The sequence below is a fragment of the Nelumbo lutea genome, chromosome 2 (genome assembly GCF_056320005.1).
Source record: "Nelumbo lutea isolate HS-2025 chromosome 2, American lotus-T2T, whole genome shotgun sequence".
Taxonomy (NCBI): Eukaryota; Viridiplantae; Streptophyta; class Magnoliopsida; order Proteales; family Nelumbonaceae; genus Nelumbo; species Nelumbo lutea.
The window spans coordinates 54,402,404-54,546,582 of NC_142685.1; the positions used below are offsets into that span (position 1 = coordinate 54,402,404).

Sequence of the window (144,179 nt, forward strand, 5' to 3'; positions counted from 1 at the left end):
TATTAAAAGGCACTACTGTTCAACAATGGCAATACCCTAAACCGTAGTTTCCTTCACCGAATCCAAATTTTACCACATAGTTGATGGTACCGTTTAGCGTATGAATTCAAAGTTTTGTTGTTCCCCCTTTTTTCTCTTAAAATTTGTTCGACTATAATAAAACTCAGGCTAAAAATGTGTGCAATAAAAAACAAAGCAAGCAGTAGAAAAAATCTAAATAAAAAATCGGAGCTAACTAGAAACGAATTGAAGGAGTTCAGATCTGAACAGCACTAATGAAAGAAAAAACACATAAATAAGGGACAACAGGAAGCCGAGCTTTGGCGACATAAGATGAGATTAGAAAATCGTGCCTGCGTAACTATTGGTGACATCAACAGTGCCTTTGAAGGAACTCCCAAGTAGAACTCCAATAACACGTTTCCTGGTATCCCTCGCGACTCTGTTGTAATTGTCGACGATGCTAAGAAGAACCAGAGGATGGACTATAACTTTCTCAATCGGCCTCGACGAGATCTGTTGTGTCTTGATAACATCCATCACTTCTTCACCTTCGAGTCGATCTTCAGAAAACCCTCCACAGAAAATGAATTCGTAGTTGGGATTTTTAATACAGGAAGCTTTGAACTTCGACTTGTAAGAGTTTAAAATTAAGGAAGAAGGTCAGAAACACACCTGTACAAGCAAGGAACAACCACCAGTAACCACGCACGCTTTTGTCTACCTTACCAAGTTGCCTTGCTCTCTACCCTTTCCGATTTGTCCTTTTCCACTGGTTATAAAATTGTTAGGACAAAGGGGGTTGGGTAAATTACAAGAGGTGGGATCTACTCTTCTGGCGCCTCACAACGACCTCACATACACATCCACCGAATATTGAAAACATCTCATGTAAATAATAACACATAAGTACGAAATATGTTACTAATGTAACAGTGGGATGAGCATGAAAAGTCAGCGTAAGACGCCATTTGTGAGAAGCAAAACCGGTCTCAAATTACAAATAGCCTCTTATGAAAATTACCCCTGAACTTCATCTATATCTATAATCTATCCAAGAATATTTCTAGAATTTTTTAAGGATAATATTTACCCTTTTATATTTAAATTTAATAATAAAAAAATGAGAGCAAATAGTATAATTGGTTTTTGATATTAAATGAGTTGAAAAGAGGTAATTTAAAGATATTCAATGCATTCAATCCACTCTCATTAAATCCAACATTTAAGTTATCAACTTGCACTCATGTTCATTGAATCATATATTTAAGTCATTTTTATTTTTTCTTATCATTAAGTTCTATTAATCAAATCCATACTTAATAAATTAATAATTTCAATAACATAAAAGCTTATACCTTTAAAATTTACCTAGCAAAAATAGTGTTTTCATCTAAGTGGTGGTAAGAAATTAAATCATTTTGGTCCAAATGGGTTAATCCATGCTGCCATGATTAAATAATAAAATAAAAAATAGATAAAATAAAAAAAATAAAAGAATTGTGAACATTTTTAACATACATATTAAATAATAATAATAAGTATGTTAAATAAGAAATATTTTTATTAGTGATGAAAATATATTTTTCTCATCATTAAATTCTTGTAATTAAATCTACAATATTAATTTTAATAGTATAAAAATAAATATTTTGAAAAGTAATTTGAAAACAAAACCATTTTCTTCCCTCCTGGTGGTAGGCGCAAGCAATTTGACCATTTAGGGTCAAATGGTTAATAAATAATACCATAATTAAATAATAAAAAATTAAAATAAATAACTATGAAATGTAACAAGTATTTTTATTAATGATGAAAATGGAAAGCAAATTTCAAAATCTACCTAGAAATTAAATGATGTCATAGTCAAATAATAAAATTTTTAATAATAGAAAATACAAAGAATCGCAAAAATTAAAAAAAAAAAAAGATAAGAGAAAATTTTGGGTACATATCTAATGTTATATATTTATAAAAAATAAAATATTGGGTATATCTCTAATGTTGTACATTCATTATATTGAACAAAAAGAATTTTTATACATAAGAAATAATTTTGTCAATGATGGAAATGTAATACAAAATTTAATGTCAACCTAAAAATCAAACAATTTTTATTTTTAGATGGTGGTTAGTGGTTTGAGTAAAATGATACTATAGACAAACAAAATTTAAGTGTGATAAGTAAAAAAATTATTTTATATAATGTAAATGAAATATATAATTTAAAGGGAAAATTATAGTCAAAGTCAGTTGTACATTTAAAATTAGGTTGTAGGTTGGTCCCAAAACCAACCAAACTCTGAAAACAGGCTCTACATTTTAAATTATAAAAACCCCCGCCATGTCATCAGAGGCTTATGTGGCTGTTACCAACATGGGACTCTTATTCCATGTTGGACACAGCAGAAAACCCATATCGAAAATAGGTTTTTAGTTTCTCTTCCACTTCCTCTATCTCTCAATCTCCCTCCCTTCTCTCTCACTCTCACAATCATCTCTCGATCTCTCGCTCCCTTTGTCTCTCCCACTCTCTCTGCTTTGGTCTGTATCCAAATCAAAACCTCTCTCTCTATTGTTCTCCCTCAATTTTCTCATTCTTCTCCCTCACTCTCCCTCTCGGTCAAAATCTCCTTCTCCCTCAATCTCTATCATTCTCCAATTGGTGTAAATTTCATAGCCAAGAGTTTCTTGTGAATTTTAACAAACTGGTGTAATAATTTTTGAACCATACCAAGTTGGTCTCATATTCTTTTATATGATCTAATTAATACCATATGAGTGTGTAAGAAAATAAGAAAATAAGAAAATAAAAAAAACAAGAGAGTGAGAGGGAGAGAATCTAAGGGAGAACGATAGAAATTAAAGGAGAATGAGAGATCAACCAAGAAAGAGAATGAGAGATTGAGGGAGAATGATAGGTAGAGAGAGAGAGAGAGAGAGAGAGAGAGAGAGAGAGAGAGAGAGAATGAGAGAAATTGATAAAGAGAACATAAATACAGAAACCAAAAACCATTTTTATTTATTTTCAAATCACATAGTTGTTGAGTAGATAAAGATGATTATGAGTGAAAGAGTGTGAGGGAGAGAGAAAGAGAGAGAGAGAGAGAGAAACTATAAACCTTTTTTTTATTTTCCAATCACCCAATATTAAAGGGATTTTTATTATGTCCAAAATTGATTAAGAGTCCCATGTTGGCAATAGCCACATAACCCTCGATGATATGGCGAGGGCTTTTATAACTTGAAATGTAGAGCCGTTTGTTAGAGTTTTGTTGGTTTATGGACCAACTTGTAACCAAATTTTAAATGTACAGCCGGCTCCTACTATAATTTCCCTTAATTTAAAACTAATCCAAAAGTAATGCTATTTCTAATCTAGATGGTGGGTCAATGATCCAACTTTTCAAAAAAATGCATGATGCCATAATTGAATAATAAATATTTAAGTTTATTTTTAATCATATTATTACTTTTTTTTTTTATTTTCAATTTCTATCTTAACTATGATATATCTAAAATTCAAGTAATTAATATGAAGAAAATTTTTTCATGTGCAACACATGTGCTTAATTACTAGTACTTATAAAAGTGCCAATAGGGGCTCTTGGCTTTTAGAATTTTGGTTGGACAAAGCTTACCCTTTTATTTGACATTTTTTAAAGTGTAAATAAGGATAAAATAGGTATTTTATAACCTATTTAAACACTAGAAATAAATAATTGCAATTATTCAACATGTATTAAATGGCAATTGAATTAATTGGATAGAAATTATGTTAAAACATTTTGAAAGTGCGAATATGGACAAAGACGTGTATTCTATAGATAAAACCTTTTTAATGATTTAAATTAATGATTGTAATTGCCCCAATATGTATTGAATGGTAAGTTGGTAACTGAAATTCTCGTAAGTTACTTAATAGTACTTCACACTTCCTCTTTGGTTGTTGGTCAAATGTTACACGCATCTTCCTATTTTTTTGAATTATAATCAAACCCAAGCGTTGTTGTTTAGATCAATGTTTTAAAAAATGATCCAGAATCGAAACCGTTTTAGCCACCGGTTTTTGGGTCAACAGTTCAACCGTTCAGTTCGAATAGATAGTCCATTATGACAAAATAAATTAAAAAAATAAAAAATAATTAAAATTTAAAAATGGCCAAAAACTATTAAACGGGTCGAATGAGTCAACAGTTCAACTGCTCGGGTCAATGGTTCATTGCCCAATTCAATAGTCTTTGGCTAGGGATCGGATTTGGGGTAAAATGGAACTGGTTGCCTGGACGGTTCCTGGGCCAAACAGTTCGATCGTCCGAGTTAACAACAGTTCAAAAACCATGGTTTAGATGTTTACATTGAACGAATAATAAGTTATCTTATTGAATGGTTAATGCTAAGTATTTGACCGGTGTCCATTAATGTCAATGGCAACATTTTAATTAGGGCTTAGTTAGTTTTCCACATTCCCAAAGGACTAAAAGATGAAAGTAAGCAGGCCAAGTTGGAAAATGATGTGAATGGTTATAGCATTTTTAATTAATGTTTCCAAATAACCCATTTTATTATTATTATTATTTTTTTTTTTGCTTCTAGAAACTGGTAACATTCACTCCAATGTTGGGGATGTGTTTAGCTTTACAAATTTGGGACTAGAGATATTAACAGGTCAAGGTTGATGCAAGTTTGGCCCAATCTAAAGCTGACTCAAACCCAATTAAGGTTGTCCAGATAGGATTGGGCTAGTTCAAGTTTACCTCTTAATTAACCCACTAACATCTCTAAACCTCCTAGACCTCCTCTCACTTACCACATTCATATAGATACACAAAATTTTAGAGAGGGTTATAAGCATAACAACGATCCATCCTCTCTCTTCCCCCATGTCCTTATGGTATCCCTGTACAAGTTTAAACCATGATATTCAACAATGATTTACACTATTTTGGCCACATAACTTGCATATGCTGTAATTGAAAAATTGATTAGTACTTTTCATAGAGGTGAGAGGAGCACCTAGAGATTTTGAGGATGCTAAAGAAGTGTGCAGCTAGCTTGGCTTTCATAGTGTTTAACTAAAGAAATTAGGACCATTGAGAATGTAAAAACAACAATTTCTCTAACATTTCATTTGTTGACAACATTTAAGATAAGTTAATTCATTGAAATATGCTTAATTGATCTCATTGACTCTCTTATTATTGTCATTAATGACATAAAGATGCCATGGGGAAAAAGTCCACAGTTGAACAAACCTTCAATTGATGGTTTTTTACTTTCAAAATTTTAATAGGAAACCATAAACTGCTAAATGTGTGAAGGGAAGACATGTGGGATGTTCTTAGCATTGAAAAATATGTTCAAGAATTTAGTATAAAAAAAATATGTTTGAGAATGTTTTTTTAGTAAAAACTATGCAAATATAAATTAAAATTATTGACTCCAAAACTTCACATTTAATATTAAAGTCCAATTACATATACACATTTCATTCTAAAAAAGGTCATTGGTTCAATAACTTGGATTGACCCAAGTTTGAGAACACATAGATATGTAGGAAAAACACTAATAGTAAGAATAATAACAATGGAGCTAGGGAAGGAGTATAGTAGATTACAAATAACTGATGTTATAAAAATCAATTGGAATGGCATTTCCTTATAGATCTAATAAGTCAACTTATTATGGTGTTATTAAATAACAAATACAAATAGATTTTTTTTAATTTATAAAAAATTCAAGCATGCCTTTAACAATACATATTCGTCATATCTAACAAATGCATGTATGAAAATGAGAATTATTATTACTAATGATGGAAATGGCTAAAAATACAAAAGAAAAAGAAAAAGAGAATTAACATCTTGCCCATGCCCTATTGACCTTATTAAACCAATAACGTCATATCTAAGCCAATGGGTTGGGTTAAATCATATTTATAAATTTGTATGGTGATAGGTCGATTAATTGGATTGTCCAATTAAACCACAAGTTGAAAACACTAATATAAACTACAACTAAGAAGACAAGAAGTCATGTAATGGCTCGTATAGCTAAGACAACAAATCCACTAATACATCATGCTTTTTTATTATTATTATTATTATTATTATTATTATTATTTGAAATTACCACATGCAATGCATGAATACATTTACTAATTTGAATAAAGATCCCTTTGCCATGGGGTCAATGATAATTACACTTCTAAACTTACATTTGTGATAATGAACTTTTAACTTTGTGATAAATATCTTCATCCCTTTCAAAAAATATTTTCATTCATTTGTTTAAAATTTTCAAATCCCTAAATTAACTTTTCTTATTTATTTGAACAATTTATGATTCCATTTGTTTTCTGAATATAATATTGAAGTTCTGTCAATTGTTCTAACATATCCTTGTATACTTTTTACTGGATTCAATATTTTAATGAGATGGTAGATGTTTCTTTTTCATAGATATAAATTTAAGGTTTTGTTTGTTTTTTTCTTAATTTATTGGAGAAAATTGTGGATAATTTTTATATTTTAAGATGAATAGATACATTGATATCAATGAAATGAAACAAGAATATAAAGAAACTTGTTTTCTATGTCAATGAAATGATTATTGTTATTTTAGCTTGATTCATTTGGAGAAATTGGAATTATGTTGGGGTCAATTAGGTTGTGTTTGGTTTAAAGGAAAGGGTATGGAATCATATACAATCCTTGAATATGTTTCCATACCTTTCCCTTCTTTTCCTTACCTTTTTCTTTCAAACCAAACACACCTTAGGGTTAAAGAGAAGAAAGATAAAGAAAATAAAATAAGAAAGGTTCAAGTGGGTATTTTGGTAATTTAAAACATTCCATCATGGTATTTGTTGCAAAGTGAAAAGTTCAAGTCACAAATGAAAATTAATGGGGTAATTGCCACTAGCCTCATAGTACATGGGAGTCGTTGTAATTTAGCCCTTCTTTTATAGGAGGATAAAAGGGTTTTGATGGAGGGTGATTTGGCCCGACCTCGTAGCTCAGGTACACGTAGGCATGACCTAGCTCAAACAGTGACTCAGCATGACAGCACAACGAACAAGAGCACAACTCGGTGGGGAAGTCCCGCCGAGTTTGGCACGGCAACTCGACAGGTAAACTACTCGCCGAAAGCCGCCTCGCCCGCACCTCCTCCCCGGGGTCAAGGGACTTCGGGGGGTCCTGAGTTCAGGGCACCCTGACCCATTTTGAGACCTGAGCTCCTCCCAATGGACCTCGGGCCACTCCCAAGCAAGAACACACCGATTCTTCTTTAGACGCCCCAAGGCACAAAGACCTCGGGTCGGCTAGCTTGGCATAACCGGCCGTAGGCAGCCCGTCACTTAAGGGATGGCCCAGCTCAGGGCAATTCACAGGAGAACAGCTCGGTATACCATAGGAGGGCTCCCTGCTTGACCGCCGTACCTGACAAACTTGCGAATTGCAGGCATGTCCCCTCGCCGCGCTTGTCACCTTTAGGAAAGTGTTCCACACTTGACAGACACGTACCCTGCACGATGGCCCCGCACGTGCCACCTCAGCCCTGCTTGTAGTGGTTGCGGCAGACTGACAGTGGTGGTTATACCTGCCTTGTTAGAAGTCAAAGGGCCACAAGCAATGAAATTCAACTATAAGGAACTTGCCCTCAAGGAACAAGGTATCTGGAAATCACTAGCGCAACCAACACTCTTAGCCTTCGTTCTCTCTTTGCTTCCTGTACGCAATACTAACTTAAGCATCGCAGCATTCCTGCCGGGAAACCCCCCGGGAGTTCTTCCTCCTTCCTCTCGTTTCAGGTACATCTCAGGAGCCACGCGAGCACCAGCTAGGAGCGACCGGATTGTGCTTCATCATTTGGCACCGTCTGTGGGAAATCCTTCAAAAAGCCTTTCTCTCTAAACTTTTCCAGTTCCTTCTTCTTCCTTGAAACAATCCAACGCTCATGGCTTCCTCTAGCAATGTCGGACGAAGCACGGAGATAGATAACTCCATGGAACAACCCCAGTTTCCTACTGTTTGTATCGTACAGTTCACCGTCCCCCTCTTAGCGGACGGAATCCCCAGCTTGAACGTGCCTCTCACAATGGCACCTGTCATCGCCCCACTTCCTGTTACAGTTGGAAAAACATTCATTGAACCTTCGGTCGTGCCCCCGGCGGCCAGCCCGAACCAACTGGAGGACCTACTGCTGTGCATGAGGGCTATGCAGGCTCAAATGCAATAGTTCCAACAGCTCCAGCTCTATCAATAGCACGTGCTGCACCAGGTCTCCCAGTACCAGTATCAGCAGCAGTTCCCTCAGCTACCCCAACCTCAGCTCCAACAACCTCATCATCGGGTCTCGCAGCAAGCCAAGTCTCGCCGCCAGAGCGAGCACTCCGGCTGAGGAGAGCCCCCCCAAAATCTCCTAAAAAACCAAGCCTCCCCCCATGGCAGACGGGAGAGACCGGCTACCCCGATCTCGTCGCGGGCCGACAGGTCAGGAGGACCCTGGCCCGGCCGATCAACGTCTCCCCAACAGTCAAAGTTTGGAGCCCCAATCCTTGAAAACCGGTTTGAGATCCTGGCAACAGATTCCAAGCAGGATCCTTCTGTCCGTAGCCATCACCAGTAGACCGGGCTACTCCCGACACAAACCATTCTGGATAGCGCTGAGGTGATCAGCACGAACGCCGAGCCCATCAAGAAGTAGAGACGTCACCGCCGAGCACGCCGATCTGTCACCCGCGATTTGCCCGAGCTTATGGGCAAAGAAGAGGCTCAGCCGAAGCCAAAGCTCCCCTCCTCTCAGTTCCGTCCCCCTGTCTTCCGAACTCCTGGCAGTCCTGATGCCCAAGGATTTCAAGCTCCCCCCTCTTGATAAGTATGACGGGTCTTTTGACCCGAATGATCATGTAGACGCCTTTCAGTCACAGATGCACCTAGCGTGAGCCAGTGAGTCGTGCATGTGCGTGGCCTTCTCCACTACTTTTAGGGGAGCAGCCCGCACGTGGTGCCGAAACTTGGCACCCAGGTCAATAAGAAGTTGGGCACAGTTCGCACAAGCTTTCACATCCCACTTCGTCACCAGCAAACGCTGCCCGTGAACTAAAGAAAGCATCTTCAACGTAGTACAAAGAGAGGGTGAGTCCATCTGGAGCTATATCAAGCGGTTCAACGATGCTTGTATGCAGATATCGCGCCTGGACCCTGCCGTATGCCTTGTTGCAGCCAAGAAAGGCGTGATGCACAAAGAGTTCAAGTGGCACATGGTCGTCAACCAACCCGCGACCATAACCGTGTTTCTAAAGCTTGCAGATAAGTTCATAGCCACTGAAGAGGAGATCAACCAGAAGGGCAAAGGCACACTCGAAAAAAGAAAGAGAGAAGGAGAGCCTTCCAGTCAAGGGGATACCTGAAGAAAAAAGGAAACAGTTCAGGGAGCAAAGCCGGGTCAATTGTTCTGAGCTCCTGCACCGAACCGAGCTGATTACACCCCACTGAACTCGAAGCGGGCCAAAATCCTGATGGCGATCAAGGATGCCCTATATGTGAAGTGGCCACCTCGTCTGAGGGGGAATCCCAATAAAAGAAATAAGAGTTTGTATTGCAGTTTTCACAAAGACCACGGTCACAGTACTGAGAGTTGTAAAAACCTCCGCGACGAGATAGAGGAGCTCACCCCTCGCGGATATTTGAGAAACTTTGTACAAAATAATAATAATAACAACAACAATAGAACAGGTCGGCAAGGAGAGCACGGCAAAGATGCTCCCGAGTCCAGCAGCAGGCCGGCTGAACAACCGCAAAGGCAGCCTTCGGAGGAGAGGCCTGTTCGGGGGACCATCCACATGATAGTGGGAGGTTCGATCGTTGCGGGTTGCACCTCGACAGTAGCTTGGACGTCGGTTTGTGAGGCCATGCGGGAAGAGCAGAACCCCCCAAAGCGACTGAAGATGGGAGATCCAATTTTCTTCACAGAAGATGATGCGCGATGGGTCCACTACCTCCATGATGGCCACTCGTAATAAAGCTAAGAATCAATGACTTCGAGGTCAGGCGCGTACTCGTGGACTCAGGCAGCTCAGTCGACATCCTCTTCAAAGCTGCGTTTGACCAGCTTCAGTTGCAGAGAAGCGATCTGAGGCCTACAGACACCCCTTTAGTGGGCTTTAGCAGAGAGGAAGTCCGCCCCCTTGGGAAAATAACAGTACATGTAGAGATCGGCACATGGCCTTGTGTGGTCAGATTCGAACACAACTTCCTGGTGGTAGCGACCCCCTCTCCCTACAATGCCATAATAGGTCGACCGATCACCCATGTCCTATGGGCGGTGGTCTCCACTTACCACTTGGCTATGAAGTTCCCAACAGATTTCGGTGTGGGAGTAGCGCGGGGCAACCAGATTGAGTCCCGCAAGTGCTACGTTGCCGCCCTAAAGGTGAAAACCAAGGTGGCCGATGACCTCAAACTGGAATGACCCATGGAGCAAGACGAAGAGCGAGCCACGCCCACAGAAGAAACAGTTGCGGTCCCGACCTCAACAGCAGACCCAACTCGGACGCTTCAAATCGGTACTTCCGTCCAGGAGCCCCTACGATCCGAACTGGTAACTTTTTTACTTCAAAATTTAGATATTTTTGCATGGTCCGCGGAAAAAATGCCTGGTATAGACCCGAAAATCATAATTCACAAGCTAAACACTGATCTTTTAGTTAGGCCCGTTAGACAGAAGAAACACAATCTAGCCCCGGAACGGTGGAAAGCGGTCGACGAGGAAGTCGAGAAGCTCCTCGCAGCGGACTTCATAAGAGAAGTCAACTACCCGAGCTGGGTAGCCAACCCCGTCGTGGTAAAGAAGGCCAACAGCAAGTGGCGCATGTGCGTCGACTACACCGACCTGAACCAGACTTGCCCAAAAGACTGCTTCCTGCTCCCCAGAATCGACTGTTTGGTGGACGCGACCTCAGGGCATGAGTTGCTAAGTTTCTTGGACGCCTATTCGGGCTATAACTAGATAAAGATGGACCCGACGGACGAAGAAAAGACTGCCTTCATCACGGAGTTCGGCCTATACTGTTACAAGGTTATGCCCTTCGGGTTAAAAAACGCAGGGGCAACCTTTCAAAGGCTTGCAAATAAATTGTTTGCACCGTTAATCGGTAGAAAAGTAGAATGCTATGTAGACGACATGGTCGTCAAAACTCAATTCTCACATGAATTAATAAAAGACTTGCATTTTGTTTTTGAAATTTTGCGTAAGTTTAACATGAGATTAAATCCGAATAAGTGTATGTTCGGTGTGACCTTAGGTAAATTCCTGGGTACATCGTTAACCTGCGCGGCATTGAAGCCAACCCAGATAAGGTTAAGGCCATCTTAGACATGAGATCACCCCGTAAGTTGAAAGAGGTTCAGAGGTTGAATGGACGCATAGCTGCCCTGAGCCGCTTCATGTCCAAATCGGCGGACCGCTGTCTGCCATTTTTTAAGGCAATCAAGAGCAAAGGGTTCGAGTGGACCCAAGACTGTCAGCTCGCGTTTGATGAGCCAAGAATTACCTCGCTAGTATGCCGATCTTAACCCAGCCTGAGGAGGGCGACGTTTTGGAACTGTACCTCTCGGCGAGTGACAAAGTGGTCAGTTCGGTACTAATAAAGGAAGTAGATCGGGTCCAACGACCCATCTATTATGTTAGTAAAGTATTGCAGGGAGCAGAAACGAGATACCCGGTGATGGAGAAGCTAGCATCGGAAGCTCCGTCCATACTTCCAAGCTCATACTGTTATCGTCCTTACCGACAAACCTCAGAGGCAAGTCTTGCTTAAGCCCGAGGTCTCTGGTCGGTTGACGAAGTCGGCCATTGAGCTCAGCGAGTACGACCTCCAGTACAAGCCGGGAACTGTCATTAAGGCCCAAGCCTTAGTAGATTTCATAGCCGAATGCACATTCAGCTCCGAAGTTCCCAGTCCGGTTGAGCGCGAGGCTCCCACCTCGGGTGAGCCCGAAGCTCCCGGATCGATCGAGTCCGAACCCCGTGAAGTATTAGCCAGTGTGGCACCTCTCCTAGCTCGGCCAACCGCGAGCTAGGATGAGGAGCCTTGGATCCTTCACGTAGATGGCTCCTTGAACCAACAGGGCAGCGGTGCCGGAATAGTTCTACACGGCCCAAGCAGCATAAAACTGGAGTACGCGCTACGCTTCTAGTTCGAGGCATCCAACAATGAAGCAGAATACGAGGCGTTGATAGCTGGACTAGCTTTAGCCAGAGAAGTAAAAGCCAAGCACATCGTTATCTGTAGTGACTCCTAGCTTGTGGTCAACTAGGTCACCCGCGAGTACGAAGCTCGCGAGCCAACCATGATCACCTACTTAGGCAAAGTCAGAAAGGCCCTGCTCAACTTCCAGTCACACTTTATCAGACAAATCCCCAGGTCAGAGAATGCTAAGGCCGATGCCCTGTCCAAGTTAGCCAGCACCAGCGACATCACCATGAGAACCGTATACATAGAGGACCTGTCTCGGCCTAGCATTCTCAGGGGGGCAGAGGAGGTCGCTCCCGTCTTTCAAGCAGAGCCGAGCTGGATTGATCCGCTCGCGAGCTTCTTACTACACGGGACCCTCCCTGCAGACCACAATGCAGCTAGAAGGGTGCAGCGCCAGACAGCCAAATATGTCATGATTGACGAACAACTATATCGGAGATCTTACATGCTCCCCTACTTGCACTGGGGGGCAGGGCCCTCGCCCAAAAGGTACTTTGACAAGGGTACTGTTGGCCAACAATGAAGGCAGACGCTATTGAGCTCGTCAGAAAATGTGACAAATGCCAAAGACATGCCAATATTCACCATCAACCCATTGCCGACCTCAAGTATCTCACCAACCCATGGCCTTTTGCGCAGTGGGGCATCGATCTACTCAGGCCATTCCCACCAGCAACAGGTGGAAGAAAGTTCTTAGTAGTGGCGGTGGACTATTTTACCAAGTGGGTAGAAGCCGAGCCCCTCGTGACGATCACAACCCGAAATGTCCAAAACTTCTTTTGGAAGAACATCGTATGCCGCTTCGGACTACCTCGGGTATTGATTTCCGACAATGGCAAACAGTTCGAGGACATTAAATTTCAATATTGGTGCCGAGACATGGGGATCTAATAGAACTTTACTTTAGTTGTGCACTCTCAAGCAAACGGTCAGGCAAAAGTAACGAACAGAGCCATCCTCCGCGGATTAAAGGCATGGCTGGATCGAGCTAAAGGATTGTGGGCAGATGAACTACCCAGTGTCCTGTGGGCTTACCGAACCACGGAGAAGACCGCCACGGGAGAAACACCCTTCAATCTCACCTACGACACCGAAGCAGTGATCCTTGTAGAGATCGAAGTACCTACGTTACGACTAGAAGAATACAATGATCAGACAAACGAAGATGAGCTACGTACCAACCTCGATCTACTCGACGAAGTAAGGGACCTCGCGTACATTAGGACCGCAGCCTACCAGCAGAGAGTAGCTCGGTACTATAACGCCAGGGTCAAGAAGCGGAACCTCCGCATTGGCGACCTGGTCCTTCGTAAAGCTATGGTACCTGAGTCCGGCGCTAGCAAGCTTGGGTCCAACTGGGAAGGTCCTTACCGAGTGAAACGAGTGCTCGGGGAAGGAACATACGAACTTGAGACCCTCGAAGGGAAACAAATACATCGACCATGGAATATTGTCAACCTAAGACAATATTATTTGTAAGAATCGAGTAGGCCATGAGCCACTCCCCAAGCCTAAGGGCCAGAATACCGAGTTAACGTGACCTCGGCACATAAGACCCAACCGCCACTTCGACCTAGGTGAAATCTAGGAGCGGACTACGAGTCGCTCCCTAAGCCTAAGGGCCACAAGAAGACCCCAATTGCTCAGGTACACATAGGCGTGACCTAGCTCAAACAGTGACTCAGCATGACAGTATAACGGACAAGAGCACAACTCGGTGGGGAAGTCCCACCGAGTTCAGCACGACAACTTGACAAGTAAACTACTCGCCGAAAGCCACCTCGCCCGCACCTCCACCCTGGGGTCAAGGGACTTCGGGGGGTCTCGAGTTCGGGGCACCCTGACCCCTTTTGATACCCGAGCTCCTCCCAATGGACCTCGGGCCACTCCCAAGCAAGAACACACCGATTCTTCTTTGGATACCCCGGGGCACAAAGATCTCCGGTCGACTAGCTCGGCATAACCGGCCACAGGCAGCCCGTCACTTAAGGGACGACCCAGCTCAGGGCAATTCGCAGGAGAACAGTTCGGTATACCATAGGAGGGCTCCTTGCCCGACCGCCGTACCTGACAAACCTGCGAATTGCACGCATGTCCCCTCGCCGCGCCTGCCACCTTTTGGAAAGCGTCCCACACCTGACAGACACGTACCCTACACGACGGCCCCGCGCGTGCCACTTCAACCCTGCCTGTAGTGGCTACGGCAGACTGACAGTGGCGGTTATACCTGCCCTGCCAGAAGTCAGAGGGCCACGAGCAACGGAATTCAGCTATAAGGAACTTGCCCTCAAGGAACATGATCTCTAAAAATCACTGGCGCAACCAACACTCTTAGCCTTCGTTCTCTCTTTGCTTCCTGTACGCAATACTAACTTAAACATCGGAGCGTTCCCACCGGGAAACCCCCCGGGAGTTCTTCCTCCTTCCTCTCGTTTCAGGTACATCTCAGGAGCCACGCGAGCGCCAACTAGGAGTGATCGAATTGTGCTACATCAGGTTTTATTGGTGACTCAAATCTCTATCTTCTTCTAAAGTATTTGATTTCCAATAATGCCCTTGTGGTTGTAGATTCGTTGCTTAGATCCCATTTGTGTATCAGTACTTGGGTAACTTTGAGTATCAATGTTTGGTCGCGTTTCCACTCACTTTGCTAAAGATTGAGATGGGAGAGGATTATCGTTTTTGGTGGGTGGGTAAGTTGGTTAATTACCAAGTTGACCAACTTAACCCCCGCCTTAGAGTCTTGAATTATTGGGTGGATTCCCTTTTCTCGTCGAATGGGAATCTTTGGGGCATGAGACTTTGAACATAGGTAAACTACAAAGACAAACACAAAGTACCTAAACGTCTTTAATATCACTAACCATAAAGATTACAAAAGTAATGCTTGGCTTAGACTTGGACTAGCTTCATTCAATTGAAAATATCATAGGTTAATTTTGTTTAATAAATGCCATACACGACATGGTCCCGACTAATCTATATTATATAAAAGTGTGAATGCAGTCTGAAATTGTTTTTGGACTAAAACTATCCTTTATTTCTTTGTTTGAGAAAGTGTATAAAAGTCATTTTATTATAGTTTTAGTGCCAAATTTAATGGCTACTATAACGGTCATATTTGTGTCTTTTAATCCATCTCTAATTGTAAGGGTTGAAAATGTAATTTCAATTATTACTTTATACCTCATTTAATCCCCTATCATTAAGTCTTATACTTAAGGTATTAAATCTCATTTTTTCTTATTGTATCCTATATTTTTAAGTTATTTCTCATTAATAAATGCTACTAATTAGACCTATGTTAATATTTTTAACAATATAAACCCATACATTTAAAACTAACTGAAAAACAAAACCATTATTTATCCAATTGGCGGTTAAGCAATTCAACCATCTGAATCAATTTGATCAACCTATGAAATCACAATTACGTAATAAGAATTTTAAAATACAAATAAATATATGAATTTACAAAAAAATGTAGAAAACAATACACACATTTATGATATTTTTATTAATCAAATTAATAAATAAGTGTAATAAACAAGAATTATTTGTATTAATAATGAAAATGAAATACGTAATTTAGAACTGACAAAAAATGTAATATAAAAATTAATAATAAATAGTTCAACTTTTGGGTTAAATGTGTTAACCTTTAATGTCATAAATAAATAATAAAAATTAATAAACTATAAAAATATATAAATTTTGCAAAAACAACATGCAAGCACATATATAATATCATCTATTTATCATATTAAACAAAAAGTAAGTATGACATATCAGAATTATTTTTACACACAAAAATACAAAAAAAAATTATAGAAAAATTTGAACACATTTATAATTCTATATTTACACTACTACTAAAAATATGAATAAGATTGTGGAACTTTATTTTGACTAAAATCAAGGTTTTAAAAACCAACCTAGAAATGGATCTGCTTTGGCTTTCGGTTTCTAGGTTAGTAGTTCAACCATCTTGTTTGAGTGGGTCAAACTAATAAGATGTAAAATATAATGTAACTTCTTATTTTGACTACTGGATTAGGATTAGGTTGAAGTCCACCGCATATATACATTATTATGAGAGGGGAGTGTGAAACTTTAACAAGGAGGCAACTGGTTAAAGTTAAGAAGCATGAAAAAAGAAAGAAAAGAAAAAGAAGAAGAGAAGGAAGCATTGCGAGAGGTGGTTGTCACCATGTTCACTGGTTGTTGTTGCAAAACTGTTTTGCCCTAAAGAGAAAAAGAAGAAGGAACTGTCGGTGACGGTTATCTCCTTGTTCATGATCATCACCACCACTACAACACCATTTGCCCTCTTCTTACATCTCTCTCATCTCTTTAAATTTCCCTCAAATCCCAAATCACTTGCTTCATTGGTGCAACTTAACTTTTAATATAAGATTGATGTTTAATCTCTCATCTCTTGCATTGACTTTTCAATTTCTTCATTAGAGTTGCAATTTTTTTATTGTTACTACTTACAAAGAATCATATAAATAAGAAAACTCAAAATCAAAATGGAAAAACTATAAACCTTAACTAGTTTTGGCCATTAGGAATAATTGAACAAGATTGTAAATTGTTGTATTCAATTACTGTTTGTTTTCTAACCATCACTCTTTGCCCACTCAAGAGTTTGGAGAGCATCGTTAGTGGTTCTAGGTGCAAAATGTGCTGAACAGTTTGAAGATATCATTTAGCAATTCCCTGCAAATTGATCACAATTTGGTGAATGCTTTGCGCCATGGAGGGTATGTAAGTTCGTCCAACAAGGTCTCAAGGATAGCCTATGCATCTCTGAAAGATATTGTTGGAAAGTTGAGGTACGGATAGCAACCGTAAGCTTTTTGTTTTGAAAAACAATCCAGAATGGGAATCGATCTGGCCACCGCTTTTTGGGTCAAATGTTTGATTGTCTGGTTTAAACGGGCAATTTGTTATGACAAAAAATAAATAAATAAAATAAAAAGTAAAAAATCATTGAACTGTTCGACTGCCTAGGTCAACGAGTTGTTGACTGATTCAACAATTTTTGGCCAAGGACCAGGTTTGGGGTAAAACAAAACCGATTGCCTAGATAGTTCCCAAGTCAAACGATCTAACTATTCAGGTCAACGACGAATTGAAAACCATGAATAAAACAAATGCTTTTTTTTTTAATCCAATCTCTAATATATATGCCTGATTTATTATTATAATGCAATTTCAATTGCTTTAGAATTTTCGTTCATACAATTCTGATTTATTTTTATTGTAAATTCCATTTGTTTTGTTTCTTTGCAAATCAAACCTAAAACAAAGTAAAATAAAATTAGAAGCAAAACTACACCAGAATATAATTTGCACTGCTATGCATTTTCAGTCGTACAAACAAAATTACATTGAAAACAAATGGAGCTTGAGGACAATTGGATATTTGCGCTCTACGCATAATTTTTGCGAGGGTTTGACTATGATACCAAAAAGACATGATGTCTAAAATATTTAATAACCAATCAAGTGGTATTGATCCATGATTATTATTTGTCAAAGTTCTTCCCATACTAACCCTTTCCGGTATCATAAAATTTCACTATTTGCAAAATAAAAAAAATGCCTACGTACAAAACCTAACTATTGGATTTTAAATTTGTTTTAGTGTTACATAAATATTAGATTAATATTTTCGCATAGTGGTCGGGGCGTATGCCAAAACAAAGTATCGGAATTATAATTTTGCCCATAAAAAATATCGAATTATTTGGCGGAAATCTTACCAAAAAACTAATTATTTGGCAGAGAATGTCAGTCACAGCTGCATGACTTTGGCCAACTACGACAAGAATCAAGAGATTTTGGGCAGTTTGAGCTTTAAAGATATCTCGTAAAACTATAATCACATTCGAAATGAAATTCAGAATTCAAAGATACAGAGGAAGAAAGAAATTATAAAGTTTAAGGACATAAATGTTCGGGATCGAAGCATAAAATCAAAATAAACTGATCAGAGGAGAGGAGAACTGGAGAAGGTCTGTAGTTGCCGCCGATTGAGGCGCCGGGATCTGACCTACATACCGTCATTTCTTGGCGAACAGGCCACCAAACCCACCGGATTTCTTGGGTGGAACTGCCACGGATCTCCTCCCGCTCGTGGTGCCACTGTTTTTCTCCTCGACCTTCTTGAGAATGGGATCGGTCTCAAGCAACTGATCTTCCTTCTGCAAACCTCCGAGGATCCAGTCCAGAAGCCCTTTCTCCTCACTGCTTCCCCCGGAACTCTTCGCCGCCGTCGCCGCATATACTCTCCCTGCCGGCAGAGCAAAACTTATGGGCAATGAAGCCATCTCAACTGTATGTTCTTTGTGCTTCTCTTCTCTTGTTAGCAGTGTTTCGATGGAAATGGAACGAATGGAAGAGTGATATCTGCTGGCGATAATAATATATCCTTCTCGTTCTGATGAGCGCAGACGAACCGTTGGATGGAAGACAAGATCATGATCATGTCAAATGGGAACATTTGTAGCACGAGCCCGCCACAAGTGTCTTATCTTTCTTCGTTGCTATTTTCTTTTCGCTTAAAAATACGAGAGAATTTTTAGAGGAGATGAAGCCTCATCCTTAATTGGTTATAATCTTGACACGTGGTCTTACCTTATCCATTTATTTTCCACTAAGCCCACAAGGGTTTTTCTGCGTGTGCAGGGATGATTATGGGCCGGGCCGGGCCGGGCTTAGCACCTATGATAAGGGCTAAAGCCTGGGCCTGGCCCGGCCCAGACCCTGGCCTATATATCCAGAATTTTCTGGGTCAGACTGAAATTAGGGATATCAATTGGGCTAGGATTTTCCCCAATTACAGCCTTGACCGTCTTTGTCCGGACTACAAGCAAAACATCAAGGCCCGTAATTTGGTAGGTGCCTCTTAATAAAGAGCTTACACAAGTGAAACTATTTGAAATATTTAATCAAAACAATTATTTGAAATATAAACGTTTTGAATTTTATCCAAACTTTAGATTATTTTTATTATTATTATTATTAAATCAACATTTAAAATAACAATACTACAATATTAAATGATTAAACCAAACTCAGGGTAGGGATGTAATTTGGATGGGATTCATTCGAGCTTTTGTTAAATTTTGAATGGGTAGGAGATCCGGAGGTATTGCGCCCCATGAGCATTTTATATAAGGTGCAACATTTTATAGAGTGTGTGCAGCATTCGTAGTAGGCAATGCTTCTGTGGAACTGATTAGGGGTGCTCAATTCAAAGACCAATTTCGTATTAAATGGGCCTAAAAAGTCAGTCTTGGGCCCCATTTATTGTAAGGTGCCATAAGTCCCATAAAATGTCTAAGGCCCACGACAGGGCTTGCTACCTCTCTCTCTCTATGGTAAATAGATAAAATCCCATACCCACCATAGTGAGCCAAAAACTAGTTAGAAAAATGATCCCATTTCTGCACACTTCCTAGGAAGCTCGAAACACAAAGCATAAATCAAAAGTTAAAATCAGTATTCTTAAACCTTGGTTGGCCGGTTTAGGCTAATGGGTCACGGGTGAAATAGTATGTAATTTTCCAAAACCAACTCAGAAAAAAATGTGAAGAAAATAAACGGCTTAAAAATAAAGGATTGTTTGGCAAGTCTTAACAGTTCAGTAGACAAGAATCACAAGAAAGACGCAATGACGGGTTCACATTATGATTTACGGGGCTGTTACAAACAGTTGGAAATGCTATTTTCAGCCCAGAAAGACCAAAGGCTTTAATTTGAAGCTTCCTGATTTTGACTGTTTCAATCTTTCCACACGCTCGTCTTTGCGTGTTATGGTCTATGTGATACCAAACAGAAAAGATCATTTTTAAGTCTTTTAAGCTTCTCACAAACCGAAAGATGCATCAAACACCACCTAAAATTAAGGCTAAATTTGAGAGTGCAATAAGCCCTTAATTGAGCACTTATTTTGAGCTGGAACCATATCAATAAGCGCTTATTTGTGTTTGGAAAATAAACCTGAATAAGTGTTTATTCCTAAGAATAAGTGCTTATTTGAAAAGCCTAAAATTTGGGTTTATTTTTAAATACTTATTCAATAAGTGCTTATTTCCTTTATGCCCTGTCCTGCCCCATTATGCCATTTTGAAAATACCTATACTACTCCTGTTTCAATGAAAATGAAATAAATGCTTTTCTAGTAAACACACATAAGTAGTTATGAATAATAAACAATTATTTTTAAGCAATTATTCAATAATCTCTCATTTTTTCAAATAATTACTCCCAAACCCGGCAACGCTCATAGCTCATCTTATCAATACGTTAATCTTCAGGCACCAACTGGAAAATGACGGAATTGACCTTAAGGTTCTTAACATTCTGAAATTATCTGCCAGTCAACGGAGTCCGTAAGAGAAAGGACAAATTTGGCAGCCCAAATTCAAATCTGCAACATGATCCAAGTACGACTCATTGCTAACCCGTTATTTTATATATTTCGTTGAAACTACAAACGAGTAGGTTGTCGCGAAACGGTGCAGATTTCAAGCATAAAATCCAACAGAGTAAACACAGAGATAAAAAAACAACGTCGGAGGAGAATGTCGAAGCATTTAAAGCTCCCTCCTGATCACTAAAATCTGGAACGACGTGCTGAACAGAACCCATGAAAAAAGTTAACTTTCAAAGAAATATAATTGTATTAGGGTTTTGCCGTTCTTCGCTACAAAGTCTACTCTAAAACTGAAACTGATCCTTAATCCAGATAACAAACATTTATGGACCTTTTTTTGTCTTTTCCTTTTCTTTACTATTACTAAAAGATTCAGATTGATCTGAAGCTGGTCACAGAAAGCTTAAACGAAGATCCAATGGTGGATGATCATTCTCTTTCCCGATCCCATACGAGAATGTCGTTTCCTTGTATTCGTTCCTAAATAGTCTCAGCTTCAGGGACTCCGATTCCTGGTACGAGTTCAGCGGAAAGAGCTGCAGCGTTTCTATGGTTCTTTCAGGCTCCGAAACGAGATCAACTTCCACGAAATCTGCAAAACTAAAGGATTTCAATATCAATAAAGCAACGAATTGGAGATATTTAACACAACAATATAAACACCAGATATTTCAACGAGGTTCCTACAGAAACTATAAAACAAGGAAATAGAAACTTTTCCTTTGAAACGTATTCATGTATATATAATACAGATGTTTATTATGGTTTTCTGTGTTCACTTTCGTTAGTTTTGTCACTTACGTTTTGTTGCTGGTAAAACTTTGTCCGCTGCTCTGTCGATGAAATCTTGGTCGTCGACAGATACTCTCTTGCGTTTCTGCCTTTCTCTGGCTTTATGGTTCTGAAACCAGTAGAAGACGTTCTTGCTCTCTATCTTTCCGTAAAAGCTGAGCTGAGTTGAGATCTTCTGGATCTGATCAGTGCTCGGAGTTCGGAGCCCGGATTTGAAAAGATCAGTGAGAACTTTAACTTGTTCTGCTGTCGGATTCCAACGCCCGCACTTGGTTCCTCCACCACCTCCTCCAGTTGCATGACAACCACCACCACCATATCCATATCCTCCAGCTCTAATACAGAAACCCAACATTCGTTCATCCATATATACGACCTTTTCTTCTCCGAGTCTCTGATGAAGTTACTGAGCTTCCTTTTCTATGCTTCTGAACTCAGAAGTTCCAACAGGGGTGTTTATATATACTACACCACGTTAATCAAAGGGTTTGTTCTGTTTTGTTTTATTGAATGATAGATGAATAAAAAAAAAAAACAGCAGAACGGGCTTTTTTTTTTGTTTATTTCCGACTGCTTTGAGTTTAGTACAAACAATGAGATGGAACTGTGAGTGTTCTGATTTGAGTTTGGCCTGGTTTTTTGTGCACTGGAGAGAGAGAGGAAAGGAGACATGCGCAAAAGCTGCCACTGAACAGACTTTTTTTATTCCAAAACTTCCTTAGTTTGGAGATTAAATAATAATAATGATGATAAAGAATCATCTATAGGCTTGGTGGTATCCATTCGGAGATCAGAGGAAGACAGAGATTAGAGAGACACACAGATATGTAGGGTTTCTGAATTTCTTTCAGAATTATCTTTATCAAAAAAAGAAAAAAAAATTATTTTGAGAATTTGTCTAAAACTAACCACTACTTATCACCAATTCTTTTAAACTTAAAAATTATTTTGAGAATTCTCAAAAATTATTTTGAGAATTTGACTTTTCAAAACATTCAAAACTCATCATGTCACACTTGACTAACGCATGTTGCTAATTTACTATTTTACCATTACAATAACGGATGTTCGACCCATTTTACAATAACCCAAAATTATCTTATCATTTTTCAACCCAAAACCCTAATAGTTGAATGGAAGAGAAAACCATCGCCGCTGCTTCTTCCAACGTTTGAGAAAGGGAAAACCATTGCCATTTGCCATTACTTCTTCTCCTGTTTGAAAAAAAGAAAACGATTGCCACTGATTCTTCCATCGTCTTAGAATGTGAAAACGATTGCCGTTGCTTTTTCTACCATTTGAGAAAGGGAAAATCATTGTTGCTGAGACCTCCGGCGGCGGTTGTCTGATCAGTGTTTGGGTATGAATGAAACTTGATGAAGGGTGATTTGGCTCAACCTAGTAAAAAAGGGACACATGGACATGACTTGACCAAGATATGACAACTCAGCTTAACGTAACCAGTTCGCAGCAGATCGAGCTCGGGTACCCAACTACCCTGAGCTAAAATGACCTCGGGATAAGCTCACCTCAAGACGAGATCGACTTGGTACCAGATCGCAATAAGAACACCTCGATGCCAAGGCACCTCAGCATTCAACCCAGTTCGGGGATACTGACACGCCACTAGACCTGTTCATGGGTCGGGTAGCCCGATGGCCTGGCCCGACTCAGGACCTCAACATTCAACTCACTCACTCACTCACTCACTCACTCACTCATCTCTCTCTCTCTCTCTCTCTCTCTCTCTCTCTCTCTCTCTCTCTCTCTATTCAGCAGCTAACAGTATGGGCTAAATTTCAGGCTCAGGCCCGGGCTTCAAACTTTTTATGAGGGCTGGGCTCGGGCTCGAGCCTTAAGAAAATTTTGTTAATACAGAGTGAAAGCCCGACACGAGCCCGGCCCGGCTCGACCCATGAATAGGTCAACACACCACTACATGGTGATCCCGAAAACCCCTCCAACGGATCCCAGGTCTCATGAGATCACGCCGTGTAACAGCTAGCATTATCTCCCCGCCCGATTAGGGCGGAATTGATAACCTTATCAGTTGGCATCATTATCTTCCAACTTATACGGAAATGGATCCTATCGTGATGATGATCCCATAACTGATCCGTAAAACCCACGGGGACTCCATTATATAAAGGCTCCACCCCTGGTGGTTCAAGGTACGTGTGATTTATATGCTCTCTAGCTCTTTGCATTCTTAAGCTATTTTTAGCTCGCAACCACTATAATAACTTAAGCATCAAAGCGACTCGCCGGGCTAGCAACCTCGGGTTCTCTGATCCTCTTGCAGATCAATTGTTCGCCGTTCGCCTGGAAGCCAGATCACCTCCAGCAGGGAGCAGCTAGATCACACATCATCATTTGGCGCCGTCTGTGGGAATTCACTACAAAAAGCTTCTTTCCACCAACAAATACAGAATCAAATCCATGGCTTCCTCTAGCAGCGTCGGACAAAACAATGACATGAACGTCTCTGGGGGGTAGCCTCAGTTCCCTTCTGTTTGCATCGGTTAGTTCACCATTCTGTTTACCGTGGCTAGGGTTCCAACCCTGATCGTGCCCCAAGCGACCAGGCAAGTTAACGCGCCACTCCCTCCTGTAGTCGGTGCGACGTTCGCTGAACTGTCTGTGGATCCCCTTGAAGCTGGATAGTCCCAACTCGACGACCTGGTACAATGTGTTCGAGCCATTCAGGTCCAAATGCAGTAGGTCCAGCAGTATCAACTATACCAGCAGCAAGTACTTCATCAGTTCTATCAGTAACAGTACCAGTTGTAGTTCCCTCTGGTACAGCAGAATCAGCAGCCAGTTCCACCTCGGCACCCGGTAGCGCAACAGAATCAGTCCCATTGTCAGAACACTCGCCCTCTTTGCCGGGGAGAGACTTCCCAGGTTCCACATCCTCTTGGGAACCAAGTCTCATCTCGCGGTAGGAGGGACAAATAAGTCACTTCTCCCGCTTTGCAGAATGTGAATAGATCGGGAGACACTCAGCCTGCCAGAGCCATTTCACCCCGGCCTTCGCATCATGAAGGTTCGCTTGCAAGGAATCGGTTCGGGGTTCTGGCCGCAGACTCCATGTGAGGACCTTCCGTCCACAACAGCCAACATCAGTAGTCCGAGCCAATCCATGCCAGGATGATACCCGACCACACAGAGGTCAATCACACCAATGCGGAGCCGGTTAGGAAGCAGCAGCAAAAGCGTCGCAAGGTGCGACGAACTACAGTTCGCAGCCAGCTCTCCGTTCCCAGCCAGCCGGAACAAGTGAAAGGTAAAGAGGAGGCGAGCTCAACGACTACAAAGACTGCTCCTCTCTTGTCAGGGTCGTCTCCTTTGTCCTTTGAGCTCTTGGCGGCCTCTATGCCATAAGACTTTAAAATGCCTCCGCTGGACAAGTACGACGGATCGTTCGATCCAAATGACCACGTGGACTCATTCCAATACTAGATGCATCTAGCTGGGGCTGACGAGTCCTACATGTGCATAGCCTTCTCTACAACATTCAAAGGGGTAGCTCGCACATGGTACAGGAACCTCGCACCAGGGACGATCAAAAGCTAGGCGCAATTCGTGCAGATGTTCACCTCACACTTCATCACAAGCAAGAAGTGCCCGAGGTCTCAAGAAAGCCTCCTCAGTAGAGTCCAAAGAGAAGGGGAGTCGATCCGAAGCTACATAAAACACTTCAATGACACTTGTTTGCAGATCCCCAACCTGGATCCTGCTGTAAGACTCACGGTAGCAAGGAGAGAAATTACACACAGGGAATTCAAGTGGCATGTGGTAGCCAAGAAGCCCAAGGACATCATTGAATTCCTTAAGCTCGCTGACCAGTTCATCAGAACAGAAGAGGAGATGAACCAAAAGAGCAAAAATCCAGCGGAGAAGAGGAAAAGAGAAGGTGACAACTCAAATAACGGTGGCACCAAACGAAGAAAAAGCAAGTCCCCGATCAGGGGAGGAAACAAGTCTGGAAGCCGGTCTCCTAAGTCAGGTTAGCTTTCCCGAACATCACCGATCGAAAGAACTAGCTACACACCCCTCAACGCGAAGCGGGGAGAGATCCTTATGGCGATCAAAGACGCATCCTATGTGAAGTGGCCACATCGGTTGAGGGGAGATCCCGCCACTAGAAAAAAATGTATACTATCATTTTCATAAAGATCATGGTCATAGTACCGAAAACTGTAGAAATCTCCACGACAAGATCGAAGAGCTCATCTGTCACGGATATTTGAAAAATTTTGTACAAAAAGAAAATAAAAACCAAACAAATTGGCAAGGGGAGGAAAGGAGAAATGCTCCTGAGTCCAGCAGCAGGCAAAGTGAGCAGCTGTAGAGACAGTTACTAGAAGAAAGACCGATCCACAGAGTAATCAACATGATTACTGGCGGGTCCATCGTTGCGGGTTGCACCTCAGCAGCAGGGAAAGCCTCAGTTCACGAACTGGAACATGAAGAGCAGAATCCACCGAAGCGACCTAGGCTCGAAGACCCCATATATTTTACAAAAGATGATGCGTGCGGGTTTCAGTACCCCCACGACGACGCGCTGGTCATAAAGTTGAGAATAAATGACTTTGAAGTAAAGCGTGTCTTGGTAGATTCGGGCAGTTCAGATGACATCTTGTTCAAGGACGCCTTCGACAAGCTCCAGCTCCAGGAAGGCGATCTCAAGCCCACAAATACTCCTCTGGTAGGCTTCAGTGGAGAAGAAGTCTGACCTCTAGGGCGAGTCACAATACTTGTAGAGGTCGACACATGGCCTAACATTGCGAGGTTCGAACACACTTTCTTGGTGGTCGCGACTCCCTCCCCGTACAACGCCATAGTAGGTCGGCACATTACCCACGCACTTCGCGCAGTGGTGTCCACCTACTACTTGGCCATGAAGTTCCCTACGGACTATGGAGTAGGGGAAATTATAAAGTGCGAGGCGACCAGCTCGAGTCTCGCAAATGCTATGTCGCGCTCTCAAGGGGAAAGCCAAGCTAGCGGCTGATATCAAGCTCAAGCGACCTGTGGAGTATCCCGAGGAGCGAGCCACGCCAACAGAAGAGACGGTCCACATTCTGGTCTCAACAGAAGATCCAACCAGAACTCTCCAGATCGGCACATCGATCGAGGAACCACTCCGTTCTTAGCTGGTAAGCTTTTTAATTAAAAATTTAGATGTATTTGCATGGTCCGTGGAAGAGATGCCCGGCATAGATTCAAAGATTATAACTCACAATTTAAACACTGATCCTTTAGTCAGGGCCGTTAGACAGAAAAAACGCAACCTCGGGTCGGAGTGCTGGAGGATAGTCGACGAGGAGGTCGGGAAACTCTTAGCAACCGATTTTATCAGGGAGGTCCTTTACCCGAGCTAGGTAGCTAACCCAGTTCTAGTAAAAAAGGCCAATGGTAAATGGTGCATGTGCATCGATTATACCGACCTGAATCGAGCTTGCCCAAAGGATTGTTTCCCACTCCCTAAGATCGACCGTCTAGTGGATGCGACCTTAGGGCACGAGTTGCTGAGCTTTCTGGACGCGTACTTAGAATACAGTCAGATTAAGATGAACCCTACCGATGAAGAGAAAACAACATTCATTACTGAGCTCGATTTGTTTTGTTATAAGGTCATGCCCTTTGGACTAAAAAATGCCGGGGCGACCTTCCAAAGACTTGTAAATAGAATTTTTGAGCCGTTAATCGGCAACAAGGTCGAATGTTATGTAGATGATATGGTTATAAAAACCCAGTTTTCAAAATCTTTATTGAACTACTTGCAAAGTGTTTTCGAAATCTTGTGTAAATATAACATGAAACTAAACCCCAACAAATGCGTCTTCGGTGTCACCTCGGGTAAATTCCTAGGATACATAGTTAACCGACGTGGCATCGAAGCCAATCTTAAAAAAATAAGGGACATCTTAGACATGAAACCATCTCGTAAGCTAAAAGAGGTTCAGAGACTAAACGGCATGATAGCCGATCTGAGCCATTTCATGTCCAAGTTGACAGATCGCTGCCTACCTTTCTTCAAGGCAATAAAGAAAAGCAAGGATTTTGAATGGACCGAAGAATGTCAGCTCGCCTTCTACAAGCTGAAAAAATACCTAATTAGCATCCTGATTCTGATCCGACCCGAGGAGGAAGATGTTTTAAAGATGATTTCAATAGAAGTGATTGATTAAAGAGATTTAAAGGAACACACCAATCTTAGTTCTTTTGTTTAATAGTGTTAGAAACGATGATAAAAGAATTATCTAGGAACTTTAAGTTTCTTTTCTAGAAACCTGTTCTTGCTTCATCCGCGTGGAATGATGATGTGGCCAAACCAATATAGACCAAAAAAGACCTAATTATCATTCCAAGTTGCTGTCTGGGTGATCCCCTGAACTCTGTGTTTATTCGGTGTTCAAGAACCCAAACCACAATGCCAGTAAAGATGAAGGCTACAAATCGTCAGCTATAGATCTCAAGTCAAAGGCTTGAAAAAAATCCAAGCATTCTTTCTATGATCATCTTTGATTGGCATCACCATAGCTTCTCTTGATTCAGTGTAAGGCAATGTAAAATCTACATAAATGATAGATTTGCTATGATTGTTACATCTCCCACCACAACATCAAATTCCTGTTCATTCCAAAAGGAATCCACTCACTCCTCAGTCCTGAAACATGAAATTTCTCCACCACATTTTTTCTTCAAAAGTAAGAAATAACAGAAATATTCTAATGGAGATCCAATCAATTTATCTGTTCGTTTTGGAATTTAGTGGATGATGGGTGCTCTAGAAATTTTGTTTTTTCTATGTGTTCGTCAGCCGCTTCTGGCTAGGGAACCTGTAACATGTGGCTTTGAAACAAAAAACCACCATCACACTCAATGAAAAAGCGAGTGCCCTAATTAAGCAAAAGTGGAAAAAAAAAAAAATGAAGGTGAAGTAACCGGTTAGAGGTTCGTTGAACGTCGAGAGTAAGAAGACTCTTTCTTGAACGTTGAGAGCAAAGACTCATCCTTAATTGGATGTTGAGAGCAAGAAAGACTCTCATCTCAACAAGCAGAAATCTTATATATGAGAGAAATTTGGGCGCTTAAGGGCACTTCAGTTAAAAAATTGTTTAACTAACTAACTAACTCACTATTTAGAGGCAGTTTGGTCATGAAACTTGCATTTCGGTTGATTTGGACAACTTGGGTCATGGTGAGTTTTGAAAAATAAAAATAAACCGGTGGTGGGTTTTAGAAAATAAAATCTAGTTACGGTGAATTTTGGGCAATTTCCATGCCATTTCTTTTAGACGTATGACTGTATGAGTTGCGCGCTCTGCCAGAATACGCCATGCGTACAATTCAGTCTTCAGTTTCCATTGACTGAAATGGAGATTCTGTTCTCTTTCTCCCACTGGCCAAGCTTTTCATAGTTTATAATTTTCCTCGTATTTCTCTATCGTTATTAGTTATTAAAAGTCAAGTTTTTCACCATTAATGGCAACATATATATACTTTGATCCTTACCCAGACCAGACAGTCAGAAGAGTACAAAATTGGACAATAAACTAGTACATTTTTGCTTGGAATGTTCTCGAAAATTGTCTGCAGCCTTCTGGGAAGAGATACATATCCAAACCCAACAAGAAGATGGGTCCAACCCAAGTCAATGTGATATTGTCTGAGCTCCATTGGACGATTGTGATGGCAAATACTGAGTTTGGTTGACCCCACAGTAAAATTCATGGAGGAAACGTCAGATGAGAACGTCTTTTAAGGGCAAGAGCTACACTAGAAGAGTATAGGGTTTAAACAAGACAAAGAGGAGACACCCAAAAGGGAAGCGATTTGCCTTTTCTAATGTCGTGTCTCAGGCGGAGTGATTCATTCAGTTTGGGTCTTTCCACTTGTTTTTAGTTTAATCTTGCTAAAGAAATTCTGATTTGTTTACTGAACAGAGAATCCGATCTGCGTGCGTAACTCCAATTCCCAAGGCATATTCTCTTCAAGATCAGCCAGGGGATTTGTCTTCTACCTCTACCACTTTTATCCGTTCCATGCCTGCATTAACATCGAAGATTTATATATAGGTACAAATTAAATACTAATAAGAGAGCTGCGCGCGGATTTAATTTTGTGTGCATTCTGATCATCTTACCTCCAATAGAGATGAAATTGATGATAAAAGGGTTTGGTTATTGAATGCTTGGATGGAACATGACCCATTGAGATTGAAGGATGGGATCGAGGGCTATAATATATACTTCTCAGAACTCGAAAAATCAATAAAATAAACGAGAAGGTAAATACTTTAGGGGGATGAAGGTTGAATTTGACGGGAGATGGGAGTTGGGTAGAGAGCTATCTGTCGGGTATTGCTGTCCTTTGCATTTGTCTATGTAGATCCTCGTATATAAATCACGTATTCACGTTCCCACGAACTTCGAAGAGGAGAGAGAGAGAGATCTGATTCCGGGGATCCCAACTCCAATAACGTTACACAGACAGACACACAAAGCAAAAGCGGTAAAATGTTTTTCAGTGATAATCGCGAAGAAGACTAGGGTAGAATGGAGATGGCTAAGACGACACAGAAAGGCTTATATTAATGAGCACGCGTACGTGAATTCAAGGCTACGTATCCGATCGGTTTCTGTCCATCTCCGGCCTTTTGTCTTTCTTTACTTCTGTGTGAAGTGGATCGCTCAAGAAAGAAATAAACTTTTATTTATTTCATCCTTTTGGTCTTTCTATTCTGGTATAGTCAAATGAGTCGGAAAATATACAGTGCATAGGTGAACATACAGCCTAATATGCCCATCATCAAGCGGCATATTTTAGTGAATAATATTAGTATAATATACACATCCAACCCAAGTGAACCACAAAAGTTAGTTCAAATATGAATAATAAACAATTAAAATAATAAACCTAGAAGAATAGCTGAAATAAATTTGTAGGATTTAAAGAATTGCTAAAATAAATAAATAAACTTACTTTCATCACCTAAAATAAATTTGTAGCACTAGACTGACTAACCGACTGATTCGCCAAACTGAAACACAACCACACAAAGGCAACGATAGCCCTCATCCCTCCCTCTATGCCCTAATTGGATTTTGTGTAATCCTATAACCATTGTATATGGATTGAAATAAGTTTTTCAATGAAAAAAAATTGAATACAAATTCGTGTTCAAGTTGATTAATTTGAACACGATTCAACTTACTTTCAGCTATTCTTTTGCGTTGTTTTTCCTACTTTGATTTAAATACAAATTTATTTAAGAAGAGTGGGAATTCTGAATTCTAAGAGAAGCCTTTTATGTGTAAATCAAATTACTTTCAGCAATTCTTTTATTGCTTTTTGAAAATTTAAAAGAAAATGAAGGGTAAAAAGTCACAAGCTATGTTTAAGTCAATTTCTAAAAATTCAAGGTATGTTTAAGTCTTCTACCCTATTATATACAAACAAAATATTAAATAAGTTTTTAATAATATCCAAAATAACATCAAGCTTATCTTGACAAGTCCATAAACATTGTTGAACTTTTTCCATAGTAGGCATTGATGGCAATTTTGGAATCGGAGACTATAGTTAAGTTATTCCAACATTGATTCACTATAATAGTGAACAATCAACTATCTTAGAATTGCCCCCAACTCAGCTTCATTCGTACAGTCCATTTATTTTTTGGATTTTGAAAGGGGAAAGTTGGTCAATGGTAGGGCCGCTGCCCAACCCGACCAAATCGATCAACCTAGACCGATCCAATCTGAGTCGTCCGGATTTTCATCAGCACTGGTCGGTTTCGGGTTGTATAAATTCATAAACCAATGGTTTGGGTCGATTTCGGTTTTCTTATGTGAAAACTCAAATCGACCTAACCCGACCCGACTTAGTTCCTATTAACTAAAAACTGAAATATCTGAAAATATATATTCCAATATCTATATCTAAAAAATATATATTATGAAATATGTCAGATATATATTTCCAGAAAATATATATTCTAATGTATTTGTATATATATTTTTGTTTTTATATATATGTCTAAAATACATATTTCAGTTTTAAATATATTTCCAGAAAACTAGGTGGCCATGGGGGGCATGGATGAACTTATTCGACTGACAATCTTTTTTTTCATCCCTGTGCAAAATATATAGAGATTGATTTCCACTTTGTGAGAGAATAACTCTCTAAACGTACTCTATTATTTCAATTCATCTTCTCACGGGGACCAAATTGCCGATGTTTTCACGAATCCTCTCTAAGTTCACCTTGGTTCATTGCTCTTCGGCGCAAGCTGACTGTAACTCCTTTTCCCGTCAACTTGAGGGGGGATGATAATCATGACTCTCATAACTTGTGCACATCTACATCATCTGAGTCAAACAACATATCAGAGAAGGACTCTAGTTCAACTCCATTTCAATAGAGATAGGCTTTCAATGGATTTATTAGGCTCAGTTTGGAAGGAGAGAATAAATAAATATGTAGAGTGTAAACCTTACATTTTGTATGTATTTATAATCGTTGATGACACCGCATATGCGTTGTAGCATCAATAATATAGGATAGACGTGAAGATGGTTGACTTGTGCTAATATAATCATGAAAACAAGAAATTGACATCACACAATGGATCACGAAAGAAATCAATATTAATTCCAGCCCGTACCAGTAGTTAATAGACTCCTCTCCATATATGAGAAATGCAAGAATTTTCCTGTACCAACCAGAAATGTTTACCTTGCAGATATTTTGCTTCCAAAACCTGAGCCCATAACGAATGTCTTATTGTAATATAAATCGCCAGCCCAATTTAGTAAGTAGAATTTGGTTATGCATATATCAGCTGCTAGCAAACCGAGACCACCATCAGTTTTCGGTCTACGGTCTATTCATTCATTTACAGATGTATATGTTTGAACTGAATTTGCATATGATAGATAGGGACTGCTTCCAAAGTGGATTTGATCAATACTTGCCTACTCGTTTGTGAATTTTCCAATTTGTTAACTGATAAAGGATGATTTAATCTGATTTATGAAATGGCGACACATGGACATTGATCCGACGTAAGTGACAACTTAACATTGTGGTCCGGTATAGCTAAGTAACGGGCCCATAAAGCAGTTCGTCACGACGCAAGCTCCGGGTTTTCCGAGCTACCCCCAAAGGGATATTCCGTGGCAATTTCAGTTCACAAGTTAAGAAAACTAGCTTGCCCAAACTCCCAAACAGACAAGCCATCCCGAGGACTAATTCTACTAAGGGTACTCCTGAAGTATTCCGAGCTCGCTGCAAAGTAGCTCGCGAGTGGGTCGCACGAGCATTCCACAGGAAGCTTCTATCTGACAGGCCGTACCAATCAGACTGCGCCATATCCCTTACTGACGACGCAGTCCCTGTCCTTTTGACAGTCTGCGCCCACGTCTCTCAGTAGGCGGAGGTGTGCATGTCACTTTGGAGATGTGTCACTCACCCGGGTAAGGATTACGTCACAACGGCCACCTGCGCAGCCCTGGCAGGTAACGGTTGTGGCAGGGGGCCCAGTGGCGGTTATGTCCAATCTCCCGAGGAGCGCCCCTATAAAAGCCTTTGGGGCAGAGGAGAAAGCTCTTATTGAAAAACCTCCAATCTCTCGAGTACAGGAAAACTGTGCAACCTCCACTCTTAGCCTTCGTTTTTTCCTTTACTTCTCATACACAGTACTAACTTAAGCATCAGAGTATTCCCACCGGATAAATCCCCAGGAATCCTTCCTTTCATCATCTCAGATGCCATTCGTTGCCAGCAAGGAGCCAGTTAACAGTCAGCTAGGAGTGCCCAGATCGCGCTACATCACTGTTTTGATAGTGTCCAATCACTACACGTTCAATTAATATATATAGTGTCCAATCGCTACACCTACCACTGTTTTGAAGAAGAGCTACACCCATATACATTTCATTTTTTGCATGTGCCTCATCCCCAAGAAATGAGAAATTGAATTCCGAATTCTTCGATGGTTATTAATTACTACTATAGTGAATGGCAGAATTCATAAAATCAACACACTGACTGACCCGACCATTTACAAAATAAATCCAGCTGCTCCTTTAGTTTAGTTTAGACAATTAATTTCAGACATACAACATTTGCAAAAATAGATGATTAAGATATACCTGTCCTTCCAAATTTTATTCCTCGCAAACCATCCTCCAACAGTTTATATGTAAGGACATCCTGTCTTGGTTGAAAAAATTCCCCTGGATGTCCATTAACAAGAACAGATAATTATATACAATGTTGCAAAAGTTATCAATAAATAAATCCTAAAGATGATTGGACCTTCAAAATGAATTACCATTCAATTTTATTATAGGCTTACGATAGATCTAGCTTTTGCTAGCTTCCTCATAATGTGTACCACCTCCTTGACTATGACAATATTGTCTGAAATATGTATACCGGAGAGAATTCACTTTGAAAAGGTCCAATGCATTTTTATAGCAGAGGCTTCAATTTGTTTACAAGAATCATAACAACAATTTTGTAAGAGACACTGATTGCTAAGACCAATAGTTGTTTACAGTTCTCTAATGCGCGCTTTGGATATTCCACAGGTACTTTCAGTGCAAAATGATTTTCCAACTACATTGTGCAAGCCAGAAACTGATGTATTGAAAATTAATATTGATGCTGCTTTCAAAGTTGGGGCTGGAGGCTGGAGCGGTGGGTATTGTGATGCGAAACCCCACAATGGTGCTTTTGTTTTGGCTAGGGAAGGCAGGCCCCATTCAGTGTGATAACTCAAAAAACGGCTGCAGCTGAGTCAATTTTTGTAGTAATATTTTTGGTAAATCAGCTACATCGATCTATCAACAATGATTATTGAAAGTGATGCGGAAAAAATCGTTTAGAGGGTGTTTTGTAGTGTGAGTGAAAAATTAGTGGGTGTGGATCGGCTCACATCACACCCTGTGGCAGGGACTAATTCATACTATACCATATTTCATAGGTGTTCTGAAATATGGATAAATTGTGTGGACTGGATCAGTCCATACTCACAGTGGCATTCTATGGGCGTGGTCCACATCACACTTTTTGATTTCATGTATCTCATATACATTTATGAATGATTTACACCAACATTTTAAAAAGAGACCAAGAAATAGAACTGTTCTGGCTATCGATTTTTGGGTCAATGGTCCAACCATTTGGTTCGAACGGACGACCCGTTTTAACAAACAAATTAAAAAAAATTAAAAATAAAAAATGATAAAAAACCATTGAACGGGTTGATCGCTCGGGTCAACAAGTTGTTGACTTTTTTAACAGTTTTCAACCAAAAATCGAGTTTGGGGTAAAACAGAACCGTTTGCCTGGATCTACACAATTAATCATAATTATCTAATTTTTGCATTGCATATGATAAATATATTGAAACATGCATCCATGAATTAATATTAACCAATAAACATTATTTTTTTATAAAAACAATAGTAAAATAATTAAAATTTTAAAAAATATTTTTTTAAATATTATTTTATTGATAAAACATTAAAATTTTAAAAAAATTAAGTAAAATAATTAATATTTTATTAACAAAAATATTAAAATGTGAAACGAACAATAGGGTTTCAGCCTTCGAGGAAAAGTGTGAAGTAAGGAATCAAAAGTCAAGTGTGGACGGTCTCTAACCACAAGATTTTGTCGTGGATGAGAAATTTGGGTGTGGACGGGACTAGCCTACAGAACGGGTGTTCATCCCGTGCCCATTCACGAGATGAACATGGTGCCAAACACCACCTTAACCTCTTGTTGGTGGACCATCTTTCTCCACCGTGGCGATTGACTCATATCATAACCGCTTGCAGGAGTGCATTAGCGCAAACGATGCAAAAGGGTAAATTTGCACTCTAGTTCACTTTTGCTTGTGTTTGGCAATATTACATTTATGCATTGACAAATGATAGATCAATGCATATTTACATTGATAATAAGATATAAAAGTACATCAATAAAAAAGGAGTAAATTTGCATTCAAGTAGGCTTTTGATAAAAAAAAAAGCATATGCTTTATTGAAATTCATGTTTGCATCCAATAATCAATTACAGTTATAAATATGTTTGGTAAGAAGATAAAATTTTCAGTGCAAAACTAGCCTAATTTTATAATTTATATAAACCATTTTATGCTATATATTTACATTCACATTTATTTGCATCATTTCCAAAAGCAGCCTTTTTCCCTCATGCTCCGTGAAATTTGTTCACCACTCTGCAAATAAAGCGGCCCACACATCTTGTTGCACAAAAATGCCTTATCTTTGTCTTCACCATATACATATATATGGTTAGCGGAACCAGATTTTCTGCGTTCTACTCTTGTAAATGACATCTCATCGAGTTTGAATCAATGAAAAGTTCCCCTGGGCTTTACAAAAAAATATGTTAATTATTAATTAAAACGGTTAATAATGAGCTATTTGAATTTAAATGAGGAGACTAAAACAATGGAAAGGAATGAGAGAATGTTTGGATAACTTATATTATATTATTTATATGTGGTTGATGTGATGGGTACCCACAATTGGGCCCAAACGACCCATTCTAAGGGTGAACGGGATTTGCTCCTTACACTGGGGCGCATAACATGTACATCCACTGTGAATTGCTAACATCTCCCATGAATAATAACTTATATATAAAGGAGATGTTCCCAATACATTGGTAGGATGTGCATGTGAGGCACGAATGAAGTGCCCTGTGTGAGAAGCATATTCGGTCTCTTCTAAGGATGTTTGATTCGTGATTGTATTCATGTTTCATCTGCTTCATAAATATAACCAGCATTTTCTATATTAGTTTCAAAACAATGCTTTTTTTAGGGGGTACTAAAGAGTGAGGGGTGGGTGCAAGTTATTATAATCGCTAGGCAGAAAAGATCTAATATCCAAGTATGCCTCGGATTAGTAGTTAGAAACATAGGAGCAGAATTAGAAACTCTCACCCTATGCTCCGGTAGACTCCATCTGGTGGATAACACAATGTTGTATGCAAAATGACATTTTTTTTGAACATATAACTTTTTATAGTTTTTTTTAGTTAGGAAACATGATTTGTTGATCTAAGCAAGGAATGACAATTATATATTGTGTTTCATAAACAAATATAACTCCTGATGAATCAACTTTTGTTGATGTATCGATTTTTTAGTTAAGTATCTCGTCATTTGGTCTGTTTCCAAGTGGCCGATGACTCAGAGGTCGAAGCGGAGCTGTTTAGGTGCCGAACTGTCCAGCTGGCGAGCTGGATTGATGAGCTTCGTTGCTCTTTATAGACCTGCAAGGAACCAAATGTCAGAGGCCCCAGGGTGGCTAATTCGACGAGGTCGCTCCGATGCTTAAATCAGTACTCTCATAGTAGACTATGAGCTAAAAATCACATAGTATGAGAGTTAGAATTTTCTTACTTGTTTACTTTTTTATTCGCCCCCTTGCCGTTGGGGTTGGTGCCTTTATATAGGCATCGTTTGGCATGGGCTTCACGCACCATATTCGAGATTTCTACGAGGTCGTCTAAGTGGTCGAGATTCCTGGAGGTAACCGCCATGCACGTTGACCACCTCTGAATCGTTTAGCACATGGGCCAACTTCCAAGGATCGTGGGAGTGTTTGGATATGCATGCCAAATTCGTCGGCGAGCACGTCTTACAAGTTGCCAGGTTGGCGCATGTGCCAGGTCACTAGGCCATGCTTGGGCCAGGCTGCTAAGTCGTGCCTGTGCTGGGCTGCCAACTCACATTAGGGCTAGGCCACCAGGTCGCGTTAGAGCCAGGCCGCCAGGTGGGACACCATCAACTTGGCTAAGACAAGTTATTACCAAAATGATTCCGGATGTCACCTAATTGTTCTGAGATACCATACGTCACAATATCATTGAAGGGCCAAATCCGCCCTCATCAACTTCCATCATAATATCTTCATTTCATGATTCAAATCACCATTCCATAAAAAATGATAGTGAATGTATATATACACATTTTTTCTTTCTTTAAAAAAGGTATATATACAAATAAATCATACAACCAAAGCTTGCATACCATGGTTCAAAAAATGAGAACCATGCATATAACATTATATATATATATTATCATGTGGGAGATCAGCTTCAGACTGTGTTTACACCGATTGTACAGCTTTTTATAGTCGTGCATTAAGAATATCTCTATACTCATATTTTTTTGATGGAGAGATATTCTCATCATAAAAACGGTAAACAATATGAGTACGGATTTGTACGGACCAAATCCGATATCGTTGTGTGGTTCTATAAAAATCGATATGAATTTTATATTATACCACCCTCTTTTAGAATTTATAGATATGAAATTTATATTATACCACCCAATCCTTTTTTAGAACCACGAACTGTAACACATTGGGCGATTCAGTCTATTTCCAATCCTCCAAATAAATGGACAGATTGGGACAGATTTTAAATGGGTGGATTAAAGAACAACACGGCTTGGATCTGGTATTACCACCCATAAATTAGTGTTGGGTCGGGCCTATGCCCTATAGTTGAGGCTCGGGTACACGCGCAATTAAGGGTGTCAATGAATCGGTTTTGGACTAGATCAATTTAGATGGATTGGATGGATTGGCAATACATATTGGATTGGATTAATCTGGTCCAAAATATTTATTAGATTGGATTGGGCATGTTTCGTCCATAATAAATTTATATTAGATTGGGTTGGATTAAACTAATATATAAAATAAGAATATAGATATGAATAATCTGAGTTTGAGCCGAAACCAATCTAAATCAAAATGAATTTGTACAGATTAAACGATTAAGACATTGATTTGGATTGATCCAAAATGGTTCAAAATATTCATTAGATTGGATTGAACATGATCCATTTATAATGGATTAACATTGGAATGGATTGGACCAAATCCATTCCAATTGACACCCCTAGGCACAACTAGGCCTAGGCCTAGATTAATCCCTTATATTAGGTGCTAAGCTGGGTCCGGCCCAGCCTGACCATGATCACCGTATCCTCCCACAAGATCCCCACAAAATTCTTAAAATTATTATTGATTTCCGTTGGTGTTAGATCTGGCAATTGGGTTGGGTGGGTCGGGTTCAGGTTGGGTCAAGACACTTCTAACAATGCATAAATAATCTTAATTGGACTTGACAATCGGGTCAACAGGTTGATCCATGACTCAACCCAATCCAATCTAGTTTTTTCTAGGTCGGGTCAGGTCATTCTTACATTCAAGTTACTAAATATGGGACCCTAGCCCTATTTTTTTAGGTTGAGTTAGGTCAGGTTTGCGGGTTGGGTCAATTTTTTTTTGGGTCTAGTCGGTGTTATTGTACTTAGGGCTGTTCACGGGTCCGGTTGGGTTGGTTTACTGATGTTTTTCCAACCGACCCAATCTGGTCGGGTTACCTGAAATTGAAACCGAAACCGACCATATGTTAAGCAAAACCGACTTGATCGGTTTGAGTTGGTTTGGGTCGGTTTGGGCTCTACTTAGTGGTGTCTTCATTGCTATTTAAGTGTTCATTTATGGTTCTACATTCCTAAAGGAAACCGGCATTTCCTTAATGTTTTATGGCCCATCAATGGATCCAGTTGTGGAGGGAGCAGAGTTTGAGGGGCTAAGGGGGGCGGACCAAGTTAGAAGTTATCAAGAAAATAGAAAGTCAAATTGTATTAGAGAAAGAAGATTGAAATTTGTATATTTGAAGAAGCCTTAGAAAATGACATCTAATTCTAATTGTAATTGGTTACCTATTTGGTGTAAAAGACTTTAGAAACTAGGATCATTTGATTCTTTTCTTTAAACTTTTCTAAAAAATGCAAGAAACTATCATTTAAAGGAGGAAAGGTGTAGGGAGTAGGACTAGAGATTCATTATCTTACAATACTTGCCGTTAATGTCATTCCTAAGTAGAATACTAGAAATTAAGTTAGGTTGTAACTAGGATAGAAACAACTTAGTTAAGTAGGAACTAAGTAGGTTATAACTACTAACTAGGAATTAACTACTAAGTCGATTCGGGTCGGGTCGGTTTTAGTTTTTACACATGAAAATCGAAACTGAATCGAATCATCGGTTTATGATTTTTTATAACCCGAAATCGACCGATGCTGAAGAAAACCCGGCCGACTTAAGTTGGACCGGTCCGGATTGGTCGATTTGGTCGGGTTGGGTCTTCTTATGAACAACCCTAATTGCAGTTGTATAAACTATGGAATCCCTCTAGATTCAGAAATAAGCTGAAATATTCAGTGGAGAAAATGCTGAATCGCTGACTAGAGCGATGACAGACTGAATAGCTAATTAGTGATGAGGGCGGGATCCACCTAATGCTGGGTCCCGTTCCCAGCTTCTCATCATTCAACCGCTTCCCGCGGATTGTGGGACACGCAATCAAGCACCGTGGCGAGCGGTAACTTCCCTGAGTAAATCGGAAACAGGCAAAATATTTGGCGCGAACAACGACGGATGTGTGTCGTGTGGGGGCACGTGGACGTTAGTTAACTGCTAGGAGAGGCGGTGTATGGAATGTGACCGTTTCAAACACATTCCCTTGACCGTTTCCGTTACCAAACGTGGTTCATGACTTCATTCTATTATGCACCAATTCCTCGCTAATTACAAATTACTGTGTAAATTTATTAAGATGCCCTCGATTCAGGATCTAAATTACAAGCCTAGCCCCGTGCGTTTATACCCGAATTTTAGGGCCTGTTTGGGAGGGACTGAAGCATTGCGTTGCTTGAACTGCTTTGGAGAAATCATTGAAAGAAGCTTAAGCGGAAAAAACCATGTTTTTTTTACTTTTTAGCATTTGGACAGTCATTTTCGCCTATCCGGGGTTTTTCATCAAACATGGCTTAGGTGCATCTCACACCTCTCAAAGTCAGAAACCGCCGTGTGAAAGCCCTCCCAAACGGGCATTTGCAATTGATTTCTCATTACATATGGTTATAAGTTATACTGAACAGATCTTGGGGGAACCAAGTGATGGTGATGATGATGGGCATTATCCAAGTATCCAACTACAACTCTGGTATTAAATTGATGATGTGGGCCAGCATGATCAAACGATTGCTACTCATGGCCTATTTGTGGTAGGGTTTGTTAATTGTGTTCTTGTCAAATGCTTGAGGCTTGTCAAATTTTCTTTTTGAGATGGGACAACAGTGGGCCTAAGCCCTGAGGGAAGTAGGAGTGCGAAAGCAGCGCCAAAGGCCAAAGCCCAAACAAAAGGTATCAATGGACCTAATGTCTTGAGCATTAACCCAAAAATTAAAGATGACCTCGCCTCATCCAATTCTAATCATCCATCCTAATTCCTATTTACTCGGAAGTAGTTAGCCGTTCCAAGCCTCATCCACACCTGAATTATCTACTACCCCACCTCCCCCACCTCTCCTATCTGCATGTGTCGTGTGTCGTCTTCACGGGTCAATAGCAGTATCAAGCTTCAGTTTAAGTAGTTTGGTTTTGATGAGATCTAGTCTATTCTGATTCGTTACCAAAAAAAACAAAATAGTCTATTCTGATTCGACAAACACACGACAGCAGTACAATCTACAGCATTCCTTGGACAGCGTTTTCTCAGTACTTAGCAGTAAACTCTAGAGCCCTCTCTCTCTCTTTCTCTCTCTCTCTCTCTCTTACATGTATTATTACATGCAAATATACCACTAACCCATCTCTTACGTTTATCCTCTGTTTTTATCAAACCATAAATTATCTCTGACATTTATGTTCTTTTCTGTTTGCTATTACATTCAACTCTGCTTTACTTCTTCAGATTCTCCAAGCAACGCAATTATTAATATCGTTCTAATGATTTTTGCAAGTAGAAATGTTTTCTTCTTGTTGAAGGTTGTTTTTACTTGTTTCAAACAACACATTCCATGAACTACAACGAGAATGAGACAGTAAAATAGAACAAAAATCTCTCTGCTTTCTTGATGATTTCAGTTCTCGATTAATCTAGTCTGTACTGCCTCTTCTGCAGAGATCAATTTGAATGGCCTTGAGTTTTTGCTCTAGTTGGGGGCCACTCCAGAATTTTTATCCAGAGATGTATGGTTTTCAACAAGAACAGCCAGAGCTAGAAAGCGAGACGCTCGGCTTCTGTGATAGTATCATCTCTACAAGCACGTTCTGTGACCCATTGCCTGAGCTCGATGACTTTTTATGCACCCCGAACCATGACAATCTCCTCCCACCATACTACTCATCTTGCTTTTCTGATCCTCTAGTTTCCATCTCTCCAGAAATCATTCTACCCAATAGCTGTGATTTGTCCTGCCAATATCAGTGTCATCACTCGAAACGTCAGAAGACCAATGGTGATTTCTATTACTCAGATGGGATGCCCAATTGCTTCGATGGGTTTGTTCCTAGTTCTCGCTCTGTGCTCGAGTTCTTGCCCGACCATTTGTTGCTTCCATCCGCAGAGATTCAGGTTCCACTAGCTTATTCGGGTAGGGAAGTTCACAGCGCGAAGAAAGTAAATGAGAGGAGTCTATCAGCACAGAGTATAGCTGCTCGGCAGAGGAGAAGAAAGATCATTGAGAAAACTCAAGAGCTTGAGAAGCTTATTCCAGGTGTTAATAAGATGAACACAGCTGACATGTTTGCAACTGCATTCAAGTATGTGAAGTTTTTACAAGCCCAAGTAGGAATACTTGAAGTAATGGGTTCGATGCAGGTAACATAACTTACACCAACGCTAGCCATCTACTTTCTATTTGTTTTCCTTTAGTTGATGATCATATTGGTGACTAACATAGGCCATGGTCGTCTGGTGCCTGTCTGTAGGAAACCAGTAAGGATCAACGTGATGTAAAAGAACTCCAGATTATTGGTTCTCGAGCAATCCAAGAGAAGCTGTATTTGGAGGAGAAGTGCTTGGTTCCACAAGGATTTGTTAAAATTCTTGCAGAGAAGAATGAAATACAATCAAATCCTTCAATTTCTGAAGAGCTTAATCAGTTTATGCAAATAGAGCAATGATAGGGGGATGGTAGGCAATCCAAAAATAGAAGTGGGAGAGTTCTACTGTATTTTTCCATGTCTGTCTATTTTCTCTTTTCTTCATTTTCTTCTGTTTTGATTTTGAATTTTTTGTTTCCCTAGGAGACAGATCATTCTTTGTGGGGCACTGTAGTAAAAAAGTTGTGGGCAATGTTCAGAATATTGTTACCATCTGTTGTTCAGTGATTTCAGTCTAAACATTTTTCTGTAAATATCTACTTTTTCCTAGAAATGGTCGGATTAAAGCCGTGTTTCTGGCAGAGATCATACTGATGTGTTTCAATTTGATACATATATTACAAGGTTGGATTTTTATGTTCACTCAATTCTACAAATTCAAATCCCAATCATATGGAATGTTTCAATTTGGGGGTGGAATGATTTAGGCGTAAAATAACGAGAGAGAGAGAGAGAGGTATTTTTCATCCATTTCCCGTATGAATCATATGGATTCCCTAAACAATCCCAACTCCCAATCTTATCCAATTCAAATCTGAATTTCGTATTAGAGGTGTGCCAATTAGCTCAGTTGATAAAGATCTCTGGCTGGATGTGGTGTGGAGAATTGGGATCAAATCCCGCTGTCACCAGCAATGAAGGACAGGTTAGTGATCCTCGTCCTCCTAGTAAATAATCCCCATGAAGCAAAAAAATAAAAAAATGTCTGTTAGGATAGAGGTTGGGGATGGGGCATATATCATCCAAAACTTGGGTAACTCTGTTTTACAAAATTTCATTGTGGAAAACGTGGTGGGTTATTCGCATGGTTTTGAAAACCGGACAGGACCAGATGGTCAGACCGGTTGATTCAGGAACTGGCTTTCATCTGGTTCCGTTTCTGCCTAAAACTGCTCCTGGCCAAAAACCATTGTTTTGATCAGCGACCTGCTGATTCGGGTGGTTGAACCGTCCACTCGAACAATGATTTTGGCTGTTTTTTATTTTAATTATTATTTTTTTTTAATTTTTAAACCAAAACAGGTTAACCGGTCTAACTTTTTAAACCTTGATTATTATTTGCTTGAAAATTGGGGCCGGGGTAGGGATAATATACGGGAGTATGGTGCCTTATTTATTTGCCCAAGCGCTCCTGATTTTCCACCTAGCCAATTGCTTTTAGGCAAATTGAACCAGTGATGACTCACCAGGGGATAGTGGTATTTGGGGAAGCTTTCGCTGCCCACTCTGGCATGCGTAGAGTATACAGTCTGATGCCACGATATAACCCTTAGTTGAATAATTTTATTTTTTTACTAACAGGGACCCGTACAGGATTTATTAAGAAAAAGGTAAATAATAGAAAGGGATACATACTAAAATACTTCATTAATTTATTAAAATCTATCATATAGTTAGCATTTTATTAAAACATTACTTATAATTTGTAATAGATTTAATCAATCTTCCATTAGATGACATTGGAAAATGATAGTGTTGACCCTAAAGTTTATTTAAATAAATTTAATAAAAAATAAAATTAAAAATAAAAATACTAATTTTGCCCTTAATAAGACACAGGCAACCACTCTGTTGGCTATATTTGGTTACTTTTGTTTTTTATATAAAAAAGTGTTAGGGGTGTTTTTGGAATAAAAAACCATGGGCCTAATGGCAAAACAAACACTCCTTAATGAAATGTTGATTAAGTAAATAAGTTGTAAAATATATGGGATATTTTAGTAAAATGAAAACTATAAGATAGATTTAAGTAAATATGTAAAACTATAAGGTGTGTAGGAATGGCAACACGGCGGGGATCATATTCCCCGTCCCCAACTCCGATTTTAAAATTAACCCCCATCTTCGATGCCCGACGGGGATGGATTCCCCATGGGGACCCGAATTCCTAAAATGTTTTTAGATAGTAGTATTTTTTTAAAATAAATCAAAAATTTAAATTATAAATAATGTTTTAAATATGTTTTGATATATATATATATATATATATATATATATATACATATAATATAAATAATGTAATAGTATATTTAATATAAATAACATTTAATATATATATATATATAATCGGGGTCGGGGTGGGGCAAGGACCTCAATCCCCATCCTCGACCTCGATTGGGGATTCCTATTAATCCCCGTCCCTGCCCCCACCCTGCCAAAACAATCCCCATCCCTAGCCCCATCAGGTCAAGGAAGTTAAGTCCCCGTCGAGATGGGGAAAATTGCCATCCCTAAAAGTGTGTTCTAATAAATGACCCTAATAGAAACTGATGTAGCACAATCCGGTCACTCCTAATTGGCGCTCGCGTGGCTCCTGAGATGTACCTGAAACGAGAGGAAAGAGGAAGTACTCCTGGGGGGTTTCCCGGTGGGAACGCTCCGATGCTTAAGTTAGTATTGCATACAGGAAGCAAAGAGAGAACGAAGGCTAAGAGTGTAGGTTGCGCTACTGATTTCAAATACCTTGTTCCTTGAGGGTAAGTTCCTTATAGCTGAATTCCGTTGCTCCCAGCCCTCTAACTTCTGACAGGGCAGGTATAACCGCCACTGTCAGTCTACCACAGCCACTACAGGCAGGGCTGAGGTGGCACGTGCGGGGCCATCGTGCAGGATGCGTGTCTGTCACGTGTGGGACGCCTTCCTAAAGGTGGCAGGCGCGACGAGGGGACATGCCTGCAATTCGTAGGTTTGTCAGGTACGACGATCGGGAAGGAAGCCATCCTATGGTATACCGAGCTGTTCTCCTGCGAATTGCCCTGAGTTGGGCCGTCCCTTAAGTGACGGGCTGTCTGCAGTCGGTTATGCCGAGCTAGCCAACCCGAGGTCTTAGTGCCTCGGGGCGTCCAAGAAGAATCGGTGCGTTCTTGCTTGAGAGTGGCCCGAGGTCCATTAGGAGGAGCTCGGGTCTCAAAAGGGGTTAGGGTGCCCCGAAGTCAGGACCCCCCGAAGTCCCTTGACCCCAGGGAGGAGGTGCGGGCGAGGCGGCTTTCGGCGAGTAGTTTACCTACTGAGTTGCCGTGCTAAACTCGGTGGGACTTTCCCACCGAGCTGTGCTCTTGTTCGTTGTGTTGTCACGCTGAGTCACTGTTGGAGCCAGGTCATGCCTACGTGTACCTGAGCTACGAGGTCAGTCCAAATCACCCTCCATCAATTGCCCCTGCGCTGGCGGCGGTGACCTAGCGCGGGGAGGTCATGACACACTGGGTGGATTTGGCATTGGTGTCTGTGTTGCGTCGTCGCGCGTTCCGTCCAGTTGTACCGGCCTAGCCCCTGGCTCGACCAAAAATAAATTCAGGTCACGTCTGGGTTACATGCGGACTTCACGCGACTTGGACTTCGCGGACGTCAAAAACGCGCTAAATCATTTTCGCCTCGAAGAACCCACAGTTGCGGCTATAAATAGGGGGTCTCTTGGCCATTTTCTTCACCACAAAGCCTTCATCGTTAGCGTTTGAACTCATGCCAGGGGTTTCTTAGCTCGGGTCCTCCAGTTCGTTCTGTTATTCCAGTTCGGTTGCGTTTCTTTAGTGATTCCTCCCAAGCTTCCTTTTCCCTTTTAGTTTGCTTCTTTCTATTAGTCCGGTATGTTGTCTAGTGTAGACAAGTTCATCGACGAGCTCGAGGTATGTACCTCAGCTCGGGATGTCCCCTCTGCTACCCAGCCATCCGATGTACGGGTGGCTTCGGGTCATCTGGCATCTACCTCCCACCAAGGTTGAGAACCAGATCAGTTCAGGCCTTCCATAATGACCTCGGAGAGGCTTCAGGACCTCATACAGAGGTTCCGCCTCCCTAGCGAGTACTCATATAGTCTTCCCACCGGCAACTTCCCATGGGAACACGGTCCCAACGAGATCGTGATCTTCAGGGAGCAACTGATTGCCGGGCTCAGACTTCCACTTCACCCTTTAATTGTTGAGTGTTGGTACACTTTAACATTACCCTGGACCAACTCCACCCAAACTCCATACGGAATGTGGTGGGGTCCATTTCTCTTTGTTTTGACCGTTGCCTTTCCATAGATTTGGATGTTCTTAGTACGATCTTGGCTATAAAGAAGAGCGCTTTGGGCGCTCTCCTCGGGCATAGGCGGTCTTACTACCTGTCCCCCCGCCCGAGTTTTAAACTCATGCACAAGCCCCCGAGCAAAGTCCCGGTTTGGAAGCGGGACTACTTCGTAGTCTGGAGCAGCACAGGGTGGCCCTTCCCCACCGATTGGAGGATAGTCTTTCAAGACCTTGGTGTCATCTTGGACGGGAAGACCAAGAAGGAGCTCCAGTCATTGGCTAAGCTCGGGTTGCATTATAAAGACTTCACTTCTGAGGAGAAGCTCGTCCGAGCGGGCTTAAATCCGGGTAGATTTTCACCGCAGGTCACATGGAGGCGGAAAAGATAGACAAGTAGAAACTCTTCCACCAGATGAAGAGGAAGAAACGCGTGGTAAAGAAGGTGCGCGTTGGGTCCCCGCCAGCTCCAATTGAGCCTTGACTTCCGTAGACCTCTGCCTTGGGGCCCGAGGTGGCAGCCATGCCCGTCATAGACTTGGAAGAGGGGGTTGTGCCCAAGGGGCCCGAGGTGATGGCGGAACCTGCCGTTAAGCCTGCTGAGCCCGTTGCTAAGCCTACCCGACTTTCCAGGGAAAGCGTCACCGAGGCTAACACTGCTACTACCGGGGCTCATCCTTCTGAAGCTGCCACTAAGACCTCCAAGAGTTCCACTCACGATGTGGAGATGACGGCTTCCAGCTCGGAGGGTCAGGGGAGCCAATCCGTCCTGAACTCCAAGTGCAGCCTGAAGAAGAGTACGCTTACTGCATACCCGGGGGAGGTCAGCGAGTGGGCAGAACTCACTCCTGGTCAGCTCGGCGCCCGAGCTGCCACTCATACTATGGTGGTGAGTTTCTCTTCTTTTTCTCTTTTCCCCCTTTTTTTTTGTTGACTGGTTTCCCTTTCGCAGGTGAACACCGCCATTCGCGCCTTGAACCTCCAATCAGACCAGCACTTGAGGTGGGCTCTGGAGGCTGAGAAGTCATCTCGCATAGCCCATACTGAGTTGAGGGCAGCTCGTTGTCAAGTTCACCGCCTGGAGAGTGACACCTTGGCTCAAAAGAGCTTCATCGAGATGTTAATGGCAGAGAAGGGGGAGCTGGCCTGAGACAAGGACAAGTTGAGGGCCGAGGTGAATGGCCTTAAGGTCGGTTAGGAGGCCTTAGGGCTCGAGGTGAGCAGCCTCAAGGCTGAGCGGGATGCCTTGAAGCTCGAGGTGCAAGGCCTCAAGGAGGCAAAGGGGAAGCTGGAGCATGAAGTGCGGTACCTCCAGGAGGACATAAGGGAGAAGACTACAATCTTCGAAAGTGCTCTTGAGGAGGCCAAGACCCAAGCCGTCATTGACTACGTCAAATCTTCGAGGTTCGACGATGTGATGACAGAAGCCTACGTAAGGGCTTCAAGCTCAGTCGGTAGCTGATTAGGCACCTGTACCCCGAGCTAGACACGAGCGCCATCACTACTTCGCGGATTACTGACGACATCGTGCGTCAATCAAAAGACGACCTCGATTCTGAGGATAAAGGTTCCGAAGATGGAGTAGAGGATGTCGGTCCAGACACTGTCCCCGAGCCTAGTAGCGACGAGTCCCCGAAGTAGTTTGCTCTTTATATTTGTAACTTAATCTTTTACCTTTCTGAATTGTGAATGTACCATCCTGAGCCTTCGAGCTCAGGTAAAAACTCTTGTACCTGAACTCTCTTTTTAATGAAATATAGTTTCTTTCAAGTATCTCTGAGTGCAAAAATACTTCTAAGTGTGAGTGGATTCCAAGCTGGTCCATTTAATGTATAGGTTACCCAAGCTGTCAAGCCACCGAGTTGGTGGTAAGGGTGACTGAGTAAAGTTGTGTTACTTCGGGTTGCATGGGTACCCCTAACTATCTGGTTACTGAGCTGAGTAAGAACGACAAGGGTATAGACACCGTATGGTTCATACCCGAGCTGTCTTTCCCTTAAGGGTTAGAGATAACTAGGTTTTTGTCTGTTTGCTATGTTGAAGTGGTAGCTGGGGTTTTCTTGTGGCCCTTAGGCTTAAGAAGGGACCCATAGTCTGTTCTTAGGTTTCACCCATGCCAAAGTGGCGGCTGCGGTCTTCTTGTGGCCCTTAGGCTTAGGGAGGGACCCGTAGTCCGCTCCTGGATCTCACCCAGGTCAAAGTGGCAGCTGGGTCTTATGTGTCGAGGTCATGTTAGCTTGGTATTCTGGCCCTTAGGCTTGGGGAGTGACTTGTGGCCTACTCGATTCTTACAAATAATATTGTCTTAGGTTGACAATATTCCATGCTCGAGGTTTTTGTTTCCCTTCGAGGGTCTCGAGCTCGTATGTTCCTTCCTCGAGCACTCATTTCACCCGGTAAGGACCTTCCTAGTTGGACCCGAGCTTGCCAGCGTTGGGCTCAGGTACCATAACTTTACAAAGGACCAGGTCGCCAATGCGGAGGTTCCGCTTCTTGACCCTAGCGTTATAGTACCGAGCTACCCTCTGTTGATAGGCTACGGTCTTAATGTATGCGAGATCCCTCACTTCGTCGAGTAGGTCGAGGTTGGTACGTTGCTCATCTTCGTTTGTTTGATTGTTGTATGCTTCCAGGCGCAACGTAGGTCTGCGGGGATCACTACTTCGGTGCCGTAGGTGAGATTGAAGGGTGTTTCTCCCATGGCGGTCTTCTCCATGGTTCGATAGGCCCATAAGACACTGGGTAGTTCATCTGCCCACAATCCTTTAGCTCGATCCAGCCGTGCCTTTAGTCCGCGGAGGATGGCTCTGTTCGTGACTTTTGCCTGACCGTTTGCTTGAGGGTACGCGACTGAAGTAAAGTTCTATTGGATCCCCATGTCTCGGCACCAATCTTGAAATTTGATGTCCTCAAACTGTTTGCCATTGTCGGAAATCAATACCCAAGGTAGTCCGAAGCAGTATACGATGCTCTTCCAAAAGAAGTTTTGGACATTTCGGGCCGTGATCGTTACGAGGGGCTCGACTTCTACCCACTTGGTAAAATAGTCCACCACCACTACTAAGAACTTTCTTCCACCCGTTGCTGGTGGGAATGGCCTGAGTAGATCGATGCCCCACTGCGCAAAGGGCCACGGGCCGGTGAGGTACTTGAGGTCGGTAGCGGGTTGGTGGTGAATATTGGCATGTCTCTGACATTTGTCACATTTTCTGACGAGTTCAATGACATCTGCCTTCATTGTTGGCCAGTAATACCCTTGCCGAAGCACTTTCTAGGCAAGGGCCCTACCCCCCAAGTGTCTTCCGCACAGACCCTCATGAATGTCACGGAGTACGAGCTCGGCTTCGGTAGGTCACAAGCAACGCAGGTAGGGGAGCGTATAGGATCTCCTCTATAGCCGCTCATCTATCATAACGTACTTAGCTGCCTAGCATTGCATCCTTCTGGCTGCACTGCGATCTGCAGGGAGGGTCCCGTGTAACAAGAAGCTCATGAGTGGGTCAATCCAGCTTGGCTCTGCTCGAGCGACAGGAGCGACCTCCTCTGCCCCCCGAGAATGCTAGGCCGAGACAGGTCCTCTGTGTACACGGTTCTCATGGTGATGTTGCTGGTGCTGGCTAACCTGGACAAGGCGTCGGCCTTGGCGTTCTTTGACTTAGGGATTTGTCTAATAAAGTGTGATTGAAAGTTGGGCAGGGTCTCTCTGACTTTGGCTAAGTAGGCGATCATGGTTGGCTCGCGAGCTTCATACTCGTCGGTGACCTAGTTAACCACAAGCTGGGAGTCGCTGCAGATAAAAATGTGCTTGGCTTTTACTTCTTTGGCTAGAGCTAGTCCAGCTATCAACGCCTCATACTCTGCTTCATTGTTGGATGCCTCGAACTCGAAGTGTAGCGTGTACTCTAGTTTTATGCCGTTTGGGCCGTGTAGAACTATTCTGGCACCGCTGCTCTGTTGGTTCGAGGAGCCATCTATGTGAAGGATCCAGGGCTCCTCATCCCAGCTCGCGGTTGGCCGAGCTAGGAGAGATGCCACACTGGATACTACTTCACGGGGTTCAAACTCGACCGACCTGGGAGCTTCGCGCTCACCTGAGGTGGGAGCCTTGCGCTCAACCGGACTGGGAACTTCGGAGCAAAATGTGCATTCGGCTATGAAATCTACTAAGGCTTGGACCTTAATGGCAGTTCGTGGCTTGTACTGGAGGTCATACTCGCTGAGCTCAATGGCCCACTTCGTCAGCCGACTAGAGACCTCAGGCTTAAGCAAGACTTGCCTTAGCGGTTTGTCAGTAAGGACGATAACAACATGAGCTTGGAAGTATAGGCGGAGCTTCTGAGCTGCAATTATCAATGCGTATGCTAGCTTCTCCATCTCCGGGTATCTCGTTTCTGATCCCTACAATACTTTACTAACATAATAGATGGGTCGTTGGACCCAATCTACTTCCTTTATTAGTACAGAACTGACCACTTCGTCGCTCGCCGAGAGGTACAGTTCTAAAACGTCACCCTCCTCGGGTTGGGTTAAAATCGGCACGCTAGCGAGGTAATTCTTGAGCTCGTCAAACACGAGCTAACAGTCTCGGGTCCACTTGAAACCTTTGCCCTTGATTGCCTTAAAGAACGGCAGACAACGGTCCTTCGATTTGTACATGAAGCGTCTTAGGGCGGCTATGCGTTCATTCAACCTCTGAACCTCCTTCAACTTACCGGGTGATCTCATGTCTAAGATGGCCTTAACCTTATCCGGGTTGGCTTCAATGCCGTGCCGGTTAACGATGTATCCCAGGAATTTACCTGAGGTCACACCGAACACACACTTGTTCAGATTTAATCTCATGTTAAACTTACAAAAAATTTCAAAAACAGAATGCAAGTCTTGTATTAATTCATGTAAAAATGAATTTTGACGACCATGTCGTCTACATAGCATTCTACTTTTCTACCGATTAATGGTGCAAACAATTTATTTACAAGCCTTTGAAAGGTTGCCCCTGTGTTTTTCAACCCGAAGGGCATAACCTTGTAACAGTATAGGCCGAACTCCGTGATGAAGGTAGTCTTTTCTTCGTCCGCCGGGTCCATCTTGATCTGGTTATAGCCTGAATAGGCGTCCAAGAAACTTAGCAACTCATGCCCTGAGGTCGCGTCCACCAAACAGTCGATTGGGGGGAGCGGAAGCAGTCTTTCGGGATAGCCCGGTTCAGGTTGGTGTAGTCGACGCACATGCGCCACTTTCCGTTGGCCTTCTTTACCAGGACAGGGTTGGCTACCCAGCTCGGGTATTGGACTTCTCTTATGAAGTCCGCTGTGAGGAGCTTCTCGACTTCCTCGTCGACCACTTTCCACCATTCTGGGGCTAGGTTGCGTTTCTTCTGCCTTACAGGCTTAACTACAAGATCAATGTTCAACTTGTGAGTTATGAGTCCGGGGACTATACCATGCATTTCTGCTGCGGACCATGCAAAAATATCTAAATTTTGAATTAAGAAACTTACCAGTTCGGATAGTAGGGGCTCTTGGACTGAAGCGCCAATCTGAAGCGTCCGAGCTGGGTCTGCTGTTGAGGTCGAGACTGTGACTGTTTCTTCCGTGGGCGTGACTCGCTCTTCACCTTGCTCCATGGGTCGTTCTAGTTCGAGGTCATCGGCCACCTTGGTTTTCCCCTTTAGAGCGACAACGTAGCACTTGTAGGACTCGAGGTGGTCGCCCCACGCTACTTCCACACTGAAATCTATTGGGAACTTCATAGCCATGTGGTAAGTTGAGACCACCGCCCATAGGACATGGGTGATCGATCGACCTATTATGGCATTGTAGGGAGAGGGGGTTGCTACCACCAGGAAGTTGTGTTCGAATCTGACCACACAAGGCCATGTGCCGATCTCTACAGGTACTGTTATTTTCCCAAGGGGGCGGACTTCCTCTCCACTGAAGCCCACTAAAGGGGTGTCCGTAGGCCTCAGATCACTTCTCTACAACTGAAGCTGGTCAAACGCGGCTTTGAAGAGGATGTCGGCTGAGCTGCCTGAGTCCACGAGTACGCGCCTGTCCTCGAAGTCATTGATTCTTAGCTTCATTACGAGTGTGTCATCATGGGGGTAGTAGACCCCTTGTGCATCGTCAAGGGGTTCTGCTCTTCCTGGGTGGCCTCACGAACTAACGTCCGAGCTGCTGCTGAGGGGCAACCCGCAACGATCGAACCTCCCACTATCATGTGGATGGTCCCCCGAACTAGCCTCTCCTTCGGAGGCTGCCTCTACAGTTGTTCGACCGGCCTACTACTGGACTCGGGAGCATCTTTACCATGCTCTCCTTGCCTACCTGTTCTATTGCTATTGTTATTATTATTATTTTGTACAAAGTTCCTCAAATATCCATGATGGATGAGCTCCTCTATCTCGTCACGGAGATTTTTACAACTCTCGGTACTGTGACCGTGGTCTTTGTGAAAACTGCAATACAAATTCTTATTTCTTTCATTGAGATTCCCCCTCAGACGAGGTGGCCACTTCACGTATGGGGCGTCCTTGATCGCCATCAGGGTTTCGGCCCGCTTCGCGTTCAGTGGGGTTTAATAAGCTCGGTCCGGTGTAGGAGCTCGGAACAATTGACCAGGCTTTGCACCCCCTTCTCTCTTTCTTTTTTCGGGTGTGCCCTCGCCCTTCTGGTTGATCTCCTCTTTAGTGGCTATAAACTTATTTACAAGCTTTAGAAACTCGGTTATGGCCGCGGGTTGGTTGACGATCATGTGCCACTTGAACTCTTTGTGCATCACGCCCTTCTTGGCTGCAGCAAAGTGTACGACAGGGTCCGAGCACGATATCTACATACAAGCGTCGTTGAACCGCTTGATATAGCTCCGGATGGACTCTCCCTCTCTTTGTGCTACATTGAAGATGCTTTTTTCAGTTCGTGGGCACCGTTTGTTGGTGACGAAGTGGGATGTGAAAGCTTGTGCGAACTGCACCCAACTTCTTATTGACCCGGGTGGCAAATTTTAGTACCACGTGCGGGCTGCTCCCCTAAAAGTGGTGGAGAAGGCCACGCACATGCATGACTCGCTGGCTCGTGCCAGGTGCATCTGTGACTGAAAGGCATCTATATGATCATTCGGGTCGAACGACCCATCATACTTGTCAAGAGGGGGGAGCTTGAAATCCTTGGGCATCGGGACTGCTAGGAGTTCGGAAGATAGGGGGGACGAAACTTAGAGAAGGGGAGATTTGGCTTCGGCCGAGCCTACCTCTTCTTTGCCCATGAGCTCGGGAAAATCGCGGGTGACAGATCGGCAAGCTCGGCGTTGGCGCCTCTGCTTCCTGACAGGCTCGACGCTCGTGCTGCTCACTTCCGTGCTATCCAGAATGGTTTGCGCCGGGGGTAGCCCGGTCCGCTAGTGATGGCTACGAACAGAGGGGGCCTGCTAGGAGTCTACTGCTAGGATTTTGAACCGATTCTCAAGGATCAGGGTTCCAAAATTTGACTATCTAGGCGACGTTGACCGGCCGGGCTGGGGTCCTCCCGACCAGTCTGCCCGCAGTGAGATCGGGGCAGCTGGTCTCTCCCGTCTGCCATGGGGGGAGGATTGGTTTTTTAGGAGTCTTTGGGGGCCTCCCATCGGCCAGAGTGTTCGATCTGGTGGCAAGACTTGGCTTGCTGCGAGACCCGATGCTGAGGCTGGAGCTGAGGCTGTTGGAGCTGAAGCTGTTGAAGCAGAGGGAACTACTGCTGATACTGGTACTAGGAGACCTGGTGCAGCACGTGCTGTTGATAGAGCTGGAGCTGTTGGAACTGTTGCATTTAGGCATGCATGGCCCTCATGCACTGCATTAGGTCCTCCAGTTGGTTCGGGCTGGCCGCCGGGGGAACGACTGAAGGTTCGGTGAATGTTGTTCCGACTGTAGCAAGAAGTGGGGCGATGACAGGTGCCATTGTGAGAGGCACGTTCAAGTTGGGGATTCTGTCCGCTGAGAGGGGGACGGTGAACTGTCCGATACAAACAGTAGGAAGCTGTGGTTGTTCCTTGGAGTTATCCATCTCCGTGCTTCGTCCGACGTTGCTAGTGGAAGCCATGAGCGTTGGGTTGTTTCAAGGAAGAAGAAGGAACTGAAAAAGTTTAGAAAGAAAGGCTTTTTAAAGCGATTCCCACAGACGGCGCCAAATGATGTAGCACAATCCGGTCACTCCTAGCTGGCGCTCGCATGGCTCCTGAGATGTACCTGAAACGAGAGGAAGGAGGAAGTACTCCCGGGGGGTTTCCCGGCGGGAATGTTCCAATGCTTAAATTAGTATTGCGTACAGGAAGCAAAGAGAGAACGAAGGATAAGAGTGTAGGTTGCGCTAGTGATTTCAGATACCTTGTTCCTTGAGGGTAAGTACCTTATAGCTGAATTCCGTTGCTCCCAGTCCTCTGACTTCTGACAGGGTAGGTATAATCACCACTATCAATTTGCCACAACCACTACAAGCAGGACTGAGGTGGCACTTGCGGGGCCGTCGTGCAGGGTGCGTGTCTATCAGGTGTGGGATGCCTTCCTAAAGATGGCAGGCGCAACGAGGGGACATGCTTGCAATTTGCAGGTTTGTCAGGTACGACGGTCGGGCAGGAAGCCATCCTATGGTATACCGACCAAAATCAAACGGTCTAATCATGGATATATATATATTAATATTTTATATTTTAAATATAATTTTTAATATAGAAAAGTGGAAATTTTCCCATATTTTTTAGTCTAAAATGTTTTATATCATAAATCTAATTACTAAATTTATTATTTAATAATTGCACTATAGTTTTTAAAACTAAATTAAAATTTTAAGTTTAAATCTTTTGAACAGATTAACCAAACCAAAAATTGACCCAAACCGATACAACTTGAGTGGGTCGGTTTTCAAAAAAGGTTAGTCGGTTTCAATTGACCAACTCCCTAACCTGGCCAGGTCAATTTGGTTAGCCAAATAGCCTACGACCGAACCGAACCAACTCATGAACACTCATAATTTCAGCTAAACTAATAATCTTATTAAACAATAAGTTATTACAAAAATATTTATTAAATTTTGGTAATTTAATAAATAAGTTATAACAAAAGTGTTCTTATTAGTACGATTAGTAAATTACCAAAATTTATTCATATTAAATTAACAATAATTATTTTCCATAAATCAACATTAAATAAAAATACAATTATTAAAATTTTAGATATTAACAATAACTTTGAATAATTTTGGTTAATTAACAAAAAAATTTGATTATTAATTTAATATTAAATAAATTTATTAAATCTTTCAAACTTTTCCGTGCATCGTCTCCACTTGTTAGAGATAATTTTGGAGAAAATGGAGGAGGTAGTTTAGGAAAAATTTTAGGAGAAGAGATTATTGTTTAATCTAATCAAGATAAGCAATGATTATTATTTTATATTTTTAGAACAAAAAAAATAGAAATAATAAAAAAAAACGGAAAAAATATATAAATAGCTTCTCTCAAAAGAGAGATATGCTGACATGGTTGAACCAGTTTTAATATATATTTTATATAAATTTTCAAAATTTTTGAGGGTTGATGAATACCCATAAAACTCTATTCACACTGACCCACAATAGTCAATACACTACCTCTCCATATATCTCCCCAACAGGTAAGAGCGTGAAATATTCCCCATGTGTGATTACAATCTCCTGTAGGTAGGTGTGGGCACTGGGCAGGAGATATGGACTCTGATGGAAACCGGAAAACCGCACCTTTTTCTTTTTCCCTTTCTTTCTTATCCTCTCCCCTCAATCTCACCTAACGGAAGGATGGAACTTTGAATTAAAATAAGGTACACTAAAAAACTGCTGGGTGGTTCAGCTACTTGGCTTCACTGTTCCTTGTTTGCTTCTCAGGCTCGCTACGGACGGTATGGTAAGGTAGCTTATTTTGGATGTTGATATTTCCACTTAACAAGTTCTGTATGCCGAGATTTCCATAGTGTCGAAGAATTTCACTGAATTAAAACCTTGCAGTATGTGAATACATGAAAGCTTGTTATTAAGCAAGGTTACATTCGAAGCAAAAGTAGAACCGTACTGTGGAAATGGTTTCCAGAATCTGGTTTATATTTTACAAGGGTGATTTCAAATGCAATCCTATTTGAGAATAAAATCTATTTAAGGACCTCATTTAACAGCTTAAGCTTTTAGGTTGAATGATTCTTTGAGATGGTATCAGAGTCACTTTGGCTAAACGGTCTATTATTTGATTCTCATCACCCCATTATAATTAATTAAGTTTCAACACAAGATATGAGTGGGCCTTTGCTGTCCATGCTTCAAACCCAATGGGCTTTCATGTGAGTGATTATATTAGAAAATGAAACATATTCAATGACCTCACTTAACAGCCTAAGCTTTTAGGCTGAATAGTTCTTTAAAAAATCCAAATTGAAATTTAGAATTCTGAAATTCTTTTTGAACGCCAGAGTCCCCTTAAATATGGACGTACTCCATTAAGTTGGAAATCCGGACTCCATTGATATACATGGAAGTAAACTAGGTGCTCTTCATCTGCCATGACCCTCAAACTATAGGGCCAAGGCCTTGGATATTTCTTCTTGCAAATTTTACAGTGCAATTGCATAAATAGTGTGTTTGGAACTTATAAATAGAATTGTGAGTGGATTCAAAGTTACGGTTTATCCACCCATAATTACCTATGAAAGGCCGAATTGACAATTAAGAAAAGAGAGAGAGAGAGAATAATCATAGATCCCAAATGGTTACCTTTGTTCAGAAGAAAAAAAAAGGAGGGACTTAGGCCATCCCATGTCTGATAAGGGTGGTAAAATCATAGTTACTCAAAGAAAGTGTAGGATCAAATCCGCGTAGCTGCAATCTCTCCATGAGTTTACTTTAGGCTCGGTTTGAAAGAAGTACAAATACAAATATATACAATATAAATACATACAAAACAATAAAAATACAAAGTTTTGCACTCTATATATTTGTATTTATGTTCCTTCCAAACTGAGTCTTAATTTTCAGTTGTTAATTGTGTTCAAATCAGTTTGAACTTATAAACCACTTGTTCTGATATTACCTCTTCTTTCACCAATGTGTATTGATCAATGCAAAGCATTTCAAGTAGAAACAGGCATGGTACCGGGTGGTGTTTGGTATTGTGATGTTGCGGATTTGTTTTGCCAGCACACAAGTGCTATATAGGTGTTTTGATTTTACCAATCCATAATCCTATTTAATTGTGTTGATTCTCGTAAAATCATTTGTACCATTATTTACTTGGATTATGTAAAAGTCATTTTTGGAGGAAATACAATTTAGGTGGTGTTTGGGGAGTCCGTATTCTGTGCACCGGTGGGTTCAGTGGACGCGTGAACCCACCAACCAGAGACATCTACGATGGCAGGTTCAAAATTCAATAACTTTAACGGACACAAAAAGGCACAAAAAGAATCCGGTTGCACTGGACACAAAAAGACAAAAAACTTAAAACACACTGTGACCCGCGATCTCACTGAATGCAGAAGCCACTGGTGGCGGCACGAAATCAAGTTGATGTGTTCTCTTCCTCCTCCTCCTTCTCTTCTTCTTCTTCTTTCATGTGTTTTGATATTGACGATGGACCTGGGGATGAGTTTAGAGATGGTTGGTAACAGTCCATGCGATACCGAGCTTTTTGATTTTAACCTCAAAATCCTTGACACCCGAATGTGGGTTTGGTGATGATAAAGAAAACAATAAATCCATCCCTCTTTTAATTGGGCGTTGTCTGTTGTGGTCTTAGTTTCTAATCTGTGTTCACAGAGGAAATGGGCGAAGAGACAAAATGGTAATGTGGTTCCTTGTTTAATTTGTCTGGGATGTGTACATAACGTTGGTCTTTACTTGATTAATGTTTTTGCAGTCTTGGGGCAAATTGATTCTGATTTTCTCTTGCCCTTGACATTGGGAAAGAAGAAGGCAAAGCAGAGGAGAAGAAAGAAGAAGAAAAGTGAGAATGCCGAAAAAAAGAAAGAGGAGACTAACATTATCATCTATAATTTTATTTGTAGACTTGCATTTTGTAGGATGTTCTTTTTGCGTTTTCCCGCCCAGATTGTCCAATATTAATTATATAAATTCTGTCTCTTGTTAATACATTTTGATTGAGTGTTGGGCATTGGACAGGAGTTGAAGAATTATGGATAGTTGTGTGCACCAGAATACCAAAAAGGACGAAGAGAAGAGCCAAGGTCCTGTCCCTGTTACCTAAAGCTGAGGAAGAGCCTGTATCAGAAGTTGTTACTTTGCAATCCCAGGTATCTTTGTTTTTCTTTACTTAGAAGTGTTGAAGATGAAAAACAAAAACAACATTTCTCTTTTGCCGCTTGGCAATCCCATCCCCCAGGTATCTTAATTTGCTTGTTTCATCATTCATCAGGTTAGTGGATTGACGACGGTAGAACTGAATGTGAGAATGCATTGCAAGGCCTGTGCCGAGCAATTGAAGAGAAAGATACTCAAAATGAGAGGTGCATGGATTTATGCTCATATCACATTGCAATTAATAGATAAAAGAATTTTTTTTTTCAGTTTTTTTTTATTTTTTTATTTTTTTATTTTTTTTTTATTTTGCTGGGTTGGTTCTACTTCTTCTTAACTTCTACTTCTACAATCTCATTTTGATCATATTATATATTATGTGGCTTAATTAGGGGCGCAAACAGCGGAGACAGAGTTGAGCACAAGAAAGGTGACAGACTGACACTAACCGGAACCATGAATGCTGATCACCTCGTCGACTATATATACAGAAGGACCAAAAAGCAGGCTCGAATCGTATCACAACCGGAAGCACATTTCAGCGAAAAGAAAGAAGAGGGGGAAAATCCGGCAGAAGAAGCGGCGGCGAAGGCCGATGAGAAAAGGCAGAGAGTGGCAACGGGGAGAAAAAGGAGAATAATGGGAACAAGGAAGGAAAAGAAGAGAGTGAGGGTGGGGGTGGCGGTGAAAACAGAGTCCGCGTTTTGTGCACTGGACGCGTGAACCCACCAATCGTTTTCGACCACGTTGTCCATCCAAACGTTAATGGTTAAATGCACGTTAACGTGGGGTTGACGGTTCAATCGAGCATGAACCAGCCACAACATGACCTATGGGTGCATCAAAAGTCCTCCAAACCTCATATTGCGAGATTTTTCCCCTAGAAGTTTTCCTCCTTCCACGGAACCCTCACTCCATCGGCCATGACAAGGATAGCTCCGTCGGCAAAGAAGTTTTCATCTTGATGGAAAATTTTCATCATTATTCACTATCTGAAAATCCACAATGAAAATCTCTCCCTCTCTCTAAATTTTCATCATGATTCCTTTCGGTGAAAGAAATTTTCAAAAGAAAAAAGAGATAAAGCACTTTTCTGCAAAAGAAGTTATTCTACGATACTCTCGATACATCTTTCAACTTTCAAACCAATGTCCTGAGGCTGAGGTTTTGAGCAAAGAATACCTTGAAAACCTTACGAATGGGCTAATCGAAAGACAATGAGAAAAAACAAGGAGCACTTGGAAATCCACAAGAAATAGCTACGAGAACTGAGAATACCTGAAAGGAAAGCAACAGAAAAAAGAGGAATGGAATGTGGTTGCAACACTGACACGACCAAACCAACTAAGAGAGAATAGTTTATGAGAGAGAGTTAGAATATAAATAACTACAATCAATCATATATTCAAACCAAAATTGAGGAAATCTGGAGATGCCCATCTCAGAATTCCTCTTTTCTATAATGTATATCAGATTTCAGTATGGAGGACATGAGGTGGGAGGCCACGACAAGACTTCAAGGGTGATCTAGCAATTCAAAGGGCTCGGAGCTGCAACACTGTAAATAGACATGGACAAGAATTGCTTCCACCCACCATGTTACCAGATTTAACATTCTTGCTTTCTTCGTCTTCACCAGAAAGGAAGACGGTGGAAAGTAGGATTAATAAAAGATGGTACAACTAGAACTACATTACTCCAAGTGATGAGCGACCCTGCAACAATCCCTCCAAACACCTACATGTGACCTCTTGCAAGAGAGAGTAAACGGAGATGATTTCACAGAGTAAGATGAATCAGTGACCTTCTACAACAGTCCCTCTAAACATGGTGTAGTCGCTGCCTCTGGTAATAACGATTGGTGGCTTGGGTTTGTTCTTCAACCCAGGTGGTTGGCCTTTCGATTTCCGAATAACTTCCACCATCGACCCAGCATCTCCCCTGGTTGAACCGCGGAACCCATGTTAATGTGAACTTGACCGTTAACGTTTGGATGGATGATGTGGTTGAAGACGACTGGCGGGTTCACGTGTCCAGTGCAGGTGCACAGAATGCGAACTCGGCAAAACAAGAGGGAAAGAGGAAGGGGGAGAGGAGAATAGTAATACCGAGGGTACTGTTCAATCATGTTTTAAGGTGTGTTTTCAGTTTTTTGTTCTTTTGTGTCCAATTCAACAATTCAACCAGATTCTTTCAACTAACGGATAAAGGGTCATTAACGTTAGTAAATTTTAAATAGGCCGACATGACATTTTTTATCGGCAGGTTCACGCGTCCAATGCACCCACGGGTGCACATAACGTTGACTCGTGTTTGGGAGTTTGGTTCTGCTCCTCACACAGACCTCATAGGATGTTTCAGCCACGTATCGAGAGCATTTCTATTCATATGTCATTATTCATGAGAGATGTTTCTAATACACGGTGGAATGCGATTGTGAGGTCCAAATGAGGAGTGCTTTGCAAGGAACAGATCCAATTCGGTGTTTGGTACTGGATTCGTTTTTGCGATGTATTTCTGCCAAGTAGGCATATCACTCTCTCCCTCACTTTTTTTTGTTTTTTATTTGATTGAGCATTTTCAAGTTATGTGCAATAAAAACAACATGAATGCCTTCAATTTTATAAAAGCAAGTTTTAGAGGAAATGTCATTTTGATATTTTGTGCAATAAAAACAAATTTTTCATCTTGTTGCTATGTGCCCTAGCTGATACCAAATAACAACAAAAAATATGAATAAAACTTGAATGATAACATATCACCTTAGATGTTTCAAAGGGGGCGTTTTGTCCCATGCAACACATGAATGTTGCTAGTGGCACTTATATCTATTAAATATTAATAAATATACTAGCAGAGGGGCCCCTACGTTGTAAGGGCTCATCATAAACTATCAGGCTCAAGCTCAATTCGAATTAGAGATTTGAGCTCAAGTTCGAGCTTGGCTCGAGTCAAAAGCTCGAAAGTTCGAGCTCATCTACATTTGATTGTAGGTCTCTCAAGCAGTCAAGGTGCCGAGCTAAGGTTTTCCTCAATTGTCGAGGTTCCAAATCAAGGTCTTCCTCAGCTGCTAAAGTGTCAAGATGAGGTTTCCCTAGTAGGCGAGGTGTCGAGCTAATGTCTCCCTTAGTTGGCAAGGTACTGAGTTGAGGTGTCCCTCAGTTGTTGAGGTGCTAAGCCGAGATCTCCCTCAGTGACCAAGATGTCAAGACGTCTAGCTCGAGCTTGACTCGAATTAGAAACTTGAGCTTGACCTCAGAAGTTCGAGCTTGGCTCGGCTCGAACTTGACTCCCTTTGATTGTAGGTCCCCTAATAGCCGAGATGTCAAGTTGATGTCTCCCTCGATGGAGAGAGAGTGACATTCTTGTAATTTATAAGGAGAGAGAGAGAGGGAGAGGGGAGAGTTGGTAGAGAGTGGCATTCTTGTATTTTCTATGAAAAAAAGCAAAAAATAATATTAGATTCATTTCCCTCATCCTCAGGCCTTCTCACCTACACCTTTCAGCTTAATATATTTATATAGATTGTAACATTGTAATTTGTCCAAACAGTTTCCCCCCAATTTCTAATGCCAAAAATAAGTACAAACCCAATGCATCCTCCATAGTATCAAATACCCTCTAAGGGGGTGTTGATCTACAACCGTTTTTTTTTCATTTACTTTTGAAATCATCACATTAGAAAAAAAAAACAAAAATAATACAAAACAAATAAAAGTTGTTTTATTTAAAAAAATATTGTTTTTGAATCCATCAAAGTGATAGCTTTTAAAACAAAAACAATGTTGGATATTGTATTATTCGTGAAACATGATGATACATATTGTATGATTTAAAACAAAATGATGTTACCAATTGAGGGGTAGTCCAGTTGGTGCACTGGATGAATTGTCCCAGTGGTGGTGCAGTTTCGAAACCCACTATTATCATCTTTGTAAGAAAAAAAAAGAGTCTGGATCTGTTTCTCATAGAACATGCCTTACACCAATCTCACAACACGTCCTAACTGCACATCAGGAACATCTTCCGTACTTGTATTTATTATTTATATGCAGATGTTCCCAATATAGGGTGGAATATGGATGTGAAGACGGTGTGAGACATGCCTTGTGAGGAACAGATCCTAATTCGAAAAAGAATTATGTAATTAGTTGATGTTGTTGATGTAATGTTATACTGTTTACTTAAAAAAATAACAACCCCTATGAAAATATCGAATATTGATTAATGCATAAAAGAACAAGCAAAATGATGATTTTCAAACCATAAATTTGAGAACATGTTTTTATTTCAGTTTTAGGGGAAAAACTCAATTACAGTCAAGAACATATTTTCCATTCTCTTGTGCATGCAGTGTTAAAAAACAGTTTCATATGATTTTAATTTGTTTTTGGAACCGACAATTAAAAAAAAAAACAATTAACTTTGAAGAACATATTTCTAAGGTAGTCAAATCAATTGGAGGGTGAGATTATGGAAACCCCACCACAAGATTTTCGAAAGCGATTCCTTGTATGCAAATTTGAAAAATCATGGTTGTGTCTTTGAAAACTAAGTATGCGTGGGTTCTTTTATTCCTGGGTTGGCAAGCTATCATCTTTTTTTAGTTGGATAGTCACTTGACTATTATGGCCTTGACGGCAACCAACCTATTTCTATTCCCTACTCTCGCAACATCAACTAATATATGTATATATTATGAATGTGGTCGGTTCACAACATTTTTACTGTATATTTTAATACAATACATCTTCTTTACATTTTTTTTATTTTTTATTTTTAAATTTTTAAAATTTAAATAATAAATTTTAATGTTAATTATAGCACAAGCCCAGTGGTGCTTTTTCTCCACTCTTTTTTATTTATCTAAATATTATTTTTAATGTTTTTATTAATAAAATAATAAATATTATTTTTAATTATTTTACTATCTTTTTTATTAAAATTAATATTTATTGTTTTAATAATCGGTGCCTTTTTTAATTTATTTATCATATAAAATACAAAAATTAAACATTTATGATCGACTGTATAGATCACTTAAAAAACTGTATATGAGATACATGGAATTAAAAGTTCTATAAAACACCATATAGGTGTGCACCGGTCAAGTCTACACAATTTGTTCACAATTCAAAACAGTTGTGGGTTATGAGCATATTTAACAGGTGAACAAATACATATTTACCACATGTACTAATTAATATTTTAAATGTTAATGACAATGTGTTTCAATATCAATCAGGATCAAGTAAGCACAACCTTGTACGCATATTCCAATTTAGTACTTGGACTTTGGGGGTAATGTCAAATTAGCACCTGAACTTTTAAACGTGCCAAAATAGTATCCAAATTTTGAAAAAGTGTTAAGGTAGTCCAAAACTGGTAACAAACGTTAAGTGTCATGTAAAAAGGACAAAAATGCCCTTAACATATCATCTAATTTTCTTATGATTGGTATTAATTCAGTTAGTGACAGGAAGGTTGGATTCTAATATCGAGACAGAGAGATGGTAAGAGATGACGAATACGTTGCTAGGCGATGAGAAACAATCTGAAAAATGAACACTGCGGGCACTGCCACTGCAAATGTCTTCTGCCACTGCCAAACTCGGTTTTGAGTGAGGATGTCTTTAAAGCACCAGCAGCAGATTGTCAAAAAGGTCTATATATAACGACGTCAAGTATCTGAAGGAGTTTGGGGCCAGAACTTGCTGCCGTCGCTTGTTCGCTATGTCAAGAGCTCGAAGAAGGTGAATAATAGATTTCGTGATGGTGGAGAGAAAGAGACAATGAGAGAGGGAGAGAGAGATGAGAGAACAATAGATTGAGAAGAGGTTGGGGAAGGAGGAAGATAATGAATAATGTCTTCTTTTTAAGGATAGCTTTGATATTTAAAAAATTTCAGTTATACATATCATGATCAAATAACTGAGGATTGTTAATCCTAGGCACTACACTTTTTGATAACTTAGATATTACAGTGAATCGGTGATATAAAAAGTTTAGGTACTAAGTTAATACTATCCCAAATTTCAAGGTACTAAAATGGAATTAACCATTTTTAACATTATTTAGGGTTTTTTACTGTTCAGTCTACTTGTCCCGAATATTATTATTTTTCAAGTGCTAACTGAACGTACGTAGTTAGTATCCCGTCTCTTTCAGTAGAAACAATGGATTCTCTTTCATCGGTTTCAGACTTTCAGGCAGTGGGGAATTAACGGTTTTCTGATCTCGTACAAAGTTCACTTGTATTGCAGCCTGGGTGGAGCGAGACAGCATCTGCTGCCACTATAAATATTTTTACGTAGGTGCCACTTGTCCTAACTTCAACGGAAGCAGCCAAACCAAAGTGAGCTATCTCTGATTTAGCACTTTTTCTTAAAAGATCCGGATCCCTGGTGTCATCGATATCTTCACAGAATCACAGGCGCAACAAGAACTTGTATTCTTTAAAAAGTTCTTCACCCTGGAGTTAGATTATCAAAACTTGCAGCTTTGCCCTACTCTATCACTGTGTCTGTCAGTCACCCTTTTTGCTTTCTATTTCTTTTCAACATGCCAATACTTCTGCAGGTTTTCATGATATTCTCTTTAACAGTTCTTAGTTTCTTAATATGGGTAAACAATTTCTAACCACTCTCTCTCTCTTTCTCTACCACACACACTTTCTCTCTCTCTTAGAGAGTCAGCGAATTAGTCAAGCAAGAAAGGAAAAGGGTCACAAAAGCAAATAGCTTTCGTGTATGTGTAATTATGAATGCAACAACGTCAACCCACAGTCACTACTGAGACCTTGTTTCACTAATTTTTCTCAACAACTTTACCTAAATTTCTCTCATCAAATCTTGCATTTAATTTAAATATATATTAGATGTGTCTATCTATCTTATGTATATATATATATATAAATTTCATCCACTCTTCTTCAGTCACTCTCCGTATCATTCCTGTCTGTTCTACAACTAACCCATCCCTTAGAATGGAAACCTTGCTTGCCTTCTTCCTCGCGGCAGCCATCACATCAGCTTACTTCCTCTGGTTTAACGTCTTAGCCCGTAAGCTGACCGGTCCCAAAGTCTGGCCGATCGTCGGGAGTCTGCCTTATCTGATCGCCAACCGATCACGAGTTCACGACTGGATAGCCCAGAACCTCCGACAAACCGGTGGCACTGCAACATACCAGACTTGCACCCTTGCTCTGCCTTTCGTTGCTCGTAAGCAGGGCTTCTTCACTGTAACCTGTCACCCCAAGAACATCGAATACGTACTCAAAACCCGATTCGATAACTACCCCAAAGGCCCAACCTGGCAAGAAGCCTTCCACGATCTGTTAGGCCAGGGCATCTTCAACAGTGATGGTGATACATGGCTCATTCAGCGGAAAACAGCTGCTCTCGAGTTCACGACAAGAACCCTTCGGCAAGCAATGGCTCGCTGGGTCAACCGGACTATTAGGTTGCGTCTCTGGAGTATCTTAGCCAAAGCTGAAGCCCAGAGATCCTCCGTGGATTTGCAGGACTTACTTCTCCGTTTGACATTCGATAACATATGTGGACTCACGTTTGGTAAAGACCCAGAGACACTTTCGCTCGAATTAGCTGAGAACCCATTCGCCATCGCGTTCGACTCGGCCACTGAAGCGACTCTTCAGCGGCTACTCTACCCGAGCTTCTTATGGAGAATAAAGAAGGCTTTGGGACTCGGAGCGGAGAGTACTTTGAAGAAGAGCCTAACAATTGTCGAGAAGTACATAACAGATGCTATTGAAGCGCGCAAGGAATCGCCTTCTGATGACCTGTTGTCGCGCTTCATTAAGAAGAGAGACCTGGAAGGGCACCTCTTTCCGAGCTCTGTTCTCCGTCGAATCGCTCTAAATTTCGTCCTCGCCGGTCGAGACACGTCGTCAGTTGCACTGAGTTGGTTTTTTTGGCTCGTTATGAATCACCCACGAGTGGAGAAGAAAATCATCGACGAGATATCATCGGTTCTTAAGAAGACACGAGGTGAAGATCAACGTAAATGGGTGGAAGAACCGTTAGGGTTCGACGAAGTCGATCGGCTAGTCTATCTGAAAGCAGCTCTGGCTGAGACACTCCGTTTGTTCCCGTCTGTGCCGGAGGACTTCAAGTACGTTGTGTCGGACGATGTGTTACCGGATGGCACAGTCGTGCCGGCTGGTTCAACAATTACGTACTCGATTTATTCGGTGGGAAGGATGAAAACGATATGGGGGGAGGATTGCATGGAATTCCGTCCCGAAAGGTGGCTGTCGGCAGAGGGAGACCGGTTCGAATCGCCAAAGGAAGGATACAAGTTCATCGCCTTCAACGCTGGTCCAAGAACATGCCTAGGAAAGGATCTGGCTTACCTGCAGATGAAGTCGGTGGCTGCGGCCGTGCTGCTTCGACACCGGCTGTCGCTGGTTCCTGGTCACCGAGTAGAGCAGAAGATGTCGCTGACGCTTTTCATGAAGAATGGGCTACGCGTGTACGTGCATCCACGGAATCTGGGTCAGTGACTGAGGGAGGCATGAGCGTGTACGTACTCTACTGCCTAGATGCTACAATTTCTTTCGGTCGCAGTGGAGATTTGGTCATGTTTTCTGCAAATATGTAGTTATGATTTGTTTGTGTTTTAGTTTGTTTGTTAATCTTCCTTTTCCACGGTCCAAGCTATATTACGGACTATATATTTTGGTCATTCCATTTGCACATGAGACTGTTGTGGGTCTACGTCGTCTTACATTTATATTATAAAATAAACCTTCTTGTGTTTTGGCTTGCATTTGGATCTTTTATGTTTTTTCTAAGAACTACACAAGACCGGAGTAGCTCGGCCCCCAGGAATCATCTCAACGGATCGGATAATCAACAAATTCCAACTGAGACGAAGAAATATAAAAAGGAAAAATGATGAGAAAAGAGTTTCATGCGCTGCTGCTAATCAGTGTGAAACTACATTTCCTTCTCTCAAGGGGTGGACCGTGGACATACAAGATGATACTACGGTCCAAATTATCATCCACCGTCGAACATGAAATTTCAATACACTTAGAACGAGTCAATCTCAAAATATATGGAATTTTTTTTTTTTTTTTTTTTTTTGAGTCATATTATGGGCTTCCCAAACCGCCCAAGCTTCAACAACATGAACCGTTGTGAAACCAAACCAATAAAGGAAGCCCCGTTCTCTCTTCTAAGACTTTATCATTTCTATTTTTTCAAAGATACCAAAGGATGAAGCTGTATTTCTCATAAATCATTTTATCTCCATTGCCTTGCGAAGATTTGACAACCAATCATAAATTGAAGCCTCCAAAGCTCTAGTCCACTACAAGAGAGTCAATGGTAATCTAGACTTCTTGTTTTGCTAAAGAGCATTTAAAAAATATATGCTCACTATTCAATTCTCTTCTTCACCACCAGAGAAGCAACAAGAGCCATCAACGGGGATCCCCATAGTCGTACGTGGTATGGCAACAGACTAGTTGAGGGTCATGCTGATGGATTGGCAGATGGTTTCAAAGCTTTGGGAAGAGATGGATTAGAGGAAGAATTACAGAGGACTGATCGTACTAAGTGGGAGACATGCATGCTGGGCAAAATCTTTGGTAAATTAATGTTCTATCCATCCAACAAGAGCATTTAAAAAAGTATTTAATTCCCAAAGTTTGTGATATTAATTTTACGGTTGTATTCTTGCCTATTTCTTTGAACATGATATTGATGTGAGATAGTCTTGGTCTTAGAGAGACGACCTTGGACAGTGGAGGGTTTTATTTGGATTAAAGATCGATGCATGGTGGGAATCAAGGTTTGGCTCTTTTGAAGCTTCAGTTCAAGGCAATTCAATTACATGGTCTCCGTCTCTCTTGCTTGGAGTAAACTATATATTGGATGATGTGGGTAATCGGATTTCGGGGAAGGTTGATAGGGTTGTGCCTAAAATGATAAGCAACTGATTGTATATTGTATTCTTAAGCTTGAATATGGATATATATTCTATTACACTTTTTTTTGAAGTATATTCTAATACACCTTGGGTACATAAAAATTCCTATAAATCTCATAAACATATTTATAGCATTAGATTAAGGTTTGGAAATGCATATTATATAACTTTTTATAAAGGGAAATCTATGATGTCAGAAATATATGATACTGGAAGAACTTTGACCAATCAAAATTCACCATGAATTTGGATAAATATCACCTGATTGGTTACATGTTTATGATATCAATTGGTCGGTCACAAGTTTTTCAAATGTCATGTCTTTCTAGTATCATAGTCGAACCCTTATATAAAATAGTGAAAGTAATGATCATTTTAAACATTTAAATATAGCAGGACTTTTTTCACATTTCTCTTAAATTCATCATGACTTTTCAAAGCCTCTAGAAAGCCCCATGCAAGTGAGTTTTATTGTCCAAAACTAACATTCTAATAAAATTTCCGTTGGATCACTGTTGACAACCATTAATAGAAATTGTCCACATAAGCACTTAAGTATTTTGCATGACCAAATTACTCCTAAATGGTCAATCAAGCTTGTTAAATTTTTATTTATTTATTTTTTAATGACAGAATGATCTCTGACCTGGGCTTGGACCCACACTAGGCCTGCAAATTTTAGAGTCATGCTTGGGCCTGATATTTCAAGCTAGCCTAGGCCTGACCCAATCCGCATATATTTAAAATAAGGTTGACTAACCATTTTAAGGGTAGTTTGGTCATGTAAAATGCTTAAATGCTTATGTGGATAGCTTCTATTAATGGTCACTAATGGTGACTTAACAGAAATCCAATGGAAGCTGAGTTTTGGATAATCAAACTTATTGATTAGGGGCTCACTGGAGGTTTTGAAAAGTCATGGTGAGTTTAAGAGAAATGTAAAAAAGTCAAGGTGAGTTTTAGAAAATATCCAAAAATTAAATGTATGCTATTTTAATTATTTATCTGAAAATCCACAATTAATGGCCTTAATGATGGAAATTACTAGGCTTAATTTGAACTTTGAATCAAAAAGACAACAATTAACACAATTAATATCATAACTAAGAGCTCGGATCTCCTACCCACACCTAGCACAGGATACAGGATATTACAGTTGTACGTTGAGAACATCTTCCGTATTTTCATGTTACCATTCATGAGGAAATGCTCCCATTGTACAGCTATAGTATCCTGTGGGTAGGAGATCCAGATTGATATGGACTGATACATACTAGGCCTGTTCGTGGGCCAGGTCGGACTGGGCTGGCTTGTTGTTTCTCAAGCGTGGACATTATTTTTAGGCCTGTGGCTTGGGCTTAGGGCCCAAAACACTAGGCCCAACCTTTTTTGGGTCAGGCTTGGGCTTTCTCAAACCCAAGTCCAGTCCAATAATATTTTATATAATCAAATATATATTTTACATTTTTTTCTTTGTTCCTCTTTTCTTTTCTTGAAATCTTTCAGTTTTTTTTTTGAATTCTCAGGTAGTTTAATATAAATAAGTCAATCTTGTTTTTAAGTAACAAATAAAATTTTCTTCATGACCAATTTTCAGGTTGAGATTCAGGATTAAAGTGAGGGCTGGTCTTGGGCTCAGACCTGAACGTATTCTTTTAATAAGAGGCAAAACCCGGCCTGGCCCAGCCTGTGTTCTTGTATACTACCTATCTATGTATGGGTTAAATACCAACTAATAAGGACCAACACAATCCAATATGGAACTAATATGGAAATAATGGTGCAAATTGAACCATTCCACAATTCTATCTATATATTATATTGTTCCCTTTAGATACTAATACAACATAACTAGTATCATAAGTATTATATTGATATTTTAAACTTATTTAGGAATTACGATACAATCTCCTTAGCAAATTCAAATTTACCATTAGCAGCAAGTTTTATCTTTGGGATCTTCCTGGTGAAAACTTGTTTTAACTACCCCCTCGGATCTAATTCAGATTTACCATTAAAAGCAAGATTTAATGTCGGCTATAAAGACTCGGATCTTGTTTTAACTACCGCCTCCACATCGAGACCCTATTGAATTTTGATAACTGCTGAAAAGCAAGATGCAAAATATTAATATAGTTGAGGGAAATTTTGATTGAACCTACCCCATAAATTTTTACTCCGACATTTATAATAATTCAATACCTTCAATACCCTCACCAAACACTACATCCCCCTTGAATTGGTATATATGCGTGTGATGTCATTTAATATAAAATATTATAGATATGTAATGTTTTATATATGAAAGATATTAGCCCGGAATCAGGCCCGGCCCAGCTTGGTCCGGGTCCGTATAGACCTGAACTAGGACTTATGTTGTAAGCCCAGAACCCCGGGCCGGGTTGGGCCCAAGCCTAAGCTATAGCCTTTATCATAAGTGCAAAGCCCAGCTTGAGGCCATCCCCTGAACCTATAACACCCCCAACCCCATAAAATATAGTTCCATTAATTACGGTAATTATAAATGTAGTATCCAATACTTATGGAAAGATTAAAATTTTCCAATAATTAATGTGAAAATTTGGAAGTTTTATAATTTAAGTTTCACTAAATTAACAAAATCACTAATTATTGTTCAAAAATTATAGTAAATATCAAAATTACTGAAAATATAAAAAAAATAAATTTATATTTATTGAAATTAATTTTCCACTAAAAAATTTTAATTATTGTTTGATAATATCATTAAATATTAATAAATTGACCAAAATTACTGAAAATATCAATAGCTACTTATTGCTAAAAACTACTATTAATTTTTAATTATTAAATTTGTATGTATTAATATTTTAATAAATTATTAATTTTTAGTAATTACTGATTTCAATAATTAATTTTCAAAAAAATTGAAATTAAATTACCAAATCAATAATTTTTACCAAGTAATTCGTAATAATTAAAATTTTCAATTTACCAAAATTACGAAAAATTATAATTTAGGTGTTGATATTTACTAAATAATATTAGTAATTATTGAAAATAAAAAAAAATATTTCATAAATTAATTTTATCCAAACTAATTTAATTAATTAATTTACCCACGTTTTTTATTTTAGATGGTTTATAATATAGATTAAGAGGTGTTTTAGGCGGCATTTTAGATGGGAGAGATTGTTTAGGAGAAATTTTAGGAGGGGGTTGAGTCAATTAGTAACGAGAGAGAGAGAGAGAGAGATGGAGTGGAACTTCGTGAATAAGGAGAGCTGCCACATGGCAATATAGATTAAGAGGTGTTTTAGGAAGAATTTTAGGTGGGAGATAGAGTTTAGGAGAAATTTTAGGAGGGGGTTGTCTTAGTGATTGAGGACATGAGAGAGAGATTTGGAGTGGGACTCTAATGCAGAAGAGAGAGCTGCCACATTGACTACCCCCGTGACAACATGGCTACATGGAAGGGCTAAGAAGGGGTAAGGGAGAAAGGAGAGAGGTTTAAGGAGAGAAGAGAGGAGAGGACTGCTGACGTGGGACCTAATCGCTTTATAATATAGTATAGATAGATACACACTTACACATCAATACTTCTTACCTTGTGCTTAAACATAACAAAATTTTAAGGGAAGCACATTGTGATGCATAAAAATTAAAATAAATATATTACATAATTACAAAATTGACTAGAGTTAGTATCCAATATACATTCCCGCCAAATTGTTGAGGCTGTCACACATGCATCCTTGCTCCATTGAAAATCTGGAAGAATAAAGATGATATGCTATCACCTCCCCAGCAACCGAACTAAATTGTAAAGATATGGGAGCTCCCTTCATTACAAATAAAACATGGTGTCTGACGTGTTTGATTATGGCCTTTTTAATGTGTAATGTAGTCCTTGAGCCTCCATTTTGTGATTCCAGGCATACCACTAGCCTTTCAAGAAACTCCCCTCTCTGCCACATTTAAGTTTCTCCTTGCTTAATTGCTTCAGTTTGATCCTTTTCTTCTTTCTTTTCTTAGTTTTTCAAGTCAAATGTAAGGACATAAGCTGCTATGTAACATGATCAATTGGCCTGATGTTTAGTCCAGGATTTTCTCGCCCGTTGAGAAGAGACTCCAGACAACAGTTCCAACAAGATAGAGTCCTACTGAAACCTTGAAGACATCATCCCAGGAACCTGAAAAATGACAAGCAAGAGAAAAATGATACTAATAAGAAAGTGAAATAGTGAAAGATAAACCAAAGATGTCAAAACCCCATAAATTAGAAAGGGTATGAACAATTGACAGGGTTAAGCCCAATCATTCAACCAGTGCCACCTAAGAGATCCTGAGCCAAATACCAACTAGATTTAAGAGATTATAATTCAATTCATGCATTTTATTCTACAGACAACAAAATGAGAGTTCAAAGAAATCTCGTATGAAAATCAGGTTGATTTTCTTTATAGCAGAATGAGTGAATAATTGTACTATTCACAGTATATCTGGCACACCCTTAGCAAGAGTGACAGAGAGGTCATGTTGACTCAAATCATCAGGTCTGCAAGAGGTGCTGGCCATGGCACCCAGAATGTAACCTGACATAGACCCTAGACTTCCTCAACAAATTGACCCAAGCGAAAAATGTTAACATGACAAACTATTTCCATCATTAGAGAGAGAGAGAGAGAGAGAGAGAGAGAGAGAGAGAACTGAGGGATATGAACAAACCATGTTGCAAGATGTAACCAGTTGCAGCAGTACCCAGTACACCAGCCAGCACTCCAGCAGTGTTGGATAAACCAAGCAGTACTCCCTGTGTAAATAAAAGCACATTAGTTCTCATTCCATAAATAGAACGATGAAATAGAGGCATTGGTGCCATTATACTTGGTGCAGGCTCATGCATCCTTGAAAGCATATCCATAGTTAGCATGATGATATCAAGTTTAGGCCCACAATTTTCTGGATATGTGAATCAACATATAACCCACATAACAAGAGAATATTATAAGAAAATGAGTTCATATTCAGAAAAAATAATACTCACAGAGTATCTAGGGCCAATGTCTTGATGGTTGGAATATAGACCTGACTGTGAGAATGCATCGGTTCCCTGTTTGAAAATTTTAAAAATATTAAGTTAAATGTAGTTTGCAGATCTGAAACAATGTATATAAGTGGGTTCTAAATGACAACCATCTCCAGAAAGATATGCTACAGGACTAGATGGATTTTAGGTTTTCAAGAAAAAAAAAAAGCATTTGGGTTATGAAGAGGTTCTTTAAACTTGAGAAGAACCAAGAGAGCCTATGATTTCAAGAAACACATGTCCTGTAGAGCCTTCAATTTACATCAAATCAATCCTTACTGGTGCATTCATTGGCATTCATTTCAAAGGAGTAAACCATCTCAGCCAATGTCCCCTTATCCTGTCATCGGTTGATCTTATTCTGATCCTATTCTGCTTAGTTTTTCCATCCATTCATTTTAATACCCAAGTTCTTTCATACCTATTTCATGCTCTAAGAAGCATGAAACCAAGATTTACAATTCCTGGAATAACAACCTTATTCCTCTACCAGTTTTCACTCTACTCTCGTGGAAAATACAACCATTTTGATCTATGTACCTGTAGCAGCATTAAATTCCACCTGTTTCAGCTTGTACCTTGTAGATTAGCCATTATTGCACCATCCTTCAAGTCCACCACATAGACATTCATAAACCACTCTAATATAGTGCATGGAAAATAACCCCAGTTTTGGTTTACTAACACTTCCCAATAGGGGAAGACCATACTTGTTCCATTCCCTCTCAAGAATTAACTTCCTGTATCTTTTGTGTAAACTCCATTTCATGCATATCATGACTGCAAGCTGGCATTTGACTTGTGTAGTATTTCCAATTTTTAAGGCTCTCTCTTGGTGGATTTCTTATCCTACTATCCTATGGATTTTTTTTTTTTTTTGAAAAAGCAAAATTCAATTTGAGAAGTTGAAAATCTGCTGTTATGAACTTGCTCTTCTATCATTTTCATCTAGAAATTATTGCCATATGACATTGATACCAGATTGAAGCACAATATTAGGAGTATAGGAGTACATGATAAGGGGCACCGCTTTTTTTTTTCATATTTTCACATAAAAGGATTATATTAGCAATTATAACTACTCAATGATAAAGCTGGAATTTATTCATGATTTAGAGTAATGTTAGAGAATAAGACCTATTCAAGGACATCACTTAATAGCTTAAGCTTTTAGGTTGAATGGTTCTCCGAGATGGTATCAAAGCCACTTTGACCAAGTGGTCCAGTTTTTTATTCTCGCCACTCCCACTATAACTAATTGAGTTTCAGCACAAGGTATGGGTGGGCCTGTGCTGTCCACGCTTCAAGCCCAATGGGCCCTCGTGTGAGGGGGCATGTTAGAGAATAAAACCTATTCAAGGACCTCACTTAATAGCTTAAGCTTTTAGGTTGAATGGTTCTCTGAGAAGTAACATCTAGAAAAGATAGACGAAAAAGCTATAAAGGTGATGCAAGCATGGAAGAATAAGAAATCCAGTGGAGAAATACCTGCAATTGCAGTTTAGCATACTTAATTTATAGGTTACCCCTTCCCTGTCCTACTCCTACATCAATGGCATTGAGTGGCTTTCATACTAAATGAATAAATAAGGACGGGGATATGGCTAAAACACAAGATAAAATCCTAAATAACAAGGCTCACCACACAATATATCGACAACAACAAGCCTACTTTTAATATAACTTCAATCAAAACAATGTAAAAGATCTTGGTATTATACTATCATACTATAATTCCCTTCCCCAAGATCACACTAACTTTAATGTTTCATCTCAAATTTGAAAACCATGAAAACAGCCCAACTGATGGTCCTAGTAAATTTTACAAATTAATAGTAAATCACAATTTATTATAAATTTTTGCTAAGGATAACTAGACCAGATAGAAGCCCTATTCTTTATATCTGAAAACTAAACATAAACCCTGAAAAACCTCCTCATTTCTGGCAATCACAACCTGCTAACTACTAGCTTCATCTTGTCAACTGGGACCAGGTGTGCTTGCCAAAAGACAAAAGGAGGTTTGGGGATTAGAAAATTGAAAATCTTCTGATTTCATTCAACAGTGAAGAAGAAGAAGAAGAAGAAGAAGAAAGAAGAAAAGGAAAAGAAGAGAAGATGGAGATCGAATGATATATTCTGGCGGCGCCAGACTTTTTATTTAAATATTAGGGCGACAACATAAGAAATAAAAAAATAAATGAAAAGACATAAGTGTCCTTGCGGCACATAATTAAGATTACGTCACTCCCCCTCAAGTTGGGGCATAGATATCAATCATCCCCAACTTGTCACAAAGATTATAGTGCCGCATGGAGTTTAATCATTTGGTAAGGATGTCTACAAGTTGTTCCTCAGAGCTGATGTAGGGAGTGCAAACTTCTCCTTTTTCCAATTTTTCCCTAATGAAGCGTTTGTCAACCTCTATATGTTTAGTTCTCTCCGAGAAAAATCATCCACAAATAAAAGAAAATATCGGTAGCCACCCATAGAAGGAACATGGTATGGTCCCCACACATTAGTATGTGTTAGAGTCAGTTAGAAAAGGGTATTTTCATCTTTTCACTTTATGTATTATGTTGGCTGTATGTCTCCTCACGTGCAAGGTCATTTCAGTCTTTTGCATCTTATATTTTCAAATGCAAGTATATGGTCGACTGGGTTAGATGAAGAGTCTAACCAGTTCGACACTTTCTCTCTCTCTTCTCCTTTCTTCTTTCTCTCTCTCCTCTTCTCTGTTTGGCTGAACACTTTCGTGGTATCAGAGCGCCAGTATTAGAAGCTGACTGCAACCTTCTGTCTTCTCCTTCATTTTCGTTTTTTTTTTTGTTTTTTTTTTTTTTTTTTTTTTTTCTGGGCGTGAGAAATCTGGGTTAGAGAAGGAACCCAGGTACCTGTGGCAACATCTAGTAGTTTGTGATATTAGGGTTTCTATTTCTGCAGCAATACCTAAGGTTTCACGACAGTAAGGGTTCTGCAGCAACCTTTTTTTTTATGGTGTGAGAAATCTGGGTTAAAGGACTGTGAAGTAACCCAGATTTCTGGTTCTGGTGACAGTAGGCAACTACAGCAGTTCAAGTGAACAAGAAATCCAAGGTTTTGTCTGTCTGAGGACTGCTGTCACTATATGTGACAGCTGTGGTGGTCAAGTGGGTGTAGTGGTTGTGGTCTGCTCTCTAATGAGAAGTTTCAAGAGTGATTCTGGGCGTTTTTAAATCTGCCAGTGCGTAGATTAGTGGTGTTCACAGTGGCCGAATGCATGCTAGGGTAGGCTAGTGGTGACTTTTAAGTGTGTTGGTGTGGAAATAGGACAGTAGTGCAGTAGCTGAAATTTGTTTTCGTGACCAGCTTCGTAGAGTGCAAAGGCATCAATTGGTGAGTCAAGTGGTGACCAGAAATCGAGTGTGATGATATCTCCTGATTTTTTAAGTGTACAAATGACATCCATCAAACTCAACGGTGAAAACTATGTTCCGTGGGCCAAGTCGGTGGAAGTGTTTCTGAAGGCCAAGAAGAAAGTGAAACATGTATTCCGAAAACAAATACTTTAAAGACTCAAAGGACATATGACCCAAACGATTGTGCCACAAAGTAACCTGACTTTTATTTGACTGACTCAAAGACTCTGAGGCCACAAGACCAATTTTATTCTGCAGCACATAGAGACCATTCACCATGTTCCCTTTACCAATTGTCCTCCCAAGGCCAAATCCTAAAAGACACAAGATTGAGGAAAAAAAGTCACTGAACAGTTCAAAGATTGTGTAATGCAGTATAAAAAGTAGATTAATAGGCAGCTTTGGAACATGTAAAACATTGGATAGAGGTAAGCCGAATGGCAAAGATATAGATCCTCGACCAGCAATGGAGGAGAAGGACCCATTGGCTAACCTCACTTTATCTTTACTAGAAAGAAGGGTGTATGATTGGAAAAAGGTTGACTTATCAGTCATGTGATTGGAAGCACTAGAATCAATAATCCATGGAGATTTGGAGGTATTAGTAGACACATGGAATGCAAAAGCTAAGTTACCTGAGGTAGAAGCAAAGGAGGTTGAAGGAGTGGGTCCAAAATCTGCTTGTGTGAGAACCCTACCATATTGTTCCAAATGGTCACGGGAGGCAAAGATAATATTTTCCTTGAGATCAGACCTAGGGGGGAAATCCTGAGAGCTCATAGTAGTTCCTCCACTCTATGACTTATGAGAGGCCAAGTTAGCTGAGGTGAACCTCTTCTGATTTGGTTTCTTGTTCTGTTCTTGAGCTGATTTATTATTTAGGTCTTGTGCCCACTTTGGCTTTCCATGCAATTCCCAACATGTCTCCCGTGTGTGTTTGGATTTCTAACAATGAGTGCACCACAATTTATCTTTATCATCAACCCTTTTCTAACCATCTCCCTAACAAAAAAGCAAACACCCGTTGTTGTGACACTAACTGTTTGTAAGCTTTGGCATCCTTTTCACTCTCCCAACCAATGTTCTGATAGTAATCTAACTCTTTTCAGATAGATGTAAGGATAGAGTAGTAGGTGGATAAGCTTCTTTCCCCTTGTTTGCATGTTGCCGACTCAGCTTGCAATTGATAGATTCTAGCATAGTGTCTCTGCTCGGAATAAGTTGACCTTGCTTGTTCCCAAATTTCCTTGGCTGTTTCAGCCCACATAAATTTCTGCTTAACTGATGGTAGCATAGTAGTCAAAAGCCATGACATAATCACACAGTTTTCCTGGTCCCACTTATCATATTCAGCAGTACCGGTCCTAGGTTCCTTCACTTTTCCATTGATATACCCTGCCTTACCCTGGGATGTGATGTACAGCTGCATCTCCTTAGACCATGTCAAATAATTTCTGCCATCTAAGGGAGTAATGGTTGTTGGAAAGTTCATAGAGTCAAGACTGTTGTTCATTCCTCCTTGATTAAAAGAGGTTCCAAAAGTTGCAGAGTCTTTAGAGGCCATAACAAAGGCTGCTAGCAGAAGTTTTAGACCTACAACCCTCCTCCCGCAATTGACACACTCACAAACACACAACCCCCACTGTAAGATTTAAGGTCAAAATGCAGCCAGCCACAGTAACACAGCACCTGCTGTCACAGATTTACAGGTCTAACTGACCTCACAAGGGTTGCAGTCACAGTAACACAGCACCTGCTGTCACAAATTTACAGGTCTAACCACCTCACAAGGGCTAGTTCCAGACACACATAACATCTACACTTCTGCTGATGTATTTCTTCATCTGAACCAGGTCACACATGACCTACACAGGTTCTTCACCCATACAGTTTTGGATCACCAACCTACAGAGGTCATTAAACATGCCTACACCATTCGGCTAGGGCAGATTTTAGGATGTTCTTGGTAACAATACCAAGAGCCAGTGATAAAAACGAACATCAGTCTAGGTTCCTGATCAGTTCGACTGATTTTGGAAGTTACAGTCTAGAGAAGAATGGGAGAGAAGAAAAACAGCCACCGACCTCTACAAAAAACTCAATCAATCATCCACCAATCTCTGAGTGTGATTTTCTTTTCAGTTTCTGTTTAAAAATTAATAGAATAGGGTCCGGCAACAGTTCTTAGTGCAGGTCGAACTAGTTTTCTCATTCTCAGTCCAGGTATGTGATTTGTAAGATCTTCGATCAGATAAAAAACCCCTTTTACAGGGTACGGTCCTGCTCTGATACCATGATTTTATTCAAGAGTGAAGAAGAGAAGAGAAATAAAAAATAAATGGAAAAATAAAAAAAATAAATGAAAAGACATTTATTTAAATATTAGGGCGACAACATAAGAAGTAAAAAATAAATGAAAAGACATAAGTGCCTATTATAATCCAATCTGCCTTTGAATTCTGTTAGAATGGTGACTGTAGAAGAGAAAGATGAGAAGAAGAATAGAAGAAAACTGAGATGGAGAGAAATCTGGTTCGAACAAGAGAGAAAATCAATCTCTCTCTAGTTGGCCAGATCAATTTATATGTTTCTATTGATTCATAAAAGGACTCCTTTGCCCCTACTTGAGTGAGGGACACAACTACTAATAGAGCATTACACATCAGCAACTTAAACATAAACATAAAGACTAAAATACCCCTACACAGTTGACATTAACACTCCCCCTCAAGCTGGTGAATATATATCATATAGTCCCAGCTTGTTACATATGTGGTCCACTCTCCCTCGACTCAATCCTTGGTGAACAGATCTGCCCATTGGTTTCCTGTGTTAGCATATACAGTATCTATCACTCCACTCAGCACCTTCTCTCTCACAAAGTGACAGTCAACCTCTATATGCTTGGTTCTCTCATGAAACACCGGATTAAAAGAGATATGGACTGCGGCCTGATTGTCACAATAGAGTTTCATTGGAGTGTCAATAGAGTATCTCATCTCCTGTAGAAGATTTCTCAACCACACTAACTCACAAGTAGTAAGTGCCATAGCTCTATATTCTACCTCTGCACTACTTCTTGCCACAATTGTCTGTTTCTTACTTTTCCATGTCACCAGATTACCCCCAAGGAAAGTGCAATAGCCTGTAGTGGGTCTCCTGCCAGATATAGAGCCAGCCCAATCAGCATCAATATATCCCTCTATTTCAAGTTTTCCTCCACTTCTATATATCAAGCCACGACCAGGAGCCCCCTTTAAATACCTCACAATCCTTAGAACTGCATCCCAATGTGGAACCCGAGGTTTCTACATGAATTGACTTACCATACTAACCGCAAATGAAATATCTAGCCAGTAATGGTTAGGTAGTTTAGTTTACCTACCAACTGCCAGTACCTTCCAGGATCTTCAAACTCTTCACCCATATCACTGCTCAGCTTAGTATTTGCTTCCATAGGTGTTTTAGCTGGTTTGGCGTCTAACAATCCTATTTCTTCCAACAAATCAAGAACATGTTTCCTTTGAACAAATTAATACCATGCTTAGACCTTGCTACTTCTATCCCCAAGAAATACTTTAGTTTACCAAGGTCCTTTGTCTGAAAGTGTTCCTGCAGAAAGATCTTCAACCTATCAATTTCCACTTTATCATTCCCGATAATGACAATATCATCTACATATACCCCCAATAGGATCTTCCTAGACTGAGAGTCATGACTGAAGACTGAGTGATCAACCTGGCACTGTTTCTTACCAAACTTCTTTACCACCTCATTGAACCTACCAAACCATGCACGAGGAGACTGTTTAAGTCCATAAATGACCTTCTTTAGTTGGCACACCTTACCATCCTCCCCCTGAGCAACAAACCCCGGCGGTTGCTTCATATAGACCTCCTCAAGTTGATCACCATGTAAGAAAGCATTCTTGATATCAAGCTAAAAGAGAGGCCAATCATACATAGCAGCTAGAGATATCATAACACGAACTGAACCAATCTTAGCAACCGGAGAGAAGGTCTTCATGTAATCAATACCATATGTTTGGGAGTACCCTTTAGAAACTAGTCTAACTTCCAACCACTCTATACTACCATCAGGTAAGTACTTAACAGTGTATACCCACTTATAACCGACAACTTGCTTACTAGGAGAAAGTGTGGTGAGGTCCCATGTATGATTATGAGTTAGAGTTGAGAGTTCTTCTTCCATTGCATGGTGCCACCCTAGAGAGGCAAGAGCTTCCTAGACATCCATAGGGACAACAATAGAGGATAACAAGGAGATAAACTGGCAATGGGAAGCAGAAAGGTGAGTGAGAGAAACATAATTAGAAATATGATGAAGGGTGCAACTGCATTTACCTTTCCGCAAGGCAATGGGAAGACCAAGTTCAGAAACCGGGGTTAGGGCTGGTGTGGGAACAACTACCGGATTTGTCAATGATGATGGAGTTGGAGGAGGAGCCGATACATGTTGGCGATGTGTATACACTTGACGAATAGGTGGCCGTTCAACAAGTGGTGGCACCGGAGGCAAAGATTTGGTCATAGCTGGAACATGGGAAATGGGATCCGCAACTGGAAGTGGAAGAGGGGGTGGTGAGGAGGAAGAAACATCACGCGACCCCGAGAAAAACGGAATGAACTCAAAGAAAGTAACATCAATACACACAAAGGAATGCCGAGAACTAGGATTATAACACATACCCTTTCTGGTGCTGGGAATAGCCAAGGAAGATACACTTAATGGATCGTGCATCTAATTTGTCCCTTCCCGGTCCCAGATTATGAACAAAACAGACACACCCAAAAACCCGAGGAGAAAGGGGAAACGGAGACAAGGTAAGAAACAAAGTGGTGAAAGGAGAATGACCATCAATGATGGATGTGGGCATCAGGTTAATCAGGAAGCAAGAAGTAAGCACAACATCACTCCAAAAAGGTTTGGGTACATTCATATGGTGCATGAGGGATCGAGCAGTTTCCAAAAGGTGATGATTCTTTCTCTCAGCCACCCCATTTTGTTGTGTGGGTGTAGGTACATGAAGTCTGATGGGTAATGCCATGTTCCAAATATTCTTGAAATGGTGTATAAAAATATTCACGACCATTATCACAAAGAAGAATTTTAATGTGTACACCAAATTGGTTGCGAATTTCAGCATAAAATTTTTGGAAAATGGTAAACAATTCACTCCTTTCTTTCATTAGATAAAGCCACGTCATCCTTGAATAATCATCAACAAAAATAACAAAGTATCTATAACCATTTATGACATTACTTTATTAGGACCCCAAATATCTGAATGAACTAAAGAAAAAGGACTCGATATACGTTTATCAACCCTAGGACTAAAGGGAACACGATGATGTCTCCCCAACTGACATGACTCACAATCCAAAGCAGAAAGATGACTCAATGAAGGAACAAGAGACTTCAAAACTTTCAGTGACGGACGACCAAATCGATAGTGCCACTGGAGAGGAGAAAGAGATGTTTGGGGAGCTGTTGACGTACTTCTCGACCTCCAGACCACCATCACGATTATACATAGGTCCAGCACCACCACTATGGCCATATGCTGGTCCACTGCTACCACTACGACCAGATTGAGCTCTCCGAGCTCCATCTCTAACATCACGACCCCTTGATACTGCAAAGGCTGATCTATCAGAAACACTAGAATTCTCAGTAGATCCAATAGAAATTCTCTTAAGTCGAGCAAATACCTCTTCTAAGGAAGGGAGAGCTGATCCTCCTAGTATTTATGACCGCACTGGTTCATATTCAGACTCCAGCCCCACCAAAAATCTGGTCACATCTAGTTCTCTCTGTTGTTGCTGAATTTTAACATCAGAGGTGAGGGGGTGATACACATTCAGCTCATTACGAAGGTTTCTCATGCTAGCATAGTATTCCCAGTCACCATACTCGTGAGATTCAGTAGAGGGTTTTTCCTCTCCTTATGTGTTTCACTTTCTTCTTTGCTTTAAGAAAGACTTCTACAAATTTCGCCCAAGGTACATAATTTTCTCCATTCAACTTGATAGAGGTCATCTGAACATTCAAGTAGTCAGTAGGAACCATCACACTAGTATTACTGTCACTGTTGTCTCCCATGGCTGAAAAAACAAATTCTTTTTTCTGATTTCACCTCTCACCACACTGCACACTAAACCACACTGTTCTCAGCACCTGTTATTGCTGAATTCTTCACTGTTCTTATGGACGCATTCCTCGGAAAGAAGTATCATCGCCGCCAACAGCAGCAAGGACCTGACCACCGCCAGCAGCAGTAGTGATTCAAAGTTCTCATCCTACCCAGTTCAGCAATAGCAGTCTTATCCAAATTAGATTAGACTATCTTACTTGTTCTTATCTTATCTTATTAGTTGATTATCTTATCTTATCTTATCAGATTAGGATTAAGAGAGACTTATCTTATTCTTATCAAGATAGACCAGGAGATCTCCCTAGGATTAGGACTCTTGTAATCTCCTATTTAAGGAGACACCATTATTGAATGAAGATATCAAATATTCAGTCTAAAAGTGAGTTAGGAGAGTTGGTGATCTCTTGAACAAATCACCAAGGCGTCAAGATAGGTTCATCAAGAGCAGGAAGGAACAAGGGAAAACAGGTGGTTTTCCCCATGGATCAACTCGTGACGAGATCCTATTTGTGGGCCCTCAACACTACACCACAACCCTACCACATGACTACCTGAAACCTCACCACACTACTCGAAGATCACTCCCCCTTCAAACCACATTGAAATCTGCATAAACCCTAACACACTACAGCCTGAATTTTCACCACACGATTTGGAACACATCCACCATTTGATTCACAATAAAAACTGCATAAAAATCACTTACCTAATCACCAAAAAAACAAATTGTACTCGACACTCCATTGCATCACTCGAATCAGCCCTCTTTTCTTCATCAATTAGGGGGGGCTTCCTACAAACCACAGCAAAAACCTACGAACTGCATGACTGGAGGCATAGAAACCTCCAAGGGAAGAGGGCGATCACTCCTTTTCAGCCCCTTTCCTTATCTCCAACTGATGGCGAAGAAAAAAGAAGAAAACCCTAGACTGGATGCATGAAGATCAGAATTCTGGGCAGATTCGATTTTCTCAACCTAGCTTTGATACCATATTATAATCCAATCTGCCTTTGAATTCTGTTAGAATGGTGACTGTAGAAGTAAGAGAAAGAAGAGAAGAAGAAGAAGAAGAAGAAGAAGAAGAAGAAGAAGAAGAAGAAGAGAAGAAAACTCAGATGGAGAGAAATCTGGTCCGAACAAGAGAGAATCTCTCTCTCTAGTCGGCCAGATCAATTTATATGTTTCTATTGATTCATAAAAGGACTCCTTTGCCTCTACTTAAGTGAGGGACAACTACTAATAGAACATTACACGTCAGCAACTTAAACATAAACATAAAGACTAAAATACCCCTACACAGTCGACATTAACAGTGCCCTTGCGGCACATAACTAAGATTACATCATCTTCAACAAGGCTCTATTGGGGAAATGTTTCTATTGATTCATAAAAGGACTCCTTTGCCTCTACTTAAGTGAGGGACACAACTACTAATAGAACATTACACGTCAGCAACTTAAACATAAACATAAAGACTAAAATACCCCTACACAGTCGACATTAACAGTGCCCTTGCGGCACATAACTAAGATTACATCATCTTCAACAAGGCTCTATTGGGGAAATGGGTTTTGGAGATTTGAGAAAGAAAAGGAAAGTTGGTGGAGGAGTCTAATAGCAGCAAAATATGGAACAGATAGAGGGGATTGGACAACAGCTTCAAATCTCCCCACTTTGGGGTGTTCCCTGTGGAAGAAAAACATGGAGGTGGCCCCACTTTTCAACAGAGGCTTGCCTCTTAGGCTGGGGTCCGGTCACAGACTGAGTTTCGGGAAAGATCCTTGGTGCAATAACAGGCCTCTAGCTGAGACCTTCCCCCAGTTATTCCAGCTTGCAGAAAACCAGGATGCTTTGGTTGCTGAGTGCTATGAAGGGGGAGATAACAGTGTCACTTGGATTCCTTGCTTCAGAAGACAGTTCCAAGACTGGGAAATAGATCAGTGGCTGAATTGTTCCAGTTGCTATCTTCGCAGCCTTTAAACCAGTTGGAAGAAGACTCTTGGAGCTGGAACTAGACTACAGATGGCTATTTTCTGTTAAATCCTTTGCTATGGACCTAGTAACTGGAGGCAGAGTTGATATTCCAGCAAAGAAAATCTGGAATCCAGTTCCTCCTTCAAAAGTTAATGCTCTGTTGTGGGCTGTGGTGCTAGATAGAAGTCTCTCTAAAAAGAACCTGGCCAGGAGAGGAGTTCAGCTACAAGATTTGCAGTGTGTTATGTGGCCATGAAGAAGAAGACAACAATCATTTTTTTCTGCATTGCCCTTTTTCTGCAGAAATTTGGAACCATTATCTCTCCTTGGTGGGTGTATCCTAGGTCATGCCTACCTCTGTGAAGGATCTACTCTGGTGCTGGGAGCTCCAAGGTTTGTCAAAGTTGGCTAAATGTGTCTGGAAGACAGTTCCTGCTGCAGTTATTTATACTATTTAGTTGGAGAGAAACAGAAGAATATTCCAAAACTGTATCATGGATGTAAACTGCCTAATCTCTACCTCATTTAGCAAACTGGTCTCTTGGACTGCCACAGCTAAGGGCCTGCAGGTCAGGGTGCTGGGCACCCAGTTGAGGTCTACTAGTCTGTTTGAGCTGTAATTGTAAGACCTCTAGACCTGTTCTGTAGCCCTCTCAGTTCGGCCCTTGTATATCAATATACATGTATGTAATCAGCACATGAACAAGTAAAACTTGTCAACCCATGTACAACATTTACAATGACCCCCCTTCATGAGAAGCAAAATTGATTTTCACCAAATGATTTTGTAAATGGGACAAGGATTATCTATCAGAATCAACTAAGTTTCAAATTTAGGAACTAATGGAAGACCACAACAGAATTCATTTTATATTTCCACTTAAGATCCAATAATTAAAATAAATGCCAAGAAAAATCCTGCTGACTGAGAAATATTATTCAAACTGCATAATTCGGATCTACTTGAAAGGCTAATTCACAAAGCCTTCCATTTTGTTGTACAAAGAATAACTGTATGAACAAACCAAGAGAGTTGAAGTGAGGGACAAATTTGGATAGTGAACAGATTACTGATTGCAAACTGAGTAGTTTACAGCCACCACTGTATTTAATAGGTCGTAGGAACAAACCTGACTACAAGTCATGCATAGAACTGCCATTGCAGGAGAATTAACATGACTCAACTGAGTAAGAAAGAAGGCTGGACCAAGAAACCCAATCGTCTGCATAATCTGCAAATTCAGGCACAAAACAAGGTGAAATAAACAATGGAATAGAAAACTTGTATTAATGGTCTGCAATGCATATAAATCTCTACTGGAAGAAGACTGGCTAGTAAAGTAAGGACATAAGATAAGGAGAGCAACACTTCATATATGAAAAAAAATTATAATCAACCAAAAATGATTCTCAATTCACCACCCAGAAGCCCATCTTCAGTCTCATTTTTCCAATATCTATTGCATGGCTTAAGTGACAAACCCCATCATCTTAGGAAAAAAAGAGAATCAGATTCATGGGGATAGGCCACCACAATCAGTTCAAATCATCTCTGGAGTTTAGCAGGCATAACATGTATTCAAAGATAAATATCACCTGATTTAATATGTATAATATAGTCTATTATTTGTTTAGCAGGAGTTCTGAAATAGCAGCCTATACTGCATATCCTTTCCCTCTTTTTCTTTACAAAAAAGTGTTTTAGGGGACAACAGTTAGTAGGTGGGGAAAAGGTTCTGAACACAGGTCTACTATCTAGCCTTCACACTAGAAAACCCATTGACTTATCAACTCACCAATCAGGCATCAGTGTACAGATAATATGACCATAATGAATCATAATATGAATATGGAATAGTATGTCAATCAGTTCAAATCATCTCTGGAGTTTAGCAGACATAACATATATTCAAAGATAAATATCACCTGATTTAATATGTATAATATAGTCTATTATCTGTTTAGCAGGAGTTCTGAAATAGCAGCCTATACTGCATATCCTTTCCCTCTTTTTCTTTACAAAAAAGTGTTTTAGGGGACAACAGTTAGTAGGTGGGGAAAAGGTTCTGAACACAGGTCTACTATCTAGCTTTCACACTAGAAAACCCATTGACTTATCAACTCACCAATCAGGCATCAGTGTACAGATATTATGACCATAATGAATCATAATATGAAAATGGAATAGTATGTCAAAGGTTTTTCATTTACTTATTCTACCCAAGTACAGATTAAACATATATAAACAAGGAATCTATTTGGAGAGAAACACCTTAATATACATGAATTTATTTTCTGCATACCTTCAATAGACCTTTAAAAATGTTTTCCAAATCAGAAATCCTTATCTCAACTGTTGGGATGGACCACACAAATCGTAGCCCACCATTCTGCTCTACTTGGAGCCACATTCTGTTAACCACACATTCTCAAGTCTTCTCTCACTACTGATAACCATGTTCTTTTCAGCCCCCATACCATTTCAGATCCTTCAATGTGAACCAAATTAAACCTCCCTAGTCTCTCAATCAAGATTACGCCATTACCAAAAAATTATACCCTTGGGTTTCTTCCTATAGATGCTCAATTAACTCATACATTACTAAAGCATAAAAGTTACAGAGTTAACACCAACATTTGGCGACTACCCACTGTGATAGGACATTCTGATGTCTCAAATCCATGGCCTCACATTTGTTGCATCAATATATCTGGTGGACAGTCCCTTCTAACCTAAAAAGCTTCCAGATTATCTTTATATAACCCTATTTTTATGTATTCTCTAAGTCAATCTCTAAGACCATGGTTAATAAAGAAACAGATCCTTGAATAATATTTGGTCTAACAAGCTAGAAGCCACTTGGGCATACATAGTACCAAACATGATAACACTAAAAAACATAAATTGTGTTATTTAGTATTTTTGCATATCCTCTGTTTAGAGACGCGTCCTGGTATTTTTCTATGCATTACGCACTGTTGATTCCAATAAAGGGTTCACTTTATAATTGTTCTTTACATAACCACCATTCTAGAATCAAGCTGTACATTTTGGTTCATTGGTTTATAGATTCATGCTCATCTAGCAGTATTTGAGTTGGGACCAATTGCAATATTATATATGCATTTTAATATTGTTTTGAGAACATAGAGAAAACAACTCATGAATATAAATTAGTCACGATGGTTGGTGCAACAACAACAACAATAATGTAATCTGAAGAGCTATACTCAAAGTAGCAAGGAAGAGAAGAGAACCACAAAACTGAAGAGAATGTCGAACTGTACTATCCAGTCGACCAGTCCTTTATTTATAGATGAATATAGTACAAGGTACAAGAAATTACTGAGATGCCCCTGATTGGTGATGGGACACCCAGATGACTTAAACCATTAAACAGGATTAGGCCCATTAACACAAGCCCAGTTACAAGATAAGTTAAACATAAGAATGGGCTAATAAGAACTCTTATCAGCCAAACATCACTCTAACATTCTAACACTCCCCCTCAAGCTAAGCATGAATATCAATCATGTTTAGCTTGCCAAGTATGTCCCTGAACTTCGTTGATGCCAGCCCTTTAGTTAATACATCTGCAATCTGCATCTCTGATGGAGTATAACGCACACAAAGTTCTCCTTAAATAATTCTCTCTCTGACAAAGTGTCGATCAATTTCAATATGTTTTGTCCTGTCATGCTGCACAGGATTGTTGGCAATGTTGATAGCAGCTTTATTATCACAATACAGCTTGAGAGGACCCTCAGTCTTGATACCAAGCTCATTAAGGAGAGTCCTGAGCCATAAGAGTTCAGCATCCCCGTGTGCCATAGCCCGGTATTCTGCTTCTGCACTTGATCTAGCCACAACATTCTGCTTCTTACTACGCCATGTGACTAGGTTTCCTCCCAAGAATGTACAGTAACCTGAGGTTGATTTTCTGTCTCCAACGGACCCAGCCCAATCAGCATCAGTGTAGGCTTCAATTTCAAGTCTGCTGTTTTTTCTGAATAGAATTCCTTTCCCTGGGCAAGTCTTCAAGTATCTGAGGATTCTTTCCACTGCTCTCATATGAGGGGTCTTTGGTGAGTGCATGAATTGACTGACAACATGCACTGCATAGGCAATGTCTGGCCGAGTAAGGGATAAGTATATCAGTTTTCCTACCAACTTTTGGTACCTTTCCTTATCACAGTATTCCTCACCCATTGATTCTTGTAATCCATGGCTTGGTTCTATTGGAGTGTCTGCTGGCCTGCACCCCATCATGCCTGTTTCCTCTGGGAGATCTAGCACATACTTTCTTTGACATATGTAGATTCCTTCTCTTGATCTAGCAACTTCAATTCCAAGAAAGTATCTCAGATTTCCTAGGTCTTTGATCTCAAATTCTGAAGCTAAGAACTCCTTCAGCCTCTTCATCTCTTTCACATCATTTCCAGTAATCACCATATCATCCACATACACAATGAGTGTTGTAAGTTTGTCATCCTGTCTCCTTGTAAACAATGTATGATCTGCACTGCTCTGAGTGTACCCTACTTTCTTCATGGCCAAACAAAGTCTCTCAAACCATGCCCGGGGAGATTGCTTCAAACCATATAATGCTTTCCTTAGTTTACATACCTTCTTTCCAACATCATATCCAGGTGGGGGTTCCATGAATACCTCTTCATGAAGATCACCATTTAGGAAGGCATTCTTCACATCCAGCTGATGAAGTTCCCAAGAGAATTTTGCTGCTAGTGACAGTAGAACCCTGATTGTGTTGAGCTTTGCTACTGGGGCAAAGGTTTCCTTGTAGTCAATTCCTTCCTTTTGTGTAAATCCCTTTGCCACAAGTCTGGCCTTGTACCTCTCAATTGACCCATCTTCCCTGTGCTTTACTGTGAATACCCACTTGCACCCAACAATGCCTTTCCCTTCTGGCAGGTCCACCAATTCCCATGTCCTTGCTTCATTAGGGCTTTCATCTCCTCATTCATGGCTTCTTTCCACCTTGGATCAGATGCCGCCTCTGAATACCTGGAAGGGACACATACAGAGGAAAGAGCAGACACAAAGGAATGATAGGCAGGGGATAAGTGTGAGTAAGAAACATAATCGGCTATGGGATGCCGAGTGGTACAAGAACGAACAGGCTTACGGAGAGCAATAGGAAGATCCAAATCTGAATTGAGTGAATCAGAATTACCTTGGATTGCAGAGACAGATTGATCTGAGTTCAACTGGTTGCAATCATGAGGTTGAGGGGCCTTCTTCCTTCTACTGTATGTAAGTATCTCTTTCTCTTGTTTACTGAAACCTTCAGAAGCATCAACCGAATCTGGAGAAGCAACTGGCACAGTGGAAGTCTCACTAGGTTGACCCGGAATGTTACAGCTAGTAGTAGTGGAAGGTGATGAAATGGGAACAAAAAAGAAGGGAGAATGAGAATCCTCTTCCAACCCACTACTCTCCCCCTGAAGAGGATTCTGAGAAGACCGGAAATAGGGTTGAGACTCAAAAAAGACTACATCCCTAGTGACATATTTTTTCTTGGAGACAGGATCATAACATTTATACCCCTTCTGCGTAGGAGAGTACCCCAAAAATATTCCCTTTGTAGCCTTAGGATCCAGCTTGGTCTTCTTTGGATCTTTCACATGTATGAAGCATGTACAACCAAAAACCCGCGGGGGAAGAGGAAATTCTGGAAGAGTGGGACACAAAACAGAGAAAGGGGTCTTCATACCCAGTACCTTAGATGCCATCCGATTTATCAGGTATGATGCAGTGAGAACAGCTTGAGACCAATATTGCTTGGGCACATTGTGCTGGAAAAGAAGGGCTCGAGCTGTCTCCAATAGATGTCTGTTCTTGCGCTCAGCAACCCCATTTTGCTGAGGGGTGTAAGCACATGATGATTGATGTAACATGCCTGCATCTTCCATGAATGAGTTCAGGGATCTTTCAAAGTATTCAGCTGCATTGTCTGAACGGAATTGCTTGATCTTTTTATCAAATTGTGTTTCAACCATCTTGCAAAACATCATAGTTATCCGGGGAACTTCTTCACGTCCTTTCAACAGATAAATCCAAGTGCACCGAGAATAATGGTCAATAAAACTGATAAAGTAACGGAAGCCATCAATGGAAACAATGGGTGAAGGACCCCAAACATCAGAATGAACCAAATCAAAAGGGGCTTGAATTTCATTACTAGAAATTGGATACATTGATCTACATTGTTTTGACATTTGACACACATCACAAATTAAACTCTGACTCGAAATGCACTTACATAATTCGGGAAACAACATTGCTAAGGAAGAAAAGGACAAATGACCTAGCCTAGCATGCCACAAGTGCAGCCTAACTATTGACTCCACACTTTCCGGACTAGTAGTAGAAGCTTGCAAGGCTGAGCTGACATCTTCATCAAAATAGTAGAGGCCCCCATACTCATGACCACTCCCAATCGTTCTCCTCGTCAATCTGTCCTGGAAGACACAATGAGAAGGAATGAAAGTTATACTGCAGTTCAAGTTTTTTGTAAGCTTTGAAACAGACAATAGATTTGAGGTAAGACTAGGAACATGTAGGACTGATTTAAGAGAGAGATCCTTGCTTAGGTCAACCACCCCCTTTCCAGAGATGGTGGAGAGGGACCCATCAGCTACTCTCATCTTATCCTGGCCAGACAACAAATGATATGTGGAGAATAAGGAGGACATATGTGTCATATGGTCAGTGGCTCCGGAATCAATCACCCAAGAGGTAGAATTAATGGAACTAGATGCACTAAATGCAGAGGTTGTACCTGATTTGGCAAGAGAGGTGGAAGCTAAAGAATTGTTCTTCAGACGGGCTAATGCCCGACTGAGAACCTCTACCTCACTAGTTGTGAAGCCCAAAATACTTGGTCCAGAGGAGTCGGCAGCCTGCCTTGTGATGGAAGATGACACTGTCTGAATACTCTGTGAGTTGTCACTACTGTTGTTGGTGGCAAGATTCCCACTTGTTGTGTGGCCCTTATGTTGCCTTTTGTCCTTTCTCAGAGCAGCTGGCTTCAGATGAGGGTACAGGACCCAACATTTCTCCTTTGTGTGTTTCTCACCACCACAATGTGTACACTTGAGGGACTTCTTGTCTGAAAATCTATTCCCTTAGTGGAGACTAAGGCTGAATGTTCTCCAGGTAGTTCTGTTGACTGTGTCTGGGAGTCAACTTGCATCTCCTTTCTGCTTACTTCTTCATTCCTCACCAGGTAGTAGACATGGTGAAGCTCAGGTAATTCATCTCTCCCTAGAATCTGTGACCTTATACCTTCATATACAGGGTCAAGACCCACCAGAAACTTGAAGGCTCTGCCCTCCTCAATCTGCTTATCATGCCTCCCCTTATCATTAGCATTTTCCCAATCCAAAATCAAATGGTGGTCAAGCTCTTCCCAGAGGCCTTCCAGTGTTGCAAAGTAGGTTGCCACGGACATGTCTCCTTGCCTTAGGGCTGCAATGTCTTGGTTCAGCCTATAGATTCTAGCATTGTTCTTTTTCTGGCCATATGTCTTAGATACTTTCTCCCAAATTTTAGCAGCTGTGGGGAAGTGATGAACAGTTCTGGCCACCCTAGGAGTCATAGAGGCCAGCAACCAAGACATGACTGTGGCATTTTCCTTGCGCCACATGGTGTATTCAGGACTGCCAATTTCTGGTTGTTTCTTGTCTCCATCCAAATAGCCTGTGAGCTCACGAGAGGTAATGAACAGCATTGCTGAGACAGACCACTCTCTGAAGTTATACTCATCTAGCAGCACACTTGTAATCTGCAAGCTATGCAGATTAGGGTTTTCCAGGTTTGAGGACATTGTAACAGGTCTGTTATCTCTAGAGGAAACTTCACCGGATAGTGAGGACATCCTGACTTCAGTCCAAGAGTTGTTCACAGTGCTGTAGGTGGTTCTGTTTAGGACTGGCCGAAGTGGTCACAATGTTCACAGTGCTGGTAGAAGTGTTCACAGTTCGGGTACTGTGCAGTGCTGTTTAGGACTGGTCGAAGTAACTGAACCAGTTCACAGTGCTAGTAACTGAAGTTACTTCAGTTAGGGCTTGTTCTGCAACCTGAAGTAACTGTACAGTGCAGTAACTGAAGTTCACAAGGTAGGACTGATAACCGACCTGAAGAGAATTTGTGACTGAAGTTACCACAGTTCTGCCCAAGTCTTGTTGGGGCACGAAGCTGCAACTATAGAGAAGGCTAAGTCTTTACCACTTGTTCTGCGCAAGTCTTGCTGGAGCACGAAGCTGCAACTGTAGAGGAAGCTCTCCCCCTTTCGGCTAGTGCTAGGACTGCTGAAATCAGTCCTCAACTAGGTCTGTCCTATACAGACCTCTCTTAGTAGCCCAATAGCTACTATTTGCTGGAGATAATCTAGTAGGACATCTACTTCTGGGTCTTACTTCCCTTGAGTCCTACAACTAAGAGAAACCCTAGGTTCGAACTTGCTTTACTCTCTTACACTCCTAGGTCTTCACTGCAGCAACCCAGAAAAGGAAGAGAGAAGATGAAAAGACAGCAAGAGAAAAGAGTGCGCCTGCTAAAACCAGGAAGGAGCTAATGCTCTGATACCATGTAATCTGAAGAGCTATACTCAAAGTAGCAAGGAAGAGAAGAGAACCACAGAACTGAAGAGAATGTCGAACTGTACTATCCAGTCGACCAGTCCTTTATTTATAGATGAATATAGTACAAGGTACAAGAAATTACTGGGATGCCCCTGATTAGTGATGGGACACCCAGATGACTTAAATCATTAAACAGGATTAGGCCCATTAACACAAGCCCAGTTACAAGATAAGTTAAACATAAGAATGGGCTAATAAGAACTCTTATCAGCTGAACATCACTCTAACATTCTAACAGAAACAAAAGCTAAAGATCTGATAGACTTCAAATGTGGATAGAGAATCTAGAAATGGAATGTATAGCAGTAAAAGAAATATCTCCTAAAGTTGTATAGCAGCCAACTCAGACTCCAGTAGGATGTGAGAAAGAAAAAGGTGAGTAATTGATATTTACACCCAACTCGGAAAGTAACTAAAAGTCTTGAAATCATGACCTTAATCAAACGAGAATATATTTGCAAGCCAGGGCTGTCTAAAGAGATCCACTAGAGAAACCAAAATTTTTTCCTTTGTAGAGATGCAGTAGGTTAACTTTTATTCTGTTTGTTCTTTTATTGTTGATAACTTGATATACTGCTGTTATTATGTCTTTACAATGATGTATAGCAATGCAGGGTATTTTGGTCATACCATCTTTTTAAGATCTTAATATAAATACAAATTTTTGTTCTTTCTGCTCCCCTTTTCTAATTCCCTTTTCTGTTCTCTTCCTCTACTTCTCTATTAATCTTGTTTCTAAGATCTTCTGAGTTTTTCTTCCTTTTGTTCTTTTGATCTGAAATAAAGGATTACTGGGTAACTGCTTGACAGGTTGGTATCAGAGCAGGGTCCAACCATCTTTTAGATCTTATGTGTACCTGATCCAGCTAACTGTATGAGAAAGATTAAATACTGGAGTCTTCTATTAATTAAGGCCTGATTCTTGGAGGTTTTTGGAGTCTTATAGTTGCTTCCCAGAACCTTTGTTTTGGAGATTGCCCAGAAACCAGGAGGAATCAGAGAAAGGGGTGAAATCTTGGTTTTGGACTTAAACCTTTGATCGAAGGTGGTGCTCAGCGTTTTCTGGGCAGATTTTACCCTGTTCTTGAGATTGATTGAAGTCAGGAATATTTTGGAGACCTCTGGAAGGAGTGGCTGCATGACCACTCTTTTCTCCAAGATTGATTCTAGGGTTTACTAAGGAAGATAATCTGGAACTGATTTTGCAATTACAGATAATCTGTAACAGATCAGTGTTTTTCGGATCTGTTCTTGATCTTTTCCCTATTAGAAGAAGATCATCTGCTGTTAGAGAGGTCTATATGTCCTCTAGAGGGCTGAACTTAATTGTTTTGCTGCTTTTGGGGGCTCAGTTCTGCGTAGGTAAGTGTTGAATTGAGTTGGCTGTTGGTGTCTTGTAGCTTGATTTCCTTCTCTTTAGTCTGATTTGTGAAGTCAAGGATTGTGAGCAGTATGGAGAAAGTGAATCTATGTTGTAAAAATAGCAATTATAAGGAATAATGGAACTTATCGTTCAACACTTTCCGAACCCGGAGTGCAGCGGTGTTGCAGAACCGATACTGAAAGTTGACAAGAAACTGAGGATTGCAGACTCAAATGAGCTGAGTCTTGTCACTTGGTCACTCTCCTTAAAATCGCATTTTCCCCTATAGTGCATCCAGGTGATTACAAATCGGTTTCCAAGATGAAACAGCCCACAGGCTTCTGGTAGTCATGCACTCGTTTACCAGACCTCCGCAAATCACCAATGGAAGATGCTCAGAGAAATACAAAGGGCAGAGGACTGTGATTGTGTGTGTTCTGTTCTGTGTCACTGGGTTGATGAACACTCTATTTATAGAGTGTTCTCAATCACCCGAATGGACACAGAGGTGTCCTTTCAGAAAGATGTCTCTCCAGAACAGTGTGCAAGGTACCGGTTCAAAGAAACACACAGCCAGAAACAAAGAGGCACAAAAAGAAACATTTTAAAAATAAAAATCAAATTCAAACGATCAAACCAGTTAAGAAACCAAATGGTCAAAGACAAAAGCAATATGGTATGGTGCGTGCATGTGTACGCATACCCCGACCCGGCCCGGTGCACACGTGAGTGAAAAGCACCCCCAACCCCCCTACAAGCATGTGAATGATGTATAGTGTATTTCCTCCTATCGGTCCCTACCCATATAGATAGCAAGTCTGGTAATATACTCAAGTCCACCTCTTTTCCCAAGCAATGTAGGACAAGAGGTCTTCACATGCTCTCAAGAGGTTGCAAAAAACAAAAGCCAAATAAAGACAAAGACAAAACCAAAGGGAGGGAGTTCAAATTCTTGTAATTTAAATCTTCCCTCCAACAATCTGGAAGTTAATGGAGAAGGTAGGTTAAGGGATGGAAGTATGACAAACAGTATACTTTTCAGAATACAACAGTTAAGCTTGATGGGGTGAATTACTTGGAAACTAGCCACTACAGAAGCATCTCTACATCTTCTTTGTTGTTTTCAATTTAAAGCAGCTCTATGAAATGGTGGTAGATTTTGAATATCAAATTTCATTAACACTAACAAATACTATGACTATGGATTGACAAGTTCAAGATCAAATGCACCAAAAACTATAGAAAGATTTCTATTATATTTTAAATCTCTATCAAAATGTTCAAGTAAAACTTGAACACAGCATTTTGCTCAGAACAATTTATTTATTAATACAAATGAACTTTCTATTACATAACATTAAGAATAGTATAACAAATACCTTGCGAACCATGGTAACAGATAATCCTCTACTCACTAGTGTGTCTGCAATCCACCCTCCAATATTTGCAGAAACTGCCATTGTAAACCAGGGTAAAACGCAGAAAAGCCCTGATTCTGTGAGGTTGAACTTCAAGACCTAGAGGAGAATCAATTTTAAATGAAAAGCACATTCATTCTTGACTAAGTGCATATTAACATAAAACTTTTGAAGTCCTGCAATTGCAATAATGATATCTACAGAATACCTTTAGGAAAGGTATGGAAGACCATGAATATCAAATAGTAGCAAACAGCAACATCAAGTTTTAGCATCTCATGTTTCAAAGTTTCAAAGTCAGTACAGGTAAATCTGACCTCATACACAAAGAACTCTCTAGTTACAAATATTAAATTAAAGACGAGAAAGAGACAAGAAACCCATTAATTTTCATATTCTTGTGAAAAGAAGAAATCATCAATCAGAAGATATGCAAAAGATAAAACAATTACACATATTGGCAGCCTTGCTGCTCCACTCTCCCACTTATTTAAACACATTTTGCAAAATGTTTGATCTCTCTTAACCGGTCTGCAGCATACAAGGGATGTCTATAAAGATAACCTCTGGATTAAGCATCATATTTTATTAGGATCATGCAACACAAATCTCAACTTTTTTTCTTCTCTTGTTCCATTTCTTCTATGACAGCACCCACCTGTGACCTGTTCAGTTATTTCCTACATTATTTCCATGCTTTACTAAGTAAAAACCAAAAAGTTTTTCAGTCATGAGATTTGCTGTCCGATCCATGTTCTCTCTTCTGATACAAAGGTGTAATCTAACCTCTATGAAAGGAAAAGGTGTTGTGCTATTGGGTTTCAGGCACATATTGATGCAGTAGGGCTGGAACAAACTAACACAAGACAGAAGAGAGAGAGAGAGAGAGGAGAAGGGGTAGAGAAAGAGAAAAGAGAGAAATCCCAAGGAATCACTCCAAGGGGTCCTAGAATCACTCTAGGGTTTGTAGGAATCACTCCATACAGAAAAAATGATCTAAAAAAATCTTTGTTCATTCATTCATTAGCTTCAAAAGGAAGAGGATACATCTATTTATAGAGTGACTTGTGTGGCCCGGAATACTGTTCACTATAATTACAAAAATGCCACTCCCTATCTTGTCTTGTGCATCAAGGAACACAAACTTTCTATCTACTAATGCAAATAAACTGAAAATTGAAAGACAAGCCCTACTAAACTAGAGGAACAAGATGTTATAGCCCAGACCCACACAGGACTAGTTAAAATGACGAAACTACCCCTGATCAGTTCAGTCCATGTCCCAAGAGTCTTCCCCATGCCAAATCAGAACCTGTTTGTTGGCCTTCTTGCAAGAATAGGTCTTATAATGCCTAGACTGATCCCCATCATCTCTCCTCGGCTTAAAAGAACTCGACCCTGGCGAGTTAAAGGCATGATATTGCTCATAAAGTTCTTGATTAAGATGATACAAGTCTTCAGCTGTAATCCATGAACATTCTGAAAGGGGTAGATTCTTCCACTTTACAAGAAACTTTTGATAACACCCACTTGCTGTAGAAATCAACTTCTCATCAAGGATGTCTTCAAGCACATCAATAAATGGAACCAAAGGCAACTTAGGCAATGGAACTGTGGGACAATCACTATGGCCATGATATGCAATTAGGTCTTCAACATTGAAGATTGGGCTAATTGCCATTTCACTTGGAAACTCTAGGACATAAGCATTAGAACTGATTTTCTTAGTGATCTTATAGGAACCTGCACTCTTGGAGTGAAGCTTCTTACAAAAGCCCTTAGGAAAGCATTCAGGGCATATATGCACCATAACACTATCACCCTCCCAAAAATCAGCTAGGTGCCTATGTAAATCAGCTTTGGCTTTGTATGCATCATTGCTAACAGCAATCTTGCGCCTAACTTCATCATGGATTTCTCTCATGTGGCGAGCAAAGCCTTCAGCCTCTATGCTAGTCCTGGCTTCTTGTGGCAAAGACACTAAATCAATAGGCCTCTTAGGCTGAATTCCAGTAACTATCTCAAAGGGAATTCTTCTAGTTGGCCTGTTAACTAAACTGTTGTAAGCAAAGTCAGCCATAGGTAGGATGAGATCCCACCTGGAAGTATGGTCACCAACTAAGCAACGTAGCAAATCACCGAGGCTCCTATTAACTACCTCAGTTTGGCCATTAGTTTGAGGATGGAAAGAAGATGAGAACTTCAGCTTTGTATTGAGGAGTTTCCAAAGTGTCTTCCAAAAGTAACTCATAAACTTAGCATCACGATCAGAAACAATAGTACGTCTCTAAAGAGCTCTTTGTTTTACAGTTTTACCTGAAGTGTCATCTTGTTTAACCAAGCAATCTTGTATGGTTGAGGATGAGATTGTGCAACTAGATTGAGCCTTTCAACAATTGTTGTAGAAACCACATTCATGCTGCCACCACCATCAATTATTAGCTTGCAAAGCTTCTCTCCGCTCTTGACAAAAGCGAGGAAGATCGTTGTACAAAGCCAATCTTCCCTATTTTCTTCTTTAGAGGATGCTAAAATGTGTCTAACAACTCCAACAAGATTGCTGTCATCTTCTTCTTCATGTTCAGATCTATTGTACTCCTCTTCATCAAGGCCTCCTTCATCATCTTCCACTTGTCCTTCCTTCTCACTCCCTATGTGTAGACTTTTATTAGGGCATTGAAATGCATAGTGGCCCTTTCCACCACAATAGAGAGAAGTATTTTCTGTTGTTCCCCTTTTATTAGCACCAATCATGATATTCTTCCCCTTGTTATCAACTCCTTCATACTTGGAACCATTAGACCTTACTAGAACAGCATTATGAGATGTAGGTCTAGTGGCTCAGCCCTCATCTAAACACTTACATATTGCTGCCTCCCCAGATTGAATGCCAAACCTCCTACCATTCACTTGCTTTAAGCTCTTCTCTATTTTAAGAGCCATTTGAAAAGCATCATCTACATCATAAACTCGTGCAGTCATCATTTCCCTTTGAATATCAGCCCTTAAACCATTCTGAAATCGAGCTAATTTTGCTCCTCACTTTCTATAGACCGGCATCTAATAGTAAGCTCATCAAACTTCTTCATGTACTGAGACACACATAAGTTGCCTTGCCTCAATGTCATCATCTCATCATGAAGAGCATCTTGAAAGTCATTAGGCAAACAGGGGCGGAGCTAGGGGGGACCCAGGTTGCCATGCCCCCCCCCCTATGGTCCAGAAATCTGCACACTGAATACATTTTTCCATGTAAGTTTCCTTTCTCCCCTCACTTCTCACCCAATGGTTGCCCCCCCCATGGCCCATCCATAAGTTTTGGCCCCCCTCATAAAAAATTCCTGACTCCGCCCCTGTAGGCAAATATTTCTCCTCCAAGTAATGCTTCATATCTTCCAATGGGTGATAGGATGTTACCCATATTCTGTAATCTATTCTCCACACTCCACCATAATTTTGCATGGTCTACAAGTTTAAGTTTAGCAAATCTAACCCGTCTCTCATCTGACATATCGAACCAATCAATGTACTCCTCTAGTTCTGCCAACCAATTGGAGAAAACTCGTGGATTGATATCACCTCTAAAACTAGGAACTTCTACCTTCACTTTACTAGTAATATCATCCTGATAGTCATCTATATTAGTCTTAGAATCCTCCAATTCATCATATAAATCATTTAAACTCTAGAGTACCTTGAATTTGTAGAGTTCAAGACCTTAAGGGCTTGATGGCAGTCCTTAGTGGGTGGTTCACATGTGGACCAGCAGGGTCATTGGTGTTAGAACCCTCTGCTTCAGCTCCTCCATGTGGAACACTAGTGCTGTTTTTCTCTTCTTGTTCTTCCACAACACTTTGACTTGAGCTTCTAGGGTGTCCACTCGATTAATAAGTGCAAGCAACAATTCTTCTTTAGCTTGTTCACTTAATCTTCCTCTCATGTTTCTACCATGGTAATGAGACATTTGAAACCTGATGCTTTGGTACCAAAACTGATGCAGTAAGGCTGGGACAAATTAACACAAGACAAGAAGAGAGAGAGAGAGAGAGAGGGGGGGGAGAAGGGGTAGAGAAAGAGAAAAGAGAGAAATCCCAAGGAATCACTCCAAGTGGTCCTAGAATCACTCTAGGGTTTGTAGGAATCACTCCATATAGAAAAAGGGCTCTAAAGAAATCTTCATTCATTCATTCATTAGCTTCAAAAGGAAGATGATACATCTATTTATAGAGTGACTTGTGTGGCCTGGAATACTGTTCACTATAATTACAAAAATGCTACTCCTTGTCTTGTGCATCATGAAACACAATAATTTTCTATCTACTAATGCAAATAAACTGAAAATTGAAAGACAAGCCATACTAAACTAGAAGAACAAGATGTTATAGCCCAAGCCCACACAGGACTAGTTAAAATGACGAAACTACCCCTGACCATCTCAGTCCAAGTCCCAAGAGTCTTCCCATGCCAAATCAGAACCTGTTTGTTGGCCTTCTTGAGAGAACAGGTATTATAATGCTTGGACTGGTCACCATCACATATAATCAAATCACTCAGATGTAGTAACAACTACCTGCATTTCTTTAAGGAATACCGATATTGCAGACATGAAATTAGTTTTCATTAGGACAAAATTATATTACACAACTGATAATGCAGAAATAATTACCTGGTTGTAGTATGTTGGCATCCATGTCAAAAGAATGAATGTCCCCCAGTTGTGGCAAAAGTGAGATACTATTAAGGCCCAAACAGGTGCCTTTGATAATATTAGTCTCCATGGTATTTCTTTTACAGGTTCCCTGGTAATACTGGTACTAGCAATAAGCTTCCTTTCTTCAGGGCGAAGTTGAGGATCTTCAGCTGGTGAGCTATGTGCCTATGGTGTCAGTAACCAAAAGATGAGCGATTCTACAATCTCAATATGAAATATCCAAGGTAAAATATAAATAAGATAAAATAAAATAAAACAAAAAAGAACAAAAAAAAAAACACATGGAAAAATTTGTTATCTTTGATATTGAATAGCAATTTATAAAGGCTACTCGATCATCATGACTATCTGTTATGATAAACTTGTAGAGAGACTGGGCCGAATGGGCCCTAGCCCATTATGATCTTATTGATTAGTTCTTTCTTGTTATTTGCTCTTAATGGGCCTTTAATTCTTTCTTATGTTTTCTAAGTATGCTGGTGAGGTGGACGCCCACTTAAGGGCAGACTTGTAATTCATGTAATCTTGGTAAGATTAATAAAAGATTAGAGTGGAGAAAGAGGAGATTATTTAACTCCTTTCTCCCTTCTTCTCCATTCTTCCTTTTTCTTCTTGTTGTCTTCTTCTTCTTCTCTTCCTCTTTTGTTATAATCTGAAATATTTTATTATTTTTTATTGATCTGAATCACATCTTGGTATCAGAGCAGGTCTTCCTTCTCTTTTATTTTTTTCTTTTCTTTTCCCATACACTTCTAATCGAAAGGTGTATGGAGAGGTAAGTTGCTGATTATATGCCTAGTTGGTAGAGGGTTTGGAGAGTCAGAATCTGGCTGTAGATTGCCAAGAAAGTGGGGTTGTTGATCTTTTGCCCAAAACCCTAGCCAACAAGAGAGTTTCCAATTACAGGTTAAAGAGACAGTTTGGGTGTGGCGCTCAAGGCTTGGAGGGTTCCTTTTGATCTCCAAAAGTGGGTGGTTGCAGTTGGTAGAGGTTTGGGAAGCTCTAGTTGGAGCGACTACTTCTTCTCTCTTTCTCCCCAGAGGCCAGGTACAGTGAAACCCTAGTTTTGGGATTTTTAATGTTGGACTGACCTCAGTTAGGTCTATAAAGTTTGAAAACATTGTTTTTTTACTTTCGTTTGATCAATGGAGCAATCCAGAAGTGAGATGAAGCAGTTCAAGTTTGTAATAGAGGTAAACTAGGGTTTCTCACGGGCAGTAAGGTGAAATTGGAAGAGACTAATCCTACATATGAGAAATGGATGCAAGATAACTACACAGTTATTGGATGGTTGGAAAATTCTATGCAGCCCCACATAAGTCAACATTATCTTTGGATGACTCCAACTAAGGAGATTTTGGATAGTGTTACAAAAACATATTCTCAGAAATTGAATGTTGCAAGGGCCTACAAACTGAAGAATGATGTGTAAAATATGAAACAGGGGGAGAAGAGTGTAGTTGTCTACTACTCAATGTTGACGTCACTATGGCAGAAGATTGATGTTATGGAAGCAGTTGTATGGGAAAGCACCAAGGAATGTAGAGACATTCAGGAAATTTGTGGAAAGAAACAGGGTGTTTGAGTTTCTTACAGGACTTAACCCTGAATTTGATATTATGAGGTAGAATATTCTGGCCAATGATGAAACAACACTTGCTCAGGCATATTCTATGGTGAGCAGTGAAGACAACAAGCGGCAGGTACATTTACAGGGTCCACCACCTTCAGAATATTTTGCACATGCTGGAATAAAACCAAAGGGACCAACTAAGAAGAAAGAGGTGATATGTGAATATTGCAAAAAATCAAAACATACTAAGGATACTTGTTGGAAACTTCACCTAGATATTCTTCCAGAGAGGTTTCGGAACAACAACAACAACTTTAAGAAAGGTGGTCAGTCTAGAAAGACCAAGAATGCAAATGTTGCTACAACATCTAAAGATGAAGAAAAATCTGATGTGGAGCAGTTGGCAGCAGTGAAGGCAGAATTTGAGAGAGATGGGAGGTTAATTAATCACTTGGAGACTACAATTGCAGCTTCCTCCTCAGGCAACACCTCTTCATCCGCGTTTGCCCATTCGGGTATTCGTGCTTTTGCAAATCATGCTACAGCCTCAGGTAATCCTAGAATTTCTTGGATTATAGATTCTGGCGCATCAAACCATATGGCCAGCATATGGTTTGATGGGTCTCTTGCTCCCATTTCTAGCAAAGGGAACATTAGAGCCTCTAACTCCCTTGTTTTGTCATTTGTCATTCATGTTCCTAAACTTGGCATTGACCTTTTATCTGTTAGTAGCTTAACAAAATCGATGAATTGCAGCATAACCTTCTTTCCTACTCATTGTGTTTTTTAGGACCTGAAAACTCAGAGGACAATTGGGAGTGGCCATGAGGTGAATGGAATATATTTGTTAGATATCTCTAATCAAAGTCCTGAACCACCTAGTGGAGTAGCCTTGGAGTCTATCTCATCAAAGTTAGTTAATAGAGTCGTGATATGTCATTTGAGATTTGGTCATTTGTCTTTTTTAGCTTTGAGTCATTTGTTTCCAGAAATGTTTAAGAGAATATCCCTATCGAGTCTTCATTGTGAGTCATGTGAACTTGCAAAACATTGTAGACAATCTTTTTCAGTGAGTAATAAAAGATCAGTTTCTCCTTTCCATATTGTGCATTCTAAAGTGTAGGGGCCATATCATTTATCTGCTATAGGGGGTTACAAGTATTTCATCCTTTTCATTGATGTTTTCTCTCATTACACCTGGATTTACCTTATGAGATCCCGGGATGAAGTGCCAAATATTGTACAAAAATTTATGAACTTATTCTTACCCAATTTAATACTCGAATCAAAATATTCCGAAATGATAATGCAAAGGAATATTTTGAGAAGAGCCTTTCCTCCTACTTTGATACCTTTAGAGTTATTCATCAGACTTCTTGTTCCTACACTCCACAACAAAATGGAGTTGCGGAAAGGAAGAACCCACATGTGGTTGAGATTGCGAGGAGCCTCCTTTTTGCTTCTCATGTTCCTATTAAGTTTTGGGAGGATGTTGTCCTTACAACTACATACTTGATAAACAGGATGCCTTCCCAAGTTCTGGGTTTTAAAACCCCCTTTAGCCTCCTATTTCCAAATGAGGATCTCTTCTCTCTTCCTCTCTGAGTGTTTGGGTGCACATGTTATGTTCATGTTCATAGTCATCAGAGGCATAAGTTTGAGCCTAAAGAACACAAGTGTGTCTTCTTGGGATATGCCTCCCCACAAAAGGGGTATTGCTGTTTTGATCCGGTTCATGGCACTCGCTTTGTTTCCAGAGATGTCACATTTGCTGAGTCTGTTCCCTTCTTTAGTACTTCTCCTGAGGGGGAGCATTCAGAGGAGTTGTTTGTGATGTCACCATCTGTCCCTCTTCTAATTCCCACTGAGTCTTCTATTGAGTCTCCTCCCATCGAGTCTTTTACTAGGTCTTCTTCTCATGTTTGTGCTCCCCCTCCTCCTGCTCATCCTCCCACATTTTCTTCCCATCCTATTGTCCAAAGGTGGTACCAGAGACAAAGACTCAAGGATGTGCAAGTTGTTTCCACACCTTCAGATGAGCCTCTTGCACCTCCCATCACTATTGAGGTAACAGGTCAGCCCTCTTTTACCACTTCTGATACCTTCCCTAACCTTGATCTCCCTATTGCTCTTCGCAAAGGCAAACGAAAATGTACAACTCATTGCATTTCCAAACACCTGTCCTACAGCCTTCTTTCCCCTTCCTACTATTCCTTTCTTGCCTTTGTTTCCACACATGTGACTCCCAAATCTGTCCCAGAAGCCTTATCCAAACCATAAAAGAGGGATGCTATGATGACTGAATTAGATGCTTTGCATAAGAACAATACCTAGGAAATTGTGGATTTGCCTGAGGGAAAGGAACCGATTGGCTGTAAGTGGGTGTTCACTATTAAGTATCATTCGAATGATACTATTGAAAGATTTAAGGCCCATTTGGTTGCTAAAGGATACACTCAGCTGTATGGTATTGATTACCTGGAAACTTTTGCCCCAATGGTCAAAATGACTTCAGTTCGAGCTTTGATATCTTTACCTGCTACTTTTGATTGGCCACTTCATCAATTCGATATTAAAAATGCTTTCTTGAATGAGGACCTACATGAAGAGGTCTATATGTCTTTACCTCCAGGGGTATATGGGAAGGAGATGCAAAGGAAGGTCTATAAATTGAAGAAGTCCCTTTATGGCCTTAAGCAATCTCCTAGAGCCTGGTTTGACAGATTTCAGGCTACCCTTGTTACTTTTGGGTACACACAGACTCAATCAAATCATACCCTGTTTGTTAAGAGGAGAGATTTCTCAATGACCCTTCGGATTGTCTATGTTGATGATATTGTGGTTACTAGTAATGATACTTAGGAAGTTATTCATCTCAAAAGATTTCTTAACATTGAGTTTGAGATTAAAGACTTGGGTAAACTCAGATATTTCTTGGGAATTGAAGTTGGCAGATCTAAGGATCGTATCTTCATTTCTCAAATCTCAACATAAGTATGTTCTTGATCTTCTTGCAGAGACTAGTAAACTGGGTGCTCCACCAGCTTTCACTCCTATAGACCTAAATCATAAGCTATCGACTACTGATGGTGAACTGTTAACTGATAGGGAAGTGTTCCAGAGACTGGTTGGGAAGTAATTATATCTTTGCATAACTCAACCAGATATTTCCTATGCAGTTAGTGTAATTAGTTAGTTCATGCATTCTCCTAGAAATACACATTTAGCAATTGCTGAGAGGGTCCTATGCTATCTAAAAGGGACTCTAGGGAATGGTATCTTGTTTTCTAAGCATAGACACATGAAGCTGGAAGCATACACTGATGCTGACTGGGTTGGATGTATTGATGATAGGAGGTCCACTTCAGGTGGACCTGCTATGGTGGTAGGGAGCATTGTATCATGGAGAAGTAGTCTGTAGTGGGTAGATCCTCTGCTAAAGCAGAGTACAGGGCAATGGCACATAAATTTTCAAAAATTTTGTGGTTGAGATCAATTTTAGAAGAATTGGGTATAGACTATGAGAAGCCAATGATGTTATATTGTGACAACCAGGCTGCTATCAACATTGCACATAATCCTGTTCAGCATGATAGAACTAGACACATAGAAGTTGACAAGCACTTTATATGAGAGAGAGTTGCTTCAGGGAAAGTCTGTCTGCCATTTATTGCTTCTGAATAATGGTTGGTTGGTGTTTTGACAAAAGGTGTTCCTAAAGAAAAGCTAGTTCACTATATAAGCAAGTTGGGCATGATTGATATCTATGCTCAGCTTGAGGGGGAGTGTAGAGAGACTGGGCCAAATGGGCTCTAGCCCATTATGATCTTATTGATTAGTTATTTCTTGTTATTTGTTCTTAATGGACCTTTTTATTTATGGGCCTTTAATTCTTTTTTTATGTTTTCTTAATGGACCTTGTTATTTCTCCCTTCTTCTCCATCCTTCCTTTTTCTTCTTGTTGTCTTCTTCTTCTTCTCTTCCTCTTTTGCTATAATCTGAAATGTTTTACTATTTTTTATTGGTCTGAATCACATCTAGACTCTGCATGCGCCAGTGGAAGAAAACTTTATGGTAGATGTTTTCCAAAATATATCTTACTAACCATGTAGTGTGGAAAATTCTGCAGGCAAGGGTTGGTTTAGCTTCAGATGGCTTTAATGGTCCCTTACACAGTAAGGAATACAACAAAGAGGAAAGAGAAGAGAGAAGACTAAAGGGAAAAGCCAAGGTAGAACATAGAGCAACTCCGATCACTCAAAAAAGAAGCAAATCTGACAATATTAGAGGTTTAAGTACGAGATGGGTAAAATGCACAGTGTTCCACAAAAATTAGAGGTTTAAGTAATTTTAGAAGTCAACCCCTGATCTTGCCAATACTGCCTGAAGGAGATAGAAAACGAGGAGGCCATCCATATGCAAAGATGGCACACCTACACTCTTAACTACCAAATACTGGGAAAAAACTCAAAATTTTAGCCTTCAAGATCATCACTTTCAATGACTCTATATCCTCATTAAATGTAGCTCCCATGACTCAATAAATATAGTGGTCTTTTTTTATGGTAATGGACCAGATAAAAGATAACTAGCACTTGTAATGAAAACTGCAACTCAGACCCTAAAAATATTATAAAGATAATGTTCTTTTATAAGGTAGGAATTTCTAACAAAGTAGCTGCAGAAACTTAGCTAAAGAGAACAAACAGAACAAATACGATTCCTAGAACAAATTTAATTTACCTTGTTCAGCCATACTGCAAACCAAACAGTCCCAAGAGAACCAAAGGAGTAAAAGACTGATGGCCAGCCAAATTTATGAATTAATAATGGGGAAAAAGCCAAGCCAGTTACTGATCCAAGATACATCCCACTGTACACCAATGCTAAAGATCTACTTCTTTCAGATACAGGAATCCACTTTGACAGAATATTATTCATGGCAGGCATTGCAACACCCTGAAAAAGGATTCTAACTTACAATTAAACAGAAATCCAACACAAATTCTCCCATCAAAAAGCATTTAAACAATAGGAAATAGAAAGGATCTAACCTCACCAATCCCCATGAAAACACGCACAACAAGTAAGAAAGGCAACCCAATCTTTGCAGCAATAGGTGTGAGAGCTGTTGCAATAGACCACCAAACCACTCCAAATCCCAATACACGTTTCCCACCAACTGTATCTGCCCATATACCTCCAGCAATCTATTGACATAAACTTAGCAGTTACAAGAAATACTGAAACACCTAATCTCAATTGAATAAGCAATGAAAAACTAAATCAATGTACTTTGAAGATAAGCAGAAACCATATCTACTGGAATACATACACTAATTTCAAACAGAACCATAACGCAAATGGAGAGGATTTCCTTCTGCTCACAGTTAGGAGGAAGGTGTTGAATTCTAGAGATAGCAAGCAAGTTTGGATCATATATGGCTTAGCATGCAGTGGCAAAAAGACATTTATAATGACATCTGAAAACGATTACTAAACTTCTAGGAGATACAAATATGATGCAAATTGTATCACATCATTCTTTCCCCTTTTCAGGAAATAAATAAATAAAATATTTTTCTTCTCAAATGCTTTCCCATTAGTTTGAATTTAGATGACAAAAGAAAAGGGTGGGTATGCAATGGCATCAATAAAAAGTGAGTCCAAAAGGAGACAAAAAATAATACATAAAAACCAACCAAATGTGCAACCGTTGGCATCTAATATGACATGATAAAACTATGAAAGTTCTGCAAGCCTAAAGCCTTATTAGAAAAACTATGATAAAAGGACACTTCCCAAAGAGTGCTATGAAAAAAATCATATATAGGCGCCAATTTGTTCATTAACACAAGGAAAAAGTTGTCCTGATTGGGCCAAGTAGGGAACTCCCTTACATGAACCCACCTATTTTAACCACATGGATGATTCTTGTAGATGATCCAACCTGTTCATCAGATAGGCCCAAGGAATCTCCTCATCTTGTTCTTAACTAAGAACTAAATATGCTAAAAAAAGTAGTGTCTACTCACAAATGAAAAAATATATATTTCTCCAATAAGAGAATAAAGAGATGCAGAACTCTATAATGACACGCTCAATACCTCCAATACCCAAAAACAAATAAATGCTATTTACAACCCAAGCTCTAGATAATAAAACCCAAAATGGCAAGGGAGCAATTTTCTACCCAATATAACATGCATCCAAATTCTCTTGGCACAAAAGAAGCCATAGAAAATAAGCTTAGACTTTTATCTTTTAGCCACCATAACAACTTAAAAATTCATTCTTTCTGTTTAATAATTTCACTGGAAGGAACTTGACTATTGTAATCTCAATTTTATATCACAGTTACAAAGATCACTCTGGAAACATGTCATATACTTCTAGATGTAATTTTGTGTACAATTACCCAAACTTGGTGAGAGACAGAGTATGGTTGTCTGCATGCACTACATTAAGTTTTGAAGTCATCACCCAACCAAAGAAGGTTAATTCTTCTCTTTTTTCCCTTTTGTCAGGAATTTGTGCATCATATTAACATCAGAAATCAGAAAACCACTTCAAAGTATATGGTTTAAAGGAAAATAATCTCAATATTTTAACAAAGAATATTTGTTCTTATAACAGTAGCCAACCTGTGTGAGAAGGTAACCCCAGAAAAATGAAGACTGTATCAAGCCAACAGTTGTTGGGTTCCAATTGAACTCTGCTGACATGGGAAGGATGGCAATGCTCATATTGACCTACCCAAAAAAAACTATTACTGTTCTTTCAGAAGTTATAGATGAACATAAAACAAAGGAAATGCTTCTAAAATCAAATTAACAATTTCTCCAGATTTTCCAAACAATTAATTACATCTCATCTTCCTATAGAAATAAATTAAGAGGTCAGGTAAAGTACCCGATAAGGAACAACCTCATAAACAACATGTACTGACAGGAGTAACTCATTGCATGAAAGAACAATAAAATTTATATGAACAAATGTTTGACCTTTATGTCACAAGAAAATCTACAATACCATAAACTTCCTACCACTAGAAGCATCTAATTAAATGTTGAAAAGCTAAAGTACTATATTCAAAGGAACAAAAGTTTCATCCATCAACTTTTCTCTGTCATAAATTATAATCTCTGCATTATTCCATTTTGAGCATAGTCAAATCAATTGACAGGAAGAAAACTGAGCTGAACTGGTCCGGATCATTAAAGCTTGTGAAAACATGCATAACTACATTTTTTTTTTTTAAGAAAAAAGGTAGATTTTATTAGATAAATAGATCAGAGTACAAAACACACCATCACCACTGACAGAGATGGCTTACATACAGTAAGGGGGTGTATAACTGTATACAAAGACCCCAAAACCATACCAAAAAACATGATACCTGACATATTGAGCCCAACCCTTAACTTAACCAAACCTATCCTATTACACAAAAAGACACTAATCCAAACTCCTCAAAACCCAAGAGATAATTCTACCCACTAGTCTAATGAATAATGTCTTCACACCTCAAGCTACTTCCATCAGACACCCTCTTATTCATTTCTTTCCACAAAGCCCAAGAAATAGCAGAAAGGATGACTGGAGTTAATGCAATGGAAATAAAGAGAGGGATAGAACAAGGAAAACATAAAATACCAGTTCAATATGTTCAAAAAATATTAAAACAACTAATCATTCCCTAAAGTGAAGATTTTCTGATCGTTCTTTGTACATTTAAGGTAGCAAGAAGGTCCTAATTTTAGACGTTTTGCAATAATTTTAATAATTACTTGCTATTTAGTAATCAGAATAGAAATAAAATCATAAAATAATTCGCAAATTGCTACCTAGCAATTGAAACAATAAAGAGTAAATCTATGATGCCAGAAAGACATGATAAGGGAAGAGCTTTGACCAATCAACCCCGCCTTCCCCTTAAATTTTGATGAATACCACCTGATTGACTACTACTTCTATGATACCGGTTGATTGGTTAAGTTTTTCCAGTATCATAGTCGAACCCAACAATAAAATTTTACCTTTCAGTCTAACCAAATTTAATCATGTCAGTATTAAGAGAAGTCAGAGTAGAAGGAGTAGCAATATTATAATATAAGAAATTATGCAAATGCATCATCTTTTCATCGTTTAACTTGAACAAACTCCTTTCAGCCTTTAGGTGATCCACTCCAACGCTTAGAAAATTCACCATCAAATTGATACGGTTAAACAAAATCAGTAGATAATCCCAAACAACATCGAAAGACAACCACAATATCTTGAATAATTAAATATATAACTTAACCTCTCAGAACCAAAAAAAAATGGAAGAACACTCCCAACGTAATCAAAGTCTTCCACAATTCAAAATACCTGACATACAGTCAGTTTTAGTTTCGAAAAACATTAACAAAAGGGACTGTACACTGGAATGAAGAAAGAAAGGTCCAAGCAGGCAAACACTCAAAGTACCAACAAATTGTAACTTCAACACGATAATTAAATGGCGCAATCTCCGTATAACAAGCTTGCATCAAGCATCAAATGTTCATTTCTATACAATTAAAAAACAGTCCTAGTCCTCACAAGCAGAGTAATGGAGGGAATAAAGAGAAGCTTACTCTGTCCATATTGCAAAGCAGGAAAGCAGAGAAACATAGAATTACAATGACCCAACGCTTGGGAAACTGCTCCAACCAAGGAAGCCCCTCGTCTAAAGACTCTAAACTGTCCTCAGCTATAACAACCTGGCTGAAACCATCCGGAAACTTAACCGACTCCGGCGCCGAGTCGGCAACGTCGTAGGGCTCCGATTTGACATCAGCCAAGACTCTACCAACGTCTTTCCGACCAGATCCTTCCAATGCACGGGAGTTTCTCCAGGAAACACGAAAGCCATGGTGATGTTTGAGAGAAAGAAATCGAACGTGGAATTCAGTTTTCAAATGTGAGCAGGCAGTCTTCCCAGAAGTCGTACGAACACTGGAATTCTTGCGAGTCTGCAAGGATGAAAAGTCGGGAGCAGACGAGAGGAGAAAGGCTCCTGCGTTCATGGCGTAGAGCGCCAAACGTTTTGGTACTCTGATGAGAGTGAGAATAATTTTTGTTATTTTTTTTATTTTTGTTTTGAAGAGAGAATTTAAAAGCTCAGGCTTCAATTGGTTGGTTTCATGGATCTGGAGTGAGGGAGTGATATTTACGGGCACTGGTCACCCCTTTGACACGTGTCGGATGTTGGAACAAGATTATATCTTAGGAACACGAAGATTGCGATAACTTGTGTGGCTTCTTTCGTTAATCGTTAGTAGAATCTTACTAGTTGGTACTTGGTAGAACCGTAGAAGTAACGGACACACACAGCGATAATTCTGGGTCTGCAACTGGGCGGACTCAACTCGAATCCGGACCGACCCAGTCCGTAATTTTATATGGGTACTCGGCTTAGGTTTGGACTTAGATTTCAGTCTTTTTTTATAGCGGGGATTCGTTCGATGCACGAGCTTTTTTTAATCAAAAGTTAAATAATAAAAATATATAAGAATATATAATTGTTTTCTATTTTAACTTCTTAATAACTATTTCCATCGAAGTCGATTCAAGTTATTCGGTTTTCTATTATTTTTTATCAGTTCTGGTTTAATAATTTTTCAACATGACCAAGTTATGTCAATCTTGGTTTGGTCATTTGTAAATCGACCAAAACTGAACCCACTCGATCATATATATATTAATACAAGAAAGTGAAAAAATTCTCATATTTCTTAATCTAAAATATTTTTTATATCATAAATTTAATTGTCTTAAATTTATTTTTCATAATACTATTATAATTTATTAAATTTAATTTGAGCCAATATCTGATTCATTAATAGAAAATAAGAAAATAAGTGTCAATGGACCAGGTTTAGATTGAACGGTCTAAATATTGAATTGTACTGGTCCAAAATGACCCAAAATATTAATTGGATTGGATTGGACCTGATCCATTTGTAATGAACTCTCATGGGACTGGACAGGATTGAACCAAATCCAATCCAAGTGACACCCCTAGCCCTTGAAAAACCTACAGTGGATTAATACCATCTATTGGAGGATGCCAAATGACCGTGCTCCATTGTAAGTAATAACAAAGTTACAAACTTGCAATGTTTACTAACGATATTTTGAACCGAACTGAGCTTATCACCTTTTGCCATGGGCTATAGCCCAGACCAGGCTGGGCTGGATTTCTAGTGTTATGACTATATATATCAAATATAAACATTTTAAAAAATGTAACATATAATATTATATGTATAAAATTATGTTATATTTTATATAATATAAAATGCCCAGGCCTGGTCTCAACAAAACTAAGCTCGAATCCATGGGCCATCATCATCTAAGCCTTGTCTCATATACTATATGGGGTTGGTTATATGAATCTTATTCTGTCATTTGTTCAACTTAGTATATCCATTGCTAAATGATGAGTGCTCAAATGAAATCTAATTACTTCCTTTTCTGGTCTGCCCCTAACCTGAATAAGGGAGGAGGTTGCATCAGGCAGCAAGCAGTAAACCTTAAGTACAAGAATTCATTCTCTAAAGATTAATTCTACGATTCATATCGTTGTAGCTGCAACACTTGCAGAAGTCCCCAAGTAAAGTGTCACTTCCCCTTCACTCAGCCTTCTGCTTACTTTGAACCCCTACAGTTAATTACACGCATGAGTTGAAGCCCCAAAGTCAACACACCAGGACACAGAAGTAACTAACAGATTAGTTTCTACGACACAAATTTCGAGATTACCTTTCTTAGATTCCAAGTAGGCGGAATAGTTCCGCTTCCAGTGGTCGGCCTGCTTGCAGAAGTGACAGGCATCGGATGCCTTGTCTTTCTTTTGTTTCTTAGATTTGGTGGCCTTTTTCTGGGGCTTTCTCTTTGCCCTCCTCTTCTTGCCAGATTTGTTAGCTTCAACAAGCATGGCTATCGGCTCATCCTTCTTAATTAGTTCTTCGCTCGTTGCAACATATTGCTAAGCTCTTGCAAGCTGACGTTTAGCTTGTTCATGTTAAAATTCATGATAAACGGATTGAAGGACGGAGGCAAGGAGTTAAGAATGGTATCTATCTATGTGACCAGATCTAGCCTGGAGCCAAGGGGCTCCAGCTTGTTTATGTAACCCATCATCCGGAGACAATGGTCATGAACTTGCTGCCCCTTGGTCATCTATGCGGTCATGAACTTCTTTAGGACCTTTTGGTGAGTAGAATGATTCTACTCTTCGTACATAGTCTTTAGACTATCCAATATGTCTTTGGCAAGTTCAATCTGATCAAACTGCCTCTGTACTGAATTATCTGGAAGGCTATGATATAGCAGCGGGCTAGGGATTTTTTCTCCTCCCACTCTTGGTAGTCCCTCCTGCGGGCTTCTAAAGCCCTGTCTCCCGGACGTTCCGGTGCAGGATTCTTTGCCACCTTATCTAACTTTTCTAAAGTCAGGACCAGCATAAGGTTTCTATAACAGTCGGCATAGTTTGGGCCCTTAAGCTTATTATCACCGAGAAGCTTTGCAAATTGATCGTTTGCCATTTTCTGGTAAAATAGAAAAACGTTAGTCTACAACCGTAGTTTGATTCAAGTAACCTACATAAATATGACTTTTAATCTATGTTCCATTTCCATTTATTCATCTCTAAGATTTCCCTCCCATCTTAGTGACGGAGACGACGAAGTGTCTTTGGAAATGTGGGAAATCACATAGGGTGCATGAAGCCAACTATTTCAGCTGCATAAACCCCACCACCTTTCTATAAAGGATCACATCCATTCATTGTATGAGTTTTCCCTTTGGCCTCTGTCTAACAAGATTCATAGCCATTTTAGGGTAAACTTTTTCTGTCTAGTGAGTGCTCACCTTTCATATTCAAGTTACGCCAAGGTACCGTGAGAGAGTTCCCGTTTTCTGGTGAAACCCCTCCCACATCGGTCTATGGCGCCCCTATCATCTTATGAAACACTCTGACAGATCCAGCAACAAATGGATAGCCCAATTTTATGGTGTGTTTCCTCATTACTAAAGGACCCATCGTCGTGCTAATGACGGAAGGCCTTTTGAGAGTTCATCACATGAATCTCCCTATCACATGCACTCATATTGCTAGAGGGAACAAAAATTACGCCCTAGTTAATTTAGGTTAAACCAAAGTGGCTCCCATTGACTTTCTTAAAGTCAGATTTCTAGTGGCCCAAATCGGCTAGGGTTTCCACATGCATCCCTTTTTAGGATTGTGGGGCCCATCATGAAGGGAGGGGTCATCCAATGATCGTAAGGGACACCATGGCAATGATGTGCATTCGGCCATGGTGTGCGCAAGAGCCACTATCGCATCATCATGGGCCAAGTGCTTATGGCTCATGGTCGCAACACATCATACATCCATACATCACATGCAATGGAAGAATTGATCCAATCAATCACTTGCTGTAAAGCCCATTAATAAGTCCATTTAAAAAGTCCATAATATTAACAATTAACATTATCTAGGTATATGGGCTGAATAGCGATTAGCAGTTCGGCCCATATAGCTTCCATACAAAAGTGGGCTTGTGCAGTTTTAACTCTTTAAAACAGGGCTTTACAGGTTCAGCCGAATTGATTCTCACAATTAAACATTAGTTTCAGACCTAGAAGTGGGAGAAAATAATGACAGAAAACAATCTTCTTCGAACCCTAGATTCGGTCCAAACAGTTTTGGTCCAATCTGGTTCGAAATGATCTGAAACTAATTTTCAATTCAAGAATCAATTTCAAGAAAGATCTAAAATTAACAAATCTGATTACAGACAATCATAAATCAGACAAGGGGTTGTTCGTACTAAATCCACTTGCAAAACAAAGATTAGAACATAAGGTTGCAGTTTCATAAACTACAAAAACGCGATTGTGATAGTGATATCTGTGAATCTCCAGCACCGCCGCCAACTTCAGTCAAGAAATAAAAAACATAAAACCTAATTTCTATTAATTGCTTACAACTTGATTGAATCCTATACATTCAGTCTAGAAAGAAAAAAAATTAATTACAGACCGAATGAATATAATATTGCTAAAAGAATGCGTAGACATTCTGCACTGAAACTGCACTTCGATCTCCATGTACGAACAATCCAATAAATCAAGAAATAAATAAAGAATAGTTCTAAATCAATTTCAGATTTATAAAATTAATTTCAGATCAATCGCCCCACATCTGGAAACAATTTTTTAGAAATAAAATTCAATCTGCGCAAATTCGGGTAAAACACCTTCTGCCCATTTGCGCAGGTTCAGATATGATTTTATTTGATTCAAGATTCGAACCTGGCTCTGATACCACTGAAAGAATGGTAAGATCCATCGTATGGACGCCAAAAGGGTGCGGAATCGGTAGGCGAATTTCAAAAATTTCTTACATTTCTTCCAACTGGGAATCATATTCCCTAAATTTAGAATACAGTATTCAAGGATCTGACTTGAACCAAAACTAAACCAGATCTGAACCAAAAGAGAAGGGAGGGGATATACCTGATCCGAAGAAATAGTATCTCCCAGCGTCGGTGTTCACGCCCAAAGAAACTTTCAAGAACCGCTCCCACTGAAGATGACACAGTGATAATGAAGTAGAACCAGTAGTGTTTGTCCCACGAACCAGGTTCTTTTGAAGAACTCGATGGAAGCAATGAACACCACACACGATCAACATTTCAGCAAAGATTGATATCAAGAACCTTTCTTGATGTTTCCCTCACTGAGAAAATGAACTAGCAGTAGATGGCGGCTGAAACTAGAGGAGAAAACTAGAGCAGAAGGTGGCGAACAACTTTCTTCTCTCTAGGGTTTTCTCTAAGATCCTATCTCAAGATGCAGTGTGTTCTACGAATACCCTTAGGGTTCGAATTCTTGTAATTCGAAATTAGGGTTTTCTCCTCTTTTCTTAGTGATTAAGAAACTTCCTAATCTCATTAGGAATTATCCTAATCCAAATATGTATTTGGATAAGGAGTCTTCTTAATCTTATCTGCAGATTAGATCAGCCCACTCCTGGTCTTATCAGGAGGTTACCGGATTCAAATCCTAATTTGAATTTGGTCTCCATGAGCGGATAGGGTTAAGACTCAATCTTTTTTTGCCTGACCTAACCTCAGATCCACCCCTTTAAGTGACTGATCAAATCAACCTAGTTCGAAATGGGCTTTAGGCCCAATATGCATCAACTGCTCAATAGGTTTCCAAACTGTTGTCTAGTTGGGCTTCTTTGTATGGCGTGGGACCCAAGAATTAATCTACACATCAGCCACATGGGTTCGGCCCAGCCTTTGCTACAAGGCCTAGCCGAATTCACTAGAAAGCCCAGTGAACCCCTTGAGCCCATCACATGGACTCTATGGGTCCAACACTTACACTAAGTGGTCTCTGGGCCAAACCATCTTATAAGAACCCATGGACTGTGGGCAGATGCAAGATTAGCCTATCAGGTATAACCCTAAATGGCCTTACACTTAACCTCTCAGCCCATAATGATCCAAAACACTGCCCGACAAGAGAGGACCTCTCCCTCGACTGCTAGGCACAGTGCTGCACTTTTCTCTTGGATGGACCCTGGGGATTAAAACCTTTTTGCAAACGATTTGAAACCATACATATATATTATATCATTATAAATATATTTTGCAAAACAAAATTTCAACGGTTGAAATCGACTGCCGACAGTTTTGATTTCCATCAGAGAGAGTGCATCCCCGATCATTACCTTTGTCTGACAAAGGGACTGATCCTGTCACTATGATCACCCACTCAGATGGGTTCATGAACCATCCCAACATACCTAGGTTTTGACCCCTTCTAAGGATCTCACTAATTGGCATATCAAAGACAGCCCAATCCGCCACCTAGTGTAGTATCCTAATCGAGTCTAGGGGTCAGGTGTAATTTTTCAGTTTTGCCCACTCATCACCAAGGTCCAGGGCAATAGAAATATGGTCCGGTTCAAGGTTTCAAGTAATCCTACACTGCATGTCCTTTGAGTCTCACCCTGGTAGCTGAGACAAGCCACCCCAACACTTGGCGGCACACCAGTGTTAGCCTTATCAGGATAGGTCTCCCCAGACCAACCCACTGCCTGTGAACATTTTAAACTAACACGAGTCTCATTAAGTGTCCAATTTAAGGGACTTAGACAGAAACATACCACACAATATGAATCAAACATGCACTTTATTCATTTACATTAATTGTCTAAAGTACATCAAAATCGATTGGAGCTAAGGGCATACAAACTATCTAACAAAGGTTTGTTCCGCTTTTTGAAGGAGAGCAGTATGTTGATAAGGTTTATCGTTTACCTCTGATTCAGGCGAAGCCGGGACGAGTACTCATTGTGATCTAGGGAAATCCGGGATCTATTGACTCATCGTGATCTCGAGAGATTCGGGATTTGTTGGGGATGCCTTTGGAGTCGATTATGTAGCATTTTGGCTCATTAGCTCCGAGTTGGAACTTCGATTCTTTACTCTCGAACTGGATTGGGTGTCAAGGTGCCTCTACACCGAGGTGGGTTTTGGGCTGAGGTGGCTGAATACCCGAACTCCGAATGTTGCAAACTGGGCTTGCTGGCTGAGTTGTCACCCCTCGATCAACTCACGCCCACGTGTCCCCTTCTTGCTAGGTCATGCCAAATCACCCTTCATCACTTGCCCCCCCCCACTCCTCGTGCCAGGGGTCCCAACCCGGTGTGGGGAGTTCATGACGAGTCCAGGCGGATTTGGCACAAAGTCTAGTTAAATTGGAGGGCGAACCATTGGTCGGGCTTGTTCAACCATCTGGCTCAACCACGAAATGACCCAGGTCGCGTTTCGAGCATGCATGGACGTCACACTATTTATTGATTCCGTAGATGCCAAAACATGCGCTAAATCAATTTCAACCTCAGGGGGCGTGCAACCGGCTTCCTTAAGAGTCGTTGGATCGTCTTGATCTTGACCATTGATTCCTGGATATACGAGCTATAAATAAGGTCCAAAAGGAGCTCATTTTCCTCGCCACAAGTTCGCAAATCCACAATCTTTGAGGTCGCGCCCAAGTCTTCCAGTTCGGTATCAACCTTTTCTTGGGTCTGAGGTTGCCTTCCTTTCTTCGGTCTTCCTTTTGGTGAGTCCCCCTTTGCCTTTTCCTTTTGATTCCATTGTCTTTTTCCTTGAGTATGTCTAGCCTTACCTTAGATAGTCTTTTAGACGGGAGTAGTGAGTCTGTTGGGGCCGATGTGGGTACCTCGGCTCAGGCCGTGGATCCCCGTCCTACTGAGGTGGTCACTTCGGGATAGAAGGCGGTCCTCAGTCCGCTCGGGGTGGACTCACCTCGGCGAGAGTGAGAGGCCTCTGGTAACTCGGCTTCCTCCTCGCACCGGGGTCGGCTGCCAGACAACTTCGGCCCATCGATAATGACGGCAGACAAGCTTTTAGCTTTTGTAGCCCGATACAGACTCCCTAACGACCTTGTATATAGCATCCCCTTATGCAACTTTTCTTGGGATCATGATCACAACGAGATCATGATCTTTGTGGAGCAGCTCATAGCTGGTTTACGTCTTCCACTTCACCCCTTATAATCGAGATCGTTAGATTTTTTAACATTATCATAGATCAACTACACCCGAACTCTATCCGTAACATCGTAGGGACCAATTCTCTTTTCCATGATTACAACCTTCCCCTTGACCACGACGTCTTTTCTTCAATTCTTTCCATCAAGAAAAAATCGTCTTGTGTTCTGCCCGAGCATAGGCGGACTTACTACTTGTCACCTCGTCCTGGATACAAACTATTGCATGAGCTCCCTAATAAGGTCCCAGCTTGGAAGAGGTGTTACTTCGTGGTCCGCAACACCAAGGGGTGGCCCTTCCCGACTCATTGGAGGGCAGCCATTCAAGACCCCGGTGTTAGACTGGACTTGAAGACAAGGGAGGAGGTCCGATCTTGGACGGAGCTTGACCTGAAGTTCGAAGACTTCGTGACCAAAGAGAAGCTTGTGCAGGCTGGCCTGAGTCCTCTTGGTAGGTCATTGTTTACTATACTTTTCCTATTCGCTTCTTTTGGTACTGTATCTGACTTAGCTCATTTTCATCGTAGCTGCCATGAACGATATCCCTACCGATGAGCTCTTCGAGAGCATGAAGAAGGGGAAGAAGAAGAAGAGAGCCTCCAAAAAGGCTCGTGTTGAGAGTGAAGCAGCTAGGACTGAGGCTGTTGTTCCTGAGCTCGGGCACCCATGAATTATCGAGCAGCCTTCTGTGATCGATCTGGTCGAGGAGGACTCGGGCAAGCCCACCCCACTTCGGGCAGTGATGCTCCAGTTCGGAGCATTTTAACTCCAAAGTTCAGCCTTCTCAAGAGCAAGGATGCAGTGTTTGCTAAGGAGGTCGCTCGTTGGGCCGACTTGCTAGTCGCTCAGCTCGGGGCCCGTGCAGCTACGCCCTGTATGGTGGTACGTTCTTGAACTTGCCTTTCAAATTGTCTCATACTTAGATTTTTTTTCTATACTCAAAGCTCTATATCAATGAAATACAAGTGTTTTGCAATCTGTGTGCAAATTTTTCAAAGTGTAGATTACTCCCGAGCTGGCGAACTAAACCAAATAGGAGCGAACTTTTTTCTAAGTATATGTTGCTCCCGAGCCGGTGAGTTAAAACAATTTGGAGTGAACTTTTTTCTAAGTATAAGTTGTTGTCGAGCTGGTAAGCTTGACACTAGTAGGAATGATCTAATTGCCATTGTATGCCAGGGCGATCAAATATTGTAGGGGACATACCCGATCTGTATGCCTGGGTCGCTTATTTGCCTAGATGTTGGTTATCCCTAAGTGCCAAGCTAACAACCTTGACTTCATGTGGGATTAACCTTACATTGTTTTACGCCAAGGTGAATTAGACACCGTAGGGTTTGCACCCGAGCTGTCTATGCCTCAAGTGACTAAGACTTGTCTGTCTATGCCAAACAGGCGACTAGGACTTTTCTGCCTATGCCGAAGGTGACTAGGACTTGTCTGCCTAGGTCGAAGAGGCAACTAGGACTTGTCATAGTGCCAAGGTCTTCTATCAGCTCGGCGCCATAGCCCTTAGGCTTCTAGGAGTGACTTGCAGTCCTCTCTCCAGTCAGTCATCTTTTTTGACCAATTCGGTGGTCACATGGGCTTGAAGAAATTTTGCCTTTGAGTTGCAAATTCATAAGTAGTACCATTTTAGGTTATCGATATTTCATGCTCGTGGTACCTGCTTTCCTTCCAAAGTCTCGAGCTCATATGTGCCTTCCCTAAATACCCATTTTACTAGGTATGGACCTTCCCAATTCGGTCTAAGCTTGCCAACGCTGGGCTCAGGTACCATAACCTTCTAAAGAACCAGATCGCCGACGCGAAAGTGTCATTTTCTGACCCGGACGTTATATTACCGAGCTACTCTTTGTTGGTAAGTTGCAGTCCGAATGTAAGTCAGGTCTCGTACCTCCTCTATCAGGACTAGGTTGGTACAGAGTTCGTCATCGTTCGCCTCTTCATCATACGCCTCCAATCGTAATGTGGGTACCTCGATTTCCGCCAGGATCACCGCTTTTGTGCCATACGTGAGGTTGAAAGGGGTTTTGCTTGTGACGGTCTTAATAGTAGTTCGGTAGGCCAAAAGGACACTGGGCAGTTCGTCCACCCACAGTCCCTTGGATCGAGCTAAGCAAGCTTTCAATCCGCGAAATATTGCTCTGTTAGTCACTTCTGCTTGCCCATTTGCCTGGGGATGTGCCACCAAGGTAAAATTTTGTTGAATCCCCATTTTGGCACACCAGTTTTGAAACTTAATATCTTCGAACTGCTTCTCGTTGTTGGATATTAGCACTTAAGGTAGTTCAAAGCGACATACTATGCTTTTCCAAAAGAAATTATGTATGTTGCGAGTTGTGATCATTACTAAGGGTTCGACTTCCACCCACTTCGTAAAGTAATCTACTGCTACAACCAAGAACCTCCTTTGCCTTGTTACTGGTGGTAAAGGACCGAGGATGTTGATTCCCCATTGTGCGAAGGGCCACGGGCTAGTGAGGTATTTCAAATCAGCAACAGGTTGATGGTGAATGTTGGCATGCCTTTGACACTTGTCACACTTTTTGACAAGCTCGAGTGCATCTGCCTTCATCATGGGACAGTAATAGCCTTGCCTTAACACTTTCTGCACGAGAGCTCTGCCCCCCAAATGTTCGCCACACAAACCTTCATGGGTGTCGCGAAGTACATGCTCAACTTCTGAGGGTCGCAAGCAGCGCAGGTAAGGGAGTGTGAAAGATCTTTTGTATAGTTGTCCGTCTATAAGGACGTACTTAGTTGACTAGCGCTCTACCCTTCAGACCACGTTGCATTCTATAGGTAGGGTCCCGTGGAGCAGATAACTCACAAGTGGGTCGATCCAGCTGGGTTCCACTTGTGATACAGTAGCGACCTCTTCTGCCCCCCCCCCCCCCCCCCCCCGAGAATGCTGGGCCAAGGTAAGTCCTCTATGTACATAGTTTGCATGGTGTTGCTGCTTGTGCTAGCTAGTCGAGACAAGGCATCGGCCTCAATGTTCTCAAACCTCGGATTTTGTCTAATGAAGTAGGAGACGAAGTTGCACAGGATCTCTCTGACTTTGGCCAAGTAAACTGCCATAGTGGGGGCACGGGCTTCATACTCACCAATGACTTGGTTAACCACTAGTTGTGAGTCGCTGCATACGATGAGGTGCTTTGCTTTCATTTCCTTTTCTAAGGTTAACTGGCGACCAATGCTTCATATTCTACCTCGTTATTTGATGCCTCGAATCCGAACCGGAGAACATATTACGGCTTCACCTCGCTTGGGCCGTAAAGTATCAGTCCTGCACTGCTTCCCTACTGGTTGGATGAGCCATCGACGTGGAGGATCCAAGGCTCCTTGTCCCAGGTCGGTTCCACTCTGACCAGAACTGGTGTCGCACTGATTGAAGCTCCCATCATGTGATCGAGCTCGGTCAGCTCGGGGGTGCTGTGCTGAATGTGCATTCTGCTATAAAATCGGCCAAGACTTGAGCTTTGATTGCTGGCCGAGGCTTATACCAGATATCATATTCGCTTAGTTCGATGGACCACTTTGTTAATCTCCTAAACACCTCGGGTTTGGGCAGAATCTGCCTCAGAGGTTTGTTGGTGAGAACGACGATAGTGTGGGCCTGGAAGTACAGGCAAAGCTTTTGGGCTACTATGATTAGTGCGTATGCTAACTTCTCGATCTTTGGATACCTGGTTTCTGCATCCTGCAAAATTTTGCTAACATAGTAGATGGGTCATTGGACCAGATCTACTCAGTACCTAAGTATCTTTTTAGCTCGTCAAAGATGAGCTGACATTCTTCAGTCCATTCGAAGTCCTTACTCTTTTTTATGGCTTTAAAAAAGGATAAGCACCGGTCTGTCGATTTGGACATGAAGCGGCCCAAGGCAGCTATCTGGCCAGTTAACATCTGAACCTCTTTTATTTTCTGGGGTGGTCTCATATCTATAATGGCTTTTATTTTGTCTAGATTGGCCTTGACGCCACGTTGGTTGACTATATAGCCTAGAAATTTACCTGAAGTGACTCTGAAGACGCACTTATTTGGATTTAACTTCATGTTATATCTTCGTAAAATTTGAAAAACATTCTTTAAATCATTCAACAAAGAATTTGAAAACTATATCTTCACGACCATGTCATCAACATAACATTCTACTTTACTGCCGATTAACGGCTCAAAAATCTTATTTACAAGGTGCTGGAATGTTGCACCAGCATTTTTTAATCCGAAGGGCATGACCTTGCAACAGTATAACCTGAGCTCAGTTATGAAAGCAGTCTTCTCTTCGTCAGCAGGATCCATCCTAATCTGGTTGTAACCGGAATAGGCGTCTAGGAAGCTCAACAACTCATGCCCTGAGGTCGCGTCCAATAGGCAGTCGATCTTGGGTAGCGGGAAGCAATCTTTCAGGTAGGATCTGTTTAGGTCAGTGTAATCGACGCACATGCGCCACTTGCCATTGGCGTTTTTCACAAGAATTGGGTTAGCCACCCAGCTCAGGTAATGGACTTCCCTGATGAAATCTACCGCGAGGAGCTTCCCAACCTCTTCACTGACTACCTTCCAACGTTCCGGGGTGAGGTTGCGCTTCTTCTGCCTTATTGGCTTAACTGAATGGTTGGTATTCAGGTTGTGAGTTATAATTTTTGAATCAATTCTAGGCATTTCTATCACGGACCAAGCAAAAACATCTAAATTTTCAAGTAAGAAATTTACTAGCTGGGAGCGAAGTGGTTCGTTGATCGAGGCACCGATCTTGAGAGTCTTGGCCGGTTCATCAATAGAGACCGGTATGTGGACCGTCTCCTCTTTTGAGGCATCTCATTCGTCGGTATACTCCGCTGGTCGCTCGAGCTCGACATCCTCTGCTTGCTTTGCTTTGCCTTTTAGAGCAACCATGTAGCACTTGTGTGATTCAAATAGTAAGTGGATACTATCGTATGTAGAACATGCGTGATGGGCTGGCCTAATATGGTGTTGTAGGGGGAGGGAGTCGCGACTACTAGGAACGTGTGCTCAAATCACATGATGTTTGGCCACGTTCCGGCTTCCACGGGTATTGTGATTTGACCAAGAGGTCTGACCTCCTTGCCGCTGAACCCTACCAAAGGAGTATCTACCGGTTTTAGGTCGCTCTACTGTAACTGTAGTTCGTCGAAGGTCTCCTTGAAGAGTATATCTACCGAGCTACCTGAGTCTACCAAGATGCGCTTTACCTCGAAGTCATTAATTCTTAGTTTTACCACTAGGGCATCACTGTGAGGGTATTGGATCCCGCGAGCATCGTCATCAGTGAAGTATATCGGTTCTTCGAGCCGAGGTCGCTTTGGCAGGTTTTCCTCTTCGTTCTCTAACTTGCGGATCGAGGTCCTCCCGGCTACTGATTCGGCGATGATGGACCCGCCGGTGATCATGTTAATTACCCCGCGAATCAATCTTTCCTCTGGAAACTGTCGTGGTGGTTGTCCGTTCTGCTTGCTGACCTCGGGGCCATTCCTCCTCTGGTCCCCTTGTCGATTTGCCTGCCGATTTGTTTGTCCCCTCTTCTTGCAAGATGAAGTTCTTTAGGTATCCGCATCGGATAAGTTCCTCAATCTCATCGCGGAGATTCCTACAATTCTCTGTGTTGTGTCCATGATCTTGGTGGAAACGGCAGTAAACATTTGGGTTTCTTGTTGCTGGGTCTCCCCTTATCCCGGGAGGCCATTTGACGAAAGAGGAGTCCTTAACAGCCATTAGGATCTCTCCTCTCTTAGCGTTCAAAGGCGTATAGCTCGTTCTCTCCACAGGTGGGGTCTTGGAGCGCCGACTTGACTTGCGAGTTCACGGGGGGGACCTACTTCTTGAGTTGCTCCTTCCCCTGCTTGGGGACTTTCTTTTCTTCCTTTTTTGTCCACCATTGCTCGTTCCTTCATTCTCTCTCTTCCTCTTTTTCGGCGGTGGGTTGTCGATCTTTTGATTAATCTCCTCCTCGGTACCGATGAACTGATCTGCTAACTTAAGAAATTCGGTGATGTCCTTTGGTTTGTTAGCTACCACATGCCACTTAAACTCTTTGTGGGTGATTCCTTTCTTTGTTGCAGTGAGCTGCACCCCTGGGTTGAGGTCCGGTATCTGTAGGCAAGTGTCGTTGAAGCGCTTAATATAACCACTAATTGATTCTCCTTCTCTTTGAACCACGTTCAGAAGGCTTTATTGTGATTTCGGATACTTCTTGCTGGTAATGAAGTGCACAGTAAATAAGTCGGCAAACTGGGATTAGCTTTTGTTGGAGCCCGACGTGAGATTTTGGTACCAAGTTCAGAATAGCCCCTTAAACGTAGTAGAGAAGGCCACACATATGCAGGACTCACCAGCCCCAGTTAGGTGCATCTGAGACTGGAAAGAGTCCACATGGTCATTGGGGTCAAATGACCCGTCATACTTGTCTAATGGGGGCATCTTAAAATCTTTTGGCATTGGAGTTGCCAGGAGCTCGGGAGACAGAGGGGAAGACCGTCATAATCATGCGTACATTTGCCTTGAGGTTTCATGTCTTTATATACTGGAGTAGTCGTGGGCCTTACAAAAGAGCTCCGAGATCTCTGAGCTATGGAGATAAGGTTTGTTTCGTTTTTGAAGGAGAGCAGTATGTTGATAAGGTTTATTGTTTAGCTCCGATTTAGGTGGAGCTGGGACGAGTTCTCATCGTGATCTCAGGAAATTTGGGATCTGTTGGCTCATCATGATCTCGAGAGATTCGAGATTTGTTGGGGAGGCCTTTAGAGTCAGTTATATAGCGTTTCGGCTCATTAACTCCGATCTGGAACTTCAATTCTTTAGTCCCGAACTGGATTGGGTGTTGAGGCGCCTCTACACCAAGGTGAGTTTTGGGCCGAGGTAGTTAAATACTCAAACTCCGAATATTGCAAACTGCGCTTGCGTGACTAAGTTGTCACCCCTTGATCAGATCACGTCCACGTATCCCTTTCTTTCGTGCCAAATCACCCTTCATCAGTTATGAAAACGTCGAGACCAACTATGCCGAAGCCTTGTGTTGCATCGACAAGAAAAAAGTTAATTAAACGTCGAGACCACGTATCCCTTTCTGTAATTTCTTCCCATGGGTAAGAAATTAATTAAACCCACACTTCTCTGTTTTATAATCTCTTCCGTTGGTAAAAAATTAATTAAAAATCCCACCGATTGGAAGTATAACGACTGCAACAAAAATGACTATTACTAGTTTATTCCGTTAGTAAGAAATTAATTAATAGATTAAATTACTTAGAATCTCACCCGATGTGCTGTAGAAACCGAAAATAGGAGACGTGCGCAGGAGGGAAGGCGTAGCATTGATCCACGACAGCTCAATTGAGATTCTTCCTCTTTCCTCACAAAATCACAAGTGGAGTCGTTTAATTTGGACCCTCGACAATCCATATCAACTACAACAGCATGAACATGGATCAGAATAACATACAAATCCAAACTGACTTTTTTTTGATAAATTGGAATTCTTTGCTACTCCGTCGGACTTATTCGTGGGTCACGGGCGGTAAGCATTTGTGTTGAGACCTTGATGCACCCGAGGCTTCTCTTTCTAGAGGAGCTCACCAACGATCTCGGCATGGTACAACTTTTTCCATTAGATTATTGGGTTTTGTATGGATGGTGTGCCAGTCGGAATCTGACCTAAAGATGGTCCAATATGTTGATGTTAATAGAAAACGAGAAAGAATGAAAACTACAAAAAATTTGAAAAGGTGGTGGTCTCTCGTCATACTTTTTTCAGTTTTTTCAACATAATTCAGAGACGCAGCATTTTCTTTTGTCTCCAATACAGGCTATTGATAGAGAAGATGCCCCATCTGAATCACCATAAGGTCATTTCTTCCATGATACTAGATGTCTCCGGCGTCACGCAAGCCTGATCTATCCTCCAAACCTTAGTCTACGTTTGGAAATAATGCAAATCGAGTGTAAATCCCGGTTCAGGATAAATTTGTACATACTCTATTTTATTTTCTTTGTGTTTGGCAACATTACATTTATGCATTGACAAATGACAGACTAATGCATATTTATATTGATAATAAGATGTAAAAGTACATCAATAAAAAAGAAGTAAATTTGTTTTCAAATAGGCTTTTGATAAAAGAAAGCATATGTTTTATTGGAATTTGTGTTTGCATCTATTACAGCTAAAAGTCTGTTTGGTAAGAAGGTAAATTTGTCAATGTAAAACTAATCCAACTTTACAATTTATATGAACCATTTTACACTTTACATATTTGCATCGTTCCCAAATGCAGCCTTGGGGACTGTTTTAACGAAAATTGAACAATTTTTGTTTTTCTGAAATTTGGGTTTTATTTTGAAAATTTGAAAAATAGTAAAGGGCAAATTTGATATTTTATTTTTTCTGTTAGTACTTAGTGACGATGTCAATTGTTAGAAATAGTAGAGGTGATGTAAGACAATAGTTAAACAATATGGGTATATTTAATCAATTAGCTAAACAGTAAGGATAGTATAAGAAATTTTTCCAAAAAGAGAGAGAGAGAGAGAGAGAGAGAGAGATTAAACTAATAAAAAAATTAAATAAGGTTTTTAAAATCAAATCGGACGACAAACCGGTTAGGGGTCCAGTTCTCGGGTTGAATGTCCGATCGTTCGAACTGAACGAATGGCCCATTCTAACAAAAAATTTTAAAAAAATAAAAAAATGGCCAAAACTGTTGGATGGTTCGACTACCCGGGTCAGTGGTTTGTTGACCAAATCAATGGTTTTTGGCGAAATAACGGTTCTGGGTAAGGGTGTAAACAGATCGAATTCGAATCGATCAGGCAATATCCAAATTCGAATTCGATATCTGAATTCGATTTGATATCCGACGGATATTGAAAATCAATATCCGAATCCGAATCTGATTAAATATTCGAACATTCAATTCGATTCGAATTTGATTAATTAATTATTTTACATAATTAATAAATATATAAAATAAATATTTTATTGATATAAAATATATAAATATATAAATTATTTATATAACTTAATTATATAAAATATTTTATATATTATATATAAGAATTAAATAATCGATCGAATTCGGATATTTATCGAATTCAAATCCGATTAACTATTCAGTAAGAATAGGATATCCGAATTTGACCGATTAGGTATTTGAATTATCCGAATTTGAATCGATTATATCGAATATCGAATTCGAAATTGGATTTTCGAATACCGTTTACACCCCTAGTTTTGGGGTAAAATGGAACTGATCACCTAATGATTCCTAGTTTTTCCGGTCCAGTTTTGAAAACCATGAAATAAAAAGAGTGATGGGCGCACGAATCAGGTGTCCAATTCCCGGGTTGAATGGTCCAACTGTTTGAACCGAATGAATAGCCTATTCTAAAAAAAATTAATTAAAAAATAGCCAAAACCGTTGAATAATTTGACTGCCCGGATCAACAGTTTACCAACAAAATCAACGGTTTTTAGCGAAATAATGGTTCTGGGGTAAAATGAAATCGATAACCTAACGGTTCTCAATTTTTCCGGTCCAACCATCCGATCCGGTTTTCAAGACCATGAAATAAAAAGAGTGATGGGCGCACGTTTATGTAATTATCTAAAAGTTACCAAAAGTTTCTTTAGTTTTAGCAATATTGCGTACTAACTTGAGCCCTTTAGAGTTCGGAATAAGGACAAATAAAATTATAAGTAAATACAAGTCAAGTTCTAGGAGGGTTGCTTTGCTTATAAAATATATAAATATTGATAGATCTTATTTATGTTGAGAATGAAAGAAATTAATTTGATAAGTCTCTTTTGTTGAGAGCTTCTAATGGTGTTTGATGTAACCGTTTTCGGCCACGTATCAATGTTTTGTGATGTAAAATTTTTTGGCCAAGTACCTCGTTATTTGACTCGGTGGTGGCGTGCCTTGGTGATGAGCTACTTGGTGGAGAACTGCCTGGGGGCGAACTGCCTGGTGGCGAACTGCTTGGTGGCGAATTGCCTAGTGGCGAACTGCCTAGTGGCGAACTGCTTGGTGGCGAACTGCCTGGTGGCGAACTACTTAGTTGTGAACTGCCCAGTGGCGAGCTGCTCGGTGGCGAACTGCCTGGTGACGAATTGCCTGGTGGTGAACTGCCTGGTGGCGAACTACTTGGTGGTGAATTGCCTGGTGGCGAACTGCCTGGTAGCGAACTGCTTGGTGGCAAACTACCTGGTGGTGAACTGCTCGGTGGCGAACTACCTACTAGGCGGCCGGTGACTTAGAGAATGCTGGAGCTCCCTGGTGCGGCGCAATCTGACTGCCCTCAGCATGAGGTGGTCTTCTTTCCTTTGTAGGCTGTGGGAGCTGAGGGACCTGCGAGAACTTCATCTTTTCCTCCTCTTTGTAGGTGGCGGGAGCTGAGGGACCTGCGAGAATTCCATCTTTTCCTCCTCTTTGTAGGTGGCGGGAGCTGAGGGACCTCTGAGAACTCCATCTTTTCCTCCTCTTTGTAGGCGGCGGGAGCTGAAGGACCTACGAGAACTGAATCAGAGGTCCCGGGGGTATTTTCTCGGCGGGGGCTCTCCGACGCTTAAGTTAGCACTCTTATTGTAGAGAGCTTTGAAGATAATATGAGAGAGCTAGAGAGTAGGGGTTACTTCCCTTTTTCCATCCCCCTCCCCTTTGGGGGGTGAGGTCTTTATATACCGGAGTCCTCGCGGGTTAGGTGGGTGAAAAGCCTCCAAACGATAAGACTCGTCGCATCCTGTTAGAACCGAGGTATGGTGGTGAACTCCTCGAGGTCGTCAGGCTGGCGCTTATGTCAGGCGGCCAGGTCGGCGCCTGGGCCGGGTTGTTAGGGGGGCGCTTGCGTCAGTCGGCGGGTCAGTGTCTAGGCCAGGTCGTCAGGTCGGCGCCTGTGTCAGTTAGCGGGTCGGTGTCTAGACCAGATGATCAAGCTGGCGCCTGTGTCAGTCGGTGGGTCAGTGTCTAGGCCAGGTTTGTCGGTGGGCGCCTTATGGGCGGCTTGGCCGGATCATGCGCTAGGATGGTCCAGGTCGGCCAGGTCGCGCAGGCTGCACGCAGTTTGCGCAGGCCGTGCGCAGTTCGCGCAGGTCGCGCGTGCAGCGCGCAGTTCGCGCAGGCCGCGTGCGTGTGCCGCGCATAGGTCACGCCAGGCCGGCCCAACTGGTGCCTGGGTGGGCACCAACTTCGTAAGTTTGTTGGTTGGGTGTTTTCCTAGTTGTCATGAGGTGCCACGTGTCACAATTTCACTGGAGGGCCAAATCTGCCCTCATCAATAGCCCCCCACTCCCGAGCTTATAGTAACTCAATGAAGGGAGTAGATTTCTTTTGGCCCGTAAGTCGATGAGCTAGTAAGTGCTGATCCAATTACTAGTGTGGCCCGTAGGCTTTGGGAGCGACTCGTAGTCTACTCTTCTTTGACTTTTGCCCATGCCGGAGAGGCGATCGGGTTTTTAGTAGTAATGTGGCCCGTAGGCTTTGGGAGCGACTAGTGGTCTACTCTTTTCTAACTTTGCCCGTGTTGGAGAGGCGACCGGGTCTTTAAGTAGTAATGTGGCCCGTAGGCTTTGGGAGTGACCAGTGGTCTACTCTTTTCTAACTTTGCTCGTGCCGGAGAGGCGACCGGGTCTTAAGTAGTAATGTGGCCCATAGGCTTTGGAGTGACTAGTGGTCTACTCTTTTCTGACTTTGCCCGTGCCGGAGAGGCGACCGGGTCTTAGGTAGTAATGTGGCCCGTAGGCTTGGCTTGCATCAGCTTCGTAATGCCGGTCACCTACTCCTACAAGAAGCTACTAGGGGCTCGAACTTCGGGGGCAGCACTACTAACTTTAGGTTGCCAGCTCACACGGGAGCCTTGGAAGGCTCGACCAGTAAGGGCGCCTATGTAGTCAGTTGGCCACCAACTCCCGCGGAAGCCACGAAGAGCTCATCTTTGTAGGGGGGACCTTACGGAGAGGACTGATGTGGCATTATCTGAATTGAAAATAAGGTTGGTAGAACTACTTAGTCCGTTAGATCCCTGCATAGTCTCTGAGTTCATAAAAAATGTAAACTATAAAGCGATAACTTCAATTTCTAAAAAGTAAGGACTTAGTTTTGGCAAGATGAGAACTTAGCTTTTGTAGGATGAGAACTTAGCTTTTTGTACCTCGTTATTTGACCCGGTGGTGGTGTGCCTTGGTGATGAGCTACTTGGTGGTGAACTGCCTACTGGCGAACTGCTCGGTGGAGAACTGCCTGGGGGCGAATTGCCTAGTGGCGAACTGCTTGGTGGCGAACTGCCTGGTGGCGAACTGCTTGGTGGCGAATTGCTTGGTGGTGAACTGCTTGGTGGCGAACTGCTTGGTGGCGAATTGCCTGGTGGCGAACTGTCTGGTTGCGAACTGCCCGGTGGCGAGTTGCTCGGTGGCGAACTGCCTGGTGGCGAATTGCATGGTGGCGAACTGCCTAATGGCGAACTGCCTGGTGAAGAACTGCTTGGTGGCGAATTGCCAGGTGGCGAACTGCTTGGTAGCGAACTGCCTGGTGACCAATTGCTCAGTGGCGAACTGCCTACTAGGCGGCCGGTGACTTAGAGAATGCTGGAGCTCCCTGGTGCGGCGCAATCTGACTGCCCTCAGCATGAGGTGGTCTTCTTTCCTTTGTAGGCTGCGGGAGCTGAGGGACCTGCGAGAACTTCATCTTTTCCTCCTCTTTGTAGGTGACGGGAGCTGAGGGACCTGCGAGAACTCCATCTTTTCCTCCTCTTTGTAGGTGGCGGGAGCTGAGGGACCTCCGAGAACTCCATATTTTCCTCCTCTTTGTAGGCGGCGGGAGTTGAAGGACCTGCGAGAACTGAATCAGAGGTCCCGGGGGTATTTTCCCGGCGGGGGCTCTTCGACGCTTAAGTTAGCACTCTTATTGTAGAGAGCTTTGAAGATAATATGAGAGAGCTAGAGAGCAGGGGTTACTTCCCTTTTTTCATCCCCCTCCCCTTTGGGGGGTGAGGTCTTTATATACCGCAGTCCTCGCGGGTTAGGTTGGTGAAAAGCTTCCAAACGGTAAGACTCGTCGCATCCTATCAGAACTGGGGTATGGTGGTGAACTCCTCAAGGTCATCAGGCTGGCGCTTGTGTCAAGAGGCCAGGTTGGCGCCTGGGCTGGGTTGTTAGGGGGGCGCCTGCGTCAGTCGACGGGTTAGTGTCTAGGCTAGGTTGTCAGGTCGGCGCCCGTGTCAGTTGGCGGGTCAGTGTCTAGACCAGGTCGTCAAGCTGGCGCTTGTGTCAGTCGGCGGGTTAGTGTCTAGGCCAGGTTTGTCGGTGGGCGCCTTATGGGCGGCTTGGCCGGATCATGCGCTAGGCTAGTCCAGGTTGGCCAGGTCGTGCAGGCCGCACGCAGCTCACACAGGCCATGCACAGTTTGCGCAGGCTGCGCACTAGGCCGCGTGCCAGGTCGCGCGTGCATCGCGCAGTTCACGCAGGCCGCGTGCGCGCGCTGCGCAAGTCACGCAAGCGTGCGTCAGGTCGTGTGCAAGTTGCGCCAAGCCGGCCCAACTAATGCCCGAGTGGGTCACCAACTTCATAAATTTGTTGGCTGGGTGTTTTCCTAGTTGTCACGAGGTGCCACGTGTCACAATTTCATTGGAGGGCCAAATCTGCCCTCATCAGTGTTGTTAGGGACAGAATGGATGAATGGATTGTTAGAATGTGACTGAATAAGTTTTGTTCTGTAACACGCTCTCTCACTCTCTCACATGAATGCCCATTGGGCTCAAAGCGTGGACGAACATAGGCCCATCCATTACTTTTAATGAAATTTAATTAATTATATCGGAGGCAATGATGATCAAACACTAGACGATTTCATCAAATTGACTAAATATAATTAGGGCTGGCAAATTTGACTTCAACCCACTTCACCCTCCCAACTCACCCACCTGATAACCCACCCATACCCACCCAATTCAACAGTGGGTCAAGATGGGCCAAATGACCCATAAGGGGAGGGGGCCCTGCATTGTAGGGGCTCACTCATAAACTATTAGACTCGAGCTCAATTTGAATTAGAGACTTGAGCTCGAGTTCGAGTCAAAAGCTCGAAAGTTTGAGTTCGGCTACCTTTGATTGTAGGTCTCTCAAGTAGCTGAGGTCTCCCTCAATTGCCAAGGTACCAAACCGAGGTCTCCCTTGGCTACTAAAGTGTCAAGCTAAAGTTTCCCTAGCAGGTGAGTTGTCGAGCTAAGGTCTCCCTTAGTTAACAAGGTGCCAAGCTGAGGTCTCCCTCAGTTATCGAGGTATTGAGCTGAGATCTCCCTCAACGACCGAGGTGGCGAGCCGAGGTCTCCCTTAGTGCTTGAGGTGTCGTCTAGCTCGAGCTTGATTCGAATTAAAGACTTGAGCTTGAGCTCGACTTGGCTCAAACTCGACTACCTTTGATTACAGGTCCCCTAGCGGTAACGATGCTGAGCTGAGGTCTCCCTCAGTTGGAGAGAGAGTGGCATTCTTGTAATTTATAAGGATAGAGAGATGGCATTTTTGTAATTTTTAAGAAAAATAGAGAGAATTGGTAGGAAAGAGTGTGACATTCTTGTAATTTGAAAGAAAAAAGCAAGAGAGAATGTGTGTGTGGAAAAAAAGGCAGAAGAGAGAGAGTTGGTAGAGAGTGACATTGTTATAATTTATAGGATAAAAGTCAAAAAATACTATTACATTCCATTTCACTCATTCTTCCGAGATTCTCTCTCTCTCTTCTCATTTTGCCGATCATTTCTCTCTGTCTCTCTCATTTCTCCGATCAACGCCAAACGACTCTCTCTCTCTCTCGCTTCACTCAGATCTACTGTAGACAGATGCCGCATCACCCCTTTCTCGCTTAGATCGCCGCAACACCACCACTCTCCCTCTCTCTTGCTTCATTTTCAGATCTTTGATAGGTGGATGCCGCACCACCCCTCTATCACGCTCTAATATACCGTAGTTGGATGCCGCACCGCTCCTTTCTCATTCAGATCGCCATAGCACCGCCACTCTCCCTCTCTTTTGCTTCATTTTCAGATCTTCAGTAGGTGGATGACGCACCACTCCTCTGTTGCGCTCAGATCTTGAAGCTCGCCGCCACACCCACCACCACCTCTCTCTCTGTCGCTTTGATCTACTTTGAAGGTTGTCATCGCACCACCGCTCTCCCTCTCTTGCTGACTCAGATCTTTGGTTCGATGATTTGAATGAATGAAGAGTCGAAGACTATCATTAGAAATTTCAGTGATTTTTTTTTTTTTTTTTTGTGTATTGAAATATTTGCAATGTCTTCTAATTTTTGCAATTTGAAATGTAAATCCCATCAAGGATGATACAAATTTATGCGAAAATATTTTTGTAAATTTTTATCTCTGAAATATTTTTTTGAAAATTTCTTTCAATATTCGGTGGATGCATTGTCCATTTTTGCTTGATTTTTTTTGAAAAAATTTATCATTTTATTAGTTTGTCTGCAATTTTTTACTTTTTTTCTATAATATATAATTTTTGAATTTTATCATTTTATATATTTTTGCAATTTCTGCTTTTATCCCATCTTTATATTTATATGATTTTTTTTTGTCTTTTTCAATTTTCTTGTATTTTTTTTTTCTTTTTAACTGTTTTGCTATAATTTCCATTGTTTTTTATAATTCATTTTTATAATTTTTTATTTTCTACAATCTATACATTTTCTGTATTTTTTGTTATTTATTTGCAATTTCTTTGTTTTTCTATAATTTTTGGTGTTTTCTACAAATTTTATTTTCTGATTTCTTATTTTATGCAATTTCTGTAGTTTATATAATTTAGATTTTTTTTTGAAATTTTTATTATGTTTGCAATTCTATAATTTTCGATTTTTTTTTGCAATTTCTTTGTATTTATATATTTTATATTGAAAATACTTTTTGAACTTGTTTTCCTTTTTCATGTTTTTTAGTTAAAACATATATGTGTATATTTTATATTTTTCTATAATACTATTCACATTTTTTCATTTTTTGAATTTTCTTACACTTTCCTATATTTTTTTGCAGTTTTCAATGTTTTTTTACATGAAATATATTTTTTTACATTTTTATATTTTTATAAATTTTTATTTTTTATTTATTTGAAAAAATTGAAACTTTTTATTTTTTAATTGAAATATATAGTTCTATATGTTTATGCAATTAAAATAGAGAAAAATTAAATGGTTATGGTTTTGCTTTGAATTAATGGGTCAAATAGATGGGCTAGGGTGGGTAAGGGTCAGAGTGGGTTGTGACCCACTTTGACCCACTAACATGGGCGGGAGATGGGTTAGTGGGTCAATATGGGTGGGTTGGTACTCAACCCTCATCCAACCCAACCCACCCATTTGCCACCCCTAACTATAATACCATCTCAAGTAATCTTTCAAGGTACATATAGGATTTTTGCTTTCAAGAGATCCCATCTAATACTTTAACACCCTATAAGTCATAAGCCAATGGGAATCCTTCAGCACCTTGTAATAAGATGTACAGTAGCAAAGAAGAATTAATCAAATATCACAGGGTTGGTAGGATCTTTTACTTGTAGCAGAGACATGCGATCAAATCTTGCTACAAGTGGCTTTGAGAGATAATATGCAAGTATTTGTTATTTTCTGGTTTTCCAAGAAAGATTTATGGAGGTAAGTGCATTTACCCATGTTCTTTTATTTCCTATGTAAGGACAATGACCATTTTAGCAATAAAAATTTATTATTAAAAGAGACATTCTTGTCCCATTCAAGATTTGACAACTTTCCCCACAGGTGAGAAAGTTATTTACCCACCTAGAAGATGGGTGTCATTTATTCGAATAAGTGAATTGATACCTAAGAAAATAAACTTTCCCTGATCCCCAAATAAATTTGAAAAAAGAACATGGGTTTCTTGATCCTATGGGCGAACTTTCCCTTTCTCAAAATTGAAAAAATACCCCCTTAGTGTTTGCAATTACAATGATGATGATACCAGAATCTCTACCATCAAAACATAGATTGTCTTAAAACCCAAGGTGCTCTATTAATCAAACTTAAAATGACAAAATGTCTTAATATTCTAATTCAGTAGTCATAATTAAGATTTAGCTTATCTTTAACAAAGTTTATTAGCCTTGTAACAATGAAAGGAATAATTCGTTGGTCCATTTGTGTTTAAGATTCCCACTGAGAAGTGATCTTAAAGACAAGGCATCTATTTGAAGGGGAAAAGGAATGATTAATGCATTTTTTTTCTAACTCTATATCTCTTGTGAGTGATGAGTAAAGTTAATTTCACAAATATTTCTTGTTTAGGATGTCCTCCACTCTCAAAGTGGACTCTCTTATTCTTCTATCTTTTATTTTTTATTTATTTTTCAAAGCCATGCATTTCTAATTTTTTAACTATCATTAATGTGTGCAGAGTGATGAGTTTTTGTGGTTGGATTCCTAATTATTACCCTTCAGCTTTATGCACGCCTTGTATTGTCAAATATACGGGTTAAAGGTTATGGGAATTTTATAAGTTTTGGTGTATATATATAACCAAGTAGGTTATGAGCTTTGCCTTTAGATAAATAAGCCATTATGTAGGTTACGAGCTCAATATTCAATTTATCCATTCCCTAATATTAATTTACTCTTTAGCGCGGTAATTATTAAGGCTGCATTTGCTTGAGGTGTAAAACCAAATTTATATTGACAATGGGTTTATGAAAGTGTAAAATGGAAACATGATGTTGGGCAACACTCTTGGGCTGCGTTTGTTTTCGGTGTAAATATACTTTTACATCGATGGAATTGAGACACGATGTTTGGTTACATCAACATAAATGGAGGTAAATGGAAGTTACTCTACTTTCTAGTTTGTTGTAGTGTGAAATTTATTAGAGAAGTAAAAAGGGAGATAGTTTGTTGCAGCAAGAGATTTATAGAGGTAGAAAGGGAGAGAGAGAGAGAGAGAGAGTCGGGGAGAAGGAGGTTGATCAAAGATTTATTTTCTCCTCTCAAAATCTAAGAGACAACCATTGCTAGCGATGGGTGCTTGTGTTCTTGCCAGTTTCAATTTTCTCCACTCAAAATATGAGAGATGACCATTGTTGGCGATAATTGTTCATATTCTTGCAGGTTTTAGTTTTCTCCGCTCAAAATCTAAGAGATGACCATTGTTGGCGATGGCTGCTCGTGTTATTGCTAGTTTGGTTTTCTCCACTCAAAATCAGAGATTTCTTTTCAAACCTAGCTGAGAGGGCATTGACCAGTGAATACTCATGTTTTCGCTGGTTTTAGATTTTTGGTTGCCGATGCTCTTCACTGCTTTTTCATGCTACTGGAACCCTTGCATTGGGATCGAAAGGATTTCTTTGAGGAGAATAAGAAGTACAAGAGGACAAAAGCCTTAGGCCCTGTTTTCAGATGGAGAGAGAAAGAAGTTTCATCGAGTTTAAAAGAGATGGAGTTTTACATCGATAAAATTGACAAAATTTTCACCAATTTTCAAGAAAAATACTAACAAGAATGGCTTTTACACCGATTTATGAGGTATATTAACACCTCTACCAAATGCCTACAAAATTGGACCAGTGTGTAAAGTTTACCCCAATTCTTATTTACACCTCAAACAAACATGTCCTTCGCATTTGGTAGATCGACGTAAATTAGATGTTGCAGGCTAGATGGCACCGGAAACAAAGATTCCATGAGGTCGCAAGTCAGATGAAGTGGTGGGAAGGAGATAGAGAAGAAAGACGTTATGAGTCTTGGGAGGAGTTTTACTTTGATGGTAGACTTGGAGAGTTTTTAATTACATTATTGTGTTTTTTATTTCGATTATGAGTGTAAAACTCTTTGTGCCTAAGGCTGTGTTTGGAAACGATGCAAATAAGTGTGAATGTAAATATATAGTGTAAAACGGTTCATATAAATTGCAAAATTGGGTTAGTTTTGCATTGACAAATTTAACTTCTTACCAAACAGACTTTTAGCTGTAATGGGTGCAAACATGAATTCCAATAAAGCATATGATTTTTTTTTTTTTTTTATCAAAAGTTCACTTGAATGCAAATTTAATTCTTTTTTATTGATGTACTTTTACATCTTATTATCAATGTAAATATGCATTGGTCTGTCATTTATCAATGCATAAATGTAATATTTCCAAACACATGCAAAAGTAAACCGGAATACAAATTTACCCTGAACCGGAATTTACACTCCATTTGCATTGTTTCCAATCGCAGCAAAATGTTTTACATCGAAACAGCTACAAAACTGGACCGGAGTGTAATATTACACTAATCTAGTATTTACATGCAAATAAAAACATCCTAAATGTGTCAAATCAATGATACAGACCACCAATCTACCAGGTAACATAGTGATCTGATTTGTGCTCAAAATATCACTTGGCAATGTTGCAGAAAAAAATGGTTTTAAGTTATTTTTTGGTAAAAAAAGGGGAAATGGACGACATAATCATATTCATTATTAATTAAAAACACTCGGTGGAGAGAGTTAGCCGGGGCAGGCCAACAAAGTTACCCAAGTACTGGATATATTCCATGAAGATCTCTCAGATGGGACGGACCAGCAGTACAGAACGCCTGTGCTTAATTGCCAGATTGTGACGGTTCAGCCACCATCAGCGCCATCAGCATGACATCCAAGTGTTTTGGGTTGGGTCCTTGTACTCTTTTGTAAGGGGGTATGCCAATGGCAATTATGTAAATAGTGGTATGCATGTACAGTATTTTGATGTATTATTTTGTCACTCCCCCAAAAGCTTAACGTACTCTTTGAGGGGAGGTAGGTAGTCGAGTGAGCTCATAAGCGTGTAAAGGTTAAGCACGAGATCCCCTCGACACTGTACTGTGTGCTTGTGCTTACCACTGATTAATGCAATACAAGTGGCTTTTGTCTAATTTGTGTGCACTCCTGTTTCCTTTTGTGTGTTGTTGCTTGCTTTTGTAGATTTTCTCGACCCCAATCGAGCACCGCACAGGCCCCGTTGACTAGCCCCGTGACAGTTGGTATTAGAGCCAGGTTGACACTATCGGCTGTCAAGCCCAACGAGTCCCTGTCGTGCCCCGCAGCAACACCAACCCGATGAAGAATCGTGTGGCGGGTTTGTCGAAGCCCTCAAAATTAGTACTAGTCCCACAATAAAATATTTGCAGTAAAAGTGGTTCTAGGTTGAATCCCATAGGGAGCAAATCAGTAATCTCTTAGCCGAATGGATAAAGTAATTGTGTGGGAAAATTAAATAACTAAAATTAAAAGAATAACAAACTAAACAAATAAGAGAAAATCAGTCTTACCGAATTCTGGTTCAAGGGTTCGGGTTGAATCGATTGGCCATCGATCCTAGGTACAATTCAACATTCTTGCAATTCAAGCATTTAACCTTAGATTTATTAGGATAGCCATAATAAACCTTGTGTTTTCCTAATTCAGTTGACCAAACCCAGCATTTGATCAACACTTATCACCACTCAACTTGGTACGATAGCGTTCCATGTTAAACAATGACACAATGACACAATCAAACCTCCCCCCTTGAACCAGAAAAAGAAGCTTAGCTGTTCATGATCTGCGCAATCTCCATGCTTTGCTTCTCCATGGCCGAACTGATCTTCTTGAGTTGCTTGATGCTTGATTGCTGGATGATTGAGTGATTGCTAGAGCTGGTTCACCCCCTCTTTATATAGCCAAAGGAGAGGGCTGTTTTCTAACTCCTTCTAGGAGATCATCTTATCCTTAGGTAGTCTTGATCTTATCTTCTTTGAACTAATCCTATCTTATCTAATGCTCTAATCTCAATCTTCTTATCTCTCTAGGATTACATTCAAGAATTTAGATATAATAAAACTCTCTCCTTGGAGATTACATTCGAAATTCGGACTCTTAACTCTTGAGTTTGAGTTGGGCTGCTTTAAAACTTGGGCTGCTTCAAGGTACTTCTGCGAGTTGGGCTTAAGTTGTGAAATGGGCCTGGCTTCGAACTTGCTCCGACTTCGAGCTCATTGTCGTATTTGATGCGAGCCGAATCTGTCAAAACCCAAAACATAAAAGTTGTGGGCCTTCCTTTCATCTTTTTAATGCTTCTTGAATTGTCCAATTCGGTGTCCGGAATTGAGAGTTAGGCCCAGATTACTGACTGTCGCCGAAACTGTGCAAAATCACCCGATTTGCCATGTTTTCTTCCAATTGCCTTCTTTATTGCTCTGAATCGAAATACAAGAGTAATGAGTCCATTTAAGTGCTAAATAACTGTAAAAGAGTGAATATTAGGGGATGAAATTAGGGTTCGTTTTAGTCTCATCAAATCCTTCCACACTTAAACTTTGCCCGTCCTCGGGCAAGGCAAAAACTCAAGTAACACAAGAGAGACTAACTATTGATTTTCAATCTTTCTTTTTCTCTACATGAGGCCTGGTTCATTTCATGCTTTAGTTCAGACTTGGTAACCTTTCCCTTTTCATCTCTTTCTCCCCTTTTTCTTGTCCAAGAATGATCGCAAATCACCATTCCTCATGGTCCCAAGTTAAATCGATAGTCAAGGAGACAAGCCTTCCAGGGCTGAAACTCCTTGGACTGCACGGGTGCTCATTGCTTTTAACAAACCAATTCAGCCAGATGCAATTACTTTCCTTTGAATCAAAACAAGGTGTACTTATTGCCATAAGCTTGCTATGTATCACATCTTCACCACTTAGTGTGAATTCCTAGGATCTGAAGGTGAGAATGGGGTTGGGGTTCTAGGGTGAGTGCATTTTATGCTCCATCTCACCCTTGCTTTTTTTTTTTCAAGATGTGAGTGCATTTTATGCTCCATCTCACATTAGTTACGATTTTATTTTCAAACTCCCTCTTTTTTTTTTTTTTCACAAGAATCACAGGGTTTCACCGCCTGATCCATGAATTCATTGATCGTGGTCTCTATATGCCTAACACAGCAAGTTCTAGAATAATCAACCCATGTTTGACAGATAATTATGTGAAAATCAATCAAACCCTTATGCATCTTGCCTATTGATCGATTAAAATCATGAGGTACCATATGCGGCCAAGAAAAATTCAGTTAGTCATGCTTGCATCCTATCTTATCTATTCAGCCTAAGCACATGATTCCTGATAAGTTGAAATCGTTCAAGGATAAGTTTCTAGGGAGCAGAAATTTCAAGAAGGTAAGGTATCCCAAATTTCCATAAGATTTTCGTAATCCCCCCACACTTAAGTTATACATTGTCCCCAATGTATGTGATATGCATAAAGTAGAAGGATTTGGGGGTACTTCCCTATTTGTCTTGTTGGGTTCCTGCTAAACACAAAAAATCAAAACCAAACAAAATAACAAATTAACTAAACATAATGGGTTGCCTCCCACAAGCGCAATTGTTTAACGTCGTTATGCTCGATGTCCTCCTTTTCTACTTTAGCTCTCGTGGTTTCAGCTTTCGGTGTGCTCCCCTTCCATCCATCATGGGTGGGTTCAAATCTGGAATATGGGCCTTTGTATCCAATTGTGCACTCGATTCTAGCTCCTCATTCATATTTTTTTCAAAAAATTCCTGCACAGTTGGATCAAGAGTGTCAACTGAATGGTCTTCATTTGGGTACTTCATAGCTTCAAAAATATTAAATTTAATAGTCTCCCCGCCGATTTCGACGGAGATGGTACCCTCATCCACATCTATTTTGGTCTTGGCCGTTTTCATAAATGGCCTGCCTAATAGAAGTGGGGCTGAACTTTCGATCGTGTCCTCCTCCATCTTCAGAATGTAAAAATCAGCTGGGAAAATTAAATCGTTAACCTGCACCATTACATTCTCAACAATCCCTTCTGGGAAGGCGTTAGAACGATAAGCTAATTGGATAACAGCTTTAGTTTCCCTTAAAGGACCTAATCTCAAAGCATAGTAAATCGAGTATGGCATGACATTGATAGATGCACCTAAGTCTAGCATGGCATACTCGATTTGCTTATTGCCAATCACACAAGGTAGGGTGAACATACCTGGATCAACATGTTTTTTTGGTAAGGTCCTCTTGATCATGGCTGAAACGTTCTCTCTAACTCTTGAGTCCTGCACCTTGTCTTCTTCCTGCCCTTTATCCACCTTCCTTGGTGATGTAGGTTCTAGCTGTAGTTCCTTCCCGCTTCTTAGCACCATTGCACTTACACTCTCCTTGGGGTTGACTACCGTTTGTGATGGTAGTTTCCCGGAGCTCTGCACCTCTAACTTGCTAACGGTAGTGGCAAGTTGGCTGATTTGGTTCCCCAAATTCTGAATGCTGGCTCTTGTTTCCTGTTGAAATTGCTGAGTATTAGTAGCTAGAGCCTTAACTATATCTTCTAATGATGTACCTGAATTCGAGGGTTGGCCTTGCGCTATGATGGGTGTTGAAAATTGGGGCTGTCGACTGAAAAAATGGGGCTGGTATTGCTGCTGTCCTCCTTGGTTCCCGTAGCTTAGGTTTGGGTGATCTCTCCACCCCGGATTGTAATAATTGGAGTAGGGATCATACTTTCGTTGGGGCTGGCCCAGGAATCCTCCTACGGCATTGACTTGCTGCATCGAACCATCTTGCAATGATGGACACATGTCCGTAGGATGGCCAGGAATCGAACAGATACCACACACCCTGGCAGTTTGTACTTGTCCTGCAGCGAGTTGTCTTACCAAAGCAGTTAGGTCAAAAATATGATTTTCTAAGTTTACATGGCTTACCTCATTAATCCGTCTAATGGTACCGTCTGTCCTTGCACCGAACTGTTGTGAATTTTCGGCCATGTTGGAGACTAACTCCCTGGCCGCTTCGGGTGTCTTGTTCACCAAGGCTCCTCCACTGGCTGCATCGACCATACTTCTATCCATGGGCTGCAGCCCTTCGTAGAAGTATTGGATTAATAGTTGTTCGGGTATTTGGTGATGTGGACAGCTAGCAACAAGTTGTTTAAATCTTTCCCAATATTCGTATAGTGTCTCACCACCAAATTGCCGAACTCCACATATTTCTTTTCTTATATTTGCAGCCCGGGATGTAGGAAAATATTTATCTAAAAATATCCTGTTCATCTCATCCCATGTGCGTACAGAACCGGGAGGGAGAATATACAACCAATCCTTTGCTTTATCTCTTAAAGTAAATGGAAAGGCTATGAGTTTTACCTGGTCCTCGGTCATACCATGGGGTTTCATGCTTGAACAGACGACATGAAATTCCTTTAGATGTTTGTGAGGGTCCTCACCTGGGAAACCATGAAACAGAGGTAATAATTGAATCAAACCAGATTTGAGTTCAAAGGCTACCTCAAGAGTGGGGTACGTGATGCATAAAGGTTGTTGGTTCATAATTGGTGCAGCCAACTCCCTTAATGTCCTCTCTCTG

The 144,179-nt window shown here is 40.8% G+C and overlaps 5 protein-coding genes across 7 annotated transcripts in view; 2 read left to right on the forward strand and 3 right to left on the reverse strand.

Annotated features, from left to right (window-relative positions):
- The window catches only part of LOC148870781 (26S proteasome non-ATPase regulatory subunit 7 homolog A-like), a 7,213-nt gene extending 6,421 nt beyond the window's left edge, over window positions 1-792 (reverse strand). The window contains exons 1-2 of one of the 3 annotated variants that reach the window (XM_088969293.1): window positions 676-792; window positions 354-563 (exon numbers count right to left, since the gene is read on the reverse strand). In XM_088969293.1, coding sequence (XP_088825419.1) covers window positions 354-540 — 187 coding nt within the window. In that variant the 5' untranslated portion in view covers window positions 541-563; window positions 676-792. The other 2 variants (XM_088969294.1, XM_088969292.1) reach the window with 2 other exon arrangements.
- A 20,311-nt stretch (window positions 793-21,103) lies between these two features.
- LOC148870782 (WUSCHEL-related homeobox 5-like) lies at window positions 21,104-21,870 on the reverse strand. The gene is made up of 2 exons (XM_088967335.1): window positions 21,513-21,870; window positions 21,104-21,303 (listed from the first exon to the last, which is right to left on the reverse strand). The coding sequence occupies exons 1-2, from the start codon at window positions 21,868-21,870 to the stop codon at window positions 21,104-21,106; spliced, it is 558 nt and encodes a 185-aa protein (XP_088823461.1).
- A 19,531-nt stretch (window positions 21,871-41,401) lies between these two features.
- On the forward strand, window positions 41,402-42,787 carry LOC148870783 (transcription factor bHLH52-like). The gene is made up of 2 exons (XM_088973853.1): window positions 41,402-42,254; window positions 42,365-42,787. The coding sequence occupies exons 1-2, from the start codon at window positions 41,568-41,570 to the stop codon at window positions 42,557-42,559; spliced, it is 882 nt and encodes a 293-aa protein (XP_088829979.1). The 5' UTR covers window positions 41,402-41,567; the 3' UTR covers window positions 42,560-42,787.
- Window positions 42,788-65,782: 22,995 nt separating this feature from the next.
- Window positions 65,783-67,637, forward strand: CYP86A1 (cytochrome P450, family 86, subfamily A, polypeptide 1). Its single transcript, XM_088968524.1, has one exon. It carries the CDS (start codon window positions 65,833-65,835, stop codon window positions 67,369-67,371), a length of 1,539 nt encoding a protein of 512 aa, XP_088824650.1. The 5' UTR covers window positions 65,783-65,832; the 3' UTR covers window positions 67,372-67,637.
- Window positions 67,638-72,412: 4,775 nt separating this feature from the next.
- LOC148870785 (sodium-dependent phosphate transport protein 1, chloroplastic-like) lies at window positions 72,413-112,299 on the reverse strand. Its single transcript, XM_088973798.1, has 10 exons — window positions 111,774-112,299; window positions 109,797-109,904; window positions 108,207-108,362; window positions 107,896-108,111; window positions 101,535-101,744; window positions 96,830-96,967; window positions 86,551-86,652; window positions 73,831-73,896; window positions 73,512-73,596; window positions 72,413-72,976 (listed from the first exon to the last, which is right to left on the reverse strand). Exons 1-10 carry the CDS (start codon window positions 112,203-112,205, stop codon window positions 72,879-72,881), a joined length of 1,611 nt encoding a protein of 536 aa, XP_088829924.1. The 5' UTR covers window positions 112,206-112,299; the 3' UTR covers window positions 72,413-72,878.
- Between the last annotated feature and the right edge of the window lie 31,880 nt (window positions 112,300-144,179).

Coding starts and splice junctions, on each gene's coding strand:
- LOC148870782 (XM_088967335.1), bottom strand. CDS start 21,870: ATGGATGAACGAATGTTGGGTTTCTGTATTAGAGCTGGAGGATATGGA. Junction 21,304..21,512: donor AGTTTTACCAGCAACAAAAC/GTAAGTGACAAA, acceptor TTAGTTTTGCAG/ATTTCGTGGAAGTTGATCTC.
- LOC148870785 (XM_088973798.1), bottom strand. CDS start 112,205: ATGAACGCAGGAGCCTTTCTCCTCTCGTCTGCTCCCGACTTTTCATCC. Junction 73,897..86,550: donor TATGCATGACTTGTAGTCAG/GTTTGTTCCTAC, acceptor ATTTTCAAACAG/GGAACCGATGCATTCTCACA. Junction 73,597..73,830: donor ACATTGGCCCTAGATACTCT/GTGAGTATTATT, acceptor TTATTTACACAG/GGAGTACTGCTTGGTTTATC.
- LOC148870783 (XM_088973853.1), top strand. CDS start 41,568: ATGGCCTTGAGTTTTTGCTCTAGTTGGGGGCCACTCCAGAATTTTTAT. Junction 42,255..42,364: donor AAGTAATGGGTTCGATGCAG/GTAACATAACTT, acceptor GCCTGTCTGTAG/GAAACCAGTAAGGATCAACG.
- CYP86A1 (XM_088968524.1), top strand. CDS start 65,833: ATGGAAACCTTGCTTGCCTTCTTCCTCGCGGCAGCCATCACATCAGCT.